This window comes from Lepisosteus oculatus, chromosome 4 (genome assembly GCF_040954835.1).
Source record: "Lepisosteus oculatus isolate fLepOcu1 chromosome 4, fLepOcu1.hap2, whole genome shotgun sequence".
In the NCBI taxonomy this organism is placed as follows: domain Eukaryota; kingdom Metazoa; phylum Chordata; class Actinopteri; order Semionotiformes; family Lepisosteidae; genus Lepisosteus; species Lepisosteus oculatus.
In genome coordinates this window covers 17,489,848-17,632,156 of record NC_090699.1, presented here as the reverse complement: position 1 = coordinate 17,632,156, position 142,309 = coordinate 17,489,848, and the positions used below count along the sequence as shown (strand labels likewise).

Sequence of the window (142,309 nt, the reverse complement as noted above, 5' to 3'; positions counted from 1 at the left end):
CTTCCTCCTAATAACACATCATTGCATGTTTCATTTTTAAACTTTATTTGGAGGTTGGGCTTCATTTGTTATTCTTACTTGTTCCTTTCTAGAAAGGTAGGGGGTTTCATGGGTGTTTCATATGTGTGGCATTTTGTTTCCAGTACATTGAGTACTGCCTTTTGGGGCTACAGAGAAATGTTATAGGAGTTTCAGCTCCTAGAACTGGCATCTTTGGCCTTTCTGATGTTTACTAATAAAAAACAAATTAACAGTACATGTGAGTGTATCGTAACATGTAAATACAAGTGAAAGTACTTTTAATACTGAGAACAGGAAACACTTACCTTTACCTTACAAGCTGCCCAGCCATATTGTTGAACCCAGTACACTGGCTTCTTTCAAGAAACAGCTGAATCGAGATCCTGGATCCATAAGCTACAAACTACCAAACAGACCAGATGGGCCAAATGGCTTCCCCTTGTTTGTAACCCTTCTTACTTTCTTATGTGATGGAAAGCAGTGTGTCTAATTTTGTTTTTCTTTGATTCTTTTAGGCTGAGCCTCCTTCGGTACAATACCAACCTCACAAGATACAAAAACCTGATGTTTTCAGTCTCTCAGCAGTTAAAAGCTAAGCTAGATTTCTTCAAGACCAGTATCCAGTATGACTTGGAAAAATACAGCGATCAGATGCAGTATGGCATATGTAAGTAGAATTTGCTTTCCATGGGCTTATAGTACAACCTGTTTTAATAACACATGTTTAGATGAGTCACCATTCGGTGCAGAGGTAGTACTGTTAATGACTGTTGTTGTGCTGATTTGCATGGTAAAACAATTCTGAAAGTGACGTTTATAACTCAATATAGTTCAACAAGTACGAAGTTATTGTGACCATTAGGTTTTTTGCTACCTCTAGGCTGTATCCGTTTTCCTGTGACTGTCTTAAAAGGAATGTTTTTCAAATGTGTTAACTCGTATCGATATTACAGTCAGTGAGTAAGTTGTTTATTTTTCTCAAACAGCTTCTGAGAAGATGCTGAAAGCTTGGCAAGAGAATGAGGAGAAGGCAGCTAACTTTGGACAGGTATCATGAATGCGCCGTGTGGTACAGATCGCTTTTACTTTCGAGATGTTTGTAGGCGGCCTGCATTGACTGGGTTTGCTCAGGGTTTTGAAATGTAATGCTACTGGATGTTTTCCCTGCTGTATGTGTCAACAGTCTTAAGGTGTCTGCCCTAGCCCCCTTTCCATGCCTGAGCAATTCATTATGTAAATTGTCTCCAATTAGTGAAATATGCAAGTACAATAGTCAAAAACCAACCTGGTTTGGAAAGGAGTGGGAAGTCTTCTATAGTCCCATGTGATACGGATGAGGACTTAAGACAGTGTTTGTGACTTCATTCAGTTAAGATGTTCTAGGAATGACTGCCTGTCTGAAAGACTGCCAGTGAAAGATGATTCCTTCTATTTTTAAATTCATGCACATTTCCTTCAGGCCAAATAACCAGTTGCATCAGGAAGTAGGGAGTTTTATTTCTTAACTAAGTTAAGTTTGTGAATACTTCCACAAGTTTTTTTAAATATTGTGGATTTGTATTGCAAGAATACAATGAAGGAAGCATGTATGTTTATGAATCTTTTTCCAGTGAGTGGTTCTGTACTTGAGGACTTTGATCGAAGAGGTTAACATTTCGTTTTACGAAATAGTTGGCCCTGTGGTCCATTTGGAAAGAAATGTGCTGTTTGATCTTAAATTATGACTAAAACCGACTGCAACAGGCGCATACTCCTTAATGGACAAAGCTTTAAACTAAACAGTGACAATAATTCATTAAGGAAAATCTCCTTTAAAAACATACCCATGCCCTTTTGTTATTCATACGAATAATATACTGGTTTCCAAGTAATGTTTACAAAATAAATAAAGAAACAAGCCTGACTGCATGTTTGCATTAAATAGAGTACAAATGAGCCTGTCCAAAAAAAGTTGCCGTTGCTGTTTAGCTAGGACTGTCTAGCAAGTTACCTTCTGATGTGGTAGGTATCAATATGGTACAGTTAACATCTGATGAAATGGGGCTTCTGCATAAACCTAAATGTCAACCTGACTAACATTTGGTTATAAGAACTCAGACTGCCTCCCTCTCACAAACTGCTGCACAGATTGGTTTGAAACTTGTCAGGTTTCCTCACACCCAGACATGGTTCAGACTTGGCAGCTCACGTACTGCAGTGACACCTTTGACACCACCCACCTTGGGTTATCTTCTGCTCTGTGAAACATGCTCCAAAACGGCCATGCCTTGCTGAAGTAACTCCCTGGATAAACAACTGCAGGCTATGAGCAACATGTGAAAATGGTCTGTCTGTCTGAGTAGCAGCTAAAATTAATGTCTGCCTCGATGCGATTTTGTTAAACATTGTACTGCTGCTGTGTTGGGAACTGTGTCACACATTGCAATAAATCAGGGCAGATTTTAACACCTGGAAACCTTTTTCTGCTTTTCATTTCATGTGGGCACTAACACTTTTTATACCCATTTTACTATATGGTAAAAGTATCCTTTCGTACACCAAGATGGCTAACTGTTACTGACGCCATTGTGTTTCCATTCCTGTATGTCTTTTAAATCACAGACTGCTTATGTGCACGAACTGCAGGGTCAATCAACTCTAGACTTGGTACTTATTTTTATGACTATGCAGCTGCAGTATTACAATATAGATGTTATGGTGTAAACCAGGACAGCTGCCTGACGGACATTTCGTAAGATTATTCAGATGGCCTCAGTCTAGGAAAAGGCATCACGGGTTGCACTGAAACTTTTTTTACCTCAATTTCCTGACAATGCTTTTAATGCCCTGTCATCTCCATTGTGAAAATGAGTAGGCTGGGGTTTTAATGATTCTTCAGTGGATGCTGTTTTGTTCTTTGGCTTATACAGTGTCAACACTCTTAACTCCAATTTGGGCTTTGTTCCTGGAGCTTGACTGAGACTGTGCTTTATCTTTTGTAGTTCCATGGCACAACTGCCTCATGTAGACTTGTGGTTAATTGTCTGCTGTCCAGCAGCAAGCCAGCCGGCTACTCACCTGATCTCAGGAGAGTAGCCTTTAGGCTCTGCCTTATAAAAGTGACCAAACAAGGTGGATTTGTTTTATTTTATTTATATGAATATTATATTAGTATTCTTATTTTTGTCCTGTTAGAAACATTTTCTGGAAATAGTTTATATGAAAGATACCTGTTTAAAAAAGAAAATAAAAAAAAACATGTTTAAATAACCAGGAGTAGGATACATGACCTTAAAATGTTTTTTTTTCCCCAAGGTCATTGTTTACTGTCACCTTGAAATACGACCATTTTACAGTACAAATAAAAATAAGGCTGCATGTTCATGTGTATCTCTTAAAGGTTGCGGAAATCAGCCATTTAGATGAAGAAATAATGTCTCTGCACTCTGAGATTGTTGAGCTGCAGAGAAGCCCATATGCAAGGCGTCAGGGAGATGTCATGGAGCAGCTGTGAGTATTTCTGCCTTGGATTGTCCAAGTTTCTAAAAACATCATTTTCAATGCCTTTTCTGCTCATTTATTGATTTATTTTTGTTGTTGATATAGTTCCTATCGGAGAGAAATGTGTTTTTTTTTTAAATATACATTTTTATTTAAATTCTAAATTAACATTGGTTCACTAAGAAGGTCTTGATTGTGTCTTTGCAGTGAAGAGAAAGCAATTGACCTCTACAAGCAGCTTAAGTTGAAATGTAAAGGTATGTTTTGATATTTTAAATGCTGAGAGGCTTTCTTAAATCAGTGGTCTGTTTCTATACAGTTTGTACAGAACTGAATTTAACTATTTCACTTTTATTCAATAAAATATCTTGAGATTTTTTTTGGCACTTTTTTGGGTTTGGAAACAAGGTTTACAGTTCTTATGTTTAACGAGGCTAAAGAAGGCCGTAACTGGAAAAGATGTCAGGGTATTTTATCTGGCTTGCAGCAGAATCCCAACATGGCTACAGCGACAGCTCTGAGATGGTCAAAGTCATTGTCCAAACGGTGCAGAACCAAGACCGAGTCCTGAGAGACCTGTATGCACACTTAAGGTAAAGAGACACCTTTGTACCTAGACAGGGCTAAAATAAATCTGTAAATAGATTTGAAACTTCCACCACTGGACTGCTCTGTGTGGAATCAGTTACATATACATTAACTGAATAATAATTTTCAATTGGTGTTACCAGCAGCTGAAAACCATTATTGACCGTAGTAATGAGTCTGAAGCTACAGGTACAACTCTGCTCACACCTTATTAAATGTATTAAATTTAAATTTAATTTAAAATTAGTTTAACTTGCTTTTATTGCTGTAGAAAAAGCATACATTTCTGATTAAGGTGCTTGAGTTGTGTTAAGATACTGCTCTGTAGGTTTTTAAACACCAGATTTACACAAACAACTAAGTGGATGTTTTGATGTTAACATCTCAGAAAGATTGCCTGAAAATTGTCAAATGAGAAGAAGAAGCAGTTTGGTTCTCTCCATGTTAAACACATGCTTCGTAAATTTTCTCCTTTGCAGCAAGATCTTATCTAGCAAGCAGAAGATAATCGATTTGTTCCCAAAGATTGAGAAAGCCCTTGAGAACATTAAGGAAGCTGACAACATGGTGATGCAGATGCAGATGAAGAGACAGAGAGAATTCTGGCATTTGCTGAAGATTGCTTGTGTAAGTCACCTCTTTTAACCCTTCTTGAACTCCCACTAGGTGGGAGCAACTTCTGGTAAGGTCTGCAGTGTCTTGGAGGCTGATGTGCTTGTTTTAGCTGATGCTGATGAAAGGAATAATAAAAATGATAAAAGTTCTGATTCCATTTTGTTTTGAAGGAGGCACCTTGTTCTTCTTGTCTAATTGTTATGTATAGTACTGAGTTGTAAAGATTCGAGTTGCATTTTAAGAATGAATAAAACATTTTGAATTTATTATAATTTAGTGTGAATAAATAATCTGTGATATTTTATTGATACCATATAATGTGTGCATGTAAACTAATAGGAGAAATTGTATCAAACATACAGTAATTAAAAGGCAGAAGAACAGATGTGGGAGAATATGTAAATGTTGCTCTTTGTTGTTTATTGCTGGTGTGTTCTCAGGCTCAGAATTCATCGCGAACCCTTATAAATCCAAGTCTGGAGGCGTCCAGCTCGCCACGGGTCTCAGCATGGACACAGCATGGGCAGCCCATCAGTTCACCAAATCCACTCACATCCTTACATGGACCAAATGACAGGTGCAGAACTTGGAAAAGAGAGAAACATGCTGTAGATTTATAAGTTGAGGAAAGAAAATGCTTATTCCGTTTTGTTCGCATATTTTGCAGCGAACCCCAGATCTTCTGTGCCTTGTGAATACACAGTCACAGATAATATCCTGTCTTCTGTCTCCAACAGTGACTCAGTGCCTCGCTTACTAGAAGAGAATCAGATGTATCTTAGCCAGCTGACGAGCCTGATGCAGGAAACCACTGAGGAGCAAGTGAAAAGTATAATGGTGAGTCCAGGTGGCAGGGAGAACTGGTCCATTTGTAGTAGGACAAGAATTTCCAATACATTGATTTGGTCCACAAGTATGTTCACATACAAGGAAAAGACCATGTCTGAGCACGTTCAGGCTGGGATTATTTTCAAAACATAAGGTACTATTATTATCTGAACTTTGCTTTTACTTTCTTCTCATAATGAACTGGGAAGGTGACTAAGAATGAAATAAATGAAGTGTGAAATATGACTTGTATGATCTTACAGGTTCTACTTCCTTGTTTTGGCAATGTTATCCTTAAAAGGTCCTGTAGCATAATCTTCCAACACCAACAGTAAAAAAAAAAAAAGTACAGGAATACCTCTTTATACAAGCTTTATTTGTTCCTCGAAAATGTCTTGTAGAGTGAAAACTCCTATAATGGAAGTGTTATAATCTGTGATTGGTTTCGGAACCCCAAAATGTTCACTCAGATGTCCAAATTTCACCCTAGTACTGCACAGGACAGTACCATACTATGAAAACTAATATTTTTGGTTAGTTATTCATGTAACATGCTTAAGTCATTGACCAGTGCATAAATAAAATGGGTAGAAAAATAATAACACTTACATTATTTATGTATAGTACATATATATAGTACAGTAGTTACATCTTTACAGTTAGTAGCAGATGCATTAGGTACTATTCAGTACTTTAATATATACTGTTACAGATGGGGGTTTAGAAAACTGATGAAAATCTCTAACAAGGTTTGAAGACTAAGTGACTTAGACTGACTTAGACCCAGTCAGGTTTGATTTGGATGATCAAGAAGAAGGGGCTCTCGCCTGGTGCAAGCTTCAAGTCCCAAATCTTCCAGACTCCTCCCTCTTCTCCCTGCTCTACTTGTTTCTTCCTTCTTCCTCCCTCTTGGTGATCTTATTGTGTTCTTATACTGTGTCTTTCTGCCATGCTCCTTTGCAGTCATTAAACCACAACTGGCCTAGGCATACTAAGATCAACTGTACTATTGTTTCTGTTCAAGGGACCCCCAGACCTCAGCAAGCATCCTCTCTGCTTTGAAGCTAGAAGTGTTTACTCTTCCCAGTGTCAAACTTTATCTAAAATCTAAGAGACATTTCTCGGTCACCCAAAGCTGTAACAATACTTAAAGCACACTCTCTCATCCTAGCGTTAATCCCGCATCAGCAGGGTCTGCTTGTCAGCACGCCCATCTCAATTTGGTGGTTTGAACCAAATCTTTGAGCTGACGTTGCCATTAAATGCGACCAAGAATACTCCAACCGGCGCGTCGCTCTGCCTGCCCTCGAAGTGTGGGGGGGGGGAGGAGAACAAAGTATTGTAGCCAATTCATAGAGGGGGATTATTAGGGGGAATATGACATTTGGCCAGGACGCCGGGGTTACACCCCTACTCTTTTCGAGAAACACCCTGGGATTTTTAATGACCACAGAGAGTCAGAACCTGTTTTATGTCTCATCCGAAAGACAGCGCTTATTTTACAGTATAGTGTCCCCGTCACTATACAGGGGCATTAGGACCCACATGGACCGCAGGGTGAGCCCCCCCTGCTGGCCTCACTGACACCTCTTCCAGCAGCAACCTTAGTTTTTCCCAGGAGGTCTCCCATCCAGGTACTGACCAGGCTCACACCTGCTGAGCTTCAGTGTGCTGCCAATTTTAAGTTGCAGGGTGACATGGCTGCTGGCGTTAACAATACTTAAAGCACATAAGCATTTATTATAAAAGTTAATATGTAATTAAAAATTAAAAAAAGTAAGTGAACAGAAGAATCTTGTTAATTGAAAAAAACAGGTAGGATTTACTACACCTTTTGTAACAAAAACCCATATAGTGGTTGCTCATATAGTGAGGGATTACTGTACTTAGTATTTCTTATGTTCCTGTTTTGTTTGATGTATACATTGACTTTGTTTTTGTTTCAGCAGGAAGCTGTGAATGATTTTAGATGCACAAACAAGCTCTAGAACATGTCTTACAAATACAGAGTGCTCAGCCTACTGTGCATCACATTCTTTCTCCACATTGGCTCTTTGCAGAGCTGCAGGGCAGAAGTCGTGCCTAGAAAAACAGGGTATTCAAATGGTAACAGAAACAAGTGTAACTTTTTTGGTGGGTGAAGGCTATAATACAGTATTTTCAGTTGGACTTTGGAGTGCCAGGGTTGTCTGTAACAATTCTTTAACCTTAATTTAAAACCTAAGGAGTGGAGATTTCCTTTTTCTTAAATTGTTTTTTTTATTATTTTAGGATCAAGATTGGAGCTGGACAAAATATGAAGCTCTGTCCATGAAAAGGACGAAAATGTAAACTTTTGCAGCAGTGTGGCTTTCAGACAAATGTTCTGACTTCCTCATCTGTTAACACTAATGGTATTTGTTTTGAAATCTGTTTACCAGCACTTCCCCCTTGTTATCAGAGCATAGTTTATTTCAGGCATGAGCTTCCCAGTCTCTCGGTTGTTTTGAAGCAAGATGATGTTCCTTTGTGGACGCTTGAACGTGCGTTCTGATGAGGTGCAGCAGAAAAGAGCAGTGCGCAGTACATCGTCAGTAATGGGCTTTATCTCCCCAAGCGTTTGCCTGAAGTCTGCTTGCACAAAGAGGTGTCAGAAAATTCTTCTTCCAAGCTGAAGATGTGATCTGACATCGTGTACTCTGTGCATTTTCGTTTCTGAACCGAACCACTATGAAGGACGGAATAAATATAAGCACGTAATGCAAAAAAAACTTTTCTCCTTGCTACCTTGTGCATTTTCTCATGGTTCCTTTTTAGAAAATAGTAGGACACTTATCAAAATTTACAGAATTAACAGAATCTGATTTTTGTGGGCCGCTTCAATTGGTGTTGGTGGGGGTGGGGAGGAATAATGCTGTAGTATCGTATTAAACAGTGAAATTTTTCATGATCTGAAAATGCACTTTAAAAGTTCACTGTGAACTTAAGTGGAGGATGTGTCTTTACCAGTGGAATAGTCACTGGAGTATTTTATTACCCCACATATAACTATAATTTCTTTACTGTCTGTAGTAGTTTTTTCAGATCTGTTTCTAGGCTTGTTTGTATCTCTGACTGCTTTTATAAGTCAAAAGTGGATTTAGGCAGTACATGACTTTCTCTTCAGGGAATGTTAAAGTAGACGTTTGTAGTCGCATATAATTGTGTGCACATACAGCTTTTAAAATTGCAATTGAATACTTATTTATTGGTCTGATTTCTAAGTAGTAGTTTGCTTCATATAGTCCTTCTATGGAATGACTGTCAGAACTGTCTTAAAACAGTCCTTCAGACAGAAGTAAAGGTTTTTCTTTACACCTGTATAGAACTGCACAGCTGACAAATCTTTATATAATCTTATTGCAGTGTTAGTGTTGAGGAATTCGTCTACTACGTAAACAGAATTTGACAGAAAACTGATTTTGTAAGATTTTCAGTTTGAAACTGGGTAAGGGAAAATGTTAACTTGCAGTATTTAGAAGATGAGCATTCATGAGAAACCGGACTTTAATGTGCCGTTCTGTAAAATTCAAGGGGAAAGAATTTGTAGATAATTATTTTTTCTTTTATTCTTCCACTTTTAAAGGCCATTTTTTCTTATAAGACACATCATCATTAGTTGTATTAATTTATTTGACATTTTTAAAAAGTGACTTATATTCATTCCTGTTTACACTGCTGGGCCTTTTACTGCAGCAATCTGAGTGAATTGCCTTTCTCAAGGATACAGCTAGCAGACATGATGATAAATTGATAATACTGGTAGTTTTAATCAATGGTCAGATTTCACTGTGGTATCTGAAACCTTACCTTAATCCTCACAGTTCAGAACAGTCTGCCTGTTAAATGCCCGGGCCATTTCAAGACTGTTTCAGGTCCTGCCACTGGGGGAGCTCCACCATTGCAGGGTTATGTTACCTCTGACATGTGTCCTGTAATTGTGAGCTCACAGATCTCTCTTGTGCTTGCTGAAATGCCTGTGAACAGTGTTTTCTGTTTGTTCCATTGTCAAACAGCAGTTGTGAAGCCTTACTATAACCATAAATGAAGCAGTGCCACCCAGAATTCAAAACGGTTCAACTCCAGGAGAGCTGTCAAGACCAAGTACATATTTTCACAGACTTCAAGTTTTGGAGTCATAAGCTGCAAGATTTACAAAGCAACTTCAGTTACTTTTAATATTTCTACATATTTGCTACTGAAAAGGACATGGAAGTGGAGTTTGCTCTTTGAAAGGAAATTTGCAGTTGTAAAAATAGTTTCTTATTGTAATGCAATGGACGTTTTTTTTGTTATTAGTCCATAAGATGCATCTTTTAGATGAATTTATGCTGCTTTGCTTTGAAGAGCTACACACCTGATAATGTGTAACATGTAATTTTATACTGTTTGGGAATTGTTAAATGATGGAATTGTACAGTTTTGAAAGTGTGTACACCAGTTTGATTGTAAATGTGTAAAAATGCATATTATTGTGATTAATTAAATATGTAATACCACAATTGCACCTGTAATGTGTTGATTTGGGTTTTAGTGCTCAGAATTATTATTTACTTTTATGAAAAGATTTACTACTGCATGCTGTGATGTTGAACTGCATTTTTTCCCCTTCCGGTCAAGTGAAGTTTTATACCTACTAAAAGCCTTCCGCCAAATTCATATTTGGATCCGCTGTCTCACAGCTTACATGCAACCCCCAGTTCTACAGTCCCTGGGCACAGACACCGGCTGGTTTGCCGATACCCTTCCACACACACATTCCCGGGGAACCTGCCTCCGGGCGAACACAAACGCGCAAGGCAGATGGGTTGCCTGCCCGTTCTTGCATCTTCACAGAAGTCATTTCTGTTTTGCTGTGACATCTTTTCTGTTACCTTTAGTAAATCATTTTCCGGAAACCTACACATTCAGAACCAGCCCCTCCTGCACATGTAGTTCGGTGAAATACGTCCCTGTGTGAACTTTTTTTTTTTAAATCCGTGCCAAGACAAATACCGCTCTGCGCTTATCTCGCTGCTCTTGGCGTTGTACCTTCACCTTTTCTCGATGAACTAATATCTTCCGATTTAAAGGCATTGTCTTCCAGAAACACTCCTGGGGGGGGGACTTTTATTTTTCCCGGGCGCTAACCCGCAGATGTTTTGCCCTCATCCCGTTTCAAAAACGGGTGTTCGGTTCGGAGTGCGATTAGGTCACGAAATGCCAACCGTCGAGCAATCAATCACCCGTACCATTTGACAGCTGTTGAGTCACCGAAAATCGGTAAGACCTGGTTAAGCGCAAAATCCGTCGGCATACTTGCAAAGGCAGGCAGGCAGGCCGGCCTCTCCCCTCCCCTTTAACGGGCGGTGCACTCTTCACCCGGAAGAGAAGCGGCGCTGGAGCTGCGAGTCGAGTCCATTGCTGCAGTGAGTCCTGCGGGGGGGATGGACAGGGAGGATTTCGCTCATAACCGACTTGTCAGAAGAGACTGTTTGAAAGCTTGGTGAGCAGAGTGCATTGGGATTTTTTTTAAATTAATTTAACGTGTGCAATCCATTACTCATTATGGTAATCCGTCATGGAGTTTTTTTTTTTCCTCCCTGTTTGCTACACGCCGTGCAACTGGCTGAATCCGCACTGGTTCGTGGGCTCGGGAGTTGGAGAGCTCGATTGCATCGAAAAACTTCGCTGAAATAACGTGTTGCGGGTTTAATCGAGGAACGGACACGGGCAGAGGGGCGGCGTTCGTGCTTGTGGCCGCTAGTCCCGAGTCCGGAGTGGCGGTCTTGTTACTGCAGACAGTAGCAAGATCCTGGGGCGATAAGCCACTGTGGCTTGTGGGAAAGATCCGGTCATGTTGTAACTCGTGTTTTTTCTCCGTTTCTGAATGTGTATATTTGTCTCCATACAACTGGAATTGTGCAGGAGGTATCGATTTAGGTAGCCCTTCACGAAAACGAACATGTACTATACGGCAAGCAAAAAAAATCATGTTGGACACGATTTCCAGTTTAACGTCATTCCCTCCGACTAAAGATCACGTTTTACACTGACAGTAAATCGTTAGAGCGCCTGAAGTTGCTTTTGAGCATTACCTCAAACTATAAACTGAAAGTTTAAATATACATCTGAAAGTGCCTTTATATTTAAAAAAAAAGGAGCAGACAAGAACATTAGGAACACATCTAGGCTAAACTGAGTTCATGTGTGCTCCTTGTGGATTTGAGGCGCAAGAGCACGGTGTTTGCTCACGGGAGACGAGGAAGGCAGGGTAATCCACTGGATGGGCTTAAGCAAGGTTGTTATACTTGGAAAGAGCAACCAAAACAAAGGTTTAGTTCAAGGACGGCAAATCTGAAGAGGCCCAGTTTGTGTTTGCTAAAAGAATGTGAGATGTTTCCCGGACAGAATGGAGAGTTTCGTCTGTTTCTTGAGAGAAGCCATACTCCCACACCAGGCTTCTGTGTGAAAAAGCGCTTCTGTTCTCAGTTATATTGCACTTCCCCATAGTTTCTACTTGAATCCAGTGGTTCGCTTTTCACTGATACGTTTTTTAAAAAAAAAACAAGTTCTTATTTAAACACCATAATGAAATAGATACAGAAATAAACACTTCAAAGCCAGAAGAATTCACAATTGTAAAAACTTAAAATTATACTTTTTACATATTTCCATTGTATGCCTTGCCTTTTGATTCTTTAAATTTCTAATAGAATTTAAATAAAAAAAGGAATTCAACTTTAAAGGCATGGATAGGTTTTCACTGATAAGTCTGGAGAATTCCGCTGGGACTTTGAGGATTTCGAATATTTGTTCCGAGTACCTGTGCAATATTCTCTTTTCACATTTCATTTCATTTTCACACATTTCATTTAGTGTTGAGTTCCAAAGGTGGTATTTGAGTCAGTCTGAAAAGCTGAAGTTCAGCCACCCTATGCTTTTGATGCACTTTACAGATCTGAAACCTGTCTTGTTTCTTATGCCTGTATAGATGCAGTAACATACTGCTCAACCTGGAGATTCAGTGGGTGTTTGTGATGCACTGTGTGAACTCACTAGGTTGTGCATTCTCGGTGTTGGTATAAGACATCATTTGCAGTACATGTGGATCTTGGTTTCGTGGGCTTGTCAGTTATCAGGGGGCGTGACTGCAGCTGAGCCCACAGTACAGCCTAGCCTGCTCTGGGGACACCTGCTTCTTGCTGTGGAATGTGTCACAGCTGTGGGCTGGGTGGAAGGGATCAGCTGTCTCACACTGGAACCGACCTGCCCGCCATGGAACATGATCTGTTCAGCACTGGTTTAAACCTCTTCGGGCCTGTAGTGGTCTGGAGCATTCCTGTAAACCTCTTTCAGTATGCGTCATTCCCAGAGAACTTGTTACCTTCCTGCACCTCAGTGTGAAACCTGTTTTTCCCTTGTTCTGAAATGAAATGTGTCACAGTACTGTATATACATGTTCTACTTCTGAGCAGTTATTGTACCCAAGGCTGCCGCTATGACTCTTGAACATCTTGGTTAAGGTAGGTGGTACCTTCTATGAGCTGTGTAAAAAGAAAATCACTCTTAAGGACTTATAGAGACCTGGCCCAAGTGTAGTATTACTGAATTCCTCTCTCATTTTATCAGTGTTTTAATTAAGCATGCTTAAACAGTCTAGCTTAAGCCTGGTTTATGCGGTCTTTATACGTAAATACTTGGCAAGAGTGTTTTTATCACTCTTGATCACACTGTCAGCTCTTTAGGGTATGTGTTGGTCCTCAACCTTCCCAGTATTTAAAGTGCAATCAGTTTTACGTCTTCAAATTGAGCACATTAAAATGGCTTCAGGACATGTATTATTCCATCCACAGAGTTCTGCTTTACTGTAATCTCCTGTCTTAAATGTGTTGTTTAAGATGTGAAGACAAGCAGGAATTAATTTCTTACTCAAGCTGTAGAGATTAGGGGGAGTAGGTTGTTAGTTTCAGTTAAGGATATGATGGAATTCACTTTGGTGTCTTTGGGAACCCCTTTATGTCACAACATTATTAAACCTGGAAACAGCCAGGTTTACCCCTAACTTAACTCAATATGTTAACCTCCCCTATTTCATTTTGAAAAAATGCACATTGAAGTTGGTGCTTGCCAGCTCATGCTCTCTTGTTCACATTTCCCCACACGACGTCTTCAGTATTTCACACGGGCAACACTGCCTTCTACGTTTGTCACAAGGCACAGTCGAGAGAGAGAGAGAGAGAGAGGGAGATTTGTGAAAGGCTTTGCAGTGCAACGCGTCTGCTCTGTGTCCCTGCCCAGATCGTGGCGGGAGCGGGGATGGCGATGGCACATGTCGGGGCTGTAGTCGCTGCTGTGACGGGCGTGCTGGCTGTCCTGCTGCACTCCTCTATCCACAAGATCGAAGAGGGACACCTGGCTGTGTACTACAGGTACGTCCCGTGTCTCGGCCCGCCGTTTCAGCCTCCCCAGTGACGCGAGCTGGAAGGAAACGTGTGGTGCGCTGGATCGCACGTGTCCGACGGCAGTATGCAAAAAGGAATGAGAAAAGATAAACAACACCCATGCAAATGTTTTTACGAAAAAAAGACGGGTATAGGCGAGCGTTTGTGCACGAAGCACTTCTCTTTTATAGGGAAGTGTGATCTGGCGTTACAGTGTGAAGGAGATTCAGCGTTTGTTTCAACATCCTTTCCTGAAGCAGGCTGTTGGCCTCGCAGGGGCCTTGCCCTGAGCATCCCTGGTGTGGTTGAGGTTCATTCAAGGTGTGTGCACTTTCCCTTTAGTCTTCTAAAGCTTCAGTTGTGTTTTCTTATAAAGAAATTGAACCTGTGAAGAAATTAGATGTCGGTCTTGTGACTTGTGTTTACGGTGTTCCTCATTCACAGTGGAAACAGCCCTGTGGGTATGTTCTGGGGTGGCTTTGCTGTTTGTGAGCTCCGCTGACATTTACCGATTTTCCTTAACCCATTCGGTCCCGCTTTCTGATTTCGCCCCAAAGCCCCGCCTGTGAGCGATGTCAGATTAAGATTAAAATCACTTTATTGGCCATATACAATTTTTTGCATTAGGAATTCGTCTTTTTGCATACCCCAGCTTGCTCTCCATGAGACACACAGACAGGGAGAGAAGCTTTGAGGTCAGAGTGCAGAGTCGGCCATTGTACAGCGCCCCTGAAGCAGTTGGGGTTAAGGGCCTTGCTCAGGGGCCCAATGAAGTAGGATTCATTCCTCTGCCGGCTGTGGGATTTGAACCGGCAACCTTCCAGCCACAGGCGCAGATCCTTAGCCACAGAGCCACCGCTCCGCCCGCTTAGAAGCTCACGTGAAATAAAGGGCTTTGTGCGTTTTAAAATCACCTCTAACTTAAACCTCTGAGAGCAGACACCGGAGGAGCCGTTGCTCCATGAAGGCTGGTGACGGAGACGTTTCGCTTGCGGTCTCTGTTTCAGAGGTGGGGCCCTGCTGACGGTCCCCAACGGTCCTGGCTATCACATCATGCTGCCGTTCATCACGACGTTCCGGAGCGTGCAGGTCAGTTCCTCGCCGGCCTGTGACTCCCCTGCTGCTACAGCGCCCCCTCAGGGGCTCACTGTAGGCCTGGGGGAGGGAGGGAGGAGGAATCTCAGGGAAACGTTTGTCTCGGCGAACGCGTGTGACGCACAGCGACCGGCGGCGACCGAAGGCGGAGCGGCCTCGGAGTTGTTTGCCGGAGGATGAAGGGAAACGGCGGGAGGGTCCTGCCGGCAGTGACAGCTGTCCCCTGTGGACCCGCCGCTGCTGCCGAACTGAGTCACGCAGCCCAGCTGTGCTCTCGCTGTGGTCCTAGAGCCACTCCCACGGGCGCACAGAGGTCCCTCTTCGTAAAGTTTTACCGCATCGTTGTTTTTTAAAGTCACCCGGTAGCTTGTAAATTTAGTTCAACCATCTTAAAGGCAGAGCTCCTGCCCTTAAGTCACACTAATAAAGGGGAACTGCAACTCTCTTTTTAAATGTCCGGCTTAGAAAGAATCAGCATTGATGAGTGGATTTCAAACCACCGTGAGAGTAAAATGTACACAATAACTTATAAAACCTCCAATTGACATCACAAAGTAGCTGAAATTTCCAGGTATGCACAGCGCCGTATTGATGTCATTGTCTGCGATTCAGAAAGAGGCAATCAAACCTCCAGTGAGGTGAAGCAGCCCTGTGAAATTAAACAAGTAGAATTGTGAATACGTCTCCTTTAATCCAGTAGAAATATTGCTCTCGATTTTTAGAGGGTATTGCCAATTAAATGGAACTTACTAGTTAACTCTCCATGCAAATCACGCTGGAACATGTCTGTAGTGAAATGTCTGCTGCACAACCTGCACATATTTGCTTGTACATCACATTAGTCATTCCAGTGACTAGTGAGCAGGAAGGGCTGCTTCACATCGCAGTTCGAGCAAACTCTCGGCCCCACCTGTGGCGAGACCAGGGGTTTGAGACAAATTGTCAACTATTCAGTACTTTCACAAAGTTCGCTATTTTGTACTTAATTCGAAATTTATAAAAAATGTTGCGATGCCGTCAGTTAATTTATTGTGTTACAGAGATTTTAATAACTGGTCTGAGTAATTCGGAGTGCAGTTTGCCTTTAAGAAGTGTGGCTGGGGGCTGGGCTGAAAGGCAGCTTTTCTGCATCCAGATGTATATTCAGTTCTGATTTGTATAGTATGTCCACTTGAGGTTGTTTATTCTTTCAGCCCGTTTTAGATCGGAAGCTGCCTTTCTTACTAAATAGCCATGAGCCCTTTTGTTTTTTGTAAATGTGTTGAAACTGGTTTTCTGAGGAGGAGTTTGTTATGACTGAGTATTTCTTAATTTGCATCCAGAATATTTTAGCCACTTCCTAGTGATCCTCCTCTTTCCAGGGATCTTTGAGCAGAGAGGAAAACAACAGGAAATATGTGAGGAAAGATAATTGTTTCATTAAAAATGCAAAAATAACAGCACAGGCAAAATTTTAACGGGTTTACCAAAGCTTTGTTCAAGCTCTATGGAAGTTTAGGAACTGTTTAGAAATTTTGTGCTCTACAGTAATACATTTGGATGTTAAAAATAGCTAAGGTAACAATTGGAATTGTTCCAAAATATCAGTTCATCATTGTAGGAGGTTAGCTACTCCAGGCAAATGTTTCTTTAATGTAAAAGCTCATTGTTAATGTTGGTTTTGTTTTGCAGACCACACTGCAGACTGATGAAATAAAAAATGTGCCTTGTGGAACAAGGTACAGTAGTATTACCCTAAAGTGTTGGTATTTCAGGTTTGAATTATAGAATATTTGTTTTGTAAATATATTTATTACTGAAAGAGTTCACTTTTGTAATGTTTTATTGAATCGTTGTTTCTTTTAAAGTTGCCCCATAGCTTGTAAGACCAGATGAACCAACTTAAATTATTATAATTATTGCATTATTGGTATCAAGTGCAATTTCGTTCACACCAATACTAAATGCTGCATTCTCAGACTTCTCTCTCCCAGTATCTGGACAGTGTGCTGCTGCCCTTTTAAACCTCTTTATCAAATCTGATTTAGACCTATGGTGTGAATTTAAAGGTTTTTTTAATGTTTTGTAGTGTCAAATGGGTGGTTGATTTTGCTTAATGTTTGAAGATCATTAAGGATTTCTTTATAGATCTAAGTAATGTAAAAACTAATTCTGTTGGGGTTTTTTTTTCATTTCAACAGTGGGGGAGTGATGATCTACTTTGACCGAATTGAAGTTGTCAACATGCTGGTTCCGTCTGCAGGTAAGCACCATTAAACCTGGCTCTGTGAAACACCTCGATCAGAGTGGCTTGTTTGCACTGCTCACCTTTCATCTGTGTTTTCTCTGTTGAAGCGGTTGATATTGTGAGGAACTACACTGCGGATTACGACAAAACACTGATTTTTAACAAGATCCATCATGAGCTGAATCAGTTTTGCAGCGTCCACACTCTCCAGGAAGTGTATATCGAATTATTTGGTAAGTATGAAGGTATACTGCAAATGTGTTGATTGGTTTTATGTCACAGTTTATGATAGTCATCTTTCCCCTTGATTCTGCGCTGGGAGATGTCTTTCAGGCTGTTGATTAAGAGTCTGCTGTATTCCAGTGCTTTAACAGGAAGAATCTGGATGAAGCATTGAAGGAACAGCTGTACTGTGTTGCATTGTCATTAACATTTTTCCATGTGCTGCCATGTGTGCATTTTGTTTGATAGATATAATTGATGAAAACCTCAAGCTGTCCCTGCAGAAAGAACTTAATGTCATGGCTCCTGGTCTCACAATTCAGGTAAGGTCAGGATTCAGAGCCCAGTTCTGTAGCGTTAACAAAACATCTACTTTTCTCCGTAGCCACTGTGCAGATACAAAAGAAGGAAAGGGACACAGTGTGAAACTGGTAAAAAGGATGCATTGAGCAGTGCTTTGAAGCCACCAATGCATGATAGTGCATAACAAAGTTTACAAGATCTAATACATCTGAGGATCTCATCCTACCATTTCTTAAAAAAAGACACAGAGTATTTGCTCCAACAAACATGGCTAGGCAGCTTGTTCCACAATCCCACAACCCTCTAGCTTGATAAGTACTCATTGGTCTCCGTTTTAAATACGCTTCACTGTAATTTCCACTTGTGTCCTCTGAAACATAGATGCAAGGCTGATACAAGACCTTTGTGTATTCAGTATTTGTGAAGGTTCAGTGAGTGAAAATCCGTTACAGGTTTTTCCTGCCATTTTTTTCCTGTATCCAGGCAGTTCGTGTTACGAAGCCCAAAATCCCAGAAGCCATCAGGAGAAATTTTGAACTAATGTAAGTAGTAAGTCTTTCTTCCATGAGTATGCAGTTTTTTTCCCCCACGTTAAGAATCGGCTGTTGTTGTGCAGACCGCTGTGTGTTTTTCATGGCTTGGCTCTTAGCTGCGAACACTGAGGCTACACAGAGGGGCTTCCCGACCCCACCCATCTTGCAGGCCCCTATGTCTGAAAACCAACACAGCTGAAGGCCACGGGGTGGGGGGCGCTGTGTCACTGAGAACCGAGAGCCCTGGTTGGTTAACCCCAATCCCGAGTTGTGTAAGGGGCTCAGACAACAGTGCTCTGCTGCTTGGGGAGACTCAGTCACAGTCAGCTAGTGACGTGATCTAGGCTCCCGGGCCATAGGGCCCAGTCAGCGACTGGACACGTGCCTTCACCGCCCGAGCGGCTCCGCGGGGTCTGTGACTATGCTCTGTCGGTCTGAGGCGGGCGAGCTCTGGCTCGTGACGTGGGAGCGGGTCGGCCGTTTGCCATGTTCATCAGCTCCGATTCTCATTCCCTCCCCAGGGAGGCAGAGAAGACCAGGCTGCTCATCACTGCTCAGACGCAGAAGGTCGTGGAGAAGGAAGCAGAGACTGAAAGGAAAAAAGCCATAATAGGTAAAGAGAAAAACGGCTTTCATATTGTCCCTCTAAAGCGGGGGTGTCCACTGCAGCTCGGCTCCTCAACCAGCGGGTGGCTGGGTTGGAGCTCTAGCAAATCTTATTTCTAGTTTTCTGTTCAGAGGTCTGGCAGTATAAATGTATTAAAATGAATATAGTTTTTTTTTTTCCCCCCAATTTAAGTGAGCGCTCTGGAGGAACAGGTGTGTGGGTCACCAGTTCCATGATTTGGAGCCCTCGTTCAAAACAACTGTCAGATTTAAACTGCTTTTAAATGCGTGTTGTAACTGTTTTACAACTTCTTTGACTTGGATTATGTCCGTATTTTTTCCTGGTGCCCATATCCCTGTGGTCCTGACTGCTGTTTTGTTGCTCTTCTGTTCAGAGGCGCAGAAGGTCGCTCAAGTGGCTGAAATTCACTTCAGGCAGAAGGTGATGGAGAAGGAGACGGAGAAAAAGATCTCTGAAATCGAAGGTACCGCCTGGCTGCTTGCCGTTCTCGGTTTTTCGGGGCTTTCGGTAAGGAGTGCTGCAGCAGTGCGTGTTGTGGAATCCCGCATTTTGCAACGAGAGAAGAGAAAAGTTCCTCAGTCAGTGGCAGTCAGTCTGATGAGAAGATGCCTTGTATTGCCTGTATTAGTGTTTTTAGGAACCTCAGAAAGATTACAAATGAGGGGAAGATGCCAGGCATTCCCGCTTGTCTGGTAGTTAGTAGCTAATTGATCCGAGGGTCTTGAAAGAAGCCGGGGTTTCAGTTTGGACAACATGGCTGGGCAGCTTGTGCCAGGCTCCCCACGCTGAGAGGCACTTGCTCCGTTTCTTGGGGTATTGTGAATTCTTGGATCAGATCAGATCAGATCAGATCCCCCTCACAGCCTTTTCTCTTCAAGACTTGGAAAAGGGTTCAGTTCCTTTCACCTGTCACGCCTGCACTCTTTGTCAGCGGACCTCCCAGCGCTGGCGGCTGGTGTCATATTTTCTGTTGGGTTACAGATGCAGCGTTCCTGGCCAGAGAGCGCACCAGAGCGGATGCCGAGTACTACACGGCTGCGAAATTTGCTGAAGCCAACAGGGTAATCTTCCGTATAGCACGGCATGAACTGCAGCCTGTGGTTCTTTCACCTCCATCGGGAGAGGAGAAGATGGACAGATCCTCCCAGCAGCTCCGGTCCTGAAGGACTGCAGCCGGTTACGTTTTTTACCGTAGCCTGCAAAGCTGCAAAGATTTTTCTAACATTTGTGTAGTGTGACAAAAAGGAATCCAGAGTATAGGAAGTGAATAGAAGCTCCTGCAAGGGGGCTTCATTGCCACTGGGTTTTAAACTAGGGGTGAATTGAAGCAGAACACGCAGTGCCACCACTGTGGGGGGGGATCAGAAAACCGTCTGGTGAGCTAGGGGGCAGTAAAGTATCAGTTTAAAGGTCTGTGAGCCGTGAAAAAGACAAGAAAACTAGGAGGGGAAGTTAAGGTTTGGGGATACTACAGATGATGGAGCTCAAAATTCTGAAGGTGAACCCCGCAGAGCTGTTAGATCTGAATATCTTTTTGTGCGTGTGTGTGTGTCGGGGTAGTGAATGAACCTGGATATGTTGTACGGTGTTTGACTTTTCTCCTGACTTCTATCCACCTCTTCTCTCTGTGCAGATGAAGTTGACACCAGAGTACCTGGAGCTTATGAAGTACCAGGCGATTGCGGCGAACAGTAAGATTTACTTTGGCCAAGACATCCCCAACATGTTTATGGAAAACAGTGGCTCTCAGGCCAGGACTCAGGATGAGGAGGAAGAAGGGTCACCTGATCTGCTGGACTCTCTAGGAAAGACGAGGAAACACAAGAAAGCACCGCGCTCTTCAACAAGGGATTCTAAATCCGGTTCTCCAGAGTAATTGGCAAACACAAGTACTTCTTTTTTATATCTTGTGGGGGAGATTATGATTGGCATGCTTTTTTTAAAAAAAATTTGTGTGAAAGTTAAATTGAGGTCTCGGAGTCCTGCCGTTGACTGCTCTATTTTCGATTGAGGCTGAAGTGATGTCGGGATTCTTAAACGTTTTCGTAAATGGACAATTTTTTTTTCTTGCAACTCTATGTGAAACCATAGTTTGACTATACAATAATACTTGCAACCCTGCCTCAGATATTGCTTTAAAATAACAATGATGCCTAAAGGTGTCTGGAGCTGGTAAAAAGTAAAAATGATGCTGCACATCAGGAATGCATTTTTAAAAACCAAGTGGATGACTGATGCAGAATACTGATACTAAATATGCATTTTATTTTGGCTTAGATCTTGGCAAAGATTTCTACTTTTTTAATTAAAAGTTTGAGGTTGTGAACTTTGCTAACATGTTTACAAAATCTTGAAAATGTCCTGTAAACTAAACACTTGAGTTTTCTTACTGTGTCTTGCACATAACTGGACTTAATGAACTACCAATTTGCTCACACATGATCAAAGTGGGAGCTTTTGGAAGCCGGAAATATTTAAAAAGATGTTCCCTAAACATTTAAACAGGAAGTCGTTGCTGCAATTGATAAATGAATGCATAGTGACAATGTTTGCATAAGAATGCTTTAGATAGTTACTGAAATTGGAACATGTCACTATACACAGTTGAGTTTTGTCATCTGGTCAACTAAAATACCTATAGTATCCAAATCTGCGGCTTTAAGGTCTAAGTAATCATTATTAAACCATTTGGAATTATTTGCATTAAGATCTTGCTGATGAGAAGCACTAATTTATTGCCTTTTTATTTATGTGAACTGGTTGACATCAAGGAATTTTGAAGTCCAGAATTGCTGTTGGTGCTGCAGCGGTCTGGATCTCATGCTCCACCTGGGGGCTATATGGACTCAAGCTAGGATTGTCAAACACTAAATGCCAGGATCAGTCTTAAATTTGGTGCTTTTTGAATTTTATTTTTTAATGAGGGTAACTATAGGTTAGGTTGGTTCTCTTGCGTATTGCTGTATAATAAATAGAAAATCACTGGTTTCTTACCTCTCTTTAATAGCCTCCCAGGTTTGGGCAGAGCTCTCAACCAGGAAGACCCTGTCAGAAGGTCCACAAAACTCAAGTACTCATTGTTTTGTACTCTGGTTTTCCACAATGTGAAAATTCATTGAACAGAAAAGCTGGTTGTTCACATCTGCACCAGAAATAATAAACCCTCTGGATGTGTTTAATGTCTGATAAAGTGATAACTAGCCTGCTCTCTTAGCTGAGAATTATGTTTTAAAGTCTTTCGGACTTGTTGAAATGTAAAATGCAGAGGAAGACGCATCATACCATGAGTTCTTCAATGAGCTGTCAGAAGTTATTGGGTCCCACAAAGTGAATAATTATGGTGTCTTACTGTTCTTTCCAGGGTTTTATATTAAAATGTGGGTTTTGAGAGCCTTTGGTTTTGACTGCTCTAGAGTGGAGTGTGCTGTGCTCTTCAGCAGTTTGTGACATTTTCCGAATTTCAAAGGGTCAAGGAGGGGGAGACAGTCTGAACTGTAACATTTTTCCTGCAGCTGCATTCTTCCCACTGGAGGATGTACAGTGATCTTTTGCTACACTTGAGTGAAGCTGTTTTTCAAGTCTTTTTTTTAAAACTGGAGACCAGTCGGTGGTAGATCAAGCACAAGCCTGTGTCATCATGATGAAAGCCCTTCAGAAGTTCTGCTGCTTCAAACGTTTGATCCGCAGAAATGCGGATGCCAGGGTGGTGCACAGTGAGCAGGGGTTAGGGCTGTGGGCTGATCTTTTCACTAATTATAAGCCATGCAAAATCGCCAGGCTTCGTGCTGTCAGTGCATCTTTTCTCTTGTCAGTTTGGACCTTTGCGCTGTGAAATGAGGAAGCGCATCGCACTATTAAAACCGTAAATCCAACCCGAAGGTTTCACGTGTGGCGGCGAGCTCTCTTTCAAGATGTTTGTTTTGCTGAGGCCGTTGTTGGGAGCATTACGTTACGCGACGGGCTGCAGGTGGCGGGTCTGTGACTGTGGAGGGAGTTTAAACTGTCAGAAACGGGCGTTTAATGGGGTGTGCCGCCGTGTGGGCGGGTAGCCATTGTTCCAGCACGTGCTGATGGGTTCGACGTGTACAAACGCATGGAAAGGGGAGTTTCCCAATGTGTCCGTTTCGAATCGGGGTCTTTCAGGTCCGATGTGCTACAGTAACTACCCTGGCAGGGGTCTTCGCTTCTCTGCCTCACAACACCAGAATCCACAGGAGAGTTTCAGGCGACTGAGCCTTCTGCCCCAATCTTTTGAGTCAGAATGTCCTTCGCACACCCGCGAGCTTGAGAGCTGTATTTTCGGAGTCTTGTAGCATTAATACCCAGACTATGGCAGGCTACAGAGTAAGAGCCGGAGGGGTGGGTGTGTAGTTCCCTGAATGTGACACGCGTTGGTATCCACGGCGCTTGGCTCACTTGAGCACGGACAAGACTCGCTGGCATGTGGTCGAACACTACGGGTCTGTGCCAGGAAGAAACTGCTTGTCACCGCTTGAGGACGCAGCTTGGCGAATGTGAACTTTTGTATAATTCATGCGATCTCCGTATTGTAATAAATTTATAAGCAAAATTTTCAAATGTTTTTGACAAGGGTTACAAAAAATAAAGCCTATTTTGATACCTTGAGAATGAAACGGGTGATTTATTTATTTTTCCTCCCTTCCCTGCCTGTTTTCAGCATTATTCCAGCCCGGTCTAGTCCTAAAGTATAACGATAGTTATAGCCTGGAGTTAGAATAAACCCCAGCTTTCTTCTCTTAAAGACACCCTCAATACTCTCCCCTCCTGGCCCGACACCCTGTTCCCAGAGCTGCCAGAATACCAAACACTTGGTAGAATTACTTCAAGACCAGAGTGAAGGACGCTGCAGTTGCCCACTGTTCTCGATGAGCTGCCATTAGGAAACCACTATATGAAGTGCAACTAGGCGTGAAAGTGTAGATAGTTTAAAATTGGGATATGATGAGTTAGCAGCATTGCCTATAATTCCATGGAGAAAGGAGTGATATACTGTATTTTAATGCACTAAAACAGTCTATGAAATGTTCAAATTAAGGTTATCATTTAACTCGAATCTGTATTTTGGATTAATGAATGATATCTTGTTTCCATAAATTCCTGTACCGTATATGCTAATACGTGAATGTTCCTGGTTGTTTGAGAGCCGCAGTAACGTCCTGGCCCCAGTAGAGGGCAGTAAAATAATTTTCTAACGTCGCTTGCTGTGAAAGATTTACTGCAGGAAGTCTGCCTCTGGGGGCACAACGGACACATTTTGCCGCATACCCCAAATTGAGGTGATTGAGGATCTATGGCTGATTATAATGACCCATAAATAATTGCATTGCCAAAGTCAATAGAGGTTTACTGTCAAGATTGTTCTATAAACAGAAATATACAGTATCTTAAAAAGCCAAAAGTACTATGGATTAAACGATTCCACACAGTCTTCCAGCCTTGGTAGAGGGTGGGGTGTTCAGTATGTGTTGCCAGCTTTCATGTAAGAGATCTGATCCCAGAGAGTTTCACAGTAAGCCCTTTTCAGTGAAGAACGGAGACAAGGGTGTGGTCACAACGGACTTTCAGAGCCCTACAGGATGCAACGATATTATCAAAAATCTGCAAGGTATTGAGGTGTTATGCTGACTTTTTAATGTTGTCGTGCTATATTTCTTCCTACCTACCCTGGGTAAGGCAAGTCACAGTCGGCTACTGGGCTCGAACCCACAATCAAAGGTCCACTCTGCGTTTTTTCTGAAGTGTCGGGTTGTGGGACTCTTAACCCACAAAGCTGGGTAAGAGTCACACATGCGGAGCTCCATTTAAATTCGGTGGTCCATACAGATGACTCGAACTCTATTTCTATCTTAAAATGATGCAATAGATCACTTATTTTGCCGTTTTTTGCAGACTTTTTCTTTGTGGTCTTATTTTTCTGGTTGTTTTTATTCAGTTTTTCTCATTTTCTACAGAAAATAAAACGGACAAAAAGAGCTGAACACGGGTTTCTGAGAACAAACAGTGATTCATTTGCTGAAGTTGATGTACAGGGAGGGGCCTGCTCTGTTATGGCTCTTATGACCTGTGTTTATTCATTTACTTTGAGGCCCAGAATTGTAACTCTCGAACCTGCTGAGCTGTTTTCTTAATGCAGGAAACAGCAAAACCATATGAACCCACGTTTCTAAAGCTACCAAGGCTGGGCGTTCAGCCCTTAATGAAGAAGTTGTAAGCTTTTAAGAGCGGCGATCTGTGTTCTACTCCCCCAGTCACACTGTCCATAGTCTGTGTGTGTTCCCATGAGACCGTCCTGTTTTTTCACATTGTTCTGTCCGTGAATTCAAATAGATGTCTGTGCACAGGCCTTCGATAATGTCTCAAGTTGTTTCCACTGCCAACCACGTGTTCTTGTCGTATACTGATCGTACAAGTAGGGGGGAAAATATTCCTGTACTACTTAAGACTGAAGCCTAGCCTAGACTGAAGACTAAAATAGCATGTTACCCTGATTTCAACACGAATCTTGACCTTCCACAGATGGGTAGAAACCTCCGTTGAGAGGCCAGTGCTGCCAGTAACAGCTCGCTCGAGGGGTCCAGTGTGAATAAACACCCCGTCTTTCTGAAAGCGGGTGTTTGACTGCACCCGTGAACGGTGAAGCGCAGGAGGGAAGGCAGACGAGTTCATCGGGGTGCACAAGCTTCAGGCCTGGCGTTTTCTCTTCATGGGCGGGGGGCCTCTGCGTGATGGATGGGTGCCCGTGGTGGATCCATCACGGCGTGGCTTTCCTTTGTGTCGTGGACTGCCGAACCCCTCCAGAATCGCAGACACCTGGGCCGGCCTGGCTGTTTCTCTTATTGTCTGCACCGCGCAGGTCTGCCCCACCTGTGTGCCGGCCTGTCATTTCCTTCCCAGTCAGCGCCCCTGCGCTGGGTCAGTGTGCCGCTTCCTGGCCCTGCCAGCGCCGCACTGGGCGTGGGCACATCCTGCTGGCAGGAAGCTGCTGTGACCAAGGGCAACCGGGAGAAGAGGAGACCCCCGCCGTGCCCCCGCAGTGCAGTACGCGGTGACCTGTCAAACAAGCGCTCACCGACAACCACTGGGAAATGAGTACGGTGTAAACAGATATCCGGATATTTCGGAGGAATCCAGGCCACTTTTCCTGAGTTACCCGAGTATAGATTATTAATAATAAATGGCTCCCACTCAAAGAAGGTTAACTACCAGTAAAACCATTTCCCCAGTTCTCAATATGCTTTTCCTCCCTGTTTGTAAGAACAAGAACCACACTCTCAGAGGAATGGTCAGTGGGCTGCTGTGTTTCTGTTTATCCCATCTTTCCTTTGTCATAGGTCAGCTGGTCACAGGATAAAAAACTGCAGATTATTACAGTAAATAAAGCAATTCAGCTTTTGTTTTGCTGAATGTATTAAAGATTGATATTTCCCTGCTGGAGGGACAACCCCAATTCTGTAATGCACCAGAAGGAAATCTGTCTGACTGATTTTGTCTGTTAATTGATGTTTTTCGTCTAGGGAAGAATTAGCCTAGAATTAGCAAGCTACTGATTCAAACAATTGATCACAGTCGATTCAAGGGGGGTCCTCTGATCTCTTCCCTCCTTCACTGTCGTTTCCTTTGTCTGAGCCTGCTGGGTGTCAGTATTGACGTCCGGGGCCTGTCTCATGTAAGAGAGAGATTCCCGCCCTGTGGGTCTGCAGGAAAGATCCGCACTGCAGTGTCTGAGACCCTTACAACTCGGTGAAAACGCTGAGGGTGGTTTCTTTAAAAACAAAACTCCCACACCTCCCTGGAGGGAGAGTGGGAGCTGGGGGCTATCTAGGAGGGGGCAGAAAAATGTCACAGTATTGTAAACGGAAAGAAAGGGTGGAGATAAGCATGTTTACTGAGAAGACGAGATCACGGTTATTTTTTCACCTCAGCAGGAGTACTTTTTCACAAGAAGTTGAAAGTCAAGTTGCTTCATTCAGTGGCTGGAAGACGTGGGTCTCTCTGATATACAGGCCGGCCCTATCTTTTTGGGGGCCCTAGGTAACACCCTGGAAAGGCTGAGCAGACGGGAAAGTTTTATAATAAAAAAAATGTTCTATAAATCCATTTGCCTAGATTTTTGACCTGAGGTATGTTTTAAGCAACACGAGCTCTGAGAAGTTCCTCCCTGCTCCTGCCGCTGTCGCCGGGAGAGTGACAGCAATCCGAAGGGCTACAAGTTGGGTTTGCAATACCCCCATTTAATGAAATAAAGGAGAAACCACAAGGAAAACAAAGCGCTTTAATGCCGATTACGTATAATCGATGAACAGTGGTTTGTACTGTATATTGGTTTCAAACTTTTATTTGGCCGGGCGGTGCCGATGTTTAGCCAGGCGACCCACACGGCATGCGCACAATCGCAGGAAATGAAAGAATCAGTTTAGCTTCTAATAAAAACGCCTCAAGCAGTCTACGTCTCTAGCTTGAAAACGTGACATGTCTACCGGTCGCTAGTTACGTGGATCTGACAGAATCAGAACCAAATGATTACATTATTCCCCAGGTTGTGCATTATTACAATGGCTTGACGTGGCGTACCTCTGTTTTGTGATCTCTTAGCCCGCTCTTATTTTCTGCGCTTTAGAAACATTGCGATCGTAATAAGTCGGTTTTCTTTGATTGGGACTTCCAGCAGGAACATCCACAGCAGCAACAGAAAGAGCAGCTATGGGGAATTTATCTCATATTTGAATGTGCCGATAAAAAATAAATGGCGTTGCACATTGAGGGGACCCTGGCAGATCTGCCGATACGTAATGAGCTTCGTGCTCTTTGGAGACAAATGCAAAGTTGCAATTTATTAATGCCTTGATTGCAATGCATTCCATTTTTAGTTCAGAAGAGTATTTGCAATACATGTTGGTAATCCTGTGAGTCGCTGAATACTTTCTGTGTAATTGCTTCTGACATGTGTGAGTTAGTATTCATCACTGACTCTGAAGTCACTGATGGGCATCTCTGGCAGAGCGCTCAGTGGAAGACTGTGATCTCCTTGCACGTCTTATCTGACACACTGCAGGTTGCCTCGTTATCACCACTCCATATCACTACTCTGAACGTCAGGAGGCCTTAAGGTCCATCTCGCTGGCTGGGCTCTGATAAGGTCCTGGCTGGAGCCTGAGGTGAAATGTCATTGTTAGAATCCAAGACGTCTAGCAGACCTCACTGAGCTTGGATGACGCAATAATGTTTTGTTCCTTTTGTATAGCTGTTGAAAATAATCTATTCTGAGGGGTTTGGCTGTTTGAAAAACAGGATTTCTTATTGCACGGAATATAAAATGTTCCTATTGCTCAATCTATGAATGGCACTGCACTATATAAAAAAAACAATCCCTGGCTGTCTTTTCTCGTTACAGGCTGAGTAACAGCAGAAACTTCTCAGGTCCAGGAAGAGACATGACAGTCTGTGACTGACTACTGATGGCACATTTCCCAGACCACCACTGGGAGATGAAGGACTTCTTGGTCACAACAGACAGCTTGACTGGACACAGCGTTTTCAGCCTGTGTGTGGGCCAAAGACAGGGAGAGGGGGAGAGACAGCTCTCAACCAGGACGGTACATGTATGTCAACTGTTCCCTTGCATGTAATTACACACAGAGGTGGGGGAAGTGATTCTTAAATCTTATAGCACTGTCAGGAGTGTTATTAAGCCTGAGGTACGTAGAGGATAATATAGAAAAAGCCTCCTTATGGCATAGGAAGAGCTCTGCATCAGGGAACATGTCTGATCTTGGTTTAGCACTGGTCACACAGTGGTGAGGGTTATAGGATACCAAGCTTTGTCCCTGAATGTTTTTTCGAGGGAACACTTTCTAGGGAAGGTATTTAATCCAACACGTATCAGTTTTTCTGTGCAAATGATTAGCTCATGTTGTTTAACACTCTTCAGGTGGTTGAATGCTGCATCACACAGGCCGGTTGGCCTAATGTTTCACTTGGGTGTGTTGTACTGTACTGTTTTTCAAGAGGACTGAAACTTGCTAAGATCAAGAACAGGAAACAAATCTCAATCGAAAGTAACACACGGTTTCAGATGTGCAGCCTTCTTTGGGCTGCACAGCATGCCTTTTCTTTTCAATATTAAATGAATTATTGCTTTGCATTTTGCACACTGATGCAGTTCCCTACTCGACTGGAGCCCCGGAAATACTGCTTGATACACAAAACTAATCTTTCTACAGAAATGGTTTGAAATGACTCGGATCTTTTTTTTGTAAAGCACTTTCATAATGCTACGTCAAGGCACTTTGCAGTGAAGCAAACAAGAAATGCACAAATAACATAATGCAAGATATTAATTCGATTTGAAAGCTATTGTTTACAGTGAGTTTAAGAGGATCTGAAAGTACTGACTGACTGGGTCAAGGCACTAATCCATAGTCTTGGAGTAACAGCACAGAAACAGTCTCCCATGGTCTACTTTTGAGAACTGAAATGTCTGCATTGTTCCTATTTCTCTAACAAGTTTGAACTAAGTCCTGAATGTTATTCATCCAATTGGCTCAAAAAAGATACACATGCAATTTCCTCAAATCTGGGCTGTTTCTGTGTGGAGTCAGGCCAAGTGTTTTGTGTAAGTGGGTGGAGCAGGCAGTGTCAACTCTATCATTCCTGGAATGCTGCGATATAGACAAGGTGTGAACATAGGAAAATGCTCATTAGTCATTCTAAGCAGGTGAAAATCAGGCAGCAGTTTCTGTTCCACCCTGTACTTTCCCCACTAACATAGGCCAAAAATAGGCCAAACCAGGCTAATACAGCATATTCTTGGAAAAATAAGAAATGGTGGTTTCAGGAAAGTTTCTGGCTGTAAAATTATTCACAGAAACTGAAAAATGGAATAAGCTAGCAGACTGTTGGGGTGATTAACACTGATGTCACTAATTGATTAATTTCTTTTTGTCAGACCTTTGTCTTTGATCTGCCAATAGACAGTCTTAAGAGATTTGGCCCCCATTCTGTTTTGAACCCATGACTTGTTACTCAGAGACTCACTATTTATCTTGCATTACTTCCGGTGCTGAAAAAGCCAAAGATCCATGTTGTTTTTTTTTTATTGTTGACAGCAAAAGGAAAAGAGAAAAAAAAAGTTGTTGAGTTTACCATTTTGTGCCAAGTGTTTGACTAAAACTGGGAACATTTGTTGAAAACAGCTGTTCTTTTTCCTCTGTTTAGTCTGCTCCGCAGACACTAAGATATGGTTTTACTTCAGTCCATGAAGTCACCCAGCACAATGCTGAAATTTCAATGCAAAGGTTTTCGTTGGTTTTTAACCTGAGCTCTGTGCAGAGTGTTTTCCATGGACGTACAGCAGTCTAAGCATTCTGAACTGTGCAGTTCCATGCAGCTGTAGTCACACGTTTTTTCGAGTGGGATTAGAAGATACAGACAAACACCAATGATGCCATCGTGAGTGAAGGCTCTGGTGAAGTTTTGGCCATGTAGATGAGGAAGTTCACGTTTATTTGTCATTCCAGCCGTATACAAGTACACAGTGGGACAAAATATCGTTCTTCCTGGTCCAAGGTGCAAATACAGACAGGACACTGACATAGACATTGTAATAATAATAATTGCTTACACTTATATAGCGCTTTTTCTGGTCACTCCACTCAAAGCACTTTACAGGTAATGGGGTCTCCCCTCCACCACCACCAATGTGCAGCATCCACCTGGATGATGCGACGGCAGCCATAGTGCGCCAGAACGCTCACCACACATCAGCTATCGGTGGGGATGAGAACAGAGTAATGTAGCCAATTCATAGGGGATTCATTGTAGACAGGATACACATAGTGCAAAGTGCAGATAGTGCAAATTATAAGGCAAATACATAATATTTGGGGCCGGGTAGAGCAGTGGCACTGTGGCTAAGGATCTGCGCCTGTGGCTGGAAGGTTGCCAGTTTAAATCCCGCAGCCAGCAGAGGAATCCTGCTCTGTTGGGCTCCTGGGGGAGCCAAGCACCCTGTGGGGGTTTAAACTTTAATTTAAATCTCCCAGATGAAGCAGAGGGTCGCTGTGTTGGCGGCAGGGTTGGAGATGTTAGAAGGGTGGCCGTCAGGCAGTGGTGTTACCCGAGAGACGGTGATTGTTCTTCTGACAAACTCTCACTTAAACTCCAGTAAGTGCACCCTGAGCACTTACCTTTGATCGGTGAACTTGTCTACTCAGGCGTGCGCGGGCGGATCTGAAACCTCGCCCTTGAATCTTGCAGTCTGTGTGCCGAACATCGAGACAGTGGCGTGGAACAAATATTCCATTGCTCGGATTCAGTGCACTGTGAGGGGTTACAAAACTGAGCGAGATGGAGTAGACCTTTGCGTTGCTTTCCTTTTGTCCATTCAGCAATCCCCAGAAAATGATTATTTAATTGCGCTCTTGTTTGATTGGAACCAAGAAATAAACCTCAAGCAACATGATTATGGGAGGAGAGCTGTTTCCACACTTCTGCCAGGTGAACTGGTTTCTTTGCATTTCTTCCCAGAGTGGTGGTTAATCAGCATGGAGTCTTCCAGCTGTTCGTCAAAGTGTGAATCGCCCCACTTTGAGTCGTTGCACCTCCTCCATAGGAAAACAAAGCCCGTCTAATTGTTTGAATAATTGCTCTAGTGCTTGCAAGTAACACGTGGCTGAGTGGCGGCTTCCCTGCCTGGTTAGGAAAGCACGTTCTGCTCTCTGTGGGTGGGAAAGGCGGCTCCTGGAGGACTTGGGGTCTCCGAAGTTCTGGTTGGCCCGCGGGGGTCCTGCCCCAGGGAGACAGCAGTAGAGCAGGGGGCCAGTCTCAAACCCCGGTCAAACACAGGCCTGCATGTCCCAGGAGGGCCTGTTATCACAACCCCACAGTGCTCACTCAGCTTGGTGGGGATTTCCTTGCATGTAAATTACTTAGAAATATACAGATTGCTTAAGCTACAATAGACTGGTTCTTTCTAAGCATCTGTTATTAGGAGTAATAATAAATGCATTGATTTGGTACTTTTCATCCCTTTGGATCACAAAGCATTTTACATCTACAGTAGGGCTCCACTGCCATCCCCTCACTGAAGTGCAGCAACAATCAGGTGGAGCCACAGCAGCCCCACTGCACAGCAGATCAGGGGGAGGAGAGACAAACGGAAAGGCGCTAGAGCAGGGAAAGGAGTTGTACAGTTGCACGCGGCAGGCGGCACTGTCTGTGTAATATGAGCGAAATGCAGAAGTAACTCCATGGTTTGAAAGGTGAAGCCTGGGGAATGTTTGAGAGGGGCAGCAGCTACTCCCACTGCCCTGTCCCTTTTGGTGTCTAATCCAGCGACTTTCAGCACAGGTATCTTCAAGAGCAAATGGCGGCCTGTCTAAACAAAGGGGCTCTCATCCAGGCCAGATAAGTAACCCACTCTTGGTGCTGAGCTGTTACTTGCCTTGCACTTTGAAATCTAATCATTCATTGACTTTCATAGCTCATAGCGCATACTTTGAGCGTGAATGGATGAGGTGATAGTGCCAGAGAGGTCTCCACTCTGTATTACTCACAGTGGGGAACTGTAGATTTTAAGAGCTTAGAAATGTGTTTTTTTTTAAAGAAAAGGTTGGGAAATGATGCCCAAGTTTCCCCTTTCTGTTCACCAGAATACATGTGAAATGAAGCGCATGTGCTGTCACCCGATGACTTGGGGCTGTGTAATCCTAAAAACATCATCTTCATTTGTTAAATGGCCACGATCGGGATGGTGTTTTAAATGAGAATAAAGCAGTGCGTAAGGAATACGTGCTTACCGGCCTTTGTGTAGTCACTGCCCTGATTCTTTCTGCTCTGTGAACATGGAGGTGTGACATTTAAATGTAGGGAGCTGGACTGGCTGTGTAAGTCTTGAGGGTGTTTGTTTCATTTCTTTTTTGTTACCACGCTGTCATTATCATTTATTGAGTGAGTCATGAAGAAATCAAGCTCCTGTAATCAAGCTTGGGCAGCACATACCTATTCGTCATCCGCATGAAGATCGAAAATATATCCCTTTATTGGAAACCGAAAAGAATTTAAGAAGTACTGCAGGGAGCAGTTTACCCCAAAGTGCCAATTTAATGCAGACATTGCTGAAATTCTTTCCTTCTCCTCCGAGGTGCTGTCTTACTAAAGCACCACTGAGCGACCACAGTCACGCTGCACTTTTGCTCTGATTTCAGTTCATTTCGTTTTTCCTCATGATCTTGACTCTTTTAATCTACATTGTGTATCAGATTGTTAATTTTCCTATCCTAAGCTGTTTATGAAATCACTTTCTTGCTACTGCCTCTTTAGATTTCCTTATTGAACCATTACTTATTTCAGTCCCTTGCATTTATGTGTCCGTGTTTCATCCCATAGAATTCACATATCATTCACCTGGGGGAGAGCGGGGGGGCGATGAGATAATGGCTGTGAAATGCAGAGAACAGACAGTTCATATTTTTTTTCCTTCTTATAATGAAATCTTGCTTCACAGGTCTCTGGGGGAGAAAGAACAGTTCTTAATTACAGGCATTGGGTGTCCACCTTCCTCATTATTCGTTCAGAAATGAATGAAAACAGATGAAATTCAGCTGGATAAACAAATTAGAAAACACAGTAAACATGACTGAACTTAGTTAAGACTTTCAGATGTTTTTACATAATTCCTCATGGCTTGTAAGTTGTTAAACAATTTATTATAATTACATGCAATTGAAAGTAAGTAATTTTTAAATCTGGTTAATTAAGGTTGTGTTTTTTCAGTGTTGCAACTGAAATCCATGAACAGAGGGATAAATGGAAACGACCCTGACCCTTTGACTGCGTGACCTCTGACCTCTGACCCTGTGCAGTCAGGCTGGCAGGAAGGGCACCGGTCCCCCAGCACTGATCCTTTCCAGACCAGTGCTCCAGAGGTTGTAGAATACGAAACATGTTTTAACTCTTAACAGTCAGCTTCCCCTGCATTTCGGAGCATTTCCCGAAGTGCCAAATTCCCTGATACCACCCCAGCAAGTAAAACAAACACCAGAGGAAACTCCATTTCACAACCTGATTGCATAGCTACAGTACATTCATCAGAATGAGACCCTGACAATTTAAATATGTTCAAACTTTCTTCTTTACAAAAACTGCAGTTTATGCTGAGCAGACCAGTTGCACAGGGTCCTTTCCATAGGGTACACAGGACTTGACGGATCCTGCCGTTGATCAAGCATTGTGGGTAAATATCCAGTGCTTGAAGCACTTAAGATTAAATGCACAAGGAGTTTTATGGATCCAGTCACAGGCCTTTAAAAGTGAAAATGAATTTCATGCTTTAGCAGGGGGAATAGTGAGCTCATGTGAAACTGCTCTGCTGCATGAGACCCTGGGGCTTTTTCAGTCAGTATTATGCCCTGAATCAGGGTGAATCAGAGGGAGCAGCTATGCAGGAGTCCAGCACTCTGATAAAGACATTCCTCAGAGGTCTGTAGCGCTCAAGGAAGAGAGCTCTGAGGAGGCCGATGAGTCACAGACACTCTGCCTTGTGGTCAGCGGGAATGCAGTTCATGGAGCTGAGGTACAAAACTAAATTACAGCAACTGTTGAAAAAAAATCCCCTCCCCCCCTCCTTGTTAAACTCTGCGGTCTGAGAAGGGAATGGGTAAGATATTAAAAATGCACTGTTGGTAACTTTGAAAAACAGAACTCCATTCTTTGCAAGCAAAGGTCCTTCAAAAAAAAAATGAGACGCAAACATAAGAGATCCAACTGGAGCCCTTCAAAGTAAACACAGGTCTAACAAAGACGAGGCAAGGACAGACATCCACACTTGTTTTCAATTTGAGTGTCTGAACTGGTGTCTCAACAGAATACACGCGAGGAAGAAGAAGAAGAAAGGGATTGTTAAGCTCCAGGGGTATTTAAGGTCATATATTTCTTACATCTCAAAGGATTTTCTAGCCAATACAGCTATTACAAAACACAGCCACAAGCTTCAAGCTGCATGAAGCACTAATACCTCACCGAACTCTAGACATAAATAAAGATTACAGTATTTGAAAATATGTATGTGTATAAATCTGACAGATCCACTAGCTGTTTTTAATCACAATATAATCATAATGCTACAATTCTACATAAAATCAGATGCTCTGTCCAACATTGCTTCTGACAACTAAATTTGTTGTACTTTTCAAAAACCCATCAACCTAAAAGTACTGTAAGTAGCTAAGTAAGCTGGGGTTTGATCTAGAGCAGTTTAGGGTTCCTCTAATAATGAAAGGTTGGATCATCGTGGAATTATCCAGCCGAGCATTAAACTTTCCTGAAACTGGCTTCTGCAACTATTGAGGAAGTGTAAAGTTAGTAGCACAAATGTGGGCTACCCAGTCTGGCTGAGGGAAAAAAGGATCTCAGAACCTTTAACTCAACACAGTCCCCTGGGCACAGCAGAACTCATGAAATAAGCTTAATAATAACAGGCTGGAGGGCTATCTAGCCACAGCCCTGTCTGCTGAGAGGCGGCTGGAGCAGACAGTATAAATTAAGAGTGAATGAAGAACAAAAAATAAGTTGGAGCAAGATATTGGAATTCATCCATTTGGAAGCTTGCACTAGACCAGTAGAAATGAATGGACTGGACTGTAGTGTTCAGGGTGATGAGACTGCAGGTGCTGACAGTACAGTGTTCTCTGCATGCAGAAAGGACTGTGGTCACAGGTTTCACCAGGACTTGAGGAACATGTTGGGTGCTGGTCAGCTCACAGGGCACCCGAGGGACAGTTTCTTTTAGCTAGTTGTCTTTCCTCAGTGTACAACACAAAGAGCAAGAGAAGTCAGAATGGCATTCAGATGAGGAAGGCAGAAAGGAATCAAGTACTGCTTCTGTGGCAGGGTAACGATACACTGTCCAGATTGTGGTCTTGACAAAATCAGGTGACACAACCTGTCTGGAAGTGGACCCCTCCAAGAATTCTAAGGGTATTTAAGACATCATATACAGCTCTTTCACAGTCAAAGTTTCCTTTATCTTCAGCTTGATATATAACCTATTGCTATCTCATGGGATTTTGAAAAAGCAGGTTTGTTTTTCTTCTGTAATGGTATCATGTCTCTGTGTTGCTGTTTGTTAAGACACCTTGTGATATCTGTGTTGCAATGGAGAGTGAAAACAACCATACTGAGCACAACTTCCTGTCCTAACAGCAGTGTGGCAACACCAATCCATCACTGCCACCTCAGAAGGCATAAGGTAATGCATCACATCAAAAACTGCACTTCATAATGAAGATATTTATGATTCTTTTAAGTCAACCTCCAATTTCCGCAACAGTTCATTACATTTAATTATCCAATATAAGATACTGATACTAAATAGATTTTAAAATCTTCAGGTTACTGTTCTGCACCAGTTCAAAAAGCATTTACAAAAATTTAGATTGCACAATGAGTTCATGGGTAAGGTTTTGGCCATTAATCATATAAAATAAAAGGACTGACATAATTACTGAGATCTGGCAGCTATTTTTTTTTTCCTGGATCAGGTTGAAACAAGCCTCAAATTCTATATACCGTGTGATGCAGAATTGGAATTCATCAAATACAGTGCCGATGAGAATGTCTAAAGAACGTGATGTGGACGCCATACTGTAAAAAGGCACTGTCCTTTGGATGAGATATAAAATCAAGGTCTTAACTCCTGATGGTAATTAAAAATCCCAGGGCGTTTCTCGAAAGGAGTAAGGGTGTTAACCGTGGTGTTCTGGCCAAATTGATTCGCAGTATTTGAAATAAGGTATAACTCATTGATGTAGAAAGAAGCATTTTCTGTGGAACTACACTCATACATTTAAGAAACTATACAGTCGTAAACAGACGAGCCTTGCAGGGTTCACCAATTTATTGCTGGGTTTTAGAAACCATCATACTGTGTTCATTCTCAGGGATTGGGTTTTACAGCTTTTCTTCTCCACACGGAGCTTAACCTGTCTCCAAATCAGTGGACACAATAATTAATAATACATTTATAGAATAGTTCAAATATATTTCATAGGGTTTTCTTGGCCTAATTAAAAAACAGGCAATACAGACAACGGTGCTTCTAACTGATGTTTCACAATTTCTCAAAAATAACAAAAATAAATAGAAATCCATCAGTGACAATTAACTCCAGCAATGTGATACAATACAACACTCTATGTATTTAGTGTCTGGATTCTATTTATAACTTTTGTGACATGACATACAGTACCACATAAGAGAAGGACATTCATTTCCTACAGTTTGTTTTGCTGCTTGATCCCTCATCCGTTTCCGATCTCTGTTTTGTTCTCGTCTTCACCACTGAACAAACTGAATTAAAGTATTTTGACCTCCAGCTCTATTACCTATGGAAATTTATATTTTGGGAAGGGTACAGGGGTCCTCGATTCTCAACTATCCTTCACCAGTCTACCTTGGATATACGAAGAATCGCATAGAACTTTTTTTGACTTCCTCTACTTCTCCTGCTAGTAAGAGAAGTAACTTCATTTCATGTGAGCTCTTGACTTGTATCTCTCCAGCTGCCTTGTTAAATCATCAATTCGCAGGTCTTTCAGGTGCACAAGGTGTTCCAGTCTGTTTACTTTCATCTGCAAGATCTGCAAAGAAAAATGAGCCATTACAACATCAGCCAGTCCCGACAATTCACTTAACGGCATCTATTTCGAGTTGAGGGTTATTTGCCCGACGGTGTGTATGAAAGTAGAAAACTTCCAAGTGCTGTGACGATAGCTCGTCGTCTGCTCAGCCAGCTCCTCTGTCCTCTCTCTCTGCCAACACGGCGCTGCCAACACATGTCATCCTCTCACTTCCTGCCGCAGCTGTGCGAAAGGAAATCTCTTTCCTCAGGCCACTTTCATTGGGACGCGTCACCGCCACCTGCAGATGAGCAGGCAGAGATCCCTGGTGCTTGACGGTGACAAGTGAGCACTGCCTGGTTTACATCAGTGGGCAGCAGGTGGGCTTGATGCACACTTTCATTAAAGTGCATGTTGAGGACAGCACTCTTTTTGCTCTCACTTGTATCCCACATCCAAACGAATCATACTGAGTTACTAACAGTACACTTGAATCAACTCTCGTTTATTTCATGGGGCTGATACAGCAAGAGGGATTGCTGGGTCCCCAGTGTAATATCCTGGTGCACCTGCCTCCATAAAATGGTTTTGTGTTCTAACTCTTCTGCACGCCCAGTGTTGATCTGGGCACAGTAAAATACCAAACGGGCATGCACGTTTTGTTTTTTTTTTAAACCGGGGGGGATGTCATCGTGTTCTCCTTTCCCCTTGATATTTGACGACATTCGATAATTGCAGTGCGTCAGCAGTGTCGAAATTATTTTGAAAATCGTACAATGATCACTGTGATGAAGAACATGTTGCATAGACCATCCTCTTGTAAAAAAAAAAAAGTACAGGCTCTGTTTCTGCGCAAGATTTCAAAATCCCTCTTCCTGTGTGAAACTTATTAAACAAGGATGTAACTTAAAGGATAAGTAGACATTGTAGTATATGTGTAATATAACAGCAAGACACTTTGGGTGCTTTTTCCAATCATTATCACCCACCTCCATGGTCTCCTGCAGAGCAAGCAGGGCTTGTTCCTTCTCTTCCATCAGGAGCAGGAATGCAGGGTCCACATGAGAACTCGGTTTCTGTTTAGGCCTAAGAGAGATTTCAGTTGGACACAGCCTTTCAATCCATGGGTACTGACACGGTATATGCTAAAAATGGCTCCTTGTACTCAAAGAACACACCATCACAATGGTTTTGTAATTTGAATACCTCTTTGAAACGGTGCCATATCTGATCATCACACAAAACACCAAATAAATAATCATGTACAGTACTGGATTTGTTTTTATTCATATAAAGGACATTCTAATCTGTTGAAACAATATGATATCGACGTATGAATGTCACTTTCACTGTATGATCATTTAACCTTTGGCGTGTTTTCTGGGCTCAGGCTTGACGTCTGACTCTTACCTGTCTGTCTGGGAACATGTCCAGTCCAGTCTTCTCTGTTCTGAAGCTTCATTTGTGTAAGAATATACTTTTGGCACCTGTACATATCCTATAACCCAGACAGAAAGCAGAGTTAGTGTTCTGCAATTTTTTTTTATGAAGAGATAGTGTTACATGATGACATAGACAAGCTTATGGTTAAAGAAACAGCTCTGGAGAGGACAAGGATATATCTTTCTCATGTGCACGGTAAAATTCCAGAAACTTCTTTTTTAATAGAACCAATAATTTGGTGTGAAAATATCGTTTTCTTACATGGCAATCAACATAAAAGCAATGATGGATGGAGTCGTGGAATCTGAGCTGAAATGCTTGCTGGGAGCTCTCTGTGAAAGCTGCAAGAGGACTCTTACTTGAATATCGGCCTCTGCCTTCTTGGGGAAAGACAGCCTTTTCCCGGGCAGCATAAGGGATTACAGGGTAGAACTTTATTTGACCTGACCTACATGTCAAGAGCGAAAATAAAACACACATGGAAACAGAAAAACTGCAGTGAAGTGGGCCCTGATTGCACAATACTTTAAAAACAACTTTATAACTAGTGGGGGGACACTGACGCTTTAAATGGGTGAATCCGCAACTGTTCCACCACATTACAAAATATTTTTGACAAAACAAAAAGAAAGTCAAGGAAGCACAAAAATAAAGGTTACGTTTAGAACGTCAGTTTCATCAGCGAGGTTGTTACAGATGCTGATAGGTAGATGTACAAATCATACTGGATTAAATGGGACTGATTTCAGATGTGTGCTAAATGCACTTAAAATACCTTAAAATTAAGAGATCTTTCTGAGGGTTTCAGTCCCTGTGATTTTCTGAATCCTCTAAATCGCAAACCTACATATTTAAGCCCAGAGTGACTCATGGGAATTCCTCTGGAGAGCAAGACCTAAGTGATTAGGCTCTGTGTTGGTGAGCTAAACACAAGGGTCAAAAAGGCAAGAGGAAAAGGATGCTGAGCTGAAGTGACAGAGTCAGCAAAGGTTCTCTGGTGGTCACTGAAGGGAGGCTGTGTTATTGCCCAGGTCAATACTGACCTCAGTTTAAACCACCAAAATCCGCTGGCACAGAAGGTGCTACACGATTCAACATTTGCGTAAAGATTCTGAAGCAAAACTGCTTCTCTATCCGAATGTTTACCTCACACAACCCAAGGTGGCAGAAAATATTGTGTGTGAGAGAGAAAGAGAGGAGAGGAGTGTGACGAGAGTCAGTGCAGGGGTCTGGGAAAAACTGGAGCCCTGTTTTCTGCAGAACTGACTAGCGTCGTTAATGCTTAGTGAAAATTTCACAGCAGTTTACGAGTGAGGCTTTACAGAGCATGCAGCTCTGGTGTGCTGGTACATTCTGGTGTACAGAGTGGCTTGAGATAAAAAGCTTCTTGCCAGATAACAGTAGATAAGGGTTTTTTGCGCACAGAGCAGAGGAATGCTTCTGTTTCTTACTTCACAGCCCAGACCCAACCAATATGGATTAAGGGCCAGCAATCAGAGTGTCTAGTTCAGGACTATGTAAATGGTTAAGAACAGAGAAACAAGAATCTCCCGCACAGTGGAAATAAATCCTATAATATGTGTCAGACTGTGTGGTTACTAGAGTAGATTTTCTGTCTGAAATACTCTTTCCACTGGGTCTGTGATTTTACAAGCCCTTGGCTTCATTCACTCTGCGGTGGTTTTAAGCTTATCACAATATTAATATTATTGCTCTTTTCATTTATTCCTTATCTGCATTACAGGGCACACAAACACACAGACACACACACATTCACATCAGAACCAATGTTCCCAGAAGCCAGTTAAACTACCAGTGGACAGTGGGAGGAAACTGGAGCACCTGGTAAAGACAAGATACAAACTCCACACAGATAGCACCCCAGAAATGAAACCCAGAGCCAAAACCACTACAAGGAAGCACTGCTACACACTGCACCACCACACCACCCCATAACACTAACACGAATTTAAAACCACTTTAAAAGGTTCAATTAATCTGAAATGCTGTCATACTGGTGCTCCACACAGTCTTCAACTATGACGAATTTAATACTCCGAAATCTCCTCTAACATAAAACATATGTTCTCATTTGTTGAGAAATATGCTATTGCACAAGTCACTGCAGGCGGAAAAAAAAAACCTTTGTCTGGAAGAAAAAGGCTGGGATAGCCTTTTGGTCTCGGACACCTGGACGCCACTATCCATCATCATTACTCCAAGTTTTAAGTCTGACCAGAAATAAATATCTCAATGCAAAAGAAAGCTGCACACTCACAACAGACTCACACCTAGATTCTCTGCAATGTCTTTTTATATTAACCCCTTTAATGAGTGCCTGAAAACTGCTCTTGTTCTTGTAGGTTTATAGTACACTGCTATCACACTTGAGTGAAAAAACTGGCCTGGTTATTACTACTACAACTAACAGCTACTGTCCTGTTTCCAATTGGCCTTTGAAAAGGTCAGTGACAGTTAAATTAGTCTTATCTCACATCTAATGGCTTCTTCGAACCTCAGCTTAGACAATTAAACAACTCTTGTTAAGGTGGTTAATGATATACTGATGACTTCTGTGTAAAGAGGTTTCTGACTCTGGTTCCCTTAATATTCTTACGTATAAGATTTTAAGTGCAGCTTTCAGTATTGTTAATCACTGCATCCATCTGGATCTTACAGAAAATTACCTAGGGATCACTGGTACATGCGTTAATGTTTTGACTCCAATTTGGCTACCAAGAGTCAATTTGTAAAACTGATATGGTCTCATTTATGCAGGGAGTCCCAGAGGACTTTGTTCTGGGATATTTATTTTATATTTACATGTTGCAAACATTACATTATTTGCAAATATTAGATTATTTGCCATCACAAACGTGGACTTCCCTGATAATATTCAAGATTTACTTTCAGAATAAATCATATAGTATTGTCACTGCTCCTGCACTTTACAGGTCTCTGTCTTGTTTAACCTTATGGACAGAAGAGAACTTTCTTAAGATAAACTGTAACAAGACTGAAGTTATTTTCACAGGTGTCCAACTTCAGCTTGTTGCAATGTTGGTGACTTCAGTGCTGTTATAGACTGGTGCTGAATTCAGACCCTTGATGGAAGTGGAAAACTTTGGTATTATTTTAGACCCTGTGTTATCATTAGAAATATTTGTCAGGAACATCACAAGAACATCTTTATTTATTATTTATTTATTTAAGATCCTTGCTCTGCCTGTCATATGCTGAAATATTGTATTAGCACTGTCCAGCACTTAACCTGCAATCTGAATTTTCAGGCCATCTTGCTCAACTCCCAGTGAGCACAAGTGCCTCCTGTTTGCAGCACAACATCTGTGTAGCTCCCTGGGCCTGTTCATTGAAGAGACATTGCTACATCTCACTAACACACCTGGGTTTTCACATACCGTGTTTAAACCGGAGGAAATGAAACTTTTTTCTTCTGAGGAAACTGTTCTCTTTGTTCTCTATATGATCTGTAGCTAAAAATAAACTCAAAAATCTTATACTGCAGAGCTATAAATTAAGCACAGATTCTTAACAATGCAGTCAAGGGCATTTTCCCATTTTATTAGAGTTACAGTACCATAATCATTTTTCCATGATCTAGTGTTGCGTGCAAACATCATTGCAGACAGTAAATGTATTACTCATTAGGAGAGGGTGTGCCTATCTCACATTTTCTACTGAAAAATTATAATACAATAATTGGAGACAGTGGCTATATACCATCATGAAGCTTGTGAAGAAAATGGATGTCAGAACATTCTTAATGTTGCCTGCTGTGACACTGGGACGCCTCCTCTTTAACCTTTGCTAGCTGTTTGTACACCTTTTGCCAAGACATTACCCCAAGGATCAAAGGGGTTCTTGCCAGTTTAAAGACTAGAATGTATATTTAAAATATCTAAATAAACTTCCTTTGAACGTCAAAAAATAAAAAGAACCACTAACTGTTGAGCACAGGTTTTTCCCCCCCAAATCATGCATTTTTTGACTGCAGTCCAGACCAGTATGACTTCACCCGGAACACAGTGTCAGTCAGCACTTAGCAAACTGCAGCGCACTATCAAGGGAACCGCAGAGGAACATGCCCAGATCACTGAGATCCCTGGACAGTCATACAGGAAGAAGGTGACCTGTGGTCCACACAGTTATGATGTGGGCAGGAAACGAGATGCCTCTTGTACTGGTATCGGAGCACACATCACTGAGGTGAATGCTAGAAAAAGACATTATTACATGTAACAAATTCCATTCCACTAATGATTACCTAAAGGCAGAAGCAGGAAAGCCCTAACTATATTAATTAAATTATTGAACTGATGATGTGCTTTATTTCTCCTATTGTTTTTTTGTGGTGAGTAATTGGTACATGACTAGTAGGTTTTTCCACAATGTGGAATTATAGGCTATTGTGCCTCCAGGATGTAACGTGGACTAAAACCACTTTGATGATACCACATCGCTCTTTCTGATATAATTAATGCTTCCATCTGTCTGGTGTTACACTGAAAATATGCTCATTCCATAATCCTAACAGTATAACTGTCCTTAAGGTAATTACAGCATTTTTTTCCTACATCTCATTATATGTGAGGACAGAAAATCTTCAAAAGCAAAATGTTACAACTACCCTACAGGTATCATCTCATTTATAGCTTCTAAGTAATAAGTACAGAAATTAGCACGGAATGTTTATCGATTACAAGTTGAAAAATATATTTTACCTGCTTGTGATTGCTCATTGCTGATGCTGTAGTATTCCAAGTCCTAATAATTTTAGCAAAGGAGATCCATAATTAAAACATTTTTAATTGTATGCATTTTCCACATTTACACTAAGACACTATGAGCCTGATGGCAGAAAGCATGGGGGCGAAATAATAACATTCAGGAGAATGGTAAGAAAGGGAATTTTCCTTCAGGACACCATGAAAGCTAATTCCCACCTCATAAGCAAGATACTGAGTTCTACACTGAAATAAAAGGAAAGTACTAAAACAGCATGTCTGGTGTCAGACTGACCTGTGGCAGCGTCCTTGATTTCTCGTTCATAGACTTTCCTAAGCGTTTCTCATTAATCTTGTTTCTCAGTGTGCAGAGGACAGGCTCAATAACTCCTGCTGTACTCAGAACTATTTTTTTGACTGTTTCTTCTGGCACGTGGAAGTTTAACTTGGAGAACACCTTCCTGAAAATACAACAGCGAAGACAATCAATACCTTTTAAACAGTAGTGCCTCAGCAGGGCAGGCTACACTATAAAAGCTATAAAAACAAATGGAGAGAGATAGTTGATCTCTTAACCCCAAACTTTTATTTTACTACTCATATTAACCCAGCTCATAAAAGTTACAGGAAGGCTTAGACTACAATATTCCCGAAAAAAAACTCATTAATTCAAAAAGTTAAGAGTTCTCATACTGGGTAACATAGGTAACTAGAGCTGTCTGACTGTGTTTTCAACAGTTATCAGGATGTGTTTTAACACCAAGGCCAAGTTTCTTAGTTTTCAAATTAGTTTACAAAACGGGGAAAGGTAATCCTTTGTTTGTATTATTGAACATTTTAAGAAATTTTAAAATTAGATTATCATGTTTTATAATCCACTACTGAACAAACTTATTGGAGTAGAAGGGTAAACAAAACTGACCAATACATATATATGAACTGGCAGTTCCTAAAGCCAGACTAGACAGAGTTGTAATATAAGCATGCTTTTCTAATCTCACATTACACTGTGCTTAGACCACCATGCTTGTGGATGAGAGTGTCTGGTCTAATGCTGGATTCCCAGCTCTCCCTCAGGATTTTCCACAAACAATAGCAGCCAGGGGGGAAATTTGAGAATTGGCTGTGAGATGTTTTTATTTATGTTCAATCAGAAGCAAATAAATACACTCGCCTGTTCAGGGTCCCCCAGTTGCTGAGTTTCTGCTGGGTAGAGTTTGCTGAAATGTAGTTATGTAGTTCCACAAGTCTAGGGAAAAAATGGTTCACAACCTCTGCGGCCATCACTAGGAAGATAGAGAACTATAAAATGTTAATAATATATATTATATATACAGTATATTATGGCTAATACTAAAATGCTTGTCCATGGTTCCTCACTTTACTGAAACATTTTTCTGATTACCACTGTTCTCCACCATTCGGTTATAAATATGCAATACTGTCGACACTTACCTTCTGAAACTTTCACCTGAGCCAAGATCTCTCCTCAGCAATTCAGAAGAAACACGAAAAAGATACTTTTGGTGTGTTTTCAGTAACCCCAGCACATTTCTTTTACTTAAAGAGTATAAATGTTCCGCTCATCTGTATCTATGTATAAAGTGTGTGTTTGAAGGTTAGCTACACATTGCAGAAGTACATTCTAAACCAAATTAATTCATCCATCCTTCCATTTTCTAACTGTATTATTCAAGTAGGGCTTCGGGGAAGACAGAGCCTATCCTGGCAAGCAACAGATGCAAGGCAGTCTATTGCAGATCAAATTAGTTTAATTTACTTATATCTTTTACTATATAATCAAATAGTTCAAACCCTCTCATGTTGTAAACAGCTCTGCATAGAAAAATTTGTAGACTATAGTCTGTTAATTTGGGTATATAAAAACTCCAAATATTCTGCCTAAAAACCAGAGGAGAATCTCCAGTCTGCCAAAACCCTCGCAATGCCCCTTAATGCAGATAGAGACAGTGCCACCAGCAGAGGAAAGGTGCTGGACCACTACAGCGTAGGTCCCAGTGAGCCCCAGTCCAGGCAATCTTACAGGCCACCCAAAACCAGAGTGCCTCCAAACCTGCTCCTGCAAAGCCCCAGACCAGCGAGTCTGACAGGTCACCTTTAATGAGGTGTCTCCAGTCCCAGTCAAGGAGAGCCCCAACCCACTCAGGCTTACAGGTCACCAAATCAGAGAACTGAGAGCTCCCAAACCTGCTCCCGGAGAGGCCATCCGGTCAGTCTTAAAAGTCACCCTAAATCACAGAATCTGTAACTCTGATCCTAGACAGCACTAGTCCTGTCAGTCTTACAAGTCTCCCTAAATCACAGAATCTGTAACTCTGATCCTAGACAGCACTAGTCCCGTCAGTCTTACAAGTCTCCCTAAATCACAGAATCTGTAACTCTGATCCTAGACAGCACTAGTCCGGTCAGTCTTACAAGTCTCCCTAAATTGTAGAATATCTAACTCTGATCCTAGAGAGCACTAGTCCAGTCAGTCTTACAAGTCTCCCTAAATCAACTTTAAGTCTTACAGGTCACCAACCCTGATCCTGGAGAGCCCCAGCCCCACTCTAGTTAGTTTTACACCCTTTGATTACTTTAATAAAGATTGGGAACATTTGAAAGATTTCGGTCAGTTAAACAAGTAGTTTATTCAACTCTGCGCCTACTTTAACCAGTCACCCTTCTGACTGGTCGAAGATGTTTAAAGTTCAGAGATTATAACCAAAACACGCTCGCCCGTGGCTCCCCGTGACCAGGCTTGTCGACTCTGCCCTGTATCACGTCCCAGCCTTCACCTCCATCGCTGAAGTCCCGGGCGACACTCCTCTTGGGTCTGGAGAGGGGGATCTGGTCAATCCAGGCGTACAGATCCTGCAGCACCTCCTCTCCTGGCTCAGCATCCATCCCAAGTCAAAACGTTTTACCAGCCTCGCCACTGATGCTTAAACACACAAATGTACTTTTTTCTTCTTCGTTTATCTTTTGATTGTAGCGAGCAGCATTAAACCTCTCGAAAGAATTGTTGGTAGTGGTTGCTAAGAGACGAAGCCTTTGTATGGTGGCTGGGAAGGGACAAAATGCATCTCTTAAATGGTAACAAATATTGTAGTGGATTGGCGGCATGTCACATTTTCGGTTTAGTATAGTGCGTTTGATTTTTTTTGGGGGGGGGGGTAGGGGGTTGAAGGGCACAATACAGAGATTACAATTTTTTTTCTAATGTGTTGTGCTTTTTTGTGTTCTATATTCTAAAACAAAATAGCGAAAAACTTCAAAACGGGACTGAGTCTTTTTAGTCTCGGCAATTCTCTTGTATTGCTTTTCCCTGGTTGCTCATGATAGTGTATAAGTCAGCAACAGAGTCCGGTTGTTGAATTTTAATCCCCGTTTTGCTTCTCTTCTACTGTTAAATCCGTTACCTCGCCAAATTAAAAAAACGGAGGTCCTGTTGTGATCAAGGCCAGCAGAGTGATTTCTGCGGAAGAAACTTCCTACATCCCGAATTTAGGGTTAAGGCATTTTCACTAAAAAAAATCCTAATATTCCACCTATTGGTATTTCATTACAACATCCAATAATTGAGTGCTTGTGAAGGTTCGGAATACATAGTGAGAAAAGGTTGACGTAACTCAAATGGTTAATGGGTAGCCTCCCAGTCATAAGGCGAGGAGACTCGAACCCCATTCAGAGTGAATAAACAAAGTTGGAGCTGCAAGGAAGAGATGGGTTGGAGAAGGGATTTTTCACACCAATGCGAAGGGAGGGGTTTGCATTTAGGATATGTAGCTAGTTTGGTGATGATGGTGACTAGGTGCAGGTTTGTGAATTTGACTTGTCATTGTTATCCCTTGTGAACTTCAGTCAATAACTTCCATATACTATATTTTTACCCCCTAGAATGCTCCCTCCACCCAAAACTCACCTGTTCAGGCTACAACTGTAGATCTGCTCTTAACTTGACTGTCAATATTAAAGCAGACGTCGGTCTTGTTTTCACTGAGCGTGCAGTGTTGTATTCATTACTGTCTCTTTCACTGTGTAAATGCCTTGTGCTATATTCAACAGAGTGCTTTCATGCATTACATAAAATAGAATAAAATAGAATCTGTGTTTCTTCTTTACCTTACTTGTGTAAATTACCTTTAATGTTTCAGCCAGGTTACTAGATGGGTAGACACAACACATTCTCCATCACGTTCACCAGTTGAGCATTGACAAATCCAGACTTGTGTGCAGGTCAGGGAAAAATAACACTTAAGATTTTTTATTATTTGTTTATTACTTGTAGCACATAAATAACAATAAATACAAGGGTCACAGCAAACTGTTCGTCAAGTTCATTTCCATCACATTGAATTACTTGTAAGGCACCGTGTGAAATACTCATAAAATCAGAATAAAAAATAATTTAACAATGCAATATTCAACTTTCTAGTCTGAATAAAGACATCGATTCAGTCCAGCTGAATACAAGGTTTTCAATTTTCTTGACATCCAGACATGGGAAATAAAAAATAATTCGAAAGCTAACATTTCTGTTTTGCTCACAACCCAGAGTGAATCTGATCTCTCGCCAACGTTCCCCTGTGTGAAAGATGGTGCTGCTGTGTCATGGGTTCCTCGGAATCTGTACTCCATTTGGGCTTCTTGTCTTCAAGCTATGCTAATGTAAGGTAGACCACATTCAGATGCAAAATAAACATAGTTCTCTAAACTCGCAAGTTCGCTTATGTCCCTTCGATTCACATGGCTTGCAGCTGCAGGCTGAGTCAACAATAGGTTTTAATCTGAAGCACTCAGAAGGAACTGCCAAGCAAAGCAAGACTCTTGTACAAAAGGAAGGACTGTGACCTCATGCCAGTCACATAACTGAAACGAGAGGCAGGAGTAACTTCCAATTTTACCCGCTAGAAAAACCAAATAATCTGGGAAAATTCCCTTCATGCTGTGCACAAACTAGCACACATATACTGTATTCATAGTCTTTCCAAGATATCCTGTCATTTTTTCTCCAGAGCATGTACAAACACAAAAAAGCATCGCCGTCTTCTTCAAAATCACTGTCTCGTTACAGTAGCGCCAAGCTCCCCTTCCCAGCAGCGCAGGTTCAGATGCAAGTCCCCGTGGGTCTTCTGTTTGCTCATCATCTCGGCTTGACGGGGGGCATCAGTGCAGTCTTTGGTTTCCCTGCCACCTGTAAAGCAGCAGGTCATGATTAAATCAAGCAGCAGTCGTCTACAGCTTGATCTCTCAGAGCTGTGCTTACTTGTCTACAGATAACAAGCAGGTCGAAGACATGGCTACACCCTTCAAAATGAATGCGAGTGCCTTTTTGGTGGGGGAGGGAGCGATCAGTGTCAGGAAGATGGGCTTGGTTAACACAAGCCTGTTGTGGTGATGTTACGCCCCTGGGTCTGTCTGGGGAAATCAGAGTCCTGTGCCACAGGGGGCATTAATTTAGTAAATTATCCTAAATTATCATCCTTGTTTTGATCTAAAATGAGTCCCATGCTGTTGGTCAATCCTGGGTGTGACAGTACAGACTGATAACTGCCCTTAAGCAGTGAGGTGTGTGAAACTGGGAGTCACAACCTCGGCAGCTCTGACCCCTCTGTCATGTTTCAGTGATTGCAGGAATATATATATATATGCAAGAAGACCCCACCTGAGGCTGTTTCCGGTGAGGGGCAGAGCCTGGAGGTTTCACAGGAGGCACTGGTGGAGCCGAGTTTGGCTTCGCCACCTGCAAACGGAAGAACGCGATTTTAGCGGCATTGTCAGTTTTAAAACACTCCAAGTCAGACATGGACTTAAGAGTGTTTTTTTTTTTTTTTAAAAAAAAAGCTATTCTGAATTCACATCATTTTGCTTGTCCATTTCTTCACCGCTTCATCCAGTTTAGGGTCTGGGGAGCCAGAGCCTATCCCAGCAAGCAACGAGCACAAGGCAGGGTACGCCCTGGATGGGACGCAGGGCACACACGGACACAAACTCAAGACATACACACACTCACACCGGGGCCAATTTTCCAGCATGCCTTTGGACTGTGGGAGGAAACCAGAGCACCCAGCAAAAACCCAAGACAGCACCGAAATGCCATTGGAAATGGGCAGCTGAAAAAAATTACACTGCATAAATCATGTTTAACTCCAATACCCTGTTGAAGAGCGTGGTGGATCTGCATGTCTCGCTCAGTGCTCATGGTGAAAAATGACTCACCTGTTTGACGCTTAGATCAGGCAAAGGCTTCTTGGGTGCAGGAGGTTTGGCCTGAAACAAATACAGAACATATATTTTTAGAACTCCAGTCTCTTTGATCATTAGGTATTTGTGTGTTCCAGAGCACACTCTTGTATTTCAAGTGGAAAACACCAAGAACACCAGCAAAGCGATCTTGTAAGGATCTGATCTGAAAGGCACAAAGCTGTATTTTTCATGCTCCGTTTTTGCTTTTTTTTAAAAAAAACTGCTACAAAAAGGGAATACCCTAAAGATCTGGATAAATAAAATAATTTCTCTTTACCTGAAAACACACTGTTTCAGGAGGTGGAAGAGGAGGTGGCTGGCTGGGTTTTACGATCTGACAGAAGGAAACAGGAAATATTTACAACAGATAAAACTTCAGATTTTACATGTGACAAAAATAAGTAATTAAGAAAGACAGCGATTACAAAGCCGGCTGATTCTACCATTACTGCTACAGCTACAAATTAAATACATATTTATATTATCTAAGCGTGAATAAGGGATGGTGGATAGTACTTACTGGGGATGATTTTGCCGCAGACTGAGTCGCTGCTATTTTTGGGGGAGGCTGTTAAAATACAGGAAATAGAAATACACCATCAATGCACAAAAAAACCCCATTGGAACTGAATTCCTGTCCTTGCAGCAGCACCGAAGCGGGCAGAACCACACAGCGGAGTGGGGACGGCCTGGCTTCACACTTCCCAGCAGGCAGAGGAGGGGAGTGGTGGGGCTCACCTGAGGTGGCGCGCGGCTGGGGGTGACTGTGGAACGCAGCGGGGCGCAGGGCAGGGGAGAGGCCGATGACTCCAGGAAGGTGGGGGTGCTGATCCTGGGGGGGGCGCACCGAGGGCTGCTCTTGGTGCTGACCCCGTGGAACAGGGGGTTCGACAGGCCGGAGGCACTGTGGGCCCTCCTGCAGGGGTTGGAGAGAATACAGCATCTGAACAATGTTGACAGTCACATTTCTGTCAGCTTTCCTATGAACATACCGCTTTAAATTTACAGACGAGCATCTTGTCTTTTGATGCATCTGATCTGATTCCCCCACCCTCCAAAAAAAAAACCAGATTGAAACTAACTTTTTAGTGGAGTAGACTTCCTTCCTGCCCCGTCTGCAGCATATCAGGCCTCCAACGATGAGGGGCAGCAGCACCAAGATGGTGACCACCACAGAGACTGCGATCACCACCGCACTGCCACCTGAGGAGAGAACACGTTTACCTCTCAGCTCCCTACCCAGAATACACCTCTGTCGCTCTTTCACACCACAGAGCGCACGATTAACTATCAGTGACCCGGTGACTGCTCTGAACAGCTTACTGCAACACCTCACTCTCTGGGATTTCCAGTATTAACGACCCTGTCGCATCAGGAAGGGTTAGAATAAAACCCTTTCTGATGCCGCAACCTGCAGGTCATGAACGAATCGCATTTTTTTTCAAACATTATTTTCAAACTTTCATAAAAATGGAAATGAAGGTGCTCACACGCCTTCACAGAAAAACCAAACACACACACGGCCACAACACTCTGCTTGTGTTACCACACAAACAGAAAATTGAAATGATGAACGAAGAAAATTTATTTTTATAATAGACTAGCACTTATAAATAATAGATCATGCTCCTGGGTTTTGCAACCTAAGAGGCTGGAAAGCGTCAGATGGGGCGTTTGCACGTGGACAAGTGATCAGCGCACAGGAACAAGAGCACAAAGACCTGCCTTGGGGGAGTTCGGACAGCTTCACGTCGCAGTAGGGCGGTGCCCAGCCGGGGTCACAGTGGCATTTCCTCTCATGGTTGCACACCTGGACAGGTGAACCAGAACACAGACAGGGGCTCAGGGTCTGACTGCGGGCACACATGGTCTTGGAAGGGAAGGAAGCGCCGACTAACGCCGCGCTACTCACCCCATGGTTATTGCACTTCTCCGAACAGCCCTTTGTGCCGTAAACTGCAATGTCCTTACAGGCGTTACCATAGCAAACCTAGGACGAGGATGTGGAGGACAGGAGAAGTGTAAACAGGGTGGAAACAAATGAAGTCCAGGAAACATCACCTCCTACAGTATCTCCACTGAGAGTAATCATCCTCTACTAGGGTCGTGGCTCATGTTGAGAGGGTTTCTGTGAACTTTGTATACACTTTTCGTGCAGAGGATGCAATATTTTATAAGGTGGACATATAGAACTGGTTTGAACTGAATTGGAAGAATGCTGGACACAAGGGCTGCTATGTAATTCTATACTGTGCTATAGAGGAATGTGTGCTATACAACTAAGTAACCAATTGTATTAAAAGAATTTATCTTTAGCGAATAGGGAGGTAGGAAGATGTGCGTGATTTTGGGACACTGCCAATCTTGTCAGCACAGGGAAGTGTGATGGATAATGGAAACATATTTAAGGACTGTCCTAGTTGAATTACTTTGAGAAAAATACACCGAGCATCTCTGTGTGTTGCGCTCCCATGCGCATGACATAAAAGCTTCTTTTAACTTCTGAGACGGACTCCTGACTGTCTTTTAAGGGGAAGAGGGAGGAAAATTTCGCCAACACTCAGCAGTGCCCCCCAGACCAAACCCCCTCCATTCCACCACCCGGGGTGACCATTCTGGGGCGCACATCACCCCTTAGGCAGGCTGAAGCCACTTAGCTTTCTAATCCCACCTAACACACACTACTGTAAAAGTCCAGACCTAAAACGCTTCTAAGGAAATTAGAGGAAGATGGATGAAGCTCATTTAAGTGAATAAAAAGGATGGGGATTAACGCTCTTACCTTGTTGTCGCCGCACTTAGTTCCAGTTGGAACAAGACCAATATCCTCCGCTTCTGTGTCGGTTACCTCAGCGACATTGCACTTCAACAGCTGGGGCCAGGACATGGTGAGGACGTATTTACTTTGTGTGACAGGGAGGTCACTGCCCCCAGTGCAATGGATCTTTCCGCATTTAACATCCCTGAGAAAGAAAGCGGCCTCAATTGTATTATAGCAGCACAAGGTTTCCAGGTACAGCAGCTGAGCTGCTTGTTCTCTGTTAGTTTTCATCAGTAAGCTATGGAAGTTCTGTAATTTGCACATTCTGTCTCTTCAAAACTTGCACTTTACAAAAGAGGCCCCCAGGCGCTATGCCCTCGTCCCCAGTAGAGTCGGGTGACAGAGGCAGGTCAGAAAATCTGAGGCAGGCAGGAGATGCCATCTAGACGGTTTTGATTTGTAATCACCTTTTCTTTCACGCAGCCTCGCAAAATAGAAGTAATATAGCAGTATTGGAACAAGTAATAGGTTTATTCCGTGCTGAAAAGAGAAGAAAGGAAACCCAACGTTTCGGCTGTGGAGCCTTCTTCGGGTGTGAGGAAGCCGAAACGTTGTGTTTCCTTTCTTCTCTTTTCAGCACGGAATAAACCTTTACACATGCCTTTGCAGCCTACGCATGCTGACGCAGCTACCTACTTGAACGATATAGCAGCACTGCAGTGTTAGTAATAATAGCAGCCATATCGATGAAGACTTACTCCTGTGCACAGGGCTGAGGACCATATCTGGTCTTTTTGCAGAACAGATGTAGATTTCCCTGTTGGTTATTCTTAAAGCAAAGATCTGGAGCAACTTGGGCACCTTAAAGACATAAAAAACAGATCACGGGTAAAAAATGTGCAGGCACAGAAGCTGTAAAGCACAGAAACATATAGTAAACTATAAGGTAAAAATGTCTGATTTGCTTTGGCATTGCATAGTTAAGTCTACACATTTCCTTTGCTGTACATGACAATCACATTAGAAAGTGTAATGTTTCCCTGAATAGGCAAAGTAGGCCGGCATAAGAAATTCAGAATTTCTGGGAGATTTAATCTTATGTACATTTTCTGATGCGTACAGGCTGCTCTTGTTTGCTGTACTTGATAACTCAGCAGTGTTTTATAAATCACAATTTCTATTGATGTCTTCAAGTTTATACCACTTTCGATATTTCAGTATATACACTGGCTGAGCTTAATCGGTGTATTGAGGAGTGTGACGAAATACTGCTTTTAAGGGACGGTGCAGTGGCTCTGCACCTATAGCTGGAAGGTTGCTGGTTTGTATCCTGTGGCCGGCAGAGGAATCCTACTCTGTTGGGCCCCTGACCAAGGCCCTTAACCCCCAACTGTTCTAGGGGTGCTGTATAAATGGCTGATCCTGCGCTCTGACCCCAAGCTTCTCTCCCTGTCTGTGTGTCTCATGGAGAGGAAGTGGGTGTGTGCGAAAAAGACAAGGTCCTAATACAAGAAATTGTATATGGCCAATAAAGTGATCTCTTATCTTATCTGTTTTAAAGGCTAGATGGCTAGATGCTAATAATCAGGTAGTTAAAAGAAAGGCTCCAGTGTGCTCCAGGAGTACCTGGCCCCCAGAGAATCTGGCAGTGCTGCAGGTGGGTGGGGCACTGCCCATTGAAGCAGTAGCCCTGGTTATTTTCACAGGGGAGCCCATTCATCTTGAAGTCGTCCTTGGGACACTCCGCAGAGAGACCGCTGCAGAAGTCGTCCAGGTCACAGTCCCCCGCGCTCTTCCTGCACACAACTCCCGCTGGTTTCAGCTAGCGCAGACGGGAAAAAAAAACAGGAGTCAGTGTCACAAGGAATAACCACTTCCAGGTACCGGATTGTGAATCCGAGAAGCCACGTTGTGAATGTTTCCTGACTATTTGAAGTACAACAGGTTAGTCCTGACTGGCTTGGTGAGGGGGGCAGTCTCCTGGTCAGAGGACGAGCAGGCTCAGAGAGAGGGGTGTTAACAAGGGGCAGCTGTACCGGAGGAGATGGGGTGGAGAAGGAATGCAGGAGTCAAAGATGCAAAAGTAGTTTTTTTGTGTGAGATATCTAAAGCGACAAATCAGCAATAATTGTTATTTAAAACTGCTGGGTGAAATTGGCTTTGTTTGACATTACCCTACTGAATGCCAGTAAAAGAGCTCCATTTAGTTTACACAAAATATGAAACTACATTTGTGCTCAACGCCTACCTCTGTACTACACTATATACAGTATGAGCAGATATGTGGTGAGAGTTCATGTCTTCCTGCCTGCCGTTCACTATCTTAAAGGAAGTGCTGCAGTGTGTATCCTGTGGTTTCCAGAGGCCCTATCTCCTCTGTACAGCTCGTCCCCCACTGGGAGACCAGACGCAGACTGGCAGCCTGGTGCCCACGTCCGGGGCTCTCTTGCCCCTAACGCAAGGACTCTGAAGGCTCGGTACGAACATTGTCCTGAAAGCTACAGCAAACTTTCAAAGCTGTGAAAGGGAACTTTTTTAAAGTTAAGGGGAGCATTCTTTTTAAGGAACTAGATGGATTGATTCTGAATGAGGCGCACAGCCGGCGCTGAAAACAGTCAAGGGGTAGAGAACTGAGGATGATGAGCCCTGGCCAGAAACTCTCTGAAAGGTTAAGGATGCGATAATAAAACTTCGGCCCCGAAAGAAGAAGGAGACATTAGTGATAACAGGCTATTGGTTTCAGGAGATGGAACTGCTCTAGTGCTTTGGGAAGGCTCTGGAAGGATGACGTTTCTTCCCAGGGCGATTAGCTCTTTCTTGGCCGAACGTGATGGAGGGAGGGGACGCTGGTACCTTGCAGGCCTGGCAGCACTCCCCCTGGGCACACTGCGCTCCTTCTGTCAGGCGGCACGTGGTGGCATTGCAGCACGGGTTCCTGCACTCCTGCAACAAGACACACTGCCTTCAGGGGACTCACTCAGAATGACTGGCGGCACATGGGGTTGGCGGCGGCGGCACAGTGGCGAGGGCGCCGAAAGGTTGCGGGTTCAAATCCCGGTTGGGCACCTGCTGTTGTAGCCTTGAGTGTTGTGTCACATTGTTCCAGTAGAGTGCCGTGTTGCACAAAAGGGTGCACATCTAAGTCTAAATAAGATATTTAGATAAAAACCTAAAGTCTCTTCAACAGTTGATAATAACCTACAGTCTTGTAACGGTGTTCTGAATAAAATAAAATAAAAACTCAGAATAATAATAGGAATTCACTTAGCAAAGTTATTATGACCAAAGCAGAAAATCATATCACTATCCCAACTGAAATGAAAACTGGATTGAAATGAAGTGGATTGTACAATTCAATGTTACAGCTGGGTTTGTGAATTTATTGACTACATTCGCTTAGACATGGAGGTTTTGTGCAATACAGAGCCAAAGACGGGCCACGCGCCAGGGTTTCTTACTTCAACTGTCCCGCAGTCACACTCCTCCCCTGGCTCCAAAAACATGTTTCCACACTCAGGGCCCCCAAACAGGTCACCTGCACTGGGGACGTTGTTCAGACAGGCAGAGCTGATCTGGTTCAGGAACGACTCCAGCTCCTGCTGGCTGCAGCTGCTGAAGCTCTGGGGGAAGACGTCCCTGAGCAAAGAGGAAAAGAGAGCACCCGGTCACCCCTCTCCGGAGACCAGGGCCCCCACACGCGCGTCCCCTGACGACGCTTCTCTCCAGACCTCAGACATCTCACACAGTAAAGTCACCTTCTGGCGTTTATCCCTGCTTTTCTTCCTCCTCAGTGCCACAGTGAACAATGCTTCCGATTATTTTGTTTCACAAAGAAACACAAATCGTGGCACCCCCCCCTATTAAAATTGCCACCGAATAGCACCCACTTCTTCCCCACTCGCTGAGGCTGGGCCTTTTCCTGGGAAGAGGGCACGGCCTTACCCCACGCTTGGTGCCATAACGCATCCCTTGGGGGACAGAGACTTCTCACAGTAGCAGCTCTCCGTGTCGTGTGACATGCCCAGGTTGTGCCCCATCTCGTGAGCAATGGTTGACGCCAGGCCTATGGAATTGGGGTTGTGGTCCTGCGGACAAAGGGAAACCTGTGAGATCGGGTTCGATCGGTTCGCCACTCGTTACTTCCCGGTTAGTCTTGACCACCAACAGGTTTTTAGATATATATTCACCGGGCCTTGCGACAGCCACTTGCGGTTCGTGTTACACTTTCCTTGTTGCTGGACGCATTGACCGCTGACGATAACCGCGTGATTACCACCATTACAAGTGACCTACCTCGTTAACACCAGCAGAATTGATGGTGCACATCGCAAACTTATTTGCTAGGCCGACTGTGGAGCCAACAAAGCTGATACCCCTGGAAAGAAGAGATGAGCATGAAATTAAAAACCAGGGTTGCACAGAAACAAAAGTGAAATTATTCCGAAATGATCTACGCCGACGGCCTGTAATGTTGTGTCCGTGCACTGTGTGCGTCCTCTCTGAAGCCTAGTCTGCCAGATTTGACTCAGTGGGACAACACTGCCGACAGAAACCGTGGCTAGGTCACAGCGCAGAAGGCTGGGGTACATCTCCTCTATGGCCTGTCTTCATGGACTTGCTCCCATCCTCACAGGACACCCAGAGAACAGGCACAGCACTGGGGTGACCAGCTCAAAGATTTCTTTTTTTGCTGTTCTGTACGCATCATGCAGGAGGTGCTACGTATTGATGGTGGTGGATGGGAGTCCCCATTACCTGTAAAGTGCTTTGAGAGGAGTGTCCAGAAAAGCACTACAGAAGTGTATGGATTATTATTACTGTAGCTGCAGTTTGTCAATTCATGTGTCCTACAGTTGTTCAATTTGATTTCCCTGAAACTGCCACTAGTTCGTCCTCTGTGCATTCATAGCCTCAATGCACATAGAGTTCACAATGTGAAAATATGAACTTGCGAACATGCAAAGGGCAAGCAGCCCAGCACTTACGTGACAAAGTGGGCATTGTCGTGCCTCTTCTTCTTCAGCAGTACGTTCTTGCGCCATTCAAGGAACCTGGTCAGGGTTTTATCTGGATCGGTACTGACATCGATCTTGTCCCAGTCAGTCCAGACCTCCAGCCCCACCAGCATGACACGGATGTTAATGGTGCGATACAGCTGGAAAGGCGGCGAGAACATAATCAGATTCTTCCCTCAGGACAAAAAGAGGCCGTATGTTTAATGAGTTCATTGATGCTAAAAGCACAGAGGTCTCCTCCCACTCTGGTCTAACAACAGTTACGTTTCCACTTGAGACCATCAGATTATGTTAAGACTAAATGCATATTGAATTTAAAGGCCGAGCTCTCCACTGCATTAACTGGAAGAAAATGGTGAGTGAATTACCTTATCTATATGATTAGTGACGTCCATCATTCGACGACGAATCTGACTCATATCTTTATTATGTTGTTTGTACTGCAATATTAAGAAAGTAACATGATCATCAAGACTGCAGAGTCCATTCTGTTACTATATGCATCTTCATTTCTGTAATGAATATAATAATAATAATAATAATAATAATAATAATAATTTGATTTGAATAGTTACCTCTGTGTTATCCACAACCAAGAACAACTCCACATATTTTGGGCCTTTTACAACTGGAGCACTTCTCTGGAAAGAAAGAAGAAACGGGCTTTATATTTTCTGATCAGGGAAAGAGAGGAAGAACTCTCGGCTCAGAGACAGAGACCTTTCTGCTCCTCAAACTTTTAATTTAAAAACAAAATTCCCTGAAGAAAATGACTTACACTGCAATCTTGAATAACCTTAGTCTGGGGACAGGCTATCTCACTTTCACCCCTTGAGAAACATCTTAATCCCATCGACGTCACCTTCATGAGGCACTGGGCTTCTGCGGGTTTGGGTCCTACATCTTCCCTGAAAACTGGGAGCTGTGCCTTCGCCCAGGAGCACAGCACAGGTCTGACTGACTGACTGACAGGCGGCTGCGTCTTACACAACACAGTACTTACCACAAAGGCACAAACCCTATCAACATACACCTGTCAAACTACAGCCTGAAACTCCAACACAGCAAGGAAATCAAGGTGGCAGATAACAAAAAAAATCCGGGATGAGTCTGACACTGCGCCCAGGACCCGAGGATGGAAAACTCCCCTTACCCAGCTCTGAATCCTGATGAAACCCGCGGGCTTGGGGTCTTTGTCAAAGACGGTTCTATTGGCCTCTCGGCAGGCGGATCTCTTCCTGCGCAAGTGCTCCTGCCTGTAGAGGGCGTGCTCTCCGTCCCCAGAGCCACCCAGGGGCTCGATCAGGAAGAGCTTCTGCCCGGCCCTCACCAGCCCCCTGCCGCACAGAAAGACAGAGCACCAGTCACTGCGAGTGGGAAAGACCTTCGCGCAACAATATTTCCCCAAAAATAGCCACAGAAACGACGGTCTAACCACAGGCAGGGGAGTCACCCTCACTGCAAGCTAGCTGCTTCCCGTTGAGAGCAAGCAAGCCAGAAAAGTTAGATTTGCAGCTGTCCTGTTCACAGAACTGGGGTCTGAAAGTTGAATCAAACCACATCCTTCGACATCATCTGCAGGAGGTCAGAACTCTGACTTTTGGAGCAACTGCTTTTAGTTAAACAACATGATGCTGTGTCCTCAGAAGAGCTCTGTGCCGCTCGTGAGATGAAACTCTCCCCCCCCTTACGCAGAGCTGGAGAAACATCCCCTCTGGGGGCCAGAGCATTTATCAGTTCTTCACTTTCAAAACTCTTTGATTCTTCCATCTTCAAACTACCCCACGACATGTTTATTTATCATCACTGTGCTTTCTGTCTCTCCTTTATACTGTCTCCTGCCGGTAATTACTACAGCTAGCAGGGTAGGAGCCAGATGAGGGGCTTTCAGAGAAGCACTCTTGTTAGGCTTTTCTCAGAGATGAGATTCTCGCTTTCTGGGGGACCTGTGGAGTTGTTCACTCCTGATGGGAAAGTTCTGCAAATACATGTCCAGTAATAAAGGTTTTAGGTGACTCATTCTGGAGTATTACACAGGTCATTATTAAATATGGTGGAAACAAAGTACTGTACCTCCTGTGACATAGCGCTGTACTGGTTTGTGTAGTACAGGCAGAATGAGTGCACCATGCCCTTTAATGGTATATTGATCCTAGTAATTACCAATTAACTGATTAGGGAGCCAGCTGCAGGAGAATTCTGACATGCAATCTCCACTACATAACTAAGAGAGGAAATAGTCATCAGCCCTGGAAACCACCCAATATCAGCTATTTAACAGGCATACGAGTGGGAGCTACATACAGTCTTGCGTATTTAAAATTAATAATGATTAAGAAAATTAATCATAATTATGTTCTTTCTACTGTTAAAGTGATGACAGAAATGACTTCACGAAGGTTTTGAGTAATAAATATTGCTAAATGGGGAGAGACACCACTCCCTGAGTGGTAAACAGGATATGACAAATTTTCTTAGTTCTCTGAACTGAAAAGAGGAAGCTGAAAAGCACACTGGGCTTTTGGGGGTGCAAACCAGGGGACACAAGGGGATAAACTAAGGAGAAAGCACATTTAAAATTAAGAACTGGAGGCACTTCTTTACCCAAAGAGTTGTAGGAGTAGAGAACACCCTGGCCTCTTTCAAGCAACAACTGGAGGAGGCACTCAAATCAATGAACTCAAAATAATGAGATAGATAGGCGGTTCTCTTATTTATAATTCTTTTGATGTTCTTTTATATTATCAGAAACTACCTTTCCCCCTGGACTGGTAAAATATTACGTCTGTACACAAAATAATTACTTTCATTGCAAAAGAACCTTGTAACTATTACTGGACTATACTTTCTTTTCTAGCACTATATAATAGACAGCTTTTGCTCTTGTCAGATTTTCCTTGTCGATACCGTAGATACAGTAGTTTGACTGTGTTTAAGTCAAATATGGGTTAAGTTTTTGGAAAGGCTATAAATTTGATGAGATCTTATAAGACAGAGAATATAATTGTCTCATCTGTCCACCATTCCTTCCAATCTGAGGAGCTGGTTCCTGATTCCCATTTATGCTGCTCAGGGTCCAAAGAGAGATATACAGTAGACAGGTGGCTTGTGTGGATAAGAGCATTATGATACAAAAGTGGGCAAATCAAACCTATAAGTACCTGATTCCAGAACACACTTCAACACTGGCTGACGAATCATTCATCCCCTGGATGTGTCCCTGATAATAGCAGTGATCCTGCATAAAAGCCATAAAATGCATCAATTAATATTCTGATTAATCCGAATTCTAGGACTGCAGACATCATAAGCATGGTTGGACATGCTTGTTAAGGTAATGTCTTTGCTTACCTTTAGGTTTGGTGTGCTAGTCACCTCTGTACCATTTTTTAAATAATGTGTTTCCGTATAGTCTTTACCCAATAGATTTCTAAGTAAAGAGAGAGCAGAAACTTTGGTTAATACAATAAACACATAACATTTAAATGGAGGAACATAAATCATTTCTGACTTGCGTCTGAGTACCCCAAATTTCTAGAAAATAATGTAATACAACAGAAGAAATTAAATGGGCAATTCTAGCCCATTCCTTTCCCACAGTATATTCTCAAAGCAAATTGCCCCCCAGTCACAAGAAAATAATAAGCTGTTTCATGCAGATGGAACTCCAGCGTTACTCAGAATGCAATTTCGCCGACGTTTCTAGGAAAAATGTATCTTGCCTGTTTTTTTCAAGATGAAGAGTGTAGTTCCTGCCTTCTATGGTCAAAGCATACCGCAGCTCTTCAGAATACAGCCTCTGCAATTACAAACGCAAACCTCAGCAATCCTGACGATCTGGACAAGGCAGGGTCACGTTTGTGAAGAACTAGATGTATACTGGCAAGCAGCTAAAGCATCCACTAAGAAAAATGGATTAGGGGAGGTTATACGGGACTGTTTGAAAGACACTCCAGTCACTGGATGGTTGCGATGTTGCGTGCGCTTGGGGGGGAGGGAAGGACAAGGGGATGCAAAGTCAAGAAACTCTTCTACAGAGAAAGCACAGACCATTCTCTGTCTAATGCATTCGAGATCTATCAGTTAATCAGTTAATGAAGCGAAGGCTCCCATCGGCTCCGAGGCTGAGACCACTCCATGCCAGAGGAAGCTATTCCACTCATTTCCCCCTCCCCTCGCTGCCCCTGAGCAATGCTGCTGACCGGAGCTCTGATTCTGTCACGATACTGGGACCCCCAGCTGCCGGCAGCTTGGACTGCACTCGGACAGAGGAGTTTCGGGGCAAGATCTGCAGTGTGCGGCGCGTAGCTGTCGCCCACATTCACATGGCTCTGGGCCGTGGGGGAGGAGTGATGACTCCTGAAATAACGAGGCATTAATGGTCCCTCGGGGCTCCTGCTGTCACGCAATGCATGAGGAGAACAGGAAAAAGGAAGCATTGATCACAGAGCAGGCAGCATGGCAGTGCAGTGGTTAGCATGGCTGCCTCACAGTGCTGGGGCCCTGGGTTTAATTCCGGGGGTGCGACTGTATCTGGACGGAGCTTGTATGCCCCCCCCGCCCTCCCGTGTTCTTGTGGGTTTCCTCCCACAGTCCAAAGACTTTGGGAAAATTGGCCCCGACGCGAGTGTGTGTCTGTGTGTGCCCTGTGATGGACTGGCGTCCCATCCAGGGTGTATCCTGGGTGTTGCTTTCTGGGGTAGGCTCTGGCTGCCCTGCAACTCTGTGTACTGGAAAAAGTGGTTAGAAAATGGATAGACGGATGATCACAGAGGCACAAGGCCTCCATGGTCTAGCACTTACTCCCAAAACCCCAATTACTCACGCAAACCCTGGGAAGACAGAACCGTAGTCGAAATGCTAAGGCCGAGAAACTAGAGGCCACCCCTTGTGTGCACACCTTGTTATCAGCACGACAGCACTCGCTTTCGGGACAAATCGTTCATTTGCACAGGCTTCAAGCCGCTTTGCGTTTTCAGCCGTTTGACCTTGATAACATGCGTCACACAGCGATACCCTTTCTCATCTATGCGGGAAAAGACTTGTATGGGAAAAAAAAAACCTGCCTCTTGGATACACACCTTGTCTGTAGAAAGACTCCTTTTTTCTCGGGCATTATTCAGCCTGCGAGGCGATATAACCTCGTACTTCTCCACGTCAGGAAGCGAGGATAACGCATTGACAAGCAACGCTGAAAATAGAACCCCCAAAAAAGCTCAAATTAAAAATTCCTTTTCGCATCAATCTAAATTACAAATATTTCTGTCTATGAAATAAAAACAGTAGACTACTACCTTTCCTGGAATGCACAATCCTTTATATGGTGTAATTTAGCGCAATTCGCCGCAGTCTTACCACAGAGCGCTTGGCGGATTTGTATTGCAGCTAAACCGCAAAACTAAATAGTAGCGATTCTACTATCTCGGCTCTGTTTTTGGTTCATTTTCTTGGTATTTAAACCACCGCTTATTTTACATGTTTGTGGCATATAAAGAAGTGAATATATATATATACGCATCTGAATAGTGTTTTGGGATGCACGAAGTAAAATACCAAGTAACCTTTGGTTTAACTGGGTCAGTTCAATGTTTTTTTCTTTAACGTTTCGTATTTACTTGGGTGCTACTGTTCAGCGCTCGGGTTTTCTGGAAATACAAATGTATATTCTGAAGAGCGAAAACAAAGCACAGACAGACGAGAACTAAAAGTACCAACAGGCTGCCGTCATTGGAAAAAAAAACCCTTTTTGCTTAAAAAAAACTTTACAATAACGGAACTTAAGTGTTAAAAACTGATGTCAAACGACATTTCCCCGAAAGGAGAAATTCAACAATTTAGGTATCCGCTGAGAGAAAAAAAAAATAAGAAAAAAGTAACAATCTGATTTCGGGATCATTTCACAGACAATTGATGAATGATCAGAATGGGAACTGGGTCAGTGCTTCGTGTAAAAATGCAAGGTTTTAAAAGTTATGCATCTTTTTTAAGATCAAACATGCAGATTGTGTGCGGAAAAATTAAAGCAAAAGTTAGCGTTAAAAATGTGAGAATAAAGGTATTCCATTTTATTTGTACAACTTTTAAAGTTCAAGTTGTATTCATAATACATGTTTAATGTATTGTGGTTCATGTCATCTTTTCGAGTCGGCTTTTGTCAAGGCGTCAGACAATCAACTACTCAATATAATAATAAAACGATACCATTCAAAGTAGTAAAGGCACATCACGCAATCCCGCAAGTACCGCTACACGTCTTGTTAAATATAAAAACAGAGGTTAGAGTGTCTGGCACGACTGAGATCCAAACGCCTGGACGTTTTGAATTCATTCAGTCAACCCACTGAGCACCGAGCTTACCCCACGAGGAAATGCAGATGAATGAAGACAGGACAAACCCGCACATGTCCCCGCCGGTCCGCTCTCCTGCTTCCAGATGTGAAAAAACCTCTGAAATTAGCTTCGCAAGAAAACTTCGCCTGTTTTAGCACCGCCCCTTCCCGGAGCCGCGGAGCGCAGCGTGGCCTGCCCAGCGCTCCAGTCACCCGCTGACTCACACAGGTCACTTCTCTCAGAGGAAACGGCACTTAATTGCCGCAACGGTAGAAACGCTTGAGTCAGCTCACCTTTCAGAATTAAACTTTTTTTTTCCCCATCGCCCTTTTCCGGTGCGGATGTCTTATCTGTTGTTTTCCGTTGTTTCTGTCACTCTGCTGGAGGCACGCAGGGCCTGTACGTCCCGTTTGAGGAAAAGGGGTCGCCTTGGTGGAAACAGTGTGAAGGATTCATGTCCGAGCTGGTACCACTCGCGTAGGGGCAGTTCTTTGTGCTTTTTGAAAACCTAAATCCGAGCCAACTATTGTAGGGACTGAAATCTTTCGGTGTTTTATTAACAAAAAACAAACACAAAGCTACACGCATTATACAGCATACAAATTTTAACCAAAAGTGGAACCATTCATAATCTCGGGGTGTTCACCTAGCGAGCCCCGAAGTGATGGATTATACCCACGGCTCAGGACCAGCTGTAGTGCGAGAGGAAGTGCTTTTCTGAGTCACTGCGTGCCATGAAGCCCAACCATTCTTCACTGTCAGGAGCCGCCGAAGACAACCTCCAGCAAAGCATGTTTACTGAAAATTAAGGAGCCAGGTAATTTGTAAAAGATAAGGACTTGTATCAACTCCTCCCCGATACTTAAATTGATGAGGAGCACCTAAAAACTACGGGACGTACAGACCTTTTGTACTTATATACACGTTTGTACTTTATACACAAGATATACACTCATTTAGAAAAAAATATGCCAGAGTAAAAATAATTCAGTGAAATAAGAGAAACCTTGCGTCTTTGTATAACTCACATCATGTCGGTTCTGTGAAAAACCTAATACAGGATTAAGACACTGTTGATCTTCTTTATCATTATAATTTTTAACCACAAAAGGTTGTCAAGACTGTATGATATACATGTCATGCTCCAGACCATAAACATACATATGTATTGCATCAAATATAAAAAAGATTTTAAGTACACGTGGAAAAGTGAATTTCCTGGTTTTAGCAAATCAAAGATACACAGCCGCAGAAGAAGTATTGTCTTATTAACTCGATGAGTTTCAGACATGCTTATTAAATTATGTTTGTCAATGCAGTATTTTTTCTAACACAAATATACCTTACGGAGTATTATGAGTCCAGTAAATTAGTTTACCTGAGGCTGTCAATTTTATGCCAATACTTCCATCTACACCCACACACCCAGTTTGCACACTTTGAAATCACTCCGGCTATAAAAATATTCAGAGCAGAGCTGAGCGGTGCTTACCGATTCTGTAAATATTAGGAACAGTTCTAAAAAGTGCTAAAACAACGACTATCTACAAATACACTCCCGTTATTCATCTAAAGACAGCGTTAAAACAACTGTAATACAAGAATAATGTAACTCAGTTTTAGAGGAAGTCCTTTTTAACTGACATGGTCAAGTTAATCTTTAACGTGCATCTGTATCCCAGGTGTGGAAACCTACGAAGTATTACACTTATATTTAAATGGCACGGTCTTACACGAACCACTTAAGTCTCTTCTGTATTGTACGTGAAAGAGCTGTTTTTCCACTGTGAAACTCCCTGTTCAAAATGGAAGACGTTGTTTCCATCGGCACTGCTGCTTCCCCAGGTTCACACGGGCGGAGCACATCTAGACAGCGGCCTTCTGACTCCTCTCTATGGACATGCGCTCCAGCCGCTCTGTGTAGAACCCATTGAAATCCAGCCTGCAAGACGAAACAGGCAAATGGCGTTCAGTTACACGCGCGCCGCTCCCGGCTTCCGCACCTCTCCTCTCCTCTCCTCAAGGGGCACGCACCGGTAGATGATGTTGATCATGCTGTGCTCGCAGTCGTTGGTGCTGTAAATGCTGAGCTTGTCCAGCAGGTCCAGGAGGTGGGTACTGAAGTTGTTGTCGAACTGGCTGATAGTTGCCTCAAATCCAGAAGACGACTGAAGTGCATCTGCATGTTCTGCCAAATACTGGACAAACACAAATCAGATCAGAAAAAAAAACCACCGTCACAGCCCAAAGGGTTTTTTTTTTACTACAATTTTTTAAAACTTTGTTCTGCATTTTTACTCCATTATATAGCATTTTTTATTTTGACGTAATATTGTCAAATTCTGACGTCCAGCAATATTGGACAATTGTAATTCCGCAATGTCACGCCATTCACTATGATGAAAGTGTCTGTTAACTGTAACAGATTTGAATTCTAACCCTTTTACAACTTGAATTCTATCCTTCAGTTACTCCCGGGTCAACTGTACTCTTAATCAGCTCAGATTAAAGCGTCTGACAGAACGCCGTGATCCCTACAGTCACTCGTTGCTCGGACGGGTCGGCTCGCACACCTTGGAGGTCAGTCTTTTCTTCTCCGCCTCCTCTGACCGCTCGCTCTGGGATGGGGGACCGCTCATCGTCCCGTGCTCGAGCGAGAGGCGACTCATCTCGCTGTCCACCCTCATGCTCTGGGTGAACCTCTGTGAGGAAGGAGCGACAGCACAATCACCACCCCGCCTAGGTGGCCATTTGCAAAACATTAGGAGCAGAGGGGGGAGACTGAGGACATGGTGGAGGGCAAGGGGAGATTCCATTAAAACGTGTGGCGTTGATAGTTACAACAAACACCACGCAAGTCTCAAAATAAAATGGAACTAATTAGGAGCAGTGTATTAGTAAGGTAGCGTCAAAGTCCTATGGTTTCCACAGCTATATTCACCACCAACTAAACTCCAACAATGCTTCACCTGTTCACTCATTAAACACCCCCAGCAATTAACACTGGGCAGGGATATACAGAGCTCCACCCACTTGTTCAGGTCCAGCCCACTAAAGCCCCTCCCATCTGTTCTTGGTCAGGTTCAGCCAAAAACTGTACATTTAACTACAGAGCCCCTCCCACTTGTTCAGGTTCAGCCAATAACTGCACATTTAACCACAGAGCCCCTCCCACTTGTTCAGGTCCAGCCTATTACAGAGTCACTGGCTGATATTTAACCCTGAAGTAGGCGGAGGCCTGTAACGCCAACAATCCAAGGAACTCGCACTCATTTCTAATCGGGACATCATAAGACAAAACCTGACCATTACAAAATTATTTATTATCCATTTACAATGGATAGGGATTTATGTCAATGGAATACGCATGTGTCGGTTTATGTCTATGGAATATGTATGTGTTAGGTTTCACTATCTCTGTTCCTAATTCATCCAAACACTCTCATCTAGTGGCGTAGAAACATGTGACATTTCTGTGTGTGTCTGTCTAGTCTGTAAGGTCTCTGAGACTCCATCAATGCAACTTGCAACTGAAGATAAGTATCTTATTAATATCAGCCTTTGTATTTTGTATTAAAAGCTTTATGTAGAGGGCACAAGTAAAAACAATGAGATAGTGCACTTAAAACCAAGAACTAGCATACAGAACAAACCACCCAGCGTTGCTGTTGAAACTGATACACTGGGTTCTTCCAAGAAACAGCTGGATGAGATCCTCGGATCAATTAACAACTAATTACCAAATGGCCTCCTCTAGCCCGTGACCGAGAGTTACTATGTTCCTACAGACCTGCATGCAGTTGGTGAACATGACGCACACAGACATCAGCTTGGAGAAGATCTTGAGCAGCTCAGGGTTGGTCAGCATGCAGTCCTTCAGGCAGTTATCCAGAAAGCTTGTGTGGTGGCACAGTACATCGTCAATGTTTGATGCCTGCGAGATCAATAAAGTACACACCAATCAATATCAAGATCAATGATGTCTATACACCCTTCTCTCCACAGACAGCCTGCTGTTTAAAATCTAATTATATTATCAGTTTCAGATCCACTTTCACTCCAACCCCTCCTCCCTGCCCAGTACAGAAAAACCTTTCAGCAATATCTTTACATCAGACCTGACTTTGAGTAATGGAATGGAAACAATAGCACCCTGTGACAATCACCACGGGGTGTAAAGTGTGATCCATTTGAGAAAAAGCAGGAGTGAAAGGAGAAAGTGTGTCTTTCAGACAGAGACGTGCTTGTCACAGCTTTCAAATCACTAACATCCCAATAAAGAGGACAGGACGCTACATATCATGAGTGTTGCCTGAAAGCCCTGGAAAAACCGTCTTTAGTATGACCTCTCCTCTAGCTCAGGCAAATTCAAGTTTTTTTTTCCATGACCCAACAATGCCAGGTTTGTTGTGCTTACTGATTTCAGGTTATTCTCCATGATGTGCCACGTCGGCTCCATAACTTCAAACATCATGTAATACTGGATATTCTGCACGAAATTCAGCATGCGCTGTCTCAGAGTAAAGGCTGCGGCAAACCTAGAAAGAGGAGGCAGTGTTTAAAATGAAATCTGATCTTTGAATTCCTTCTCGTGCAGCAAGCTTATATTTTTGTGTAACATTACCACTTGGCAGAATGCAGTGAATACTGCTTGGCGGTCTTGTTGCTGATCCACACATTGCACAGCAGCCTCTCCACATGTTTGCAGTAGAACATGTGTCGGAACAGCATCTGGTATCTCGTCAAAGCCTTCCTGTGACAGGACAAAGCACACCACAGCTTAAAAGTCATCTCGGGTAGTTTGTGCTTTCTCTTCCAGTCTTTGATGCCATTAAATCTGATTACAAAATTGAATCTACAGGGTGGAACCATCAACGATTTATACAACTATGTTCTTCAGTCTAGTCAATCAACCAAGTAAAGCATGACACCCATTAATCTCTGGGTCTTTACCTGTTAATAATGAGCGATAGTGGCCACTTGACAATATAGTCAAATGAAAAGGCCTCCAGCCCACTCAGGGAGATTTCAGTGGGGTCTGCGTTGATGATTGCTTTCTCCTGCTTCGTCTCTATGGCTAGAACCCGCAGCAACTGAGTGATAACATCGTGTGGCATCAGGTCGATCTGCCAAGTCAAATAAAATGCGTTAAGCCTGTTAACATATTATGAACTTGAACACCGAAGCCATGCCAGAACTCTATCCAGCACAAAGAGAAAACCCAAGAGATACGCCATGAGACCCGCCCAGCGGTAGCCTGCTCCAGGCCAAACTGATCTGCCACCAAAATGCCACGCCTCTTACAGGAAGAGTAAACAGAACCATGTCACTGGCAGACAGGTAGGGAAATCTGAACTTCTGCCTCTACCACACAAGCTAAGTGGTGCCACCTTGTGGACAACTGGAGATACTGCCTGTAAAAAACCCTTGTTATGCTTTTACTTTACAACTGAGAAACAAATGCAAAAGAGTCTGAACTTAAACAGTTCTGCACCTTTAAGTCATCTTTGAAGGGGTCTGTATTTGCAGTGCTCATCCTCAAAGCAAGCTCCAACAGAGCCTCTAGCCTGGGAGGTATGATGTCATCAACAGGCTTCTTCAGTTCCTCCTCTGTCAGGTCCATAAAATGGACAAAGAAATCACCCTTGTCCATCAGGAAGTAGTGCTTTATTGATCTATACAAAACAAAATTAAACCAAAGGTTGTCAAAGCATGCATGCACAGTATTAAATCATAAATTACATTTTGATTGATAAAAATATCAAGTGAAAACCATCTTGATAGCACAACTCACTGGGCCCAGTCTTCCCTGTGGGCAAATCATAAGCCAGCTATTCACCCGATTAATTTAGTATGGAGCCTGCAGTTCTGCCCACATGGCAAGCAACCATTCCTGTACCCACAATGCTGAAAGGTCACAATTTGGAGATCACATATGGCATTTGCCAAAAATGAATCACAAAAGTCCAACTGTCAAATCAATGTACAACATTAACAGTGAAAGTTGATTTCGTAAAATAAATCCAGGTGATAGAACATTTCTAGACTCACAGATTAAACATAAACTGAATGATATTTTTATGACATGCCCAAGAAAAAGGCACGACGCATTTCTCGGTCACTGAAGAGACCACTCTAATATGTCGGCCCATCTATTTTTTTTTTTAAAACTGCTTCATCCAGTACCAGGTCGCTGGGGAAGCCGGAGCCTCACTTAAGTATGTGTATCAAAAATCTTTGATGACACATTCACATCTGCGATGCGCGACTTTGAAGTTACCAAGCGCGCGAGGCAGTTGTCACACAGCCGGAGAGCAGCCGCCCCCAGCGCGACGCCCCTGACCCCGGCGAGAGTACCTGAGTCGCGTCACCAGCTCCTTCTCCTGCATCAGGAAGTCCAGCAGGACTTTGCTGGCGTAGTTGTAGGCCTTCTCGATCTGCTCCACGTAGGCCCGCTCCTTCAGCGTGTAGAGGACCTCCCTGGCGTCGGGGCAGGTGACGTCCCGGCCGCACTCCCTGACGACGTTCAGGTACTTGCCTGCGTGAGCAGCGCCACCGGGCACAGAGCGTGAGCCAGGCCTGCACACGCCGCCCAGCACTGCTCGTCACGGTGTCGTGGATCACAGATCACGGCGCGGGAATGACACCGAACCATCCACCCACCCATTGCCGCTTTATCCAACACGGGATTGCAGGGGGGGCCAGAGCCTATCCCGGCAAGCAACAGGCGCCAGGCAGGATAGACCCTGGACAGGATGCCAGTCCATAGGCAGGCACACAGTCACACCAGGCCCAGTTTTCCCAGTAGCCAATTAACCTGCCAACAGAGCCCCCTGGAGGAAACCCACGCAAACATGGGGAGAATGTACAAACTCCACGCCAACAACTCCAAAGGTTGGGAATTGAACTCGGGTCCCCAGGGCTGCGAGGCAGCAATGCTACCAGCTGTGCCACCATGCCACCTAACTCTGAACCAAGAAGTGCAAATCAGACACACTGACAATAAAACGCAAAGACCCAGACCTACCTGTACTCAGTATCTTGTCCGCCATCTTCTGGAGGAAGGATGGGATCCGGAGCTGCACTATTGTATATCGCTGATCCCAGTACTTGTCATTATAATCCTCCTGGATCTTCTCCTTCTGCAGCTCATGCTCCTCCACCATGAATTCACTAAGCACAGGAGAACCTAGTCATTACAACTTCAGTTGTTCTTCACTTTCATTGACATGAAAATGTTGTGTTCTGTCTCATAGAAGGAGAGCATCTTAAGAATTGTTTCCAGAAGATCAATCAACAATAAGGCACAAGTTACCAGATAGTCAAGTATCAGATACATTTTAATTTTAGGATTTTATTTTACCCAGAATACTCATATCAACTTGAATTAACTTCAATTAGTGGAATTAACTTTTGGAGTGAGTGTAAGTGTTTTTCTTTGTAACTTTGGCAAAAAAAAAACAGGAGACAATACCGTAGCAAAACATAGAATTGGCTGTAAAAAAAAAAAGCATCAGGCTCTGAGAAGGAGCACAGAGACACACCTATCAACATCCTTTCTTTCCTGAACTCGGAGCACAACAAGTCCTGCAGTCACTGACCTGTAAGGGTCCTTGATGATCCCCCTGTAGATCCACTTTTCCAGAATTTCAAAATAAGGAACACTTGCAGCCTTAGTGAGATAGAGACACAGCTCTTGGGCCTGACTGTCGCCTGTGTAGTTGAAGGTTCGGTCGTGCAGAAGGCTCAGTGTCGACCCACCCATGCAGTCTCCCTTGTCAATCGAGGTCGCTAGATAAAGAAGAGGAAGACGAAGGGATTCAAAATTGAAAACATCACAGAAACATCTTCCACGCCTCCCCACACAACGGATGAAGCACCACAATGCAGCCGCTGTGCTCTAAAAACACACAGCTAAAGCAATTCTTTACAGGGAACGTACCAATCGAAGCCAGGATTTCCATCGTGCGCATTGTAGGTTGGATATAAAACCACAGTTTCTGCAAGGAGAGCATCCCCTGCCTCTGCAGGTGTTCCAGCTGCGTCACCAGGATCATGTACTCCTTCATCAACGTTCTCATTGCAGCTGTTAATGCGTGATTTACCTGGCCGTACTCAAAAGAAGACTTCTCCTCAATAAACCTGTGGGCCAAACCACAACACGAGCCAAGGAAGAACAATTTCAGAGAGAGCTTGGTTTTTTTTTCTTAAAAGACATAGACATTGCACAAAAAATGGCCTGAACTGCTTAATGGACAACTTGCTGAATGCTCTTCTCCGCCAGGCACTTCTTCATGACTGATAAGTAACATGTCATGTCACGAATTTGCCAGACTGCTAAAACTGCTATATACCATATGGTGTCGTGAGAAGCCGGAGCCTACCTGGCGGGCAACAAGTGCAAGGCAGTGGCCGCCCTGGACACAGCGCCAGTCCATCGCAGGGCAAGTGTAAGCCAGCCATACATGGGAACAATATGGAGGCAACGGAGAAGGCTAAGTGTGTACATTCGGCCCGGACACCGGGATAACTCCTTACTTTTATCGAGAAATGCCCGGGGATCTTTAATGAACACTGAGAGTTAGGACCTCGGTTTAACGTCTCATCCGAAAGACGGCGCCCACTACAGCAAAGTGTCCCTGCCACTATACTGGGGCATTAGGACCCACACAGGCTGCAGGGTGGGCACCACTAACGCCACTTCCAGAAGCAACCATAGCTTCCCAGGAGGTCTCCCATCCAGGTACGGACCGGGCTCACACCTGCTGAGCTTCAGTAGGTAGCCAGTTGAAAGCTGCAGGGTGTTACAGCTGCTGGCAATAAGTAATATGCTCACATGAAACCAAATGAGCTGATACAGCAGTTTCTGTTATTTGCTACTATCTTTCCACTGCTGAATGCATGTTCCTTCAAGGCGTGTGCCGTTTCTCATTTTCACAGCTATTAACACATAAGACAAGGTGGCAGATGACTGGAGGAGTCTTCCGGTTTATGATAACAAATAGGGCAACAACAGTCACAATTACTTATATAATCCATCATTTTTAACAGGTTCAAGGAAGCTGAAACAACAAACAAATGTTGTACGCTGGTAAAACAAAATGAAAAGAATGAGACACGAGCAATTCTTTCTATCATTTTGATGCTTGCACGAATAAAGTGACACTTTTCAACATTCTTACCGCGTAACTGTGGAATAACTGGCTGCTACTGGAAGGATCCTGTTCACCAGCTCTTTAATGGACACGTCCAGAGTAGCATCAATGCTGAAGGAGCGACTCTGCCTGCCTATGACAGGCTGGGCTGTGATGTCCCTGCCGTCCACTCCAATCAACAGATACAGCAAGTCTTCTACCAACGCTTGCTCTTGAGCTGCTAATGGCAGGGTACCTGGAGATGGGCAGTAATAAACAGAATATTGAAACTAAATAAGCACACAAATGAGAAGCAACAGAAACTGATGCTACATTTCATCTTTCTTAAATGCACAAAAAAGGAAAACCAAACTTTTTTTTACAAATTGTAGATGTGTTTGATAAACCATTCTGTTCATCCACTCCACTTGCTGTAATGCTGTAATAGTAAACGTTGAGCAATGCGGCGTGGATAAAATTAAAACTCGGTCTCATTTTTCTGATGTGCAGAGAATTGCACATCGCAGCTTAGAAAGACTTACCAATAGGCACTGCTGAGTCAGTCCCACTGGAGCCGGTGATAAAATCCCCAAGAAGAGCAGGCCTGTCGTACACCCAGTTGGGAAACACTGGAATTGGCTGCAGGGGACTCTTCTTATTGTGTCTGTCCCTCAGCATCTTCCTCGTCACCTCGGAGGGCTACAGGAAGTCAGGACACACAAGGGTGGAGTCCCGCCTTTCTAAACGTATTTACTTTGCTCCAGTAAACTTAAAGCAATCAACATAGAAAAATGCAAAAGGAAATCCTAACGCTAAAGCTTGTGCCGTGCAAAGTTAGAGCATGGGACACAACATTATTCTACAAAGGTTATTCCCGACTGTACAAAAGGTCTCTAACCATACTCCTGGGAAGCTTAAATGGCTTCTGCTACTAATTCGAGGCAACATTTCAGCCAACTTTTGGTTTAATAAGCCCATGTGAACACTTTCTTTCAATCACAGACTGGGGCTCTCTGTTGCCAGGGCTCTTCAATACACACAGCAGTGTAATGTCTCTGACTTCTTAATCACAGGAAGACAGAAGAGACTGAGGAGCCTAAAGAGGATATGGGCTTACCTGCTGTACACTGGAGCTGGCTGCCACATTCCCAAGTTTCTTCCTTAGCTCCTCCAGCTCTTGCATGGACATCTTTGTGCTGGTGGCAGGGATGCTGAAGTTTGTGCTGCTGGAGGAGGCACTGGCTGACTGCTCAGATCTTTCCTTGGCATTCTGCTGTAGACACTGCAGGGTCTAAAAAACAATGAAATACCCGCATTTACTGTAAGACTGCTACAGCCACGTCCCTCACATCAAAGTGTTTTTATTATCTGCAGGTACTTCCATCACCTCCTTATCTTCAGTCAGCTTGGACAGCAGGTAGACCAGAGGATCCACGTTTCGCACATTCCTGGATTTGAGCTCATCGTATTTCTTCAGGAAGTCTTCTGGTGTCTTAGAAAATTCCGCTATTTTTACCTGCAATGAAACATTTTCTCAGTCAACCGATAATTGGCTGGTTAAATATTTCTTTTAGAAAAAACAAGACTGATGCAAAACAATGGTACTTTGAAGAGATAGCCAACATGGATTTAGAAAGGGAAGATAACTTACTGGAACTTGCTGAACAAGCAGTAAAGACAAAAGTTAACACAAAAGTAAAGTAAAGTTTCTATTTATCTTTAGGCCAGTTTCTCTTTCCTATATCAGCTAATTTAGATTCTGCTATATTTCAGAAACTAATTAGATTTCCAGAAAACGCAAACATAGGAGAGGCGCCCCACACAGAACTTCAGCTACTGAACTACAAAGACACACGGATGAAATCAAGGACAAGGAATCACGTGATTGCACATGAAGTTTATGTCAACAGTGCAATCTGATCCACAGAGGAACACACACTACACATACAGTATCATAATACTATGGGTGACTGTGACCTGCAAGAACATATGGATATGGAAGAGACAGATGTGTTTATGTAGCATTCTCTTTATTGGCTGTGGGGAAGCAATGAAAAAGCACATACAGTACAATGCTTGCTACAGCAAATATTGTTCAGCTTTAATTAAGAGACAAGGACCAAAAGGGAATATGTTTAGGATTAAAACATCCTTTAAATGAAGAATGGTGGTTTCTGGAGCAGGCTTCCTAGCTAAGTGGTTGAGGATCAAACTTTGTTCTCCTTCAAGAAATGACTGGATGAAATGTTAGATTCAGCTGATAAACTACAAGCACAAAGCTTGACAATGAGAAAACGAGTAAGAAAAACACCTTGATTTGCACCTGGTCTCCCTTTCATTGGAAGGAACGTGGGTTAGAAAACATAAAAAGCCTTTGCATGTCAAGAGAACGGTGCCAGTCTTAAATCCAGAACTTTAAACGTCGGTAGGACAGAGTGAAGAAACCGAAACATGTGACAGCAGTCTGCTCCACAGTGGCCGATATTACCCCCGATCCCCACCTTGGCGCTGTGCGCGGACACTGTTGTGGTGACGTAGGGAGTTCTGTTCTTCTGCAGCAGGTCGATGTACACCTCGGCTCCATCTCCTCCGCGGACATGCAGCAAGCTGAGCAGCTCGTTCACGTCGTGGTGAATCCGGAACTCGCTCATGGCTACTCTCTAGAAGGGGAGAGGGAGACTTCCGAATAACCATGCTTTACAATAATAAGGAAATAAAAATGTATAAAAGGTCTGGTGGCTTTTTAATAGATGGAAAAGGTGTATAAAGGGATTTTTTGACAGTAGTTTTGATGCAGACTAGACGTGGTTGTCACTTTGAAATGTACCAGGAGCATAAATTACGGGAAGAAGACACTACTTTGAGGAGAATCATACAAAGTTACAAGAGCTGAACGGGTACGGATACAGCAGTACTGTACAAACATCCTGCTTGCGAATTATTTCTCCAACAGTGGGCAAATACACAGATGATGCATGTACACTAGTAACAGATTTTGTCAGTAACCTACCTTTAGGACACTCTAGATCGTTAAAAGAAATGTGTACTTATTTGTTGTCTCGGTCCAACGATGTTTATACTGTATTCGACCACAAACTAGACCGCTAGCATCTAGAGTGAGTTACACACAAACAGCAAAGATGCTGAGAACACCAGCACATCGGATACACAAATAAACCAGTAATTAATAATTCGTCTTTATCTTCGGTTAATGACCAGCATACTATAATACAAATACAAGTAATAAATGTGTCAGCCAAATGGACTTACCGCCCCTTAGCAGCGCGAAACACAAACACTGCACTTCGCTCCGCCCTGTAAAAGCTTCCGCCACTGCAGGGAAACAGTATCTCACCAAAGAGGTTCCTCCCCGACACCCTCCAGTCCACAGCCTCAAGACTGTAAGGAGCAAACCGTAAGAACATTTGACTTTCACAGTCAATGGCTGATCCTCTTTTCATGTAAAAATGGTTTTGGATACACATGAAATGTGTATTTCTGCATGTGTTCCCAACGTAATCATTTAATGTTTGTTTTTGTTTGGCAATAACTGAAACTGCTGAAGCGTTTTACACTCTTCCAAGGTTGCTGTAAAAGTGCAATTGCCTTCCAGATGTCGCAAATAAATTGAGATTTCAGTCAAAATTAGTCCTTTGGAGCAAACGCAATAAAATTGCTCAAATGTTTTTTCGGTTACATAGGAAGTGTCCGTCTCCATCGCCTCTAACCCCAGGAGCAGCAGGACCACGGAGACACCCTGAGCTGGGCCGCGCCTGCGTCATGAAGTGTAGCCGAGGAAGCGCAACAAATGACGTAACAGCAGCGTGCTTGCGATATTGTAACTGACATGTTGCCGCTCGAATTAATCCGGTTTTTAACAGCAGCAGGCACCAGCAGCACCGACATTCAGGCGATACCAGTCCTGCCAGTCCAGCGGATAGCAGAAGAGCCCAGTGCGGTACAGCAAGTCAGTGGCGATGGTGAAAACGTCTGCAGCTCGCCTTTTGATTTCACTCCGCAACGAATACGGTTAAACAAGGACCACGAATTATTTGAAGTACGTTTTTTTTTCGAATTGAGTAAGAACTGTGAATTAAGCGACTTAATGAGACTTGGTGCTGCTCAGTTCCCATGACTGCTTGCTGTATGTGTGTGTAGGGTGGGCTGTGCTCCAGGGTTTCTACGCCTCGGCAATCTCTGCAGTCTCTGCAGCTGCTCCAGTGCTGCTGTAGCTCCGACTGCTTCCCACCGAAAGCCTTTGCATAACTCATGCTTTCGCTACCTATTTCCGTGTCACTATATGTAATGTGCTCTGGAGACAAAACATGCAAAATATGGCGGTGTAGTTTTTTTATTATACTTTTTTCATCTTTAGAATCAACATTTTATTCTTTTAATTCATAATAAACAAAACAATCGGAAGGAAATAAAATCGGTCTACCAAGAAAGCAATAGGAATTTTCCATGCAAAAACTGAGACCAGCCTTCTCATTATTTTTGTATTCCGGTCTCCGTGAGTCTTTGTGATGATGCCGTTGTAATAGAAGTTATTCAGTATACAGACCGGAATGCTCCCACAGGTGTGCGGAGCCTGAAAGGTGCTCCAGTCCTGCTGGCCCAGGAGATCTGATGAATGTTGTGGGAGTGCAGTTCATTAGCAGGGAGACGCGCTGCAGAAAGACGGAGATTGAATTCCAGTGTGGAATGAGTCACGCGTGTCGACTCTTCTTGAGTGGGACCTGTGTCCGTAACCTTGCTGATGTTTTTATATTCGACTGGACGATATTTTTAATTTACCACAACTCAAGAGTTTCAGAATTAGTTAAAGAAGCATCTTGAAGTGTTTTAAGAATCCGTTGGATTCTTGAAGCCTAAAATGATATAGGACATACTGTAAGGGGACGTGATTGCTATCATTTTCGACAGGCATGGTGTCTTTCCTTATATGGCTTAGTGGTTGGCACCGTTAAGCCTTAAAGGATGAAAATACGTGATGCATCTTCCAAAGGGTGTTTGCCTTCTCATCTGTATAAAACCTGAAAATCAATAACAGAAATTGTTAGTTCCACGAAGAGATTGAGAACTCATCTGAAAGGCATGCAGCAGACACTTTGATGCTCTTGGGCAGCAGTGGGCATTCCTGCCCCTTTCTTTAAATATCCAGCTGCTTACAGCTCAGACAATGGTCGGTGTGTTTTCTGACACATGCAGGCGCGACCGTGCAGGAATGGGGTTAAACAGTGGTGCTCTGTGGGACTGATTAAAGCTGTGGTCCTCGTGACCTCGCACCTGCTGGGTGTGTCCAGCGGCCCGGACCTCCAGGCGCTCCGCCGAGCCCTTAATTCAATTAACTACTTGATTATTTCAAAGGGTTGGGTGTGTGAAGCTGTTACACAGCTAGAGGTTTTATGACAACTGAAGCAGCTGAAAATGCTAAAGGCAGATCATTGAATTAAGCAAATTATTGGGTTCAGTTAGGGATCAATGAAGCAGCTCTCAGTCCAGCTGGAAGGAAATCTGGAGACAGGAGCCCAGGAGGGGGAGGTGATTCTCGTTACTGAGTGTCAGATCTAGGGCTTGTGGCAATTCAGAGGAAATGGTTCCCGAGTGAAGGGTATTTTGCATTCATAGAGAAATTCCAGAGGTTATTTTTTTTATATTTGTACATCCTAATGCAGCCCATTGCCCAGTTAGCTCCTGTGCCTTGAAAAGACAGGTGTGTGTGGAAATTGGTGTATGCATGTATTTCTGTCCATAACCGCATCAGTGATGCATTGTGTCTCTGGAAATTACTCCACAAATATCATTCTTTGAGATTTCAGTATATGTGCAATACCTGTGCTGTATGTTTCCTAAAAGGTCTTCATTTTTAGTTCTATCTTTTTGAACACTCTGTATTGGTGATAGGAAAGATTGTTGGGGAGAGTTTATTCTGTGCAGAACATTGACTATACCAACATGACATTTCTTTCTAAAACTAACCAGAATGGCTGTGCTTCTCTTAACAGGATGGGGATATACAGAGACATCTGTACCTGCAAGATGCTGCCACTAGTGTAGCGGAGGCAACTGATAGGCCAAAGTAAGTATCGACAGTCATCGCTTCCCATGCATGTGGCTTTCTGAAGGAGCATGGCTAGTCTGCTTGTCTGACCTCCGATTTGCAAACAGCCATCCTGGCTCCCTGGACGGTACATTAGTTCCTTTGCTAGAACTGCACAATTACCTCTTGCTAGGATGTATGGTGTTCACTACATTTCGAAAGAGGGATTAGTGTTGGCTATGTACAGTGTAATAGCCATTGTTACAGTTAATATAATAGTGAACAACCTTGTTTCAGTTACAAGGTCAGTGCTAATGCAGCTGTGTGTAAGACTGGCAAATAGTTAAACAGCCATAAGAACACACTCTAGGAAATGCAACCTGTTCCCTCTAAAACCAAGCAGTTCCCTTGAAGATTCGGGGTGGTTTTTGTTCTGTAAAGCCTTCTCTCCGAAAGGAATGGCGATCATGACAACACTAGGTGTTGCACTTTTCGAACCTCTCATTGGAAACATGCCCGGCAAGTGATTTCATATGGGGAAAACTCGTCTCGAAGGGCTTTGAAACTTTGGACGGAGAGACCTGAAACACGTGGGTACAAACCGGAGTGTACGCTACGGCACAGGGCCGAAGCGCCCCAGCTGTGACCGGAGCCAGTCCGCTCGCGTTCCTTTGAAGTTCAAAAGCCTGGGTGCCCCCGCACCCACACAGACACCCCCACCGTCTCCCCTCCAGGGTTTCAGAGTTCCAGTGCCACATCGCTGGCTGCAGGGAGCTGTTCGACACGCTGGAGGGCTACGAGCATCACTACAACGCGCTGCACCGGAACGTCTGCGGCCACTGCAGGCGCTCCTTTCCCTCGGGCCGCCTCCTGGACATCCACATCCCGGAGTGGCACGACGCGCTGTTCCAGGTCCTGGCGGAGAGGCAGAACATGGTTCGTCCCCCGCGATCTTGGCAATGGGCGGGAGGGGGAGCCGATATGCTAAGATATAATCTTTTCCGAAGAAAACGCTTGTTCCGCGACAGATGGGATAACATATCGGTACTCTAAATAGCGCTAGCGTTGCACAATCCCTCAACGGACTCCAATGGACCTAGTGTAGTGTAGGAACAAGTAAAAGTTTATTCCACGCTGGAAAAAGAAGAAAAGAAACGCAACGTTTCGGCTGTGGAGCTTTCTTCGGGTGTCACCCGTGTTTCTTTTCTTCTGTTTACAGCACGGAATAAACTTTTAGTTGTTCCTTTGCAGCCTACGCATGCCGACGCGGCTACCTACTTTATTTTGTGTAGACATACATCAAGTTCATTCTAAAGATATTTTTAAATGACGATATGACTTCAACTTGTAAGGAGCTGTAATTCCAAAAGATGGGTCAGGTGAAAATAATGATGATGCACAGGGTTATCGTCTTTTCCGTATTGCTGATGTTGAAATGCTGCCATCTAGCGGTGGCGGCAAGCTGTTCGTGCTGCTGATGTAGGGGGGGCGGAACGTGACCTATTCTCTTGTTTTTCAGTACCAGTGTTTGGTGGAGGGTTGTGATGTAAAACTGAAGACAAGCGGCGAAAGGAAAGATCATTTGATAAAAAAGCACAGCTATCCTCCAGATTTTAGATTTGACAAGCCAAAAAAGAGCAAAAGGTAAAGCTTGGAACCTCTTAAAATGCAATCGCTACAATGCATGAAAAGTGAAAACACATTGGTCTTTTTAAAAATAAACACATGTATTTCTGAGTGTTTGATTTAATGTTTTCTTTTGTACATTCAATTCAAATACAATTCACCAATGCATATTATTCTTTCGCATGAGTAACAGTCAGAAAATATTGTTGTTTTATTTCATTTGAAGTGTACCTTTCATTTATTAAAGGACAACAGAGATATATATTAAGAGATAAAACATAGCCAAACAAAAGTAATATAAAGGGAGTCATATGAGTAGCACAAATCTGACACACCATGAAAATGATGTTTTAGAGTTCTTAAGAAACCGTGCATCGTTAGAGCTCTGGAGGAACCTCTGTCTAGACTTGACGTAGACATAAGCTTGTTGTGTTTTCCTGTTTCACCTTGTATATAAAATATCAAGTAGCCACCTACACATTACAGATATTACTGTAGTTTTAATCAGGCAGGTTTACAGCTGTATGTGAAAGCAGTCTTTAAACAGATAGTTTGTTTTGTAATTGTCCTTGTAACATTTTGAAATACTGCTGTCCATACTTTATTCATTCCAGCTTAATGTGAATGCTAAAGCATTCTGTGATGACTTGTGATGTTAGACTTACCAAGTTCAAAGCCCTGGAATTGTACCTTAAAACCCCAGCACTCTGTCCCCCTACTGAATAGAATTATAGAATTGGAAACACATGTCTGAATCACAGCAGGGTTCACAAAGGAGTAGTGAGTCTGTCTTAGAACTGAGGTTGCTCTTCAAAACGCTCATGAAGATGTGATCTTCACTAAAAGACGTCCTTTTCTCTAACTGCACAGTATTGTGGGCATTTAACATCCAGGATCCTCAGCCAAGTACCTGGACAGCGGTTAGTGTACCTTAACGTAGGGGGCATGATGGTTATCGCCTCTGCTTCATGCAGCTGCATGTCTAATCCATTTTTCCCCCTCCACAGCAAGGCTCAGGAGAAGCCGCGCTGGCAGAAAGGCGCAAGCATGGATGTGTGTGAAGCTGCCGCTGTCCAGCTCAGGGAACCGGAGCGCGCGGAGCCCATGGAGTTCTCTCCTTCTGGAAACACAGCTCCGGCGGGCCGGGCCTCTGGGACTGCAGATGACTCTCGCGCCGAGCTGACCAAGCCACGCTATTCCTACAAGTATGTACAGCGCAGAGGCGGATTGAATTCATTATGGCCCACATTATATGGGACATGCGCCTGAATCACCTGTGTCCGAGTTAACCCCCTGAGAAGCAGTTTATCTGTGTAGAATCTGCTATCAGAAACAGTTTATTCTGGGCATCTGAAGGGTCTAAGAAAGTTTTTTTTTTTTAATGCAACTTAGACATTATAGAATGGCCAATATGTTGTTTGATTAAAATCCTTTAATAATCCATGCAAATATTAACAGGGATTTGATTGGATGTTTTTTGACATTGTGGTAGTTTTTTTTTTTCATGTGGACTGGGGAACATGCAGTCTTGTGATCACTTATATGAGTCCACACACATTTCTAGTTAAAGAGCCAAGCAAGAGGGTGGGAGATAGATTCTGATTCTGTTGACCAAAATTGCCATTGCAGCTCCAGGAATCCTTATCTTCCCTTAGAGCTTTTCAGACATGTCGGCTTCATAGGTTAACAGCGCAACGCAGCAGGGTGCACTAGTGGTTAGGATTCGGGTCTGAATCCTGTAGGGGAACCATGAATAATGTTCACCGCCCCAGAAGAATGCCCTGTTAAAAAACCAATGAGGGTGCCAGTTCAAGAGAAAGGCTTTTAAACAGTCCATTTTGTGATTTCTGTTAACATTTCACACTGATGGCCACATCATGAGTGAAGTCTGTGTGCCAAAGCTTGATCTCTGTCTGCTCTCTGCTCTGCCGCCAGGGTACCACCGTCAGTGTGCTTTGGGCAGGGCTCAGTGCGAGGATTCAGGGGCACCAGAAGAAAGAAATGAAGTTTCGTGGGGTGATGAGGTTTTCTGAAAGGTGTGTAAAATAGACGCAGGACCCTGTGGTATCTGTACCAAAGTCCTGTATTTCCTTATTTGCCAATGAAATGTATGGATTGAACTAAAGACACGGGGCTCTGTAAGCATTATTTCTGCTGAAAATATATCATACTGGCAGAGCAATTGTTGCATTGTATGTTTTTAATTATATTTACCAGTCGTATAACAATAAAATGGATGTTTAAAAGGATGTTTCTTTTTAAAATGTTATGAATAAAATATTTTTAATACGCATTTTAATTTGATATTAGTGACTGGTTCATATGTTTTCGTTTTTGTGTGAACTGCGCCTGATGTGGATGTGTACGTTATAGTGAATTTGTTTTCTTATAAGTATTATAAGAAATGAATTATTTAGTCTTTAATAAAATGTGTACTATACGTACAAATGTCCTTTAACTGGACTGGTATTCGTATTACAACCGAACGGTGGCGCCCTTGTATTATTGGCGAAGCTGCCGCCAGCGGGCTCAGCTACCGCACGGGTATTAAGTACTTCAAGTTAGCTTACCGTGCAAGTAACAATACACGACCTCCTTCGGTAAAAACTGACCTCGACACAAGCAGTAGTAAAGATTGTCTCTTATACACAAAATGAATAATCTTATTTTAACTAACTGTAGCAATATTTCCTAATTATTTAAACACGGTTTGTTATTCTCATAGTTTATATAAAATAACATTAATCCGCAACTTTGTCAGTTGTGCTGTATTTACTGATTCGACCGTACTGCCCGTCTTAAAGGGATTGAACAGGCTCCTCTCTAAAGCAAGCTTCGGAAACCATTTAAAAAGTAACTTTCCGTTTACATTTTGTGTGTATTCTGTAGATTTGATTTTTAAAATAAAAACAAATGGCGTTGAACGGACGTTGCTCGTCGGAGGTGTAGATGTCCACACTCGAGGGGCTCTTCAGGCCGGGGCTCATGGCGGGTTGAATGACGTTGAGGTGAGCTGGGCTCGAAGTACTTGGGTCCCCTTGGGATGGGACGCTGGCCTATCGGAGCCTTGCTACTCTCATCCATGCGGGAACCTGGAGCGGGACCTTTGGGGTAAAAGACAGGCCCAGCTCAATTGTACAACAGCGGCGTCCGCTGAACGGCCGGGTCCTGATCCTGTAGTTCCTGTAGCCTTCCATTGTGGTTGTAAATACTCCTGGTGGAGTCCGAAGTACCGGTTAGAGTAGATGGAGTAACTACAGTACAGTACTGTGGTTATCCTTCCAGGGGTGTGTACAGCGACTTCAATGCGGTTTCACTACTTTCAAGGTACATATATAAAACCTTTCCGTGCGTACATGTGAGAACAGTGCGAGACCCTCTTTTATCGGTCTCAGGTGGTGTGGGAGCGCACACCCTGCGCAAGCTCCTTGTTTCATTGCTGCGTCAACGCCGAAGCTAAAATAATCAATTTTAAGATAAGGTTAAAAATATGGGGTTATGATATGATATATATTCTTCCCGTTACCGGGTAGAACTGCATCGGTTCTGACAGAACCGGGCCGTTGAGTTACCAGACTGGAATCGGCGCTGTAAGGATCTGGATGTAAGCTGGGCTGTGTCCGATATTTATGGCAGCCTTAATGAAGTCAGATGACCCCCTGCACTGACTGCAAACCCACGCTGCCTGAAATTAAACCGGAAGGCTTCTTTCTGTTGGCCAACGGGCCCGCTTTCTGTCTAATCTGTCCTATTTTTTATTTAACGTTTAAAGGGGAAAATTGTCCTTTAAAAAAAAAAAACGAGCACTTATATTCTAATTACATTAGAGTTCAAAACTTAAAAAAAAAACACTTGTTGGCAGGGGGTCCGATAATGGACATTATGAGAAAATGAAGACAACGTTTCTAAAAAATAATGTAAATTAAAAGACTTTATTGAATACTTTGTACAAAAGGCAATTGTTCGTTTCTAATAATATGTACAAATATGTACAATGCGGAGATGTACATTGTATGGATGTAAACACATTTAGCAGTTTATATATAATATATAACATTTAAATAGCGATACTCCTGCTAATTCTTTGTGAAATCGTGGTTGCAGAAAACCAAACGTTATAGTCTACAATTTTTATTTACAGTCATAGTTCATATAGGTCTTATTTTTTTATATACGAATACAGCATTAAAAATACGTTTACCCTTTGACTGGGTAACGTCGACTTTTTCAATAGTGCTTTTTAATAAGAGCTCATTTTAAAACAGAAAAGTCATTTAATAGTCACTCGTCGCCTTTTTGCAGACATCCAACAGAGAAACCACCACACTTGTAAAGTTTACTGGTTTGTTGCAAATATAAATTTTCAACGTGACGCAAATGTACAAACACACGAACACTCCAAAAAATAGAAAAATAAACTCCTCGGAATTTCCTATTGAAACGTGTACTGCGACGCAGTATTGGAACGGACAGTTTCTTGACTCGACAAGATTTTCTCCGCCTTTATCGCTGAACATGAGGGGGGAAAAACCCCGCAGGTTTTCGAAACTCAGTGCGATGTGGCCTTTCACGATTTCAAACAACTGTCTCCCAGTTCCACATATTTTAATAATAGTCTTGGAACATTTCTATCAGTACTGTATGTCTGTAAATCATTCCAAGATCTTTGTTCTGAGCTGATAAATATTTGGTCCATGAACACCAATACAACCGTTAATTAATTCATGTAATAAGGCTGGGTCGTTATTTAATTCTAAAAAAAAAATGCACATTAGAAAAATAACTAACATTCACACAAGTTGTCGACGAGAAGCAGCACCAATAAGACGATGTACTGCGACTCAAATGCTACTCTTAAGAAATCCAGCGGTCAGAGCTCACTGCACTCTCTTCTTTGATCCCTGGTCTCACTGAATCTCGCCACGGGAGACCAATTTGACCTGTGAAAGCAATTCGGAGTTTTGTATTTCCATTGCACCGAAAGGAAAAGGCACTCTGGAGTTTAAATAAAACAGAGTAAAATTTCAAACTTCCGTCGCGGTTATTATCTTCTTGAATACGATACAAACTTTTTAACGTTTATAACGTTTTAGAGTCTGGTTATACAGAGAACATTACCGGAATCCGTTTTTATTCTTAATATATATGACAGTCTTAATTGACTATGTGTAGATCTGAAGATACAAGACTATTCTTAACGTAGTACCTTGATAGATTATTAGAACGAAAGTATTCCCTTAATTAAAAAAAAAAAACAAAACGATTTTCTCTGTTCGTCAATTCGCCAACATGAAATGAATTATGATTTTTTCCCTGGAGTTCAAAAAATGAGTCGTCTTTTTTTTCATGGTGGCGTGGTGTCTTTTGTAATTTACTGTGTTTTACATGGTCAATATTCACTTTAGGACTCATTCCAAAAGTCCGTTTCACACCCCCAAAAATTAACTATCGACAAAGATCGTTTTATCAGCGGCAGACGATCGCAGGAAAAAAAAGTCAAATATCTGAACTCTTAATTAAAAATAATATTAAACTGATTAAAATATTTTTTGAATATAAATCGTAATATAGCGAAACCTTAGTAAACTAAAGTCCAGCTTTAAGAGCTGATATAACATACATTTAGGCTAAGTATATTTTTTTTTGCTAGGGCTTACAGAAACTGAAACGACGTTAGGAGATATTTTTAGCGCTTCAAAAGTTCACATTAATTTTGCCACAGTTTGCGAGGGGGAAGTATATTAGGCACAACGCCCGTGGACAGGGGTAAGAGATGGAGAATCTTTGTTTGAAGGCCTATACAACCAATATATTACTTGTGCCAAATGGGCCAAAACAGTACTTCAACATGGCTTTTACAACTAGGCTGCTTAACGTCAGCCTAGTTCCGTTATGATAAATAATACATCCCGTAGGTGACTGGTCCACTGAAGAGTCCCGGGACCGGCAAGGCTGGTCTATGGAAAGCGTTCGACGGTCCGTACAGTGAAGGAGAGCCCACATGCGCTCCAAGGGGGAACGGGAAGGCGAATGCAGGGAGCAGAGGTTTCGTGGCCAGTTTGAGTTTCTCCAGCTCGGCCTCCTGCAGTCTCTTGGCTTTAGCCCTCCTGTTCTGGAACCAGATCTTGACCTGCGTCTCCGTGAGGTTGAGCGAGTTGGAGAACTCGGCTCGCTCCGCGATGGACAGGTACTGCTTCTGGCGGAACTTCCTCTCCAGCGCCAGCAGCTGGGAGGTGGTGAACGGCGTCCGGGGCTTCCTGTTGTTCTTGTGCTTCCTAAGGGTGCACGGCGGCGGACTGGAGTGCCCTGCTGAAACGCGTAACGGGCACTGGTGAGAAACATTTCACATGGAATAAATATGATCAACTCCAACCTGTCAAAGAGCTATTCTGCATCATACGAGGTGTTATAAGTAAATCACTTATATATTTATAACTATAAAACAGGTGATACTGTAGCAACGGACAAAGAGACACACACACATATATATATTATAGTATCGACTCTAGGCAGACACAGCTTGCTTAAATTAAGTGTGACCCGTCTCACAAGCACAGCCGACAGCGGGGAAGTAGGCGCAGGTGGTGCGCCAGTATAAACGTTGCTTCTGCCGCCTACCGTCAACTGAAGTCTCACTTTGACCAAGATGGTCATTGCCCTACCACGTTGGCGTTGGAATTAAAATAAAATGCCAAAAAAAAACCCAAATACTTTTAACATAAAGACTAGGTCCTAACAAGTATGCAAACCACCACCCAACTCTTAAAACACAACGTCCCACTCTATTACTGAATGTGCACGTTTCCCCACCTTCCCACGTTAAATCTCACCAGTATACCAAGCTAACTGAACTTTTCTGACCTTTACAACTTCAGCAATCAGTATTATACCCAAATAAACACCACCCTCACGTGTAACATTTTTATTTTGCATTTTGCATCCAGAAAAAGGAAAACGCGTTGATCTTAAGCGAAATCTAACGATTGCTAATTAAAGGAATCCATGAACACACTTCAGATATGAGTTTTCGTTTGACGAACTGTGACTGAATATTCCCGGTTTCCAAAACATTGCTCGAAAGCAAATATACAGTTTTTTAAAAAAAAAAACAGCGGCCGCACTAACCCGTGCGTAAATACTTAGTCAGTGGCCTGTACACAGTGATTCACGTCTGCGATTTTGCAGTTTTAACCACGACGAAGCAACAAAACAACAGACTCACGGACATTTACAACCAGAGGTCGGTGTAGAGTAAAAGACTTACTGGGTGGAGTTGAAAAAGACGAGGTCTGAAACCAAGTGCTCTGGTCGCTGTCATGAAGATCCTCTGTCTCACTTTTCGGACAGCCTGTTGAGTTAGGGAAGCTGTCCACGGAACGAGTTTTCTCTGCATAACCCCTCCTGGGAGAGTGGGGTCCCTCCTGCTCGCCAACAGGTTTAGGCGGAACCAGAACCGGCTCAGTGGAGACATGATCAGTCCGGCACGCCGTTCTGTCCGAGATCAGCGACTCTACGCTGAAAGGGAGGCTGGGGGTCTTGCTTTTACATCCTTTTGTAGCCGTCTTCTCTTTTGATTGTAAGTCTTCCTTCTCGGAATCCTCTCTTTCGTGTGGTTTAATCTCTTGAGAGAGAGGCCCCTGAACAGGATTCATGATACGAGAGAAAGGGGCCATACACCTCAGAATAAATCTCTTGTCAGTCCTCAATCGCTTCCTGGCGTGCAACAACGGGGCTGCGGCGTCACCCTCTCTGTCAAAACGCCAGCCACTTTTCTGGAGAGCTGCTGCGTTTCGGCTATAAGTTCTGCAACTTTTCTCTTATCTCGCCGCCTTCCAATCGGCTGGCTAAATGGGCTCCATGACGTTGCCAACCTTCGCTTTGATTGGCCAGCAGGCTTCTAAAAGACATCAAGAATGATTTTGAAAGGAATGAGTAGTTAATCATAGATGTCTTGCTGTGGAAGTTTATTGATAGCTCAAGGGCTCAAGTCTCCTAGGAGCGCAGAGCGAGTAGAGCAATTTTACTGCAATTAAGCAGTAGGGCAGCCTTTAGAAAGAACCTCTTTACTCATTAGCTGGGCACTTATTGAAACCATACAGTGGGACAGCTATCCCCTTTGACATTTAATTACTTATACATTTCGGCCAAAAAGAGACACCGGACATTATCCACATTTTGAACATTATCGTTCAGATTAAAGGGCTGCGCATGGAGTTTTCATCGCTTTGTTTCAGAACGTCTAAGAATACATCACCTTAGTAAAACATACTCTATATTTGGTTCGTGAAAGGAATTTTAATAGCTATTGGCTTCGGGTTTTATTTAGCATGGGAAGAAAATACGTCAGAACATCTATCCATCTAAGGCAGAGATCAATTTAAATTAAAAATGCCGTTTCACTTTTAGATTTTTAGACTAAACACGATATGCCGCGTATAATGTTTACTATATTAAGCTACTAGTTAACAAACAAAGATGTAAAGGACGCACATGGCAGTATTACAAGTGTTCATGACTTGCCTTGCCCCTTTAAGGTTGCTGGAGTTTCTACTGAAAAGCGTCAGGCAATCCTTCACCATAAGTCAAAGCATTTAATAAGGCAGACAAGTTATGTTTTGGAAGGCGCCGGGCTCGGCAGGATCAAAAGAGGACGCTACCTCAGGGAGAAAAGGCAACAGTTAACTCCACTTAACCAATTGTCCTCGAAAAGTTTAATGTCTAGTGCACATAGCTGGAAGGGAACATTTCTCACAGAGTGCTTATAACCATCACTGTTAACTGTTTCCTTCCTGGATTTTTAATAAACGAATGGAGTGTTCTTGTATTAAACGAAACACCTAGAAGACGTAGACCGTGAGTATGTACTGTATCTATTAAAAGTATGTACTGTATCAGTTAAAACTGATACCAGTGGAGCTGTTTATGCGCTGGTAAATTCAGAAACAAGTGCTTGTCCACAAGTAGTGGGTGTCTTCTTTAAGGCTCCTCACTGGAAGTTTTGCTCTCCATCAATGAATATTAATTTTTAATATCAGAGTGGTTTAATATTTCTGACACGCATACAAACAGCAGATATGATTGCAACTGTATCATGCATTTAATCTGGCTTTGTTTCAAATGTACCATTTGATCTATTTTATTTATCTCGTTTAGCCTTTTGAAAGATTTCCAACATTCCGCTCATTTGTGTCAAAAGGCTCCTGTCTAATTCGACAACGAAGAGGTTAAGGCTCTCAGAACAAGGCGAAAACACTCAAGTTCTGCAGTTTCTAAATTAAACAGCACACAGGTAAAAAGGGTACAGTACTGAAATATTAATTAGCATGTGGGCTATTTACGGAAGGCGTGTCTTCATGTAGATGTGCAGTTTTGACAAAATGGTAAAGTTATTATTATCATCATATCTTAATTGTATGTTAAGCAGTACTAACGTAAAAAAGAGCACAGGCTGATTAAGAAACAAGTATACCAAACCAGATCTTACTGACCTTCGAACACTGTCATCCTTCCTTAGAGTATAATACACTCTTTCTTTCAGTGTTAAATGTCAGATCTAAACTTTATCAGAAATTTGAATTCGATTATTTGTATAAAATACTAACGAATTTATATCAGACTAGTTTTATTATAAGTTTCAATCAAATAACACATTGTTAATAGTTTTTGTTTTGTGATAAAAAAGACCATAAACGAAAATGGTTTTATTAAAAAAAATAGTTCTGCAATCATTTAAGTACCGAAGATGTCAAACGTAGGTTACGTGACGAAAGTCTGATCTAGAAGGTTTATTATCATCATTAATGTTGCTTTAGCTGTTTTTGGTGTGTGAGTAGTGTTCATGTGTGATTACAGCCTGTATAATCCTCAAAAACACCGAAACATGGCAGCAACCATTGCAAAAAACAATATATGTAAAGTAAAAAAAAAAAGAATTTGACAGTTACAATAACTCTGAAAATACAGAACATTGAAACTGGTGAATTCTGCGAAAATGTTGACTTCTTGAGAATGAATGTGTTCCACTATCTTTTGCGACCTAGCTTATACATTAGAGTTGATTCATTGATTCGAGTTTCGTTTACTTTTCATAGAATAAATGGATTAATTATAGATTAATTAATCTTGACGCATAGCTATACACCCCCTGCGCAATATTCAGTGATGAAACGTAGTCCTTGGGTGTTTAAAAAATACATTATTAAATCAGGCGAACAGCGAGTTCATTACCTCTGGCAAAGCCATGCTGTAATAGGCTTAATTACATAGGTGCGTCTTTAATAGGTGCAACACTTCTCCTCCGGAATAGTGGGAAAATCGTACATGTTGCTAGGTAATTTTAATGTCAACATCTACAGCCAAACCGGCTATGATAAACCATGGGCAGTAGACATTCATGATAATATATATAAAACGAAAATAAAAACGCATATTATTTCTTAAACTATTTTTTTCCCAGTTAGAGTACTGCGTCCCCTGATATATTCGTTTAGATATTTTTCTCCCTGTAGCCTAAGTTTACCTGTAGCATCATATGTATTGCCGAAGGATCAAGAGGGAAACCATGATTTTCCTGCTAGATAATATCCGGGTCTCTCAAACCGAAGAACCATAATTATTTATTCGTATTAATTGTTGGTATCCAAAACGGGGACAGAACCATTTACGTTACAAAAAAAAACTGTTTCCGAAAACAAATGGGTTGAAATATGACTGTTACACAGCAACCTCACAGTGCCGAGAAGACGTCGTGTTTTTGACCATGGCCTGCTTAAACAGAAGTAACATTAAAAGTCAGACAGAAGTCTCTTTCAGCACTCTTTCAGAGTGCAGACGAAAGATAATTCTGGTTATCTGATTTTTATTTTTTGTAGCTAATAAATTATAAAGAATGCCTTCAAATAAACATTCGTTCTTTATACATAGATTTTCATAGTGTTTTTTAGGGTTATTCACATTACCTAAACATTTGTGAGATACACGTGTCTATGTATATTATTTACATTTTTATGTAATAAACATATATTTACTATAAAACAGAAATTATTTCAAAATAAAAAGTAGTTATTTACAAAATAGAAAGTAGTTTTATCCCTATATAATTAATTTATATATAGTCTTCTGAAAAATGTCAATCAAACATCTCAATACTTTGTACAGTGGATTAATGTTATTTTGAGTAAGATAATTATAGTAATGAATTCACAATAATATTTAAAAATGACGACGGGTGAAGGAGTGGATCACTAGGGTGTATTTAATAACCCTGCCTGCATTTGTCTTAGTACAAATGCTGTCAAGTCAGCCCTCCAAATCTAGTCTGAGAGCTGACCAGTATCTGGGAAGACACAAGATGATATGTTCCGGAAACAGCGATGTCGCACAACAGACATTCAGAAAGCAACAACACTCGTATCTGTTAGCAGTTAAATTTGAAAATCACAAACTAGAGCTTGTCTTTCCACGTTATATTAATCTGAATTACGGCGTACTATTACGGGAGGGAAGCTGTACATTTTCAGATCCTATACATCAATTCGACTCCTACGGTAATTGGAGTCTTGTTAAACCTAAGCCGGCAGCGAGGTGTGTTCATGAAGAGCGCGTCTCGCAGGACATGCGGTTTCAGTGCGCGCGAAACTGTACGGTCACAGCCTAGTGATACTGAAGAACCGCAGGACACGACCCCCTGAGGAAACTCAGCGCTTTGCTTTTTGCATCTGCTGCTTGAGAAATAACACTGAAAGTGAAAATCTTGTCATTCAGAAATTAATCGCAGCAATTTTTTTGCATTTCACAACCAAGACCGCCAAAAAACAGAAAGAGAGTATTTGCAGGGATGTTTATTAGTGCACACAGAGAGAGAGATTTGCATGAATGTAGAAGAGAATAAGGAGTAAGAATGTTTTATCATATGCATTTAACATGACTTACAAGCACAAGGCATGAGAGAAGCAGCTGCCAAAAGGAGGCCTGTGTGGTTCATTGCTTATTGTTTTTTCTCTTAATGATCCCAGAGCCCCAATCACCTCTACCCCCTTGTATGTGTCTCCCCAGCACCACTGGGCAGTATGTTTCATGCTCCTGCCCTGCTTTGTGTAAAGAAAGGCCTTCTGCTCATGCTGCTCCGGTTAACTAGTTTAAATCCCTGCGATTTTTCCTGATCCTCTGCGTTGAGCTGGAAGTAATGGTCTGATTTTGTGAACTCTCTTTTTTTTATGTAAGAGCTCCGACATTCAGAAAATTCACCCCAGAACAAAGAGATTCTGTTCCTTTCATGTGTCTGCATGTGACATGACTTTCACACCAGTGCTCTCTCTGCCGGCCTCTCTCTGGGACACCAAATGATGAGCTGCTGCACAGCAACGGTGGGCTCGTGGGTTACCGAGGTTTTACCAGACCCCCATCCCTGCAGTTTACCACAGCTGACAGGCAAGATTTGCCGATTGTAATAACTTCTCCTGGAAAATCCGTTGAACTATTGCAATAGTCCAAGTGGATTAAACACACAGTACACCAAAAGCAGAATTTCCAAGGTCTTCAATTCAAGTGCAAAATGTGCTTCCATTGGCAGACATAAAAAAAAGCGAATCCACAGTTCCCAACCCGTGAACGGACTGAAGAAAGCAGGCATTTCATTTCTCTCTCGCCCCACATAGATGTGCCCTGCGAGACGTTTGCCCTTAAGAGGCTCAGGAGAGTTTGGGAATGAAAAAATGAAATCCCCCTGTGTTTGTCTAGGTTTGATGTGAGTAAACATTGCATGGTTAGGCTCTGGGAGAACAGCTAGCTTGTGTGCAGTTCTTAAACTGCATCGGGGTGATGAGGAGAGTTTACCCTTTCTCAAGCAATCGCTCACCGATACAAACGTCCTGTATCAGACGAAAATGCCACAGTTCCACACGGCAAACCTCAGTCTTCTTCTCGACCTATTTGTTGTTGTTTTTTCAGGCCCAAAAATAGGCATTTGGAAGTAGGTACAAACTGCCACAGCATTCTGCAAAGGCAGCTATAATAAAACCAGAGTGCTTGCCACCCCAGCTCACAACACTGTCTTACTCCTTCTGGTGTCTAAGTCTCTGAAGGCATCTCCAGAGATCAGTACCAGAAGCCCAGCACTGCAGCCCTACAAGCACAAAAGCCGCGCAGGAACAATATAAAATCATTAGGCTGATAAAGCCAGACACTGGATTTGAGAAATCAAGTTCTTTTTCCATGAGAAAACCTGCTCCTCCCTGAGTCATATAAAGACTCTGACTTTAGTGAGGATGTCAAGCAAATGCTGGCAAATCCTCCCAAATTCTCAAGTACTTAAAGGTTCTTTCACCTACTGCACATATGCCGTATTCCAGGGATCCAGAGAGGAAAGTCCCTCTCCAGAGCAGGAATGCAATCAGAGATTCCGATCTGCAAGACCTCTGTCAGGAAATTCTTAGCTTCATGTGGAGACCACATCTCAGCCGGAATATGGAAAGCGCAGCACGCTGGAGTAAATGCCAGAAGTGTTTGGGAGCAAACGCGCAGGGGTGAATGCTCAGGTGCTGTCTTCCGCCTTCATTCCCAGTTTTGGAATGTATATCCTGGCGGAGCAGGGTGGATAGCATGAAAATTGGCCTCTTAAGCCTGGCCTTTCCATTTTCAACCCAAAGAGGCTTGAGAACTACAGGACTAAAAATCTGAAGGAAGATATGGCCTCTGGCCCCTTTCCAGTTATTTTCCTTCTGTTCTGTCTTATGCCACTAACTAGTTCCCTTAAGGCTTTTTTTAATGCTAAGTGCTGATTTCCTTTATTACCGTTTTCTTAACCTTTTTATTGAATAACATATGTCCCCCCCAGTTGCTCTGAGAGAGGTAATAAAGAATAGAATAATCTGCTACAGGAATCCTTTCTGCCTTGAGATTGCTCCGCCAGGAAGACGATAGCACTGTTGCCGTTTTTGTTAGCTGGGCTCTCTTAGAGTTCACAGTTTTACACGAAGCCGATGGTATTTGGAATGTCTGCCGCTTCCTACCATTTGTAAATCCTCCTTGTTTCGTCTATATTTAAAGAACAAATAAATCTGTCTACACTGTTTGATTAGCACTGGAAGCAATTAAGGTTTGAAAATCTGTTAATTCTCCACATATTTACTGTGATGTCATCTTTAGGTTTCCTAAAAGTCCTTGGTCTCAACTGGGAAGCAGACCATTGTCCGATGGATGGGAGTCTCAGAGGGAGCAAATGAATCCGAGTGAGATGTAAAGTGAAGGTATCTCCATTTCCCTGGGAGTCATATGCTGGGAGACTCCTTAACAGCCACACAAAGCACAAGACTTCTTTGATGCCTTCATTTAACTTCTAGCTCTACTGCCATATCAAAACTATCCGTTACCTTTTGAGAGACCCAACCTAGAGGTTTGAGCATCTTGCCCGGCATTGAACAGGGTCGGAGCGGTGGCACTGTAGCTAAGGATCTGTGCTTGTGGCTGGAAGGTTGCAGGTTCAAATCCTGTGGCTGGCAGAGGAATCCTACTCTGTTGGGCCCCTGAGCAAGACACTTAACCCCAGCTGTTCTAGGGGTGCCATTTAAATGGCTGACCATCTGACCAAAAGGCTTCTCTTTCTCCTCCTGTGTGTCTCATGGAGAGCAAGCTGGGGAGTGCAAAAAGACAAATTCCTAATGCAAGAAATTGTATATGGCTAATAAAGTGATCTTATCTTAACTTCCAACCCAACATTTGCATTGGCAGGTTCCCACAAGACAGAAGCTGGGACCACAAGCATACAGAACACTGCCTTCCCATCCGGAGCATTTTCTTGTTTTCCTGAGTGCGACCGATGGCACTCCCTTTTTATCTGGAAAATCCTGGAATAATGCTAAAGGATGCCCATTGCAAAGACACTCAGGTCCTCAGAGACACAGCAGAAGAACAGGCTGCCCTGTCATGTGAGCCCACACTGCCTGCAAGTGGTTAGGGAATGGTAGGTGGTCATGGGCAATAATACATCACATTCTCCAAACTGGTGACTGGGGGAAGCGGTTAGGCCTTCAGTTTAAACCAGCAATTGGTTATGCTGGTTCCAAGAAGCAACAAACTTTATGTGTAATTTTACGCATCTGACAGACAGTCTTTGCGGTTTGAAAGTGTTTGGGTCCCATGCTAGCATATGACTGTCATGGCAATATGGAAGAAAATTAATTTGTTCTTTCCTTTCCTTCCTTTAAATTCAATTGGTCACCTATGATATGCTTCTGAGACATTTCCAGTCGGTTGTGAAGCCTCCTCAGAACACTTTGTGAAACCCTCTACAGTTAAGCCCAGCTGAGAGTCTCTGGAGATAGGGTAGTTGTGCACCTTTATAAGAGACTAAAATAACTTGTATGCTAAAATCTCTATAAAATAAAATAGAGTAATATATACAATATATAAAAGTCACAAACCTGAAGTTTTGCATTAGACAGAACTGTTTGTATAAAAGACATTGTAGCATATAATTATAATAATCAAAGTAGCACATTTCTGTACCATATATAAAACAATGACAATTACTGACATAATTCTAGCACATTTGCAATTACTCCAAATAAATATCCAATCTTCTTTCACCCTATATATTCATCTGTACATACATTACTGATTTTTGAAACTTTTCCGTCCTTGATTACGTGTGCTTAAATTAGTCATTTCGATACTCCTTTGCTATCTTATATCTTTTGAATGTCTTTGTTTACAAAATGACTGTTTTTTTTAATTACTGAAACAAATAAAGGATTGATTGACTTCAGAATGAGAACAGACACTGGAGAAAAATGTCGACATGAAGATCTACTGTGATCTAAGAAGATTCACCGGGATATTCTGGATTTTCTGCACAGCAGGAGCCCACCTTTAAAAAAATACACGGGACTTGTTTTCATATTTCCTATTTTTAAAATGTACAATATGCCTTCGCGTATAAAAGCTATCGAAAATCTCCTGTTCCAGAAGCAGCCTTGCGACCTTTCCTCAGGGTATTCCTCTAAGGTTTCCAGTTTCAAATAGCTCTCATTGGTTTCAAAGGACATTTCTGCAGCAGCATGCAAGTGAGTAAACTGTGTCAGATACTATTAGGGAGTTTGAAAGCAGACGTGTCCGTCAAGGTCATTCCCCGATCTCCCAGCAGCACGGCGGCAGTCCGCACAGGAGTGTTTCTAGCCTTTATGAGTCCGGATAAAGTCACTCAGCCGGTGCGTAAAAACAAGGAGCCGAAACCGGAGCGACAATGAAATTAAAACACTGAGTTGAATGATCCGTACTCAGTTTGCAAATCCGATACAAGGCTATTACACTAATCTGACAGGAGTCACTTTAATTCCTTTTACTGTCATATGTAATAAAAAGCTAGAGCGCAGTTTTGTTTTTGTTGCTGTAAAGAGTAACTCGATCCCTCTTGTGACGTGACCCAGTTGGTCTAAGGTTAGTTGGCCAGTAAAATACGCTAGTAAAATACAAGGCCAAAGTTAATAGTCGTAATACAAAATAAGGAAAATGCAAATCGTGGTGTAAGATCAACGTACTGAACTTTCTGCCGAAAGAAAACTGGCTTCCCAATTTAAGTACAATGGTGCAGGAATATTAATCCAATTCAAGAACTGGGTAATTTGTGCAGAACGAACGGAAGCTGTAAACAGGACAGGCAAGATCATTTAACGCAACATGGACAATGAAACAACCAAATGACAAAATAAAAACAAAATCCGAAATTCTGGAAATGCAACCTCTTAGGCAATGCAACAACATGATTGGGCCACAAATACATATGAAGGTGACCTTGAAAATTCTTTATGGTTGTGATATCTAAGGAAAACAACAAGATGGCGAGAGAACACAATGTCCAGAGGACAGCCTGTTATTTGCAGGAGCGAAGAAAATTAATAAATACCCTGCTATCCTTTACAGAATAAAAACCCAAACAATTACACACAATACGATATTATATTTGCTAAAACATGACCCATATCTGTCGTTAATGTGCTGATGTGTTAAAACCAACCTAATCGGGACAGAAATGGTTCATTTCCACACCACTACCTGCTATAACATATAAATCCGTGTCCGAGACCGCAGTGAATGGGGCAGAAGCAGTGTGTTCCACACATCGTGGAAGACAGATTATCAGAGGCATTTACCTGTAGCGCAGCCGGGCGTCAGCTACAGTGAGCGCTGCTATCAGGACTACACTGCGCTCTCACCGGAGAAGGAAGCGCACCTACTCTACAGCCCTGAACTCTCCGGGGTCGGAGACACACTGGGGAGCAAGTAGCGCTCCCTGCGAGGCGGAGTGCTGACATACAGGAGCGGGGAGAGCACGCCCGGAACGGAAACCTGAACCCGGCCATGAAACGTCGTCAACTCGCTCCACTATCGCTTTGATGACCCGTCAAATAAATGTGAAAGGCAGGCCGTAGTCTTTTTGTAACGAAAGAAATACAAGTGCCTCCGCGCGGAGCGCCCAATTAAACTGAGTGATAGCGCAGGTAATTCATTCTGCTGAGCAGTTACAATCAAAAGATTAGATTGCAGACTTGTTGTGGCTGTCATTTAAGTAAATGGATTAGAAGCGCTGATGCTTTAATGTTATTAAAGTTATGTTATCCCTTTCTTTCTGGTACACAGATTTCAAATACTCTGGTTTCTAAATCTTTGGCCCTTGCTTGTGTCTGAAAACATGCTCGTTTTTTTTTAAATTCTGGAATTTGCAAAGGGGAGCTGTTTGAGTGGGAAGACATCAGGTTTCTCTCTACAGAAACTACAGAGCGGTAAATAAAGATTTTTTTCAGAAGCGTACTTAACTCTCTGCCCTTGGGTGACAGACACAAGTAGAAAGTAACTTGACCTTTTATTTGACTTAACAAGAGCTTGACCTGACCTAATCAGTTTAAGGCTAACTTCATGCACCTAATCTCAGTACCGTACTGACATTCCTGCCAAAAAAACCAATCCTGGTGGGACTCCGATCAACAGGCTTCTTAAAGAAAACCATAAAAACAAATACTGATGCAACATGGCCTGAACCAACATACAGTACATCTTCCAACAACAACACTGCTGAAGAAGATCAGGAGACACGATGCCATAAAATGGCAAATATTGTGATGTAAAAAAGTGACTGAAAGTAAGAAAAAAACTAACATTTAGTTGTTACTATTCACAGATTATTCTCAGGAAACTGTACCTGGAACACCCAGTGTGTGTATACACAGGAAAAAATATGATACTGAAGTAATAAATGAAATATAACAACTCTCACAGGTGAAACTTTCACAGAGGGCTGTCAAGAGCCAGTGAGAGGCAAAAGCCGTGTGAGACTACAAAGAAAAAATACTGTTTCTCTCACACTGCACTGGAGATGAATTTCAGATGTCCCCAGCAAGCAGGCTGCATGCAAAAATCAGAGAAATGTACGTTCCCACTAGAAAAAGAGGACTCGGTAAACTGAAACAGAAACGGCACTTAAGGTCCACCACAGAGACTTTCAATGGACAATTAAACTCATAATCTCTCTGCTGTGGTGGAAACAAACCAACATTCTTGAGGAAGAGCTCAGGACAATGAGAATGGTCACACAGGGTTGAAAATAGGGACGACAAACTAATTTTGGCCACTTTGTGGTCCAGTAAACAACCAAGGAATGTACTATTAGTTTCCGACACTCCATCCAATGGCCCAACAAGCACTAAATTATTTTGCACAAAAGCCTCTATCACAACAGCATTTAAAAAGGCCCTTCGACTGGCAGCAATCGTCTGGGTCTGTCTGATCATGGGGTCAGACCTCAAACAGCCCCCGTAAAACACGAGAGCTGGCACGCTCCCCACAGGGCCGAAGACCTGCTGTCGCTCACTTGAGGATTTAAACACATTCTTACTAATCGGTTGTTTTCCTTTAAAAGCACACTGTTTCAGTCCGCGTGTGTTGATATGGTTCTGGTCAAATTCACCACATACTAGTCAAAGTATCAGTATTGAGACTTCCCATTGAAGGTAAAATGACTTGCTTGTCCTTCCTGGTTGTTAAGGAACAAGTAATAGGTTTATTCCATGCTGAAAAAAAAGAAGAAAGAGAACACAACGTTTCGGCTGTGGAGCCTTCTTCAGGTGTTAGGGCTCACACCTGAAGAAGGCTCCACAGCCGAAACGTTGTGTTCTCTTTCTTCTTTTTTTTCAGCATGGAATAAACCTATTACTTGTTCCTTTGCAGCCTACGCATGCTGACGCAGCTCCCCACCTGAGCTACTACTTCCTGGTTGTTGGCCAGAGGTAGGTCATACAGTGCTTTTTCTCTCAGGGCTGCTTCTCGTGATTTTCTATCCTTAGAGAGGTGCAGTCTCAGTGCCTTTATTTATTCTGTCATAGTTCCCAGACACATTTTTTAAATAAGTCAAGTATTTACAACCAGTGTGTGATGTTTGAAATTTCCAATCACCATCGATGCTGTCATATAGTGACAACATAACTGATTTAGACATTTCTGACCATCTTGTTTTAAAACACTAAATAGGCGTGAACACCTATTCGAAAAGCATATAAAACATTTATGTAGAAATCGATTACAGCTGCTGCTCAGTGCATGGTTCCCCAGCCTGGTGCCGGAGACCCACACACCTGCTGGTCTTTGGTCTAACCCAGCTCTCAGTCCCACAATTGAACCCTTAATTGACTTAATAACAGAATTAATCCAAACTGTTTTGATCTTTTCAACATGTTGGAGGTCACCTTTGAACTGCTGAATTTCCTAAGGAAAATAAAATCCCACTTGCGATTATTTCAATCAAGCAACTTTTGTTTAGTTTAATTAAGGCTTCAATTAGGTAATTAAGCTCAGCTGGAATGAAAAGCAGCAGGTGTGTGGGGCCCCCCCAGCAGCAGAATGGGGAACCCCTGGTTTAGGGTACAGTATTCAGTCACACAAAGCTAATTCCATTGACACATTTTTGGGAAAGAGTTAGTGAACACCCTTCCATAGTTTGTTGTAGGCCATCATAAGAAATATTTCCTAAAAGTGTGCGATGAAAGGACTTTTTTGATCAGTGCAACCTCTGATAAAAAAAGAACGGAGAAATGTTGTGCACAGAGGAAGCCTGAAGTGGCACTATTAGAGGTGATGCAGAGGTGGCATTTGGTGATATGCTGCGTATTTTCAATTAACATAGATGATACTTGTGATTCCCCAATGCTTTCAACTTAATGTGCAATCCTATAGAACTGCAAGTACTGTGCAGAAACAGCTGGCAGGTTACATTGCTAACCTTGAAACGTTTAGGAACAGGGGTCTGCAGCCCTGGACAAGTCTAAGCTATTGTCTTACATGTTTCCCAGGCAACTTTAAATGGCCAATGAGCGTATCTGGAAAGGAGGTTAACTCCTCCTAATTAAGTAATTGATTCCTCCAATCGAGTCATTCAGCTCAGCTAGAATGAAAAACAGAAGACAGTGTAGTTCCCCCATCAGGGCTGCTGAAGCAGCACAGGACTACAATTCATTTGTTAATTTCTTTGTAATGTCAGTACAAAATCATGTCTTTCATTTTTCTTCTTTTTTTGCAGCGTTTGCCAAATATTTTGATACAGTCACCGTTTAACTGCACAACACATTTCCCTTTTCTAAAATAATCGTGTCACACCTGTCACTTTACTGAAGGTTTCTTGACTAATTCGTTGGAAGTCAGAGGATACTTAAGAACGTAAGAACAGTGGTAAATGAGAGCAGGCCATTCTGGCTGTCTATCCAGATTGGTAATAAGTAGTTATAAATCTAGCAGATTGGATAGATAGGTCAGATAAGATATCAAATTATATAACATAAGCTTATATAAAACGAAAACAATTCCTATGTACTTTGTCTCACATGAATGTTAATATGTAAATTTACTGGAAAATTGTGGTAAAGCTGTAACGCTTCTGTTACAATTGGCTCTCTCTGCCCAAGCAACATTGACTTTATTCCAACCATAAAACATGTGACTAAAAAACGTCAACTATATCTTTCCACTGATTCAGTATTTAAGAAGTAAGGCAAGCTAATTTTTAGGCTCATTAGAATCAGATTAGGGCACCATAATGAGATGAAAAACAGCACACACAAAAATCATTTTCTTTTCAATCTGTGCACAGTAACAGATTTGATTTGGTTAAAGGATATAATGTAGGACACAATATGTTTTTTTACTATAGAGAGAAAACATGAAACTTGCTCTCTATATTTCAAGTTTCTTTGCTTTCTTTTTTATATAATTACTACTTGCGCCTACAACTAAAATTTAGTTGTGCAGGAAAACAGCGAGACTCACTAGTACAGTATTAGAAAGAATCACAGTGCCAAGCCATTATAAGAGCAACTCTTATTGGAACCAACCATAACTGGAAGGTCTACACATTAATGTGTTTAACAGAGCAGACTACCAGGCTGTTACGAAGGATTGATCAGGACCCTATGCAGACGGCAGAATCCGGAAGGGAGTGAAACAGACACAGGGAAGAGACGACTTGGAACTGGGCTGGGCTTGGAACAGGGGGGAGTGCTCGGTGGGGGGGGCGTGGTTCAGGCAAACAAGTCTGAGGGAGTCTGGGGGGGGGAATCCAGGGTGAAGTCCAAGAGTCCAAAACCGGGAAAGAGACGAAAACAAGACACAGTTAAAAACTGGAATGGGGATAACGGGACCAGGCGCTCTGAGTCCCTGACTTCTCTTGGCCATGCTTAGACATGGGAGAGTAAAACCCTTCACACGAGTGTTATCAGCTGCGTCTGGTGGCGGGTCAGGCATGGGCGTATCAGGAACAGCAGGAGTCAACCTGAAGGACTACGTGATCCCAAACTCCGACTTCTGAAGGGTCAAAAAGCCATGTCGCTATAAGAACTTGGCCGCCACAAGCCCGTTCTCCCCACGGTGACTCTTCTGACACCTCCTGCCGAAACCCGGAAAGTAAATTAAAATAAAGGTTGTCAGTTACCATCACAGGTACTCGTGTCATTAAGGTAGTTTCAGTTCTGCCTTCGGTGGCAGAATGAGAAGGGGTCATTCACCAGTCTGTTTTCCCAGGGGTCTGGGAAGGAGATTGCAGCAACTATAAGGAAGATTAGGAAAAGCTATAAGGAAGATTAGGGAAAAGCACTACTTGACTACAGCTGTAAATGCTTGTACGTAAAGATCTAGAAAACTAGACCCCTTCAAATAAAGATAAAGCGATTATGTGTGTATCAAAAAGTATCGACATTGACAAAGCACTAAGTGTCAGCCTCGAGTATTTCTTCAGACTGAACAGTGAAACATGATCCAGAGGTTATCAGAGGTAACAACGAACAGGAGGCACATCTTTACCCAAAGAGTTGAGGGAGCGTGGAACACGCGGCCCATCTGTGTTGTTGAAGCCAAGACCCTGGCTTCTTTCAAGAAAAGGTTGGATTAGCTCCGCAGATCGATCAATGTCTAAACAGGCTCGATGGGCCGAAAGCCTTCCTCTCGTTTGTGACCTTTCTTATGTTTTTATGTATATTTTTCCTTCTTCAATAATAGCTAATGTAGATGGAGTTTATTTGGAGTTGGTTTGGCAAAAAAGTGAAAATTGTGCACTGGAATAATAATATTGTTTTTACAAGTCATTCTTTCACTGTCAGAATAAATCCTGTTTTTCAGTCTTCCTACAGAACAACTTCTGAAAGTCGTCTTGCTGGTGTGAACCAGCACAAGACAAACGAGGGAGATGAGACTCTTACAACGTGACTGGTTGCTGTAACAGTGTAAGGGTGTTTTTTTTTTCTTTGGACTTAAGGATATGGAAGTACTGATGAATTTGCCAAGACACGAAACAACTACAGCGATTCAAGAGTTTTAGCCTATCAGCCCTTATTTTCCCTGTGGACTAACTGGGCAAATTGCCCTACTCCAGAGTAAATCGGTTCGATGGGAAAATTGCCCACAGTGAAAATCAGAGCCATGATGTTTCTCGAAAAACAGTGCAGAGTTGCCAGAAGTGGCCAAGCGATGAGGACACACAGGGAGCATGGTACATGAGCACTCGGGTATTAGATTCTATTTCTAGGTGACCATAAACTATTTGATTAACTAATTGACCAGAAGAGAATAAAGAGCTCCCAGAGATCCCTAGCATTGAAGAATGAGGAGCCTTTTGCTTACAGCGCAGCAGCTATAGTAACGGGCATGCTTCTTTGATTTGGCTGGAAACTCTTGACTTTAGATGAAGGAACAGGAATCGGAATGGCAAGAGGTGCAGTTGAATTTATTTTTTCACTCTGCTTAACCCAACAAATCTAAACCTCAAACAGTGACGACATGCTGTTTGAAAGCTCAGTTTAACCAGCGAATAAATATTATTTATTGAATCATTTTAAAACCGATTATTACTGTATACTAACGTGCATCAGGCAAGGGCAATGCATGCACTGAAATATAAGATTACATGTGGTGCCGTATACAGAGAAATAATCCATCTACATAAATTTAATAACTTACAGACTCTTCTAATGCATTTCTGGTTTGGATTGCATTAGGGCTGTCAGAAGGCCTATACTATATAGAGTGCCCCAGTGTTAAAGCAATGTGCATTACTTTTTCAAAAGAAATATCCATGATTAATGATGACCACTGTATGATTTTTTATGTGTACGTTTGTTAAGCAATTTTGGCCGGCAGGATTGTCTGAATGGGAGCTATCCAACACAAAGCAAGTAAAGACATAACTGATCTCCTAGAGAAAACCTATAGTCTTTTATATTAAACTGGAAATGAATTATTGGTTAGCATTTACAGCCAAACTCTGCTCACCATGTGTTGAATAGGTTGAGCAGCCTAAAAAAGTCACTTTTTTCTTTCACCATCAAGACCCTGCATAGAAGTCTCACCAGCCAGCAGTGGTTGAGTGACAGTGCCAACTAGTGTATGACCATCAGCAGAGCAACCCACTACTAATATTGTACTGCTGCTGATACTGTACGTCAGAGCTCGCCTGCAACAAATTCCTAAACTCACTTGGCGAATTAGGTGGTCTCTGCTGCTGTGTAGTGGACTAATGACTCAACCTGGGCTCTAGCTGACAATGTCTGGACAATGAAACACAGTATCAGCTCTGAACAAGCATGCTTGTGGCTTCAGCCACTGGGAAGCTCATTAGCTGCAATATTTTTTAAATAAATATCACAATGAAAAATTGCACATCAACATAGTACTGTTGAAGCACAAATAATCTTAAAATGTGTTTACACAGATTTCTGACCTTTCGTGGCTTTCTTCGTTGTTTTGTTATAAATACGTACATGCGTTTATGTCGTCTTTGGGATCTGTGTCATCTTGCACACTGCGGGACACACCTTGGCTATTTCTTGTTTGTCTTTGGGGTGAGGCACGTGCTGCTTGTTCTAAATGTCTCTCCTGTAAATCTTGCAAGTTTCCACAACAGAACCCCACAAGAATATACCCAGATCCAGGATGATGCTCATTTCTGGGCCACCCAGGGTCTTTTTATGACAATCTGTGTTTGAAACACAAAAATAGATTATAACAATCATCTGTATCAGCCTGCAACTCACAACTGACAACCCACTGAAGCTCCGGCTCTTTCTTACTTTGCTAACTACTTGCACCTGCCCCCAATCCTGCCCCTCCTTATTCAAGCCTGGCGCTCTCGCTACTCCTGACTCTGCATTTAAAGACGGAACCTCGGAGGCCGGCCTACCATCAGGTCGCCCTACGTCTGCGGCTTGAAGGCACAGGCCTCCTATCGGCGTCCTGACCCAGCTGAGTCCGGGGCTCAGAGCGCCTGGCCTCGTCATCCTGTTTTTATTCCCTCTCCCTGTTCGGATCCCCTTTTCACCTTGTCTTGTTTTGTCCCGTTTGGGTCACCCGGATTTGGACTTTGCCCCGGATTTCCCCCCTGGACTAGTTCGCCTTGGTCACGCCCCCCAAGCACCAGATCACCATCGTCACGCCCCCCCTGTCTGTCAACCCCTCCCGATCCTCGTCGTCTCCTCCCCATTGTCCTTTTCCACTTACTTCTGGATTATACCGTCTGCATGGGGCCCAGAACTACGCTTCGTTACAGTGTGAGCCTGGCCAGTATCTGGATAGGAGACCTCTTGGGAAAGCTAAAGCTGCTGCTGGATGTTAGAAGGGCCAGTAGGGGGTGCTCACCCTATGGTCTGTGTGGGTCCTAATGCCCCAGGTTAGTGCTGTCACATGTGGCTGAGATGTTCTGGACTGGCTTTCAAGGGACTGAGCAGAACAGCCCTCTGATGCCATAGAGGAAATACTGCTGTATATTACAATTAATGCTTGGAACACTATTGCAATGCATGCAATAGAACACTATATAAACTACAATGCTGGCGCTCAGCATGTGCTCTTTGAATGAACAGTCTTGATAAAAGCAACAAGTTACTACTGCTTCTGAGACACTCTTGTTTTGTGTCATTGGGCTCATCCTTTCTTCCTGCCTGATTTTTTAAAATGAGTCATGCAAATGCAGCCCTGGGTAATTTGAAAGGGGGAGAAAAAGTATATCAGCCATTCAAAATAAAACAACGATTTAGATATCATAAAATCTCTCAACGATGATAGATATCAATAAAGAAATATCAGTATCACAGAGGCATCTTCCACAAGCGCCTGCTACTGTTACTACTGTCGTGTTACGTCTACTCCTGCTGCTACTGTTACACCTCCTCCTGCTGTTACCTCTGCTCATGCTATTCCTCCTGCTGCTACTGTTTCTATTACTATGGCTACTACTACTAGCATTACTGCTGCTCCTGCTGCTACTGTTACTACTACTGCTGCTGTTACTTCTACTTCTGTTACTACTACTACTACTGCTACTGCTACTGTTTCTATTACTACTACTGCTGCTGCTGTTACTTCTACTCCTACTGCTACTAATCCTGCTGCTACTGGTACTACTACTGCTGCTGTTACTTCTACTCCTACTGCTACTAATCCTGCTGCTACTGGTACTACTACTCCTGCTGTTACTTCTACTGCTACTTCAGCTGCTGCTTCCGCTGCTACTGTGACTACTACTATGGCACTACTACTAGTGGTGCTGTTACTAATACTAATACTGCTGCTACTTCCACTGTTACTGCTACTTCTAATTAAAGTTAAGATAAGATCACTTTATTGGCCATAGACAATTTCTTACATTAGGAATTTGTCTTTTTCGCATACCCCAGCTAGCTCTCCATGAGACACACAGACAGGGAGAGACGCTGGGGGTCAGAGCTCAGGGTCAGCCATTGTACAGCGCCCCTGGAGCAGATGGGGTGAAGGGCCTTGCTCAGGGGACCCAACAGAGTAGGATTCCTCTGCCGGCTGCAGGATTTGAACCGGCAACTTTCCAGCCACAGGCATAGATCCTTAGCTATAGAGCCACCGCTCCACCCCAATATTATATTATATTCTGTTAATATAATAATAATAGTATAATATTTTTTTTCCTCTACCCAAATATATAACATTTCAGAAAATTCCAAACCAGGTTTGTTTTGCAGAGATGACATCAGCCAGCACAACAGAGATGTGTAGCCATGTCATGAAAGGACTGCTCTCGTCCTTTCCTTCCCTCTGTTGACAGAGTCTATTTCTTTATTTAATCTTATAATTACATTCTGGGAGCCTGAAAGAAAGGGTTATAAAATCCTCTCCACACTGGATCTGTGACAGATGTTTATGTGATTATAGGTTCACTGCGATTACCGAAGAGAAAGCCCTGAACAAATAAGTGGGCTCGATTGTCCTGAGATTACAATTTAGAATTCCTCCCATGAAACCTTTAACAATGGGATGGAGGAATGTTAAAAGGGCCACTGAATAAACAAGCATTAAATTTTCTTTCAGAATGAGTGGCTTGGCTTTTAAAAGATGGGGGATTTGCAGCACACTCATGGTTGGTACGTAGGCAGTTTTCCGTGAGAGGAAAAAGATCCCACTTACAGCCGCGTAACTTTTATTTAATTCTTAGCGAAAGCTGACTTTTCTTTTTCCCTTCTGGTCGAGAGGAGGGGAGTAGAAAGGGGAGAGGGAGGGATCAAGCTTTGTTGTGCTGTTGCTTAATGAGCTGGAAAATACAATTGCACTTTTCTGACTGTGAAAATTGCTTTGAGGGCATCGTAAATTAGCTGCAGGGAGACAGTAAAGATGATGAGCCTTTGTGCTCTGTGTGTCTTGCCCTGTGTTGGGCACATCCTTCTCCGTCTCCTGTGGAGGGAACAATGCAGAGTAAAGAATTGTGGTATCTGGAAGTCCACTTTTTGGGGATGTTCATACACTTAATTGGTTGAGCTGGATCTCACAACGTGTTTCCACGGTCGGTAACATCTAAAACTGAACGTCAAGATCTTTTTACGCATTGCATTCTGCCTAGAGCTCACCAATTGAAGACATTTGCATTTGTCTTTCCTGTAACACAATCCCTTAGTGGTGTGCCTCAGAGTGCTTCGTTCCCCACTAATCTGCAGTCACGTTAACCACTATCAGTATAATACCGCTGCACACTTTTTCACTTCTGTGCGGTCTGACATCCTACGCATTTCCTGCAAGGTCTAAGCCGAATCATCTCTGAGACCTGCTTCTTGGTCTGCTGTCCTGTTATTGCTCTGCTGGAAAGTGTTGAGTGAGGGACTCCATCAAACTCTTTTCAATGCCATTAGTCACATGTGCCATTTTTTTGTTAAAATCAGAATGCGTGGATCATTCTCATATTCCCCAACGACGTATTAGGCAGAAGTAGGGATATGTTTCTCAAGCACCATCTCAATTTCAACAGGTTATTGCCTGTCTAAACTGAGTTCGTGCAAGCTGTCTCTTCCTTGCTGTGGATGTGCTGACTCACATTGTTCTAGTAACTCAAAAAAGGTATTTCAAGGTCAGAAATAGGTTGCTTAAGTGTCTGTGATCTTAAAACCTGTTACATGTTCTGTGTCTTTAATGCCTAAGCCAGAACTACAAGAACATGTTGCTGAATAACAGACTTCTGAGGGGGAGATTGTCAGATACCCCTCTTTTTTAAAGCTTGGATCGCATAAGGAAGGAAATAGAGAGGCATATACTAAAAAGGGTTTAGAAGGTATAATATAGTGAGAAATGTGTCATTTTTTAACAAACATTTTAACTAACTAAGGAAATAAAAAAGAATACCAGTCTAAATTAAATTGGGAAAAAGGAAGTTTTCTTCTGTGTAACCCAGCACACGCGGTCCATGCGATCAAGCTGTGTCTTCTGTTTACTCAGAACTGGGAACAGAGAAAGTGAAAATAATCCCGCAACATTTACAATCGGAATTCTGCATGTACAGAAAACAAAATACCGCGCGATCGGTCTCCAAACCACAACACAAGGCATCTGCTGCCTTCAGCCTGCATATCTCTGCATTATAATGTGCACGTCCTGCTGGGTTTTTAACTTTTGCTCTGTGTAATTGATGACTTCCACACTTCAGCTAAGTTCTTCACCCTTTCGATGGCGATTGTTTGTGTACTTCAGCAGTGTGGACGCTTTGTATCTGGCATTGTTCTTTACAGAAGTGTTAGAATGGGCTGAGAAAAAAAAAACGTCCCCCTGATATTTAGTAAGCTCCGAAGGGCACTTTTCATTCTCATTTTGCAAGCTTGGCACATGCCTTCTGTTACTAAGTGGCGTTGCATTCAAAAGCTCCACATCTCCTATTCTTCGGCCCACTAGGTACCCAGACTTACAGCCCTGGCAGCTGTTGAACCTTCTAAAAGGCTATAGACTCCTCTCTGCAGGTGAGCTCTCCTGCCAAAACAGTTTCCAATCAAAGGCTCTTTCAGAATTTCAATAGGAAGCTGACTTCGTATGTGCCACTGCTCAGAGTGCCTTCACAATGACTGCCTTCTCTAAATATGCAGCTCATACAGAGTGGAGCCATTCTGGCGTTTTTTTTTTTTGTCTATGATGGGAGCCAATGGCTGGCGCAAGTCTCCCTGGTTCAGAGGCAGGACATTTCCCTCACAATTATCATACGAGCTGTTGCACATTACTCATAAGGTGTGGTGCTTCCCTCAAAGGCCTCTTCTGTTTTCTCAAAGCTGCTGGCAAGCTGGGATATCTATTCATTTGGTTACTTAAGTATAATTGCTCTCTTTGAAGCCTCAGAGAGGCAAATAATTTTCTGTGCCCTCAGGCAGTAATGGCGACACAGCCAGCGACCCCCCTAGCCTGTAACTGCCAGAGCGCCTCCAAAAGGGCAGCTCCCATACAGAGAAGAAATAATACAGCCCGGGCTGCTCAATTTCACCTCCTTTTCATCCCCTTCTTTTTAACTTTTATTAACAACAGCTTTCACAGCCATATCGGACTTTGGAAACAGCAGTGGGACCGGGGGCTGCTCCTGATGTCACAGCGGCGCTCGCTCTGCCTTGCAAGCAGCAGCAGCAGCAGCGGCCGCGCCAGGGCCGGACAGCCCCGGGAAAGCCGCGGCGGGGTCCCTCCACTCCAGCGGGCAACGCGGGGGGAGGCGTGGCGGACGGCGTGGCCAGGTTCTGCCGGAACACCCGGGCGAGGACCGACCGCACTTGACGCCTGACAGCAGACAAGCACACGGCACGGGGAGAACGCGTCCGGATCGCGCAGGGGCGCTACAGTGGGAGAGGAGTTGTGCTACCACAACGTCGCGGTGATTTTGAATTGCATAGCGATCCTTAGTCGGCTTTAGTCAGCTCCCTGTTTGTCTGTTCTAATGTACTATTAATTCCGTGTAGCACTGCGTGTTTTTGCTGCAGCCCCACCCACTCCACGTTAATTTCAGTTAATTGTAACCGAGTAGGCTTCGTGGATAAAAAGCAGGGGTGATGACCACTGCAGTGCGAGTCCCAGGTCTGATCAGAGTTAGCAGTGACGCAGCTCTTGTTTAGTTTTCAGTCTGAGGTTTTCCGATACCAGCTACAACAATTCTTATAATTTGCTACAGTCCTTCTGGATTACATAATTGTTTGACAATGACTGAAGTAAACCAGTGGTTATATTTGTAAGTCGCGTAGGACTTCACAATGGATTAAATATACCCCTTTAAAAAACAACCTCCTGACAACATAATCACATTTACAAATAACCCACTATCTCATTCTGTAGGTCACATTATTTTTTGTCTCTGGAATAAATTGGTACATCTTGATTTTCAAGACCATACTGACAGAAGGCCCCATTGTTCATCTTCTATTTTAGAACTGGTCACTGCAAGAATGTGAAATGTATTAGCAGGTCTGTGGAAAATATCCTATTGAAATATTAGTTCCTCACCTTTTTGCATAAATGCAGACTTTTTGTTACTCACATCACATTTTCTGTGACTTGGGAAATAAACAGAAAATCAGTCTTTGTTAATAATCTTCAAATCCAAGTTTGAAATTGAAAATGAATTGCATGTGTAAATACGTGATAATGATGGAAAACGATTGAAGCTGGTTTTCTGCATTTAGTGACATATCTGACTTCCTGGGGGTGAAACTGGTGTACTTTCAGTCGTTCCTATTCTATCATTACAGCTATATAAGGGAAATTGCTGTATACATAGTCAGCAATAAAAACAGGGCTATGAATATTGCATGTTACTTGTATTATTTGCTTTGAGGTTTTAAAGGGAGAAGTATTTCCTGTAGTCATGCCAGCTGGTAACAATTTTGAGACACATTAAAAGCCAGTTTCTGCCAAATAACTTCCCTTTGGGATATTTTCAGGAGACTATATAAACCAGTAATGTAATTATAAACCAGTTTGCACAGAAAACACTTAATTTTTCCTTATTTATATTAAAAAGTCATTTACAAAACAACAGGCCCTTTTCAGAGTTTAATTTTCTGATACTATTCTTTAAAACCTATACCCCAATAAACTGCATTATGTTGCATTGACACAAACCTGCTCCTTAAAATGTCATACAAGGTAATAATGTTTACTATAATCTTTAGTGAAGAGCTAACACATATGAGTTCACACTTCTGGATTTCCAAATTCTGAATTTGTTGTGTTTTTCAAAAACCTCAAGAGGCAAGACTCCAAAAACGTTTTAAAAAAACAAATTGACCACTAGACTGAAGGGTCGACATGTTTTAGTTAAGAGTTCTGCTCTATTGCTGAGCCATGAAAATGGACCAGAATTGTTCTTGATGAGGTTAATGAGATGCCTGAAAGCTGACCCTGAGCCAGCAGGTTAATATGAAGGCTCCCTGCAGAATTGCATATCGTCAGTCTGAAGCTCACAGGGCAGTTCTCTCCCGAGACTCTGAAGGCCGGCGAAGGGCTTATCAGATCATACTGTATTATTTGATGTCTGTCTGCTCTGTGTTATGTTGACTTCAGTAGGGAAGACATTTATGCGCCGTTATTTCAGCCGCCTGCAGTATGTCTCTGTCTTGCATGAGCCAGAAAAGGAGGTGAAGCAAAAATAGACCACAGCAAGGTATGAGAAAACAACAGACACATTCAATAAAGTTTTCTGTTTGAATTTTTAAACAGCTCACATGCATCAAAGATCCCGGACCATGCACTTTCAGTTTATTAGAAGTATGTGACCAGGCAATCAGAAGACCACCTTATCTCTGCTCATGGCAAGAGACTCTTGTGTTTTCAGCACTTTCATCCTTTAGTAGAGCCCCCTGTTCCTAAACCAATGAAAACTGATATGGCACAAAGACAATAATTGGGTTTGGAGCAGAGCTGCCTGTTTGTCCTGCTCAAGAAGGCTAAAACGACACACGGACTGAAGGTTTCCAATTATTGTTACTTGAAAAACACAGCAATGTTATGGTAACCTGCCTAAGTGCCAGTTTAACACTCCCCTCCCATTGAGAGGAACCTGAAGAAGGCTCCACGGCCGAAAAGTTGTGTTTTCTTTCTTCTTTTTTTTTCAGCATGGATTAAACCCATTACAGTGTGGAGAAGCCTGTGATTCTGTGGAGCAACACGCAGGTTGATGGCAGATTTAGCGTGTGAGGTATCGACAGTGCTTCCTATACAATGCACTAGTGAAGACCTTGCACTGCTTCTCTGACTTCTCCTTTAATATCCAAAGTGGTCCTCTGCACTTCCCTTAACACACACACACTAGCAAAGAAAACAGAGGTCTGTTTTGGGAAGACGATATCTTTGTGCAAAGATAGTTTGAAATTTATTTGAGATACTGTGTATGGTTACGTATCTGTACCCCGGAGAAGAATTGGCTTCGTTGACACAGCAGCCTGTGCTAGGTGCTTCACTGGCAAAATGCATTTCCGAGAAAGTGAATTAATTTCTGGGTAAAGCTGGTTCCATGTTTTAGAATTTTTTCCTGTTACCTGGAACAAGGCTCCTCAAACTTCTTTGGAGAAGGACCTGATGTCACATTTCATGGCCTCATGACCAGATTTTCTGGGGGTGCTGGGAACTTCCTTGTAGGGGCTCCCCCATCAACATTCTGTGGAGGATGACAGATTTAGCGTGTGAGGCATCTACAGCACTTCCTCTACAATGCACAAGTGAAGACCTTGCACTGCTTCTCTGAATTCTCCTTTACTATCCCAAATGGTTGACTGCACTTTCCTTACCTCCCAGAATAGCAAAGAAAACAGAGGTCTGGTCTGATTTTGGGGATCTTAGCGCGAAGATAGTTTGAAATGTATTTTAGATACACTGTTACGTATGAGTACCCGGGAGAAGAATAGAATTTGTTGACACAGCAGCTGGTTTTAGGTGCTGGGTGCTATGATTTCTACACGTGGCATAAGAAACACAAGCAAGAAATGTCTGTTTCATTCTTTTGGGTTTTTTTCAGCAACAAAAATCTTTGCAAAAACCTACAAAAAAGCAACATTTCACTTGTGATCTCCTGCATTTCTCTACATGATTGGCCTCTGAAAATACCTTACGTCCTGAAGTGCTCTAGATTTGTTGAACCAGAAAATGGGTGAGAAAAGGACTGCTGTGTGTGAGATACATCCAGGAATGAACAGCAAAACGCCATCCTTTTCTGGCAGTATGTGTGAAAAAATGTATTTTGTTTCTCATTAAAACTTAGATTTGGCTTTTGTGCACAAAACCAACAAAATTCCTCAAGACCAAAAGGTACAAGCACAAAGTCAGGTTTGTGGTTTCAACCTTCGAACTGCAGTAGGGTACAGTCTGTTAACGAGCTCCATCTTTGGCTGGGGTTGTATGTTTTTGAAAATGTCATGTCTCGTAACTCTCTGCATCAACCTTATTTCTTAGATGATTTAGCATAAAAGGAAAACATCCACCAAAGGGCATGGTGCCAAAAGCTCTAACAGTAGCCATCACAAGAAAATGAAAATATGCCATAACTCCCACAGACTCTGCCCAGGATAGAGCCCTCTTGCACGAAAACACTTGCTTAAGTTGTATTTGTAATAATAACAATAAACTGTGTCAGCCACCAAAGTTTTGGCTCCTACTAAGAGGCACGAACAGTCCTCCACACTGGGACTGTCCTGTCTGCAGTGTCTACACTATCAGGCTTCAAATCAAAGTCACGACGTTTCGCCTAATCCCAAACACAACGGCGTCCCTGGTTACCTGCCTGGCCTGCTGAGCCCTGTGCTGCCCGTTATTGTCGCACACAGAGTCCCTCTGGGTCTTACGACGCTGTTGCGCTTTTGGGTTTTGGGGGTCACTGCTTTATGGCACTTGGGTGTCTTGGCGGGGTTTTGCCATTCTGTGTCAGTCACGAGTTATGGACGATAAAGAGCAGACGTCTGGGAACTCTGTCTGTCTCCGTCCCTGTTCTTCCGCGGTGTAACACTGCCGAGAGGCAGGGGAGATCCCCTGATTCTCTCTGCATCCGAGGATCTGTCCTTCAGCTGTGCTGCCCCCTGAATCTGGAGCTTTTACTGCTTAAACCCCCGCCAGATCATTTCACACCTTTGCACAAAAAGGAGGACACAGTGCCCTCCTCCTGTCTGCCACATATCTGTCCCCTTTCCTTCTGAAATGAACATCCCTTTTCCCAGTGGATCAACACAAGGCCAGTTGTTCTAAAAAGGCCTGGCTAAAAACTCTGGGAAAATGATTCTGCTCTGGGCCTCTTATTGTTTGCTTTAATAGTTCAAGTAATTATAGCCAATAACAAAAGAAGTAATTACATTAAATCCTAAAACTGCACTCAAAAATAAAAAGCCTAAATAAAGACGCTACAGTGACAAGTTCTCTAATTGCTATGTTATTGAAGGTGGTTTTTGGAGACATGTAATCAGGTCTTTGATGGAGCCAGACAATCCTGAGGGCTTTGCTTCAGAGCAATTTATTGCAAAGATAGTTTGTCTTCCTTTTTTCCCACAATGCAAATTGGTGTCCAGGATTTTAGAAACAAACCAAAATAGTGCAATTTGACAGAAAGCAAATAAATTAGCATATAATTTAGAAAAGCCGTAATCTATAATCTGAATTGTCCAGCAGAAAAACCTCTAAACTCATGACATCCGAGGTCTTCTCAGTATTTTCTGAAACACCTACAAGAGTAAATAGAAAATATTTACAATTCCTGTTGGAATCTGATACAATAATCTGCACTTATGATCCCACAGTGTTTCTGAAAGTCTGTGTTTTAAAAAAGAAAGGAACCAGCACTTCTCAGGAAAATCAGCTCTTTTGAAATAATTTTGCTAAAATGTGTCCGGAGGAAATTGAAATGGTTCCTCATGTATCTATTTCAGGGTATTCCAATTGTTTATGCTTTACAAAACAAAAAGAGCCTGCCTATCATTTTTATCAATTTTAATGAATAAAAGCTTTTGAGAAAAATGTTATTTTCTTGAAACAATCTATTCATAGCAGAAACACACATCTGTAAATATGGTTCACTAGTAATATGATTCTCAAATCAAAATAAGAAGCAATAGATGGAACCACAAACACATCGACATTTACTGCTCTGGGGTTTGCGTGGGGCTTATAAATGTCTTAAAAGAGAAAAAGGGATGATGAACTCTACGAGACTGTATCCATAAAATGTTTTATTCATGTCTGCACGACTCTGCTATTACCAGTGGCTTGGCACTTAAACATCCATTCATATTTGGAAGACTGATAGAGTATTTTTCAAAAGTCTGTCAAATTCACACTAGTATCTATACTACTACTATAATGTACAGTCCATTTATATAAAAAATATTAAACAGTGGTCATTGTGCTTAAATATTTATTTATTCCATCTTAGATAGATAGATACTTTATTGATCCCGTGAGGGAAATTGCAGTACAACAGCAGCTTTACACAGACAACACAGCCACAGTGTAATGAATGATACAATAATAATAATAGTACAATACATAAAATACAATCAGTACCGTAAGGGGTGCACTAAAAGAGTTCATGCTAGTTATTATCATGAATATTACCATACAATGTACATGTGCATTCTCAAAGACTAGTCAAGTCCATTATTATTTATTTCACATACATTTACAGAGTCTTGAGTCCTGAGGGGCATCATCACAGCATAACAGCATCTTCTTACACTGTGTAACCTGCTCCAGTTGCACATAAGAACATTAGAGCATAGGAACACAAGAACACAAGAACAACACAAGACCATGAGAACATTCACAAAAATTAGAAACAAGACAAGGCCATTCAACCCATCTAGCCCGTATGGCAGTTTGTAGTTAATTGATGTGAGGATCTCATCTGGCTGTTTCTTGAAAGACGTCTGGGTAGCAGCTTCAGCAGCATGGCTGGGCTGCTTATTTCATGCTCTCTCAAACCTAAGAACGTGTGAAAATGCATGTTGGGCCTATCAGTTAATATCAGTGAATAGGTTTCTTGACCACAGGATATTTTAAATGTGATGTTAGAGGAATCACCTCTATAAGACCCACCACCAGCTATTTCAGCAAATACAGTACCTTCTTTGTTTTTGATGATCAGAAGAGGTTCATTTTGGGTTAAAGCATGACGTTCTCCATCAGTCTTATTTGTTAATAGTATTTATTGAACTATACTTCTCCTGCTACACCTCTTTTTCATTTATTGAATATTTGCTCACCCTAGTGAGTAGTGGTGAAGATGTGATTTAGCAACCATAAGGCACAGGGTGGGAATACTTAATTTTGCAACTCTGTGGACAGCAGTGGAGTCAAAGAGACATGTCAGGTACATCCCAGGTTCAGGGAGCACATTTCGAAAGTTCACACACGTAAGGCAGCAGCAGAATATTATGACCACTCCTGGCTCAACAGTTCACTTCCATTAAACACCAGATTTATGAGCTTTGCACCACGAACAGGCTGCTTGATTTTTTGTAGAGGGAATTTAAAACAGCTGATATGGCAAGTGTAGGTCTAGACATCTGCCTTACATGCAATAATCCTTTATTTTAAATTTGATCTTGTCTGTACCTAGTTATGAAAACGTTCTTTGTAGAGTGTAATGAGCCCTGGCGATACTGGCAAAGGTATGACATTTCTGAACTACTGAGCATCCATCATTCTCATTTCAGAAATATTCCGCAGACACCAGCTGACTCCTAAATAACCCGGCTTCACATGGGAGAATGTGATTAAAAATGTCATCTTTGAATGTTTTTTTTCTGTTTCCTAAGATCATTTTATTTTTCTGGTGTTCTCCAGAGCTCGGTATTGGTGGGACAGCCTGCTTCAATTAGCATGATAGGATACATGTGGCCAGTATCAGCCCTGGCATCTTCTTCGTGTGGCTTTGGATTTAACGGTAAAGAAACAGCTCAGCATGAAGAGCCTTCCTTCCATGATGGCATCTAACAGGCCGGCTGCACCACACCTCTATGGGGGTCAGGAACTGAGCAGATCCACAGCTAGAGCACCAGCCTAAATGTAGCATGAAATCTGAGGGAAACTGCTCTGACTACAGTGACCATCTAGTGCCATAGCTCAAAGCACAAGGAACATTTAAAAGTCAATAGCTTTATAGGTGCATTATTCAATCAAAGGATAAAAAGATAACCATTCAATTTCCTAGTTTTAGAAAGTCTTTTCTTCTGGCTCAAGGCCACATATCTGTAACATGCCAAGGCAGCTGTGAGGAGTTTATGCAAACCACAGTAGACTGTGGATTGACAGTAGATGTATCTGTTGCGATAACCTGGCAGAAACTGCGTTAAATAGATGCTGCAGTCATACGTACCCAAATTCAGGGATTTCATAGAAAATGCTCAAATGTGTACACTTTACCTCATAAAAACCCTGATACCAAGATGAATACCTGGAAAGAGAAAATTGTGAAGAGGTGAACAGGTCTGACAGTGGGTGTGTTGTACCTGCAGTGTGAGGAGGTGAACAGGTCTGACAGCGAGTGTGTTGTGCCTGCAGTGTGAGGAGGTGAACAGGTCTGACAGCGGGTGTGTTGTACCTGCAGTGTGAAGAGGTGAACAGGTCTGACAGTGAGTGTGTTGTACCTGCAGTGTGAGGAGGTGAGCAGGTCTGACAGTGAGTGTGTTGTACCTGCAGTGTGAGGAGGTGAACAGGTCTGACAGTGAGTGTGTTGTACCTGCAGTGTGAGGAGGTGAACAGGTCTGACAGTGAGTGTGTTGTACCTGCAGTGTGAGGAGGTGAGCAGGTCTGACAGTGAGTGTGTTGTACCTGCAGTGTGAGGAGGTGAGCAGGTCTGACAGTGAGTGTGTTGTACCTGCAGTGTGAGGAGGTGAACAGGTCTGACAGTGAGTGTGTTGTACCTGCAGTGTGAGGAGGTGAGCAGGTCTGACAGTGAGTGTGTTGTACCTGCAGTGTGAGGAGGTGAACAGGTCTGACAGTGGGTGTGTTGTACCTGCAGTGTGAAGAGGTGAACAGGTCTGACAGCGGGTGTGTTGTACCTGCAGTGTGAAGAGGTGAACAGGTCTGACAGCGGGTGTGTTGTACCTGCAGTGTGAAGAGGTGAAGAGGTCTGACATTGAGTGTGTTGTACCTGCAGTGTGAGGAGGTGAGCAGGTCTGACAGTGAGTGTGTTGTACCTGCAGTGTGAGGAGGTGAGCAGGTCTGACAGTGAGTGTGTTGTACCTGCAGTGTGAGGAGGTGAGCAGGTCTGACAGTGAGTGTGTTGTACCTGCAGTGTGAGGAGGTGAGCAGGTCTGACAGTGAGTGTGTTGTACCTGCAGTGTGAGGAGGTGAACAGGTCTGACAGCGGGTGTGTTGTACCTGCAGTGTGAAGAGGTGAACAGGTCTGACAGCGGGTGTGTTGTACCTGCAGTGTGAAGAGGTGAACAGGTCTGACAGTGAGTGTGTTGTACCTGCAGTGTGAGGAGGTGAACAGGTCTGACAGTGAGTGTGTTGTACCTGCAGTGTGAGGAGGTGAGCAGGTCTGACAGCGGGTGTGTTGTACCTGCAGTGTGAGGAGGTGAACAGGTCTGACAGTGAGTGTGTTGTACCTGCAGTGTGAAGAGGTGAACAGGTCTGACAGTGAGTGTGTTGTACCTGCAGTGTAAAGAGGTGAACAGGTCTGACAGCGAGTGTGTTGTACCTGCAGTGTGAAGAGGTGAACAGGTCTGACAGCGAGTGTGTTGTACCTGCAGTGTGAGGAGGTGAACAGGTCTGACAGTGAGTGTGTTGTACCTGCAGTGTGAGGAGGTGAACAGGTCTGACAGTGAGTGTGTTGTACCTGCAGTGTGAGGAGGTGAGCAGGTCTGACAGCGGGTGTGTTGTACCTGCAGTGTGAAGAGGTGAACAGGTCTGACAGTGGGTGTGTTGTACCTGCAGTGTGAAGAGGTGAACAGGTCTGACAGTGGGTGTGTTGTACCTGCAGTGTGAAGAGGTGAACAGGTCTGACAGTGGGTGTGTTGTACCTGCAGTGTGAAGAGGTGAACAGGTCTGACAGTGGGTGTGTTGTACCTGCAGTGTGAAGAGGTGAGCAGGTCTGACAGTGAGTGTGTTGTACCTGCAGTGTGAAGAGGTGAACAGGTCTGACAGTGAGTGTGTTGTACCTGCAGTGTGAAGAGGTGAACAGGTCTGACAGCGGGTGTGTTGTACCTGCAGTGTGAGGAGGTGAACAGGTCTGACAGCGGGTGTATTGTACCTGCAGTGTGAAGAGGTGAACAGGTCTGACAGCGGGTGTGTTGTACCTGCAGTGTGAAGAGGTGAACAGGTCTGACAGTGGGTGTGTTGTACCTGCAGTGTGAAGAGGTGAACAGGTCTGACAGCGGGTGTGTTGTACCTGCAGTGTGAAGAGGTGAACAGGTCTGACAGTGAGTGTGTTGTACCTGCAGTGTGAAGAGGTGAACAGGTCTGACAGTGGGTGTGTTGTACCTGCAGTGTGAAGAGGTGAACAGGTCTGACAGCGGGTGTGTTGTACCTGCAGTGTGAAGAGGTGAACAGGTCTGACAGTGAGTGTGTTGTACCTGCAGTGTGAGGAGGTGAGCAGGTCTGACAGTGAGTGTGTTGTACCTGCAGTGTGAGGAGGTGAACAGGTCTGACAGTGAGTGTGTTGTACCTGCAGTGTGAGGAGGTGAACAGGTCTGACAGTGAGTGTGTTGTACCTGCAGTGTGAGGAGGTGAACAGGTCTGACAGTGAGTGTGTTGTACCTGCAGTGTGAGGAGGTGAACAGGTCTGACAGCGGGTGTGTTGTTAAACGTGTAATCAAGAGCTCATTTACGAGCACAAGCCTAGAGGTGTGGCAGTAAGCTGATGATTAAGAACTAAACATGCCAAGGTGAGTCTTGCATGTCTTTAGTTGTTTTTTTATGATTTTCAATTAGCACTGGGTTCACTGTGTATGATTACTACCTTAAATTCTTTTGCCCACATATATGAGATTTTTGTATTTCTTTTTTTAATATATATATATTTTAGAAATAGAAATAACTACTTTAATGTTTTTTTTACTATGACAGGACTACTGCATTCTAATTAAATATTGAGCCTTTTACTACAAGAAACATAAAAATAATTTAGGTTATTCAGAAAAGATGCAATGGTAAAATCAATTAAATTGAATTCACCCAAAAGGCTCATATTTTATAAAATCCAATTTGTAAGTTCAGTATCCACTTTTTCAACATAATACAATCCAAACAAACCATACACGTTTGTTGTAGAAGTCAATAAAATGTAGAATTAATTGACAAGATTAAAAAAAACAAAACTTGCGATCTACAATTTCAGATTAATCTCAACACCAAATATCGTTGTATTCCTAACAGCGCAAGACCACAAGAATTTGAAAAACAAGTTTGAGATAAAAAGCAAGTACTGTATGTGCTTTTTTTGGTGGTTTGGACACTGGGCAAAAAGATGAGAATATGTTTTGATGAGCAACAAAACATGTGTTAAACATTTCCTCATTGCTGAGCAATGTCACACAGGAGCTGCAGCAAGAGTACAATTTTGTACCCAGTTGTGATCCTGACTAAATTCCCAACACCTCTCTTTCAGGCATTAGGATAGTACAAGACGTTTAAATTAATATTTAATTCAAAAATGGATGATGGGCATAGTAAGTGAATTGGAGATCAACATGACTAGATTATTGTTCCCAACTGACCAATCAGGATCCTCATTAATATTATTACCGTCATATTGTGTGAGAACAGTTGTCCTTTGTCTTCCTTCTGGTTTGTAATAACCATTACATTAGGCTTAGCTTTCATCTTTATTTTAACTCTGAACCTACTTCTATTCAATTTAGCCTCTTGCAGGAGTTCTCTGTGTTATTTCTTATCCAATAAACATATACCCCCAAAACCTCAGTCACACTGATGACATTTTAAGAACGTGGTTCATGAATTTTGTAAATTGAGCCCTCGTTTCTTTCATAAGGATTACATTTATGAAAAACACAAAGTGCATGAAATCTGATAGTTTGTAATTAGGCCCGTTTCAACTGAAACAGTATGATATCCTGGATGATTCTAGATCATTCAGAGGAACCCCTGAGAGAAAGATTAGTGGAACAGGAGTTTTGTGTGAAGCTTGAGGTCCGTCTTTTAAGATAATTGTATTATTTACAGTATGCCAGCACAGTTGAATCGCAAGCTTCCTGTAGTATCAGAGAGGCTGGAGCAGCATAGACACCTATCACAGTGGATGGAATAGGCATCCCATATTTACTGTTCAGACCTTGTAAGATGAAATGCACTGAAATTCAAATGTAGAACGGAGAGGTGGTTTTGAAGATATCATCTGGCTAATGTAGAGCTTTAGTTCAGCCACAAAGCCCAAGCGAAACATGCAGGGCCATGGGACCATCCTGGAACAATAGTTCTATTCATTTCCCTTCGAATGACGACCCCAGCAAATTCCTCCCATTCTCCCCGGCACAGAACTGAACCGCTGGTGATCGTAAAACAGACACGAATCAAACAAACAGGAATCGGGCGATGATGCGGGTCTGATACGTCTATCAGTGCAAAATAGCGTTCCTACGGGGCTCCTCTGGTTCCCTCTGTCCTTCGGTCACTTCATCGGTGAACTGGGATTTTGCTAATCAATTTCCCACTGGGCGCAGACAAGTCAACAGGAAAAGCTGGTAACATGACCACAAGGAAAATGTTTAAAGTGGCTCACTGCAACAAATGTGGTGTGCCAGACTAATTGACCCATACATCCCTGGAGCTTTATCCAGAGAAGAAACACCACTGGGGCCCTTAACAGGCTATCCTCATAAACCGATCTATAACCAATGGCCGATTTGAAACATATGTTATGGGATGTTTTACTGCAGCTTTCAAAGGTAGAAATTTGCTCACTGGGATTGGCGACATTCTGCCAAATTGCACATTTCTCCTCCTATTTTATTTCTCACAAATAAAAGACAGCGTCAGATATGTTGTGTAACGTCTGTAAATCCCCTGCCATTAGACAGAACATGTTTTGTTTTTCTCCACATTTCAGCCAAAGCCAAACCAAAAAAGCAAAAAAGTGGGGATTGTTGCTCCGTTTTCAAAAGAGGGGCAATAAATGAAACAAGCTGTAAAAGGATATTTGTGAATGGCCCAGACAATGTGGGGTTTCTGAGAGCTGTGACAGAAGAACTCACCTGAACAGTGGTACCTCCGGGGACTCTGAAGACTGCTGCCCCAGGCCAGTGCTGACAATACTACCAGGAAACTCTCTGTCTACCATGGGCAAATGAAAAAAATCACAATATTTATTCTTATGTCAAACAACGGAAGTGATCCAAAGATACTTTGGCACTCATCTCTGGTTATACACCAGGTTCCCTTGCGACACTCTTAATATACAGTTGCAATAATATACAGATGCAAGTCACAGTATGGTCATTTCTCATAAAAGATAGAAGAACTTTAATCAAAAGTAAAATCAAGTGAAAACTGAAGACTCGCTTCATTCATGTGCTATTTGTTTTCTGGCAGAGGGTCCAAGAAAAATAGATAAAAATGCTGTCTTTATTGAAGTTTCAAATATCTCCAGTTCATAAAAAAACGTATTCAACAATTTAATTATGTGTTGCAGCATCCCGCACTGCTTGGTCTATCGAGCTATTGAGCTGCCAGGAGTAATTACATAGTATGATTCCACACTTTATCAAAACATTTAGAACTTTATATCACATTATAAAACAAAACATAAACTCACTATCTCATTTTAATGTGAAACCAATGAATTTCACAAATTGAAAGAAACATGACTGAAGATTGTCCAGAACTGTGAAAAATCTGAGCCATTGTGTGCACTGGTTCCTCACTTAATTAAAAAAAACAGCTTATCTGATCTGGCTTATTTTATCAGCTGCATTTAGGGTGTTTCACGACAGTCTGTGCTGAAGATATAACTTAGCTTCTATTTCTTACCAGTACATGATAGAGAGAAAGAATAGGTGAAGTTTCTCCTGTCTTCAGAGAGTGGAGACATAATCTAATCTGCTGCACAGCTTGGTAGTTGAATGAAAAAAAGACAGATCTGAAGAAACTTTTACAAAAAGCAACAGTGTGACTGTTGGTTTCATCCTGTGGAACAGAAACAGTCGGGACCGGCAAAGAACAGTCTCTCAAATCCAGGCAGTTAAACCTACATTTAAAGAATGTGAACATCAGCACTTGAGCTGCATGGCAAGAGACCACAGACGGCATAATGCAATAAATGGAACAAGCCATGGGGTGAAGCACATTCTTATTACAGCACTTGTAACTCTTCACTTTACTTTCAGCATAAGTTTGTAGGTAAAGTACATTAACCACAGCAATAAGCTCACTCTGGGCTCATCATGTCACTGATGATAAGCAATGACGGTACTGTGCATCTGGAAAAGTCGAAAGCTGTTTGTCCTCTGTATAAGCCTTACACGAAGGGTCACTTTCTGCTCTGGAATCTGTCTCTGGCTCTGATTTGAGCAACTCTGACAAATGGCTTAAAAGAGGGATCTGGAGCCTTTGAGTTTTTTTTCCGGCTGTATAAAAGAGCATTACCGCCCACCCCCCCCACCCAGAAAAGGCTACTGTAATACCCAGCAGGGTTATCTGACAGCCCTCTCTATAAGAAATTCAACTCTGTGGCTTGACTGTCTTTAACCCAGCTGATAACACTTAGCCTTGCAGTAAAGAAAAGGCCCCTTTAAGTGATCCATTAACATCCTATCCCCAAGAGTGGGCCAGTGTCTACTGAAACAAACCAGGAAACCTTGAAGGAAAACAGGATGGCAGACAAGCCCTGAGATCAAAGCCCGGGTTTAGATCTCCCTCCTCCAGACAGCTTGACTCTTCCCTCTGGAGCGTAGTCCTAATGTTTTCAATTAGGGCTTGCAAAAATGTTTTAAATTATAACATTATCAATTAGTCAGCAATTCCTGCATTTTATTTTAATGGCCTGGACTTACGGCAAAGATTTATTGACTGAAAAGGAGGTGCCAGCTCTCTTTAATTCTGAATAATTGGTTTCCATGTAGTTCTTCATTCATTACGGCCTTCATTTAGTCTGCTCTAGCTCTGGCGGAAGCGTAGCCCTGGTATTTCAGCTTTGAGATCTGTCTTGTTTAGCAGCCAGTCCCTCTTTCTAAGCAGCAAGAAGCCTGACCCTCTTGAAGGGTTACCATAGCAAGTATCTGCACGGCATGCTTTTGCAGCTTCATCCTCTTCTGCCATGTTCCTACGACTGCTGGGAAGAACGATATTCAGATCTGGACATGGACATTTTTTATGTTATTGAAGCCAAGCGCCGGAAATAAAAACGTTGGCGTTTCTCAGAAATGACAGATGAGAAAAAGGCGTCGGACTGTGAAAGAAAAGTAGCTTTGGTTATGAGTGCTGACGAAGAAGAAGGGGGAAGGACAAAGCTCGTGTGGATGTGCAATAATACAGATGCCCTCCTACAGATGAGGCTTTAAACTGAAGGTCTAGAGGGCTGGGTCCTGAAAGATCCCAGGGCACTGCTCGTGAGAGTAGGGGTGTTAACCCTGGAGTGCTGGCTAGGCTCCACTCTGGGCATGAACGGATGCAATCTCTCTGAAGTTCCTCCTTGATTCAATTGGCGAAGTGGCTTCTCTCTCCGCCTCCTGATCTGCTGTGCTGTGGGGCAGCTGCAGCTGGATGGCTGCTGAGTGTCACCAGGAGGGGCTGTGCTTCCTTGGTGGATAAACTGGGTCCCTGCAGATACGTACTTTGGGATTCTTTGGAAATGCAATGCATAATTATTAAAGAATCGAAGTGGCAATACGACGCACCATCAAAAACCCTGAAATATTTGTGAGTGACCGCGATTTCACAAGATGGTTCACCAGGTTGTTACAGTGCCCCCTGGCTTTCTAGACGCAGTATTTCTGGATGTGTTTGGGGGGCCAGGAAGAGATGGGCTGACAGGGAGGGAAACAGGCCGCAATGGCGGAGCTGGGGCTTCTGAAGTGTGTGGGTGCTTCTCTGCTTCTCCATGCTGCCATGAAGCACACCGACATCAACAAGCCCTGTCTGAAAGGGTTTAGCAAGACTGCTTCACGAGAGTCAGCCCATTAGGAATAACGTGGTATTATCTAGCCTGCTATCTACATGTCATTTGATTTCTTCACTGTCCATAACTTTTAGGCTACAATAATAACCAAGCTTTTTCTGGGAGTGAATATGGACCCATAATGGGTGCTAAAACACAAAAGCTTGACCATCGTGGCACCATGAAAAAGCTGACTCTTAAGACCACGGAATGAAAATAAACTTAGACAATTAAAACTATTTCCTTCTAGAAGAAAAGTAATAGAGCTTTCGTCAAGTCACCGAAGCTTTGCAAGGCTGGGTCTGGTCAGTACTGAGATTGAAGACCAGTAGGTGGAGCTGTTCTCTCTGGCCCAGAATTTCTGAACCAGCACCACCCCCCACTATGGTGACAGGAGAAACTCTGCTGCAGGAGACACTAAACTCTGGTCCTGACTGCAGTCGTCAAAGATCACTGTTATCTACAGAAGGGTGTCAATATACTTGTCTTGGCTAATTTACACCCTGGCTTGACCAGGATTTTGGGGATCCATTAGTGTTGAAAAGTGATATAGACTTTTTTTATTCATACTGGCAAGGCCAATTTTTGCCTGCCCTCAACCTCCTTTGGTTTCCACTGTAACCGAGTGGTACACAGCTGTGAATTTAAGAACTGGAGATAAGGAATCAATGTTTGTCCGAAACCGGCGAACACCACAGCTGGAAACGAAGCGGAAACTAGTTTGTGGAGGTCCATATTAGATAGATAGATACTTTATTGATCCCATGAGGGAAATTGCAGTGCAACAGCAGCTTAATACAGACAACACAGCCACAGTGTAACGAATGATACAATAATAATAATACAATACATACAGTACATACAATACGTGATACAATACAATCAGTACAGTAAGAAGTGCACTAAGAAGAGTTACTCACAATCCAGAACACACAAAGAACAAACCAGAACAGAACAGAACAGTACACAAAAAAGTTGTATTGCATGGGCCCCTGGCATATATTGCACAAAAACGGTTTTAAACAGGAGAAGAAACAGAATAGATGTATCAGTTTACTGTTCAGTCCAGAAACAGGTCACTGTCAATGTTGCCTCTGCCCAGATGCAAGGTGGATGCGTTGTACAGTCTTATGGCAGAAGGCAAGAATGACTTCCTGTAGCGCTCCCTGTCGCACTGTGGATGAATCAGTCTATTGCTGAACGTGCTCTTCATTTCTACAAGCATGTCATAGAGGGGATGGGAGACGTTGTCCATAATGGCCTCTAGTTTGGACACCATTCTCCTCTCAGCCACTACCTCCAAGGGCTCCAGGCCAGACCCAATGACAGAGCTTGCTCTCCTGATGAGCTTGTTCAGCCTGTTAGAATCCACTGCTCTAATCCCATTGCAACAGCAACCAGCACTGTGTATGACAGCAAACACAGCACTGGACTCTTTCTCATTTAGATTTAACACACTCACTTTTTTCACAATCCCATAAAGGACTCCAGTGCCAAAATGAGGCAGATTTCCTCTTGCGTAGTCATGTGGACATGTGGTCTGCTTTCTCAGCCCCCTAGGTCAGCCTCACTAAACACTCCAAGATTTCATCTTCAGGCACACAATAGTCTTGGCTAAAGTTCAGCCGGAGCTTCTTGGATCAGTAACCCTGTAATTTGTCTCATGTATTAGACACAGCCCAGCCAAACCACCATTTAAGCTGGTGACAATAGGGAGGTCACTAGAGAGCCATTCCTTCCCCTCTTAAAGCAGATAAACAGCAATTAGCCTTCAGATTGTTGCCATGTTGGTTACAGAACAATATAATTTTCTTAGACACAGAATAAATGCTCATGATAAATGCAATCACAATAGTCCTGTTTATTTTCCAAAAAGAGCAATTTGGCTTGATAACACATCCAATTCTCTGACTTGATTATTGATTTTTTTTCTTTAAATTGCCTCATTTCCGATTAGGATAGGAATGTTAAAGAAGGACTAAATTGTACTTTGAATAGTACAACAGTTCATGTATGGGGAGTGGCCAAATGCCAGGCGCATGTTGCTGGTTTGGAAGTTTGACTCTGCTTTTTTTGCGATCTAAGTCTTTCATCGATCTGACATAGCTTTGATTTGTTTGTATTTATGTGACAGCAAAAAAAATGTAGATTCTGCTCAAGGCAAACATGTTGGAGATATTAGCAATGTGGATATAAAACTTTTGTCTGTCATCCGGGACAACATACATGAATGTTACATTCCATGATTGAAAACTTCAACTGCACTCCTAAACTCAGTATTACATGGCTGTATCTTAATTCCTCATACAAGGGTTTTTAATCAATTCTTTAATATGATTTAATCAAAATTTGACACATTTGTAACAGGTCTTTGTTGTTGGGCACCACAAGCCACCAAAAGAGATGCAACAGAACAGCTGAAAGCAATAAGAAGTTTTAAAATCTATCCTGGTAATGGAAAGGCAATTTATAATACTACTACTACTAGCCATCATAATCATATTTATATTCATAATAACGTAATCATATTTAGTATCACATATTATCTATGTTTGTGTGGCTTGCCTGCAGCATTTGTCTCCCTCCTACAGACCAGCGAAGGCTTTCTTCCTGTGCTGGGAAACCCTGGCAGCAGATCTGGTGGAGGTGGCGCAAGAAATCTTCCACCAGGAGAAAGCTAGGATTTTGATGAGGAATAGCATCATCTCCCTGCTCTTCAAGGGGGGGATGCCACCAACCTGAAAAAACTGGAGGCCAACAGCGATGATCTGTGTTGATGTCAAGATCCTTCCAAGCTACTGGCCAGCAGACAGAGGACCGCCCTCCCCCACATCATCAACAACGACCAGACGTGGGGTGGAAGGGCGATCCAGCAGGTAGACTTTCAGCTCACCAGAGATGACATTGCCAAGGCAGAGGACCGAAACGTGCCCACGATGGAAGTGAGCCTGGACCCTGAGAAAGCCTCCGACAAAGGACCTATCTGTTCAGAGTGCTGGAACGCTGCGGATTCAGAGAGAGTTCCAACTGCTGGATAAAGCTCTGTACTCTGAAGTGGGCAGCAGAGTCAACATGAATGGGCATCAGGGTGAGTTCATCCCCCAGGAGTCCAGAGTATCCTGAGTTCCTGAGTTCCTCAGGATCGAAGCCCAACTGCTGAAAGAGCAAACTCAAGTTCCTTGGACCTGGAAGGACAGAAAGATGGCACCAGAAGGTCTCGAGCACTGCGTGGAGCCCCTGAAGATATTAGGGGTTTCTTTCCAGAGCCAGGTCAATGAGACCATTAAGTGGACTAGGAGAATTGCCAAGCTCCCAGGATTGCCAAGGATTGTGCTGGGTCTGGGGAAGACATGGTCGTTGACCTTCATGGGGAAAGTGTTGAAAAGCAGACAACCTGCCAGCTTTGGACTACCTGGCTGCGGGTACAACAGCCAAAGTGCACTTGATCACTAGGAACCTGCATTGCCCTCGGGACACGTGCATCGTGGGGGAGACGCAGGAGCATGTGTTATGTGTTCGGGAGCTGTCCCTTCACAAAGCTGTGGAGAAGAATGGACAACACTATGCATCTTCTGGGAGCGAGAGCGTTGTTCAATTACCAGTGCATCCTGCTGGGGTTGGCACTGTCCGGAGTGGACAAAGGGACACAGTACTTGCTTTGGTGTAGCTAATAAAACAAGGACTGTGGAACAGGAGGAACACTCTCACTCAGTACACCACAGAATGGGGAGCGCAGGAGCCGGAGGAGAGGATCCTTGTGAACCTCAGAGGGAGGATGAAGCATGGCATTGCCAAATGGGGATTGTCCATAGCAAAGGAGCACTGAGAAGAACTGTGGTCCCTGAACCCTAAAGAGGTAAAATCTGTTCCTTTGAGCTCCCGAGGAGGACTGGATGGCTGCAGTTTCAGAGCCAGGAAAGGGAGAAAGGCATGGACAACAGCAAGTGGTGGGGCTTGGAGGGACTCTTTTATTGTGCAAATCCAGCCCCAGCAACCACAAGCATGGATTGAAAAAGGACAATCACCTTTTTAAGAACTTTTTGAGGCAATGAAAACAGAGATTGTTTGGTTTGTAAGAGTGTGTACTCATTGTGAGATGCCTATTGTGAAAAAAAGTTTATTCTGTTAAAGAAATTCCTTTTATCACACTTAAAACAATTCATTGGTATCCAAGTTTTTGAATAATAAGGCAGCATGATGCCGAGTGATTTGTCACGCTAATTATTGCTGCAATCAGTGGTATTTTCTTAATTACCAGGAATATGTTAATCCCCAAATTAGTCAATGCAAACCATTTATCTGAATCGGTACACCTGTCAAATTAATTGAGGATCTGTCACAGCTATGAATGTAGCAATTATTTTAAAGTACAGTCAAACAAAGAAGAATCTCCACCCTGTTTGACAGTCTTCAATTTGCCAACTGGTCTGTACTGCCAAACACTAAGAAAAGGAATGACGTATGAACAGGACTGTTGGAGATAAAAAAGGCAGGCTCACGCAGAGCACAACACACTCTTCAAAAGTGACAGCACAACTTCTTTTACTACACTAACATCAGTGGTGTTGCAGAGTTCAAAAGCACATTGCAACACTGCTCAGATAGCTAAGGTTTTCAACATAGCTGAAGTACAGATCCAGTCCTTGTTAAAACCAGACAGTAAATCCATTTCCCTGTGAAAAGACAAACTTGTGACAAAAAATCATAAAAACTGCAGGATTCCTTGTGACTTACTAATTGTTTTTCAGCTAATGTTTTGAATGTACTATTATGGTAAATGTGGAACTAAATTTTCCTTCAGTGGTACAGAGTGCACTGTACAGACCCACCCAAACTCACTGCCACCCCAGAGACAGCTTATTAAGACATTGTTAGAAACCGAGATACACTCCTAGTTCATCTCCTAGTCAGAAAAATAGTGAATTTTAATATTTTTATGTCTCATTTCTCTCAGGGCAGAGAATGTTAAAAATATATTTTTGTCATTTTGATCAGAAAAAAATGCCTTATTATAATTCAGATTAGGTTTTTATTTGAAATAATCTTGCAAACATGGACAATGATCAAACGTAAAAACATATATATAGTATGTACAATATTGGGTCACTTTAACTAATGGAAATCTTTGAGATTTTAATTACTTTCCAAACATGTAAGGCCACGTGCTTAAGCCATCTGCTATGTCCTGCAATTATACAGTGTCTGTGCATCTCTCGTTACGAAGGCGGTGCAGTAATGAGTGATGGTGTGACTGTCTCCGTCTCTGAGCTTATTCTAGGAACTGGTGAATATAACACTTATCTGAAATGAAGAACATCTGCTTTGTGACTACAACTTAAGGATTTTTTAAAAAATATAGAGCATTTTAAACTAATGTCAATAAGATGTACTGAGAAATAAAACTTTTTCTCAGTATCTTTGATATACTTCATTAACTACAGAGTCACTGTTACATCTCCTATTTCAAAATGTTAATTAGAAATGTGACCCTGCACTTCTAACTACAAGGTTATCTAAAGGTCTCACTTGATTTGATGTTGTTGCCAATATTCTGAAATTAAAATAAAAAAAATTGTCATTTTAGAGCATTAAATATGGAAACATGATTTAATCTACAGCAATAACCTTTGTTAAACGTAATGCCTTTGGCATTTGAGCTTCTCAGTGTCACGAAGCGTTCTTTCAGGACCCTATGCAGACAGCACAATCCGGGGAGGAGTGAGGAAAACACAGGGAAAAAAGCATGCAAAGGGGCTGGAAGGAAAACAGGGAGCGTGTTCATGGTGTGCTGGTGTTCAGGGGAGGTGTGGCCGAGGCAAACAGTCCAAGGGTGTTCGAGGCAAATCCATGGGTGTAACAAAAGTCCAAGACCGAGTAATCCTTCCTGACAGACAAACAGAGTTAAAAGCCGGAGCAGGATCCGGTGGAGGGTCAGGGGAATAAAAGGGGGCAAAGGGACCAGACACTCCCTAATCCCGGACTCAGAAGGTCAGGGCGCCGTGATGAAGCCTGTGCCGTCGAGTCGCTCCCGGACTCGCGGATAGGCGGGCTTCCAGGCATCCATCTTCCAAAGCTGAGCGCAGATTGGCAGGAACGCCTGGATTTATAGGACGGGGGCAGGAACCGGAGGCAGGTGCAGGGGAGCAAGAATAAAACTAGGCAGGTCTGGAGCGTCCTTAAGAGGAGGGGTTTAAGAGCGTGACAGTCAGCCACAAGGCCAAGCAATTAAATAACCCTTTCTCCTTTTTCCCATCCTGTCTCCCTTCTTCCCTTTTTCTCTAAAACCCTGACCAGGCAGCAGACCTCAAGCTCCCTGCTTTCCCCCAGCAGAACCTGCTGCTTGACCCTCTCCAGTCTGGCCTTCACTTGACACAGCTGACAGAAACTGCTCTTCTGTCCGTTACTGATTCTCTTCACTCAGCCCCTGCTGTCCTCTGTTTAAATCCTTCACTATCTTTCTGCTGCCTCTGACACCGTGGGTCACCCTATTCTCTCATTTCTCTCTGACCTAGGACCTGCTGCTCACCCCTGGTTCTCCTCAGAGCTCACACATCCCAGGATCCCAGGACATCTGGTGAGACTGTCTCTCTGCTCCTCACTCATTCTCCACTGGAGTCCCTCAAGGTTCTGTCCTGGATCCCCTCATGTTTTCTCACTACACCAGTTCGCTGGTCTTCTCATCTCCTCCAACAGCATTTAGTATCATGTTTATGCTGAGAGTGCTCGGATCTTACACACTTATTCTCCCACTAATGCTCATTGTCTTGGAGTAGTGTGTGTCTGTCTGCGATAAAAGAATCAAGAAAGATAATTGCCAGAGATATTGGTTGTAAAAACCAAGAAAAGAAAGAAAAAGTGCCTTAGTGCCTCTTTTGCAATTTTACTCTTTAAAATACAGGTTAATAATATATAATATACACATTATACTATAGTATATTAGTATGTAATAACAACAATAATAATAATAATATGTGACGTATTAGTAAATGCGACATTGTATTGAATTATCTAATAATATGATATTATTTAGGTTCTACGGGCACTTATTTTATACAAATCAATTTAGTCTCAGCGGCACATATAAAGCCTGGTTTGTCTTATCCATGACAAACCAAGAAAAGAATATAACTCCTGATTTAAATAGTTTGTGGAAGGTCAACTTGAACTTAAGCTAACACACATTTATCTCAACACAAACTACTTGTTTTAAGGAACATTGAGTGATTGAAAATAGGTTCCAAGTCTTATTTTGGCGAGTCTGTGTCAAAGGCAGAAAATGTGCACCAGCCTGAGGGATGAAGCTCGTCTGTCAATCAAAAAGCACGAGCAAAGGTTTTGTAGGGGAGGGCCGGCCAGCGCAGTTCTCCTCTGAGTTGGTTTTTGAAAGAGGCAAACAGTGACACTTCCAGCTAAGAGCCTGGGCAAGCAAACGAGTGATGAAAAAAACTAAAAGAAAATGTTAGAACCAGGTAGCTTGCATACGGGTTTAGTGCTGCAAATTTGTCGAGGAAAATCACTCCCTAAAGCTCATGACAATACAATCACAACAGGAATCGCAGAGCCAGACTATTTATGGATTTTAATTAAAAGAACGGACAATACTGTAGAATGTCTGGGGTTGTGACAGTGCTCAGTATTTTGCTTCATAGTGACAATAAAGTTCATATCCAGGAAGCTATTTTAAGTTTGGAACGTTAAATCTCATGAGCAAATCGTTGATCTGAGAGCCTTAATCACAACAGGGACACAACTGTTCAAATCACAGGCAGCCCCCTTATCCTAGAACTTTACCTCAGGACTTAGTTCATAGAACACATTTTTGTTCAATTTCATCCTGGCTAAATAAAAAAGTTGTATTTTTGTGTTCCACTAACCCTTCCCATGTCTGGTCAGTGGGCAATCCGGTAAATTTCCACAAAAAGAACAGTGAACCAAGCATTAGGTGACGCAACTGGAAACAAGGAGAAAATACAACTAAAACAAATAACAGGAGGCACTTCACTTCTCACAAAGGGTGGTGGGAGTATGGAGCAAGTTATTCAGCCACGTGGTTGAAGCAGATACTTTGGCTTCATTCAAGAAACAGCTAGATGAGATGCTGGGATCACTTGCTTACTAATAACCAAACCTGCCAGATGGGCCACAATTCCACTCAGTTTTATCAATTTTAGGTGTTTATGATATTTTGGTACATGTTAAATATTAATGAATATTTTTTTTTAATTTCAAAGTGTTAAAATAGCATGGGGTATTAGTTATTAGCATATAGGTAGGAAATTTGTGAAAAAGTAGGAAAAAGGCAGTGCTAAACAGATACACGTGGTACATGTGATGAACAAATTCAAAAGTTTTATAGTTATAGAAATGTAATATAATAATGTGAAATGTATATAAATGTCATAAACAGAATTGATTAAAATGCAAAGCTTGCCTGTGATGGCATTATTGTATTGCTACATTATTACCAATAAAACCTGAAATGTGTTAAAAGATGACTGTATTTATTTTCAAATTATTGTTACACATAAAATACTGTCACAGACGTGCGCCACCACACACTCACAGTAGATGGCAACAAATAATACAGTACAGAGCTGGGTGTTTCACCAGGGCCACTTTCTCATGCTTCCCAGTCAAAAACACTCCTCTGATTTATCACTGGGAAGGTCAGGTTTTATCCTAACTGTCAGCCCTGATGTTGGCATCAAAAAGATGCGAGTCAATAGCCTGACATCATTTCCTTCCCTCTGCAGAAGTAAGTTTTCCTATACATGAGGGCATTGCTTCAGAAACAGATGTAAAAGTGAAACACCCCAGGGGCTGGCACACTAATAATCTAATTTAGCAAAAGAATTTAAAGAAGTGTTCTCTGAAACTAACATTTGCACAGTGGAAAATGCATTTAAATGAAAAAATACAGATCACATTAAATAGCTATTAAAGTTTAAGTACTGTCATATGGTTACTTAATATATTTGGTGAGTGAGGGAATTTAATAAGAACCATAGCTTCTAAACTGGGGCTTTCATCAAATTCTACGCATGGACAGGATACATATATTTTATAACTGTTATGTTTATAAACAATTTTAAATCGATTCTTTCTGTAGAATATTCTCGGAATTTCCCATTTCAGAACGGCCACTTGCAGTGAACTGACATAGAATTGTTGCTAAATTATTTATACTGTCTAGCAAATGATTTTCATGAGCAAACAAAGCAGATGTGCTGCTGATATTTTTTAAGGAACGTGCACTCAGGGGACAATTCAGAGGATCGTGACAGGTCTTTAGGATTTTATTTTTATGCTTACCTCAACCATGCTGGACACGGGAAAGTGCAGAATTACACCTTTTAGGGTCTCTATTCTCTGACTGTGTGCTTATTTGAAACATTTCACTGGTGTCGCTGTGTCATTGTGATCACAATAAAGGGGACATTTCCAACCAAGGAGCTGTCAAAGACACTCCGCTGGCATCTGTTAAAACATTTAAAGAAACAAGTAAAGACACTGATGCTAATTTCACCAGACTGTGAATCTAGGTGCTCGAGGTGGAGCATTAGACGTAAAAGCTCCAGTTTTTATAATGCCTAAGTTCAAATAAATGAAGATATTTACAGAGAGAATTTTATTGTCCAAAAAGATGTTCATTTGTACATAGTTTATGCTAAGTAAAAGATGTTAAAAACATGCATTGGCAGGAACCCTAATCCTAAACCTAACCCCAGCTACATTGGAAGAAAGCTCCCCCACTACTTAAGAGTAGACACACAGTTCTCCCTGGTGTTATGTGCAGGTGTACAAGAATATTTGCATTTTCTTCTTGCAGGTAATTGAATTTTTCCTCTGAAGAAGTCTGGGAAGAATCTTCGATCGGCAAATCGTCCTCATGCAGGTGTTAAGAAAAATCTTTTTATCCAATATGAATCGAGCTTGTCGTTCTTCAAGTTCCTTTCTTTCAGCTATTTAAAAGTTCCACACCCAGCAGAAAAAACAGCCCAGTGCTGTATGTTTCGTCTCTCCACTTCGCCTCTCACAGAAATATAACATCCAATGCAGGGAACCACAACCTTTTTCTTTAAGTACAGGAGTGTATGGACATGCATCTAGAGACGTATCCTTCCACAGAGACTACAGCTCAGGGCTTCCCTTAATAAACCATGGTCAGCTAAGAGGAAGGAAAAGTGCCAGAGTGTGTCTGCAAATTAATTTCCCAGAGTAACAGGCAGGACTGTTGACAAAACCTTCTAATAAACATGGTCTCATGTTTCCACAAAGATATTTCTTTCCTTTTAGTGTCTCCTGTTGCAACACAATTGGCCCTTAAGGCTTTTTAGAGGCTCAGACTAAACTATTGGTTTCTCTGAGACGTGTCCGCCTCTGTTCAAATAGAATATTTACTAGTTCCCAAAACAACTCGGCACAGCGGAGACTGTGGCTTCAAAACATTACGAACACATTGTGACATTGTAGGATCATCCAAAACACAAAGACGTATACTGTACTGTATTTCCACTTTTTCACTCAGCAAGGGGGCTGTCTCTTGACAGTCTAATACACAAGATTTGGATATTTTAAAAACTAAAACACAATAATCAAATAAGCTGAACCTGAACATCTTAGCTTTGCAGCTTTTTCTCAGTTGTTGTTTGATTGGAATCTTTCACATGAATAAACACCTGAATGTTTCAGTGTGCTGAAGGCCTGTTCTCTGTTTCAAAGCTGAAATGTACTAAAATGAAGAAAGCTGACAGCAATAAAAGATGTGTATTAAATTTTACCTCTTTATATATTGTATACAATATATAATGTAATATATCTAATATAAGAAAAGAGCACCTGAAAGCAATTGGCAAGTTTGCTTCTGAACCAAAAACTCCTCAACATTTACAATAGGAGAAGGGATCTACATTCTGTTTGTCTGTATGATCAAACACGTCTTTTTTCAGAACACTTTTACAGTCAATGTACTGATCGGTGTATAAACTTTGTAGAAGTAACAGATTACATGGTATTACATTAACAGTAATCAGCTTAAGTTCAAGACCTAAAGCTAATTTAGCTTGCTTAATTTGTAGAAATGCGTGGAGCAAAACAGTTGACTAAAGTTAAAGGCTTTTCCTTAGTGAATTGTGTGAAACCCACACAATTCTAGCCATTATCTAAACTGTGTCTGTAGCCTTGGCTACTCCCACAGTTAAGATACAAAGTTTACTCTCACATAAAACACAGAAACTTTAGTTGAAGGGGAGATGTCTTGTTTCAGGACGGTATTATCTTGAGTTAATCTCCACTGTTTAGGGAGCTTTTTTAAAAGGCACTCCCAGAGATTAGTAATAATCCAAGATTACACGCATGAATTTAACTAAACCACAAGAGTTATGTTTTATCTTCCCAAACAAAACATGTCATAAAGCCTGTAATGGACCCTGAAGGTTTCTATTGAGCTGTGAACACCTTACATCTCAATTGCAGAGAACCTCCTTCTATTTAAGCTATTGAGCACATAATATAGACTTCTACAGTACAGAAAATACACATACTGAACTAATTTCTTTACACCAGCAAACATACCTTCAGGATATGTACGTGCTCTTGGTTGAGCAAATCAAGTGAATCAAGTTAACTAAGAACTGAGAAATCACTGCAGCAGCAGAAATGACAACAGTCTGTTTTTTGGTCAGTATTATCCAAAAAATATTGTCTATATAAAACACTTTTACATGCAGGCAAATTACATCTTGTCTGTTACAATCTTATCTTTAAGGGTCTTCATTCTGTGCAGCTTCATAAATATGTCCAGGTTCTCGTGAAGACCTATGAATGTTGTACAGCCATAGTTGTGAAAACTTATGTCCAGGTAAAAACTGTATTATGTGCACAAAGGACAGGGGATCTGCCAAGACCACAGACCCATACCAGGTAAAGGACTTGAAGTTGTGTAAGAACAATACAGCACAGTCACACCAGAAAACAGCTGCAGAGCTCAGATCTCCCAGAGGGCGGATGCTCATCTGTGAGGGGAAAGTGTGTTTGGAAAAATGACTCTCGTCTTGGCAAAGATGTGGGCAGACAGCGGCTTTTGCACAGATGAAGTGTTTCCAACAATACTCAGATGCTTGGTGTCACCACAGAATTACTGCTGTGCTGAAAGAAAAGTGATTTATACTTCTACACAGCATTTATTGGAGATGTTAATGTGACAATCATTACTGTCGAGTAGTGACCTCACATTGAGAGAGCCTAGGATGAAAACTCACTTGACCCGTGCAGCACTGTCGTACAATAAAGAAAAGCTGAAGAAATTGAGTTTTTTAAAACACCATGGGTGTTTCTCTGCCACCAGAACCCTAGTTTTGACCTTTTTCGACTTGAGTAGCTTAAGCTGTTAAGTGAAGAAGCAGATTAGTCTGGACAACAACAGAGCCAAGGAAAGTTTCAGGATAAGTACCGGCTTTAGTACTTCCAGAGAACAATTAAATACTAAATAAAACTAAAAATAAATGACATGGGAATACACAGGGTTTCTGTTTTTTGGTAATCTATGCCTTTGGCATGAAGAAAGTATAAAAGTGTAACTCAGATGTCACTCATTGTAGACAAAATCAAAACGTTTCTCTGGTGTCTGCCCCTTTGCCACAGTGCCCTCGACATTTCAGAGCGCCCCCTACAGTACAGAGTGATCTCCCCCCATGTGGCAGTGGCCCCTGTAGTGCTCTCCGTGCCAGAGCATCACTTACAGTGCAGGATCTGAGTGATCGGTTAGCTTGTGTCATTCTCTAGTACGCTGCACCTGCACTTTCTAAGTTTCACACTGTCCTGCCTCTCAGCCCCAGACACAAAAGCTTGGAACTAGAAAAAACGAAATGCTCCGTTGCAGTTGTCTTATGTTACTGACGAATTACTGTCTAGATGGATATTTCACTGCAGCCATTTGAGGGAAGTACTTTGCTCAGGGCTGTCTCTCTCTCAGGGTTCGAACCCACAACCGTCTAGGCTTTGAAAACAGAATGCCATCTTCTACTCCATACTGCTGCTCTCATTTTATGATATCTAATAAAAACATACCAATGCCTTGAGCCTGGAGGAACCATCTGAAAATATTTGTAAGGTCTTGTTGGCAAAACCTTCCATTTCGGTTAATCCTTGTGTAAAATCATATGCAAACCAGACTCTACCCTGTGCTGATTGAAGCATGAAACAAATTTCTGACATGGCTTCATCTTATGGGTTTTTAAATATATATATATACTAGCCTTTCACAAATATGCTTTTAACCACACTTTTCCTAAACATCACATGTGTTATAAGAAAGGATGAAGTAAAGGCTATGGTTAGGTTTGATTTAAATTGATCTTTTTGCTTCAATGTAATTTCTGTTTTGTTCCTTGAACATACCTGGCATATAGGTTATAATGCAAGGCATCTGTTCTTCAGTGGATTTTGAGTAATGTAGATACTATCCCCAAATCTCTCCATCAGGGAGTCTCCATATTAGAAGACTGCAGGCAAGACGTTTGTGTTAGTTTTTTAAGTTGCTCTGTCTGTCTCAGCAGTGTGTCACCGTTTTGTATTATTCACCTGTGCCAGACTGTACTGGACCCTTGAAGATAGAAAAGAAACCTCCTACTGCAAATTTAAAGTTTCAAAGGTGCAATGATTTAAAGCAAATAATGGGATCTCTGCTTTCTGTTTTGTGAATGCGTGACATTTAAACCCTGTAGCAGATTATTTGAGATCTCTTAAGAAACACCTGGATGGGATCCTCAGATACACAAACCACAAGCTATCGAACAAGGGGGCTGAATCGTTTGCAACCTCATGCTCTTTTGTAAAGGAGCTGAGCCAAACCTGGCCTGGCTTTTCTGTAAAATACCTTGCAGCACCGTACAGACTGGGATACTTCATGATAAAACTGTCTTAGAACAAAAGGTTGGCCACACAACCTAATGAAACGTCAAAAGTCCAAAGTGTACAATACCTTTACGTTTCTCTTCTTTTCATACAACCTATAACTGTCTTGGATTAAAACGCTTCTTAACTGGATTTGCACAACACTTTGATGTGCAATAAACCATGAAACCAAACAAATGATAAGGCTTACCTATTCTGTAAACCTGGTACAATTTGATAGAAAAATGGAACAAATGAACGAAAGTATTGCTAAATCTGTACTTGTGTGTCTAACTGGTTAATGATTCCTGGTAATGGTGTGTAACAATAACTGTTCTTGATTTCCTGCAGCGAAGCTGGTATTAATGGGGCCTGCACTCTTACACCACTGGAGAGAGAAATGAACCTGATTATGTCAGTTTTCTGACGATGTCAATGGCTGCCGACAGCATGTGTTAACATTCCCCTTCTCTGGCCAGCGTCTTTTCCCACAAAACTCCTCAGACAACATATACTGTACTGCCTCGTCCTGTCGCCACCGCCCTCCCCCCCGAGCAGTTTAGCTGTCTGCTCGCCCCCTTTAGAAAGCCATTCAAAGCCTCTTGTTTCAATTGTCGATTGGCTTGTTCCATAAGGGTGGAGGATATAACAAGCACTATACTCCACTCACCTGATGGCTGTCATCAAGTGTCTGCCGGGTCCTGGCTGTCTTCTTCGTAATTACCCATCTTCACTCTCACAGTGAGGTCCTCACAAATTACGCTCAATTGTCATTGGATGATTGGCCTGTCATCGCGCAGTGTGCGTTTCAGCACAGCCATTGTCCACAGTGCCCAGCAGTGGCTCCGCACAAAACCAGTCATTACCCCTGGTGCCAGGTGACTCTGTGACCCAGACAGGTTTCTGCCCTGTCAGCAATGCAAAATGACAGTGCTGCTGCAGTGATCCCTGGCACACAATAGGCCAACCAGAGAAACGGGGCTTTCTGGAGATGAGGCAGATGAGACTGTCTGAGAGAATAAGTTGTCGTGCTGGATGAGGGCCCAGCGAGGCTCAAGCGTAGAGACAATAATTACAGTGCTCTGTGGCAGGTCTTGAAGTCAGAATCACCCTGCTTTCACACAAAGTCAGGAAAAGCTTTTTTTTTCCAGGATGCGTTTGAAAAGATTTATGATGTTATTTTCAAAAAACGTAGATTAAACTAAAACCTCCAGAGCAGGCAGCTCATGTCCTGGTCTTTTAAAAAAATGCAGTTCTGTGGAGGGTCTGAGACTTGAGATTGTTTTCGGCAATGCTTGCTGGGATAGGCGCTAGTTCTCCCTGCAATACTGAATTAGAAGAAAGAGGTAGAAAATGGCTGCTTTATATCTTTTATTTTAATGAACATTTGATTAGATATTTAAAATACCCGTTGCAAGACATTGCAAGGAATCATTTCTGTTTTTATGAATTGAAAAATAACTAAATGTAGACATACTGCATATACAGTATGTGTAATAGTCACAATTACCAAAGGATTGTAAAGCAATTTCCTCTTCTAGTGGTACAAATCTGCAACGAATTAATTTAAAATCCAAATAAATTGAATGCTTGTTGTTTTCTTTTCTTCTAAATATAGTTAAATGTCACATATTTAGGTTTAAACTCTAAGGGAGGTCTCTGCTGAGTAAGAAAGCCAGTAATTTATGCATTTAAATTAAAATGAGGAAAGCCTAATTTTTGTTTGAGGGTTGTAATGTAAATCTCTAATTAACTAAATGGCAGTTCCTGTTCCATCCTCCAAGAAAAACTGTGTAAGAGTGGATTAAAGTGTAAAATATCTCAGACTCCATGAACTCTCTCATTAATTTAATTTAATTCTCATTAATTCAAATAGAGGAGAGACTAACCTTAAAACTATACAAAACAATTGCAACAAATGACAAGACAGGAAAAATGCACCCATTGATCTTTAGACAGCTGTATAAATTTCAAACCAAGACAGAACTGTTATTGCTGAACTCTTTCAAGTTTTAATTGACCTGTGCATTTTGCTTTAAATTATTTAAAAATCTTCATTTTTATCTTTAAGGAAATCTCTTTCTCCTGTCATTTTAAACTTGTTTTTTTTTAACTTCGAGGTGTTACAAAACTTTCTTTTTACTGCTTGTGGATAAAATCCTCAGGACATACTTAAGTATAAAAAGTATCGGGTAATTTAATAGCACAGTGCAGACCTTAGCCAAAGCTGCTATCAATATGGTGGTGAAAGTTTTATCTGAAAACTACTGTTGAAACGCTTGCAGAGAGTCCCTTTCCCTTCAAATGTTCTTTACTCCAGACACATAATTGGCTGCTTTTGATTATGAATTAAAAAAAGAATGTGAGAAAAAAAAACAGATATCAATTTTTCTGTTTTATTTTATGAATATTCTCACTTTGATTTTTTTTCCCTTGGGCAGAGATAAGCATGTCACACCTTCAGTCTGAACCCCATCAAAAAGCTCATCAGAGGAAAGACAGGATGTGCTATTACTTTTCAATAACAAACAGAGCTCTCCATTCCAAAATATGTGGTAACTCTCAGGCACGCTTCCGAGAAA

General features: G+C 42.5%; 7 protein-coding genes across 14 annotated transcripts in view; 3 read left to right on the top strand and 4 right to left on the bottom strand.

Annotated features, from left to right (window-relative positions):
- chuk (component of inhibitor of nuclear factor kappa B kinase complex) overlaps positions 1–10,052 on the top strand; it is a 17,275-nt gene extending 7,223 nt beyond the window's left edge. For 2 of the 4 annotated variants that reach the window (XM_006630327.3, XM_015346448.2), the window contains exons 14-22: positions 537–688; positions 1,008–1,069; positions 3,401–3,510; positions 3,709–3,758; positions 3,989–4,094; positions 4,569–4,716; positions 5,145–5,281; positions 5,442–5,541; positions 7,804–10,052. In XM_006630327.3, the coding sequence (XP_006630390.1) occupies positions 537–688; positions 1,008–1,069; positions 3,401–3,510; positions 3,709–3,758; positions 3,989–4,094; positions 4,569–4,716; positions 5,145–5,281; positions 5,442–5,541; positions 7,804–7,863 (925 nt within the window). In that variant the 3' untranslated portion in view covers positions 7,864–10,052. The remainder of the gene's footprint in view (positions 1–536; positions 689–1,007; positions 1,070–3,400; positions 3,511–3,708; positions 3,759–3,988; positions 4,095–4,568; positions 4,717–5,144; positions 5,282–5,441; positions 5,542–7,803) is intronic. The other 2 variants (XR_001478353.2, XM_015346449.2) reach the window with 2 other exon arrangements.
- Positions 10,053–10,904: 852 nt separating this feature from the next.
- Positions 10,905–23,615, top strand: erlin1 (ER lipid raft associated 1). Its single transcript, XM_015346458.2, has 12 exons — positions 10,905–11,035; positions 13,831–13,961; positions 14,981–15,062; positions 16,740–16,786; positions 17,249–17,310; positions 17,403–17,528; positions 17,767–17,840; positions 18,304–18,362; positions 18,875–18,966; positions 19,355–19,444; positions 19,963–20,042; positions 20,615–23,615. Exons 2-12 carry the CDS (start codon positions 13,849–13,851, stop codon positions 20,855–20,857), a joined length of 1,068 nt encoding a protein of 355 aa, XP_015201944.1. The 5' UTR covers positions 10,905–11,035; positions 13,831–13,848; the 3' UTR covers positions 20,858–23,615.
- A 14,032-nt stretch (positions 23,616–37,647) lies between these two features.
- On the bottom strand, positions 37,648–46,843 carry spef1 (sperm flagellar 1). The gene is made up of 7 exons (XM_069188867.1): positions 46,603–46,843; positions 44,975–45,090; positions 44,100–44,261; positions 43,802–43,844; positions 39,027–39,114; positions 38,606–38,702; positions 37,648–37,917 (listed from the first exon to the last, which is right to left on the bottom strand). The coding sequence occupies exons 1-7, from the start codon at positions 46,709–46,711 to the stop codon at positions 37,783–37,785; spliced, it is 750 nt and encodes a 249-aa protein (XP_069044968.1). The 5' UTR covers positions 46,712–46,843; the 3' UTR covers positions 37,648–37,782.
- Positions 46,844–48,044: 1,201 nt separating this feature from the next.
- On the bottom strand, positions 48,045–64,589 carry adam8a (ADAM metallopeptidase domain 8a). Its single transcript, XM_015346432.2, has 25 exons — positions 64,187–64,589; positions 62,911–63,020; positions 61,552–61,628; positions 61,181–61,259; positions 60,991–61,067; positions 58,983–59,166; positions 58,405–58,470; positions 58,198–58,269; positions 57,800–57,969; positions 57,108–57,189; positions 56,757–56,899; positions 56,273–56,450; positions 55,668–55,757; positions 54,441–54,636; positions 53,573–53,675; positions 52,836–53,016; positions 51,966–52,043; positions 51,779–51,863; positions 51,136–51,256; positions 50,792–50,969; positions 50,574–50,621; positions 50,331–50,387; positions 50,027–50,077; positions 49,473–49,550; positions 48,045–49,001 (listed from the first exon to the last, which is right to left on the bottom strand). Exons 1-25 carry the CDS (start codon positions 64,230–64,232, stop codon positions 48,951–48,953), a joined length of 2,601 nt encoding a protein of 866 aa, XP_015201918.2. The 5' UTR covers positions 64,233–64,589; the 3' UTR covers positions 48,045–48,950.
- Positions 64,590–64,685: 96 nt separating this feature from the next.
- On the bottom strand, positions 64,686–76,713 carry tubgcp2 (tubulin gamma complex component 2). Its single transcript, XM_069188866.1, has 18 exons — positions 76,564–76,713; positions 75,795–75,953; positions 74,681–74,809; positions 74,411–74,584; positions 73,836–73,992; positions 73,342–73,549; positions 72,102–72,301; positions 71,761–71,950; positions 71,187–71,332; positions 70,517–70,697; positions 69,654–69,834; positions 69,113–69,285; positions 68,784–68,912; positions 68,577–68,697; positions 67,950–68,093; positions 66,733–66,861; positions 66,194–66,357; positions 64,686–66,101 (listed from the first exon to the last, which is right to left on the bottom strand). The coding sequence occupies exons 2-18, from the start codon at positions 75,942–75,944 to the stop codon at positions 66,026–66,028; spliced, it is 2,652 nt and encodes an 883-aa protein (XP_069044967.1). The 5' UTR covers positions 75,945–75,953; positions 76,564–76,713; the 3' UTR covers positions 64,686–66,025.
- A 324-nt stretch (positions 76,714–77,037) lies between these two features.
- On the top strand, positions 77,038–110,375 carry znf511 (zinc finger protein 511). 4 transcript variants are annotated; one of them, XR_001478362.2, is made up of 10 exons: positions 77,141–77,350; positions 79,302–79,375; positions 80,071–80,272; positions 80,856–80,980; positions 81,970–82,167; positions 82,898–82,998; positions 95,108–95,208; positions 95,690–95,921; positions 103,613–103,716; positions 110,285–110,375. XR_001478362.2 is itself a non-coding variant. In XM_006630323.3 (7 exons), exons 1-6 carry the CDS (start codon positions 77,141–77,143, stop codon positions 82,965–82,967), a joined length of 879 nt encoding a protein of 292 aa, XP_006630386.2. In that variant the 3' UTR covers positions 82,968–82,998; positions 95,108–95,643. The 4 variants fall into 4 exon arrangements, 3 of the variants coding, with proteins under 3 accessions (XP_015201959.2, XP_006630386.2, XP_015201961.2); XM_006630323.3 differs by lacking the exons at positions 95,690–95,921; positions 103,613–103,716; positions 110,285–110,375 and having other exon boundaries at positions 95,108–95,643; XM_015346475.2 differs by lacking the exons at positions 95,108–95,208; positions 95,690–95,921; positions 103,613–103,716; positions 110,285–110,375 and adding an exon at positions 86,878–87,117.
- Positions 84,872–88,741, bottom strand: msx3 (muscle segment homeobox 3). 2 transcript variants are annotated; one of them, XM_006630254.3, is made up of 2 exons: positions 88,227–88,741; positions 84,872–87,268 (listed from the first exon to the last, which is right to left on the bottom strand). In XM_006630254.3, exons 1-2 carry the CDS (start codon positions 88,633–88,635, stop codon positions 86,853–86,855), a joined length of 825 nt encoding a protein of 274 aa, XP_006630317.1. In that variant the 5' UTR covers positions 88,636–88,741; the 3' UTR covers positions 84,872–86,852. The 2 variants fall into 2 exon arrangements, with proteins under 2 accessions (XP_006630317.1, XP_015201962.1); XM_015346476.2 differs by having other exon boundaries at positions 84,873–87,271.
- Positions 110,376–142,309: the final 31,934 nt, after the last annotated feature.

Excerpts from the sequence above, each read along its gene's own strand:
- tubgcp2 (XM_069188866.1), bottom strand. The coding sequence starts at position 75,944 with ATGAGCGAGTTCCGGATTCACCACGACGTGAACGAGCTGCTCAGCTTG. Across the intron at positions 71,333-71,760 it reads ATCATCAAGGACCCTTACAG|TGAATTCATGGTGGAGGAGC; the intron begins GTCAGTGACTGC and ends TCCTGTGCTTAG. Across the intron at positions 69,835-70,516 it reads GAGCTGGTGACGCGACTCAG|ATCAATAAAGCACTACTTCC; the intron begins GTACTCTCGCCG and ends TGTTTTGTATAG.
- znf511 (XM_006630323.3), top strand. The coding sequence starts at position 77,141 with ATGTTGCCGCTCGAATTAATCCGGTTTTTAACAGCAGCAGGCACCAGC. Across the intron at positions 77,351-79,301 it reads AGGACCACGAATTATTTGAA|GATGGGGATATACAGAGACA; the intron begins GTACGTTTTTTT and ends TTCTCTTAACAG. Across the intron at positions 79,376-80,070 it reads GAGGCAACTGATAGGCCAAA|GGTTTCAGAGTTCCAGTGCC; the intron begins GTAAGTATCGAC and ends TCTCCCCTCCAG.
- spef1 (XM_069188867.1), bottom strand. The coding sequence starts at position 46,711 with ATGGATGCTGAGCCAGGAGAGGAGGTGCTGCAGGATCTGTACGCCTGG. Across the intron at positions 43,845-44,099 it reads AATCAAGGACGCTGCCACAG|GACTTGGAATACTACAGCAT; the intron begins GTCAGTCTGACA and ends TAAAATTATTAG. Across the intron at positions 39,115-43,801 it reads CAATGAGCAATCACAAGCAG|GATATGTACAGGTGCCAAAA; the intron begins GTAAAATATATT and ends TCTGGGTTATAG.
- msx3 (XM_015346476.2), bottom strand. The coding sequence starts at position 88,635 with ATGGCCCCTTTCTCTCGTATCATGAATCCTGTTCAGGGGCCTCTCTCT. Across the intron at positions 87,272-88,226 it reads GTCTTTTTCAACTCCACCCA|CAGGGCACTCCAGTCCGCCG; the intron begins GTAAGTCTTTTA and ends TACGCGTTTCAG.
- erlin1 (XM_015346458.2), top strand. The coding sequence starts at position 13,849 with ATGGCGATGGCACATGTCGGGGCTGTAGTCGCTGCTGTGACGGGCGTG. Across the intron at positions 17,841-18,303 it reads CTCCTGGTCTCACAATTCAG|GCAGTTCGTGTTACGAAGCC; the intron begins GTAAGGTCAGGA and ends TCCTGTATCCAG. Across the intron at positions 20,043-20,614 it reads AATTTGCTGAAGCCAACAGG|ATGAAGTTGACACCAGAGTA; the intron begins GTAATCTTCCGT and ends CTCTCTGTGCAG.
- adam8a (XM_015346432.2), bottom strand. The coding sequence starts at position 64,232 with ATGTGCGGGTTTGTCCTGTCTTCATTCATCTGCATTTCCTCGTGGG. Across the intron at positions 61,068-61,180 it reads CTAGCACACCAAACCTAAAG|GATCACTGCTATTATCAGGG; the intron begins GTAAGCAAAGAC and ends GCTTTTATGCAG. Across the intron at positions 50,622-50,791 it reads CCAGCCGCGCGCCACCTCAG|CCTCCCCCAAAAATAGCAGC; the intron begins GTGAGCCCCACC and ends GTATTTTAACAG.